Below are 136,309 nucleotides of genomic sequence, written 5' to 3'. Positions count from 1 at the left end.
TGTCGGAGGTTGAGGGGAGACTTGATAGAAATAGATCTAGAATCAGATAGGGTAGACAGTCAGAACCTTTTCCCCCAGAGTGCATATGTCCAAGCCAAGACGGCGTAGATCTAAGGTGAGAGGGGGAATGTTTAACGGAGAAGTGCAAAGCAAGTTTTTTACACTGTGGGTCCTGGAACATGCTACAAGGGGCAGTAGTGAAGGCAGATACTGTCGTAGTGTTTAGTAAGCTATTGGATAGGCACATAGTTCATGCAGGGAATAGGGTGATGTGGATCGTGTAAAGATGGAATGGTGACTGGAGGAGTGGGAAAACCGTCATGGATATTCCCAAACCATGTGTAATGAAAGGGCTGAGTCATTCACATCATGGTACATTTTTTGGCACTTTGGCCTTCATCAGTCAGAGTATTGAGTATAGAAGTTGGGAGGTCATGTTGCAGTTGTATAAAACATGGGTGAGGCCGCATTTAGAGTATTGTGTTCAGTTCTGGGCATCGTGTTACAGGAAAGATGTTGTCAAGCTGGAAAGGGGTGCAGAGAAAAATTCACAATCCCAATAATACTTTATTAGCCAAGTATGTTTTACAACATACGAGGAATTTCATTTGCCAAGTCAGTCTTACAAATAAAAGGCAACGGAACACACAAAATACATTTTAACATAAATATCCACCACAGAGACTCCTCCATATTCTTCACTGTGATGGAAGGTGAAAAAAAGTTCAAATCCCTTCCCTTCTATGCTCTCCCGCGGTCAGGGGCCTCGAGCTCTCCGTTGATGGGACGATCTTGACTCCCGTAGCCGGCGGCGTTTGGGCCCTCCGCATCAGGGCGATCAGTTCCTGCATCGGGGGGGATGTCAGCTCCCCCCCGCCGGGCGATTGGACCCCGGGTCGAGGCTGGTCGTTGGAGCTTCTAGATTCAGCCTCTCCCGAGACTGCAAGCTCTTGGTGGCAAGTCTGCAGGTCGCGGTTGGAATGATCCCAGGCGAGGAGTCGGCTCCGACGTTAAGTCCACGCCCTGCGATACGGCTCAAGTCAGTCTGAGGATGCCTCCAGTTCCATCAATGGTAGGCCGCAGAGTGACCGGAGATACGACCCGGAAAACAATCGCATCTCCGGCAAGCCAAGAAACTGAAGAAAAAGTTTCCCCCAACCCCCTCCCCCTCCCCCTCCCCCACCCCCTCCCCCCACATAAAACAAACCGGAGAACATTTACACAAACTTAAACTAAACACACTAAAAATAAACAAAAGACGAAAAACTGGTGGTGGGGCTACCAATCGTGCACCGCCCCCTGGTGGTGTTGCCAGGACTTGAGGGCCTGAGCTACAGGGAGAGGTTGAGCAGGCTGGGACTCTTTTCTTTGGAACACAGGAGGATGAGGGGTGATCTTGTAGAGGTGTACAACATCACGAGAGGAATAGATTGGGTCGATGCGCAGTCACTTGTCCAGAGTAGGGGAATCGAGGACCAGCGGATACAGGTTGTAGGTGAGGGGGGTAAGGTTTAATGGGAACATGAGGGGTAACTTTTTTATCACAAAAGGTGTAGGGTGTAAGGAACGAGCTGCCGTTGGAGGTAATTCATGCAGTTACTATCTCAATGTTTAAGACAAGTAGGTGGGACCAGTGTAGATGCAATGGAATGGAATACATTTTTGTCACGCGACAAGCCACAGTGAAATCCTTTGCTTGCATGCCCAAGGAATGCAAATAGCCGCCATCTACTGCGTTGACAAAGTTACAAAGTACGTCCTCCTTTGTTCTTCCCCCCCTCCCCCATGCCGGGTCCCACATTGTTCTTCCCCTCCCCCCCCTTCACAGCCGACCCCCAACGCTCTCATCAACCGCCGACCACAGATCAACCAGCGAGGAACAAGATGGGACATGTTGGCGGGTGTGGGCAAGTTGGGCCGATGGTCCTATCTCTATGCTGTATGACTCTATGACTCCATGTTGGCCCGGAGTCACATGTGGGGAGTGTGGTTCATTGAATCCAAGCGCCTTTTACCTTGGAAGCACAAAATGAGTCAAAGACCCCTGCAAAGTATCTTATCGGAACGATCGCCTCCTGACATGCATGTGGGTTGTTATTCATAAAATCGGAGTGCAACGTTTAGCCCCTCGAGCTAACTTCAAGAAGGAATGCTAAACTAACTTAATCTTCAACTCCATCAAGGTCGTTGCTTCCTTGTAGTGTAACCTGTCAATATTTCCACTTTTTCTCCAACCAATGTAAAGCACGAGAGGGCACAGCATTAAGGTGAGAGGGGCAGAATTCAAAGCTGACGTGCAGAGGGCAACTTTTAACACAGTGGGTGCAGGGGTCACACTGGCAGGTGGTGCTTAAGAGGCCTTGAGAAGGGGACATGCATCATCAGGTCATAAGGTTATAAGGAATAGGAGCAGAATTAAGCCATTCAGCCCATCAAGCCTACTCCGCCGTTCAATGATGGCTGATTTATCTCTGCCTCCTAACCCCATTCTCCTGCCTTCTCCCCATAATCCCTGACATCTATACTAATCGGTGACTGCCAATCACCCCACCCCCGGACACTTATTATTATTTATTCAAATCATTTGCTATGTCGCTCTTCCAGGGAGATGCTAAATGCATTTCGTTGTCTCTGTACTGTACACTGACAATGACAATTAAAATTGAATCTGAATCTGAATCTGAATCTAATCAAGAATCTATATATCTCTGCTTTAAAAATATCCATTGACTTGGTCTCCACAGCCTTCTGTGGCAAAATATTCTACAGATTCACCACCATCAGACTGAATTCTCATCTCCTTCCTAAAGGAACGTCCTTTAATTCTGAGTCTAAGACCTCTAGTCCTAGACTCTCCCACTACTGGGAGATTCTCCACATCCACTCTGTCCAAGCCTTTCACTATTCGGTACGTCTCAATGAGGCCCCCCCCCCTGATTCTTCTAAACTGCAGCGCGTACAGGCCCAGTGCCGACATACGCTCATCATATGCTAACCCACTAATTCCGGGGATCATTCTTATAAACCTCCTCAAGACCCTCTTCAAGGCCTGCACATCCTTCCTCGGGTATGGTGCCCAGAATTGCTCACAATATTCCATATACAGACTGACCCCGCGCCTTATAGAGCCTCAGCATTACATCTATGTTTTTGTATTCTTGCCATCTTGAAATAATTCTGCAGAGAATGGAGAGATATGGATCACATGCAGGCAGAGGAGATTAATTTAACTTGGCATCACGTTCGGCACAGACACTGTGGGCCAAAGGGCCTGTTTTAGTGAAGTACTGTTCTCAGTTCTATGTTCACTTTTCACAAACATTCTGGTTAATTCTTCGGGCAGCAATTTGGTCAGTGAAATGGAAGTACCAGATGACCGGTGGAAAGCAAATATCTTTATTCAGAAAGGCCAGCAGGAATAAGAGAGGTAATGATGTGCTTTTTCAACCTAACGTCACAAGTAGGGGATGTTAGCATGGACTTGGTGGGCCGAAGGGCCTGTTTACCTGCTTCATCTCCAAGACCTTGCTGTACTGGTCTAAGGGTACTTGAATGTGGCAGCACATTTGGATAGGCTGGTTTTAAAAAAGCATGTGGGATACTTATGTAGAAACAAAGAACTGCAAATGCACTTTTATAATGGGCGGCACGGTGGCACAGCGGTAGAGTTGCTGCCTTACAGCGCTTTCAGCACCGGAGACCCCAGTTCGATCCTGACTACAGGCGCTGTCTGTACGGAGTTTCCTCCCACACTCCAAAGACGTACAGGTTTGAAGATAAATTAGCTTGGTATAAGTGTAAATTGTCCCTGGTGTGTGTGGTAGTGTTAATGTGCAGGGATCGCTGGTCGGTGCGGATTCGTTGGGCTAAGGGGGCTGTTTTTATGCTGTATCTCTAAACTAAACTAAACTAAACCAAAGATAGATATCATATGCTGGAATATCTCAGCGGGTCAGGCAGCATCTCTGGAGAAAAAGGATGGGTGACGTTTGAGGTCGAGATCTTTCATAGAAACATAGAAAATAGGTGCAGGAGTAGGCCATTCGGCCCTTCGAGCCTGCACCGCCATTCAATATGATCATGGCTGATCATCCAACTCAGTATCCTGTACCTGCCTTCTCTCCATACCCCCTGATCCCTTTAGCCACAAGGGCCACATCTAACTCCCTCTTAAATATAGCCAATGAACTGGCCTCATCTATCTTCTGTGGCAGAGAATTCCAGAGATTCACCACTCTCTGTGTGAAAAATGTTTTTCTCATCTCGGTCCTAAAAGATTTCCCCCTTATCCTTAAACTGTGACCCCTTGTTCTGGATTTCCCCAACATCGAGAACAATCTTCCTGCATCTAGCCTGTCCAACCCCTTAAGAATTTTGTACGTTTCTCCGTCAGATAGTGGGATACTTACCATCATTAACCAGGACATAGAATGAAAAGCAGTGAGGTGTGACTATGTCTACATTACTGTGCGCTGTTCTGATCACCAGAATGGAGAAATTATGTGTATGAAGGAACTACAGATGTTGGTTTACACTGTAGACACAAAATGCTGGAGTAACTCGGCGGGTCTGGCATCATCTCTGGATTGAAGGAATGGGTGACGTTTCGGGTCGAGACCTACAGAAGAATTCCTTCTCTCCAGAGATGTTCCCCGTTCTGCTGTGTTACTCCAGCATTTTGAGTCTATCTTTGGATAAATTATGTAATTACACGAGTCTTGTAGGCTTACAGTATGGAAACAGGCCCAGAGAGAGCTGAGGGACCTGTTTCTATGCGTGATTGAAAGATACAGCATGGAAACAGCCCTCCGAATCCATGCCGATTACCAACCTCCCGTTCACACTCATTCCATGTTATCCCACTTTCTCATCCACTCCCGACACATTAGGGGCAATTTTGCAGAAGCCAATTATCTTACGAACAACAGCCTTTCTCTCAATGTCAGCAAGACAAAGGAGATAGTGATCGACTTCAGGAAGTTAAGCAGTGCACGGACCTCAGTTTGCATTGACGGGGCCGAAATAGAGGTGGTTGTAAACGTCAAATCCCTAGGAGTCAATATCACCAACAACTTCTCCTGGACCACACATATTGAAGCAACGACCATGAAAGCACACCAACGCCTCTACTCCCTGAGAAGGCCTAGGATGTTTGGCGTGTTCAAGACCACAAGAAATTGCAGCGAATTGTGATCTTGGATGGAGCTGTTCCCAAACCAAGCTGTGATGCATCCTGATAAAATACTTTCTACAGCGCATCAGTAGAAGTTGGTGAGAGTTGCTGGGGACAAGTTGCCAGACTTCCTAAGCCTTCTAATGCCCCTGTCCCACTTGGGAAACCTGAACGGAAACCTCTGGAGACTTTGCGCCCCACCCAAGGTTTCCGTGCGGTTCCCGGAGGTTGCAGGTGGTTGCCGGAGGTTGCGGGTAGTGGAAGCAGGTAGGGAGACTGACACGGAAACTTGGTAGCCGCACGGAAACTTGGGTGGGGCGCAAAGTCTCCAGAGGTTTCCGTTCAGGTTTCCTCAGTGGGACAGGGGCATAAGGAAGTAGAGGCATTGGTGTGCTTTCTTGGTCATTACTTTAATATGGGTGATCCAGGACAAGTTGCTGGTGAATAAGAGATGTATCAAGCCGAACTGCAAACAACGGCACCAGAGTCATTACCACAAGCTGCTGCAAGAGGCTATGACGGATTTGCTTAATATTTATATTTGAGATGGGGAAATTACTTGTGAAAAGGTTCTGATCTTGAACTTCAAAGACCATCTGGAAACCCTGACATCCAACATGGTGATTCACTGCACTGTGCTAAACCACACTGTTCAACTGTTTGAAGTTGATGGCTGGAGAATATAGGCTCACCCTTGCAGACAATCCTAAACATCTTCCAACTCTTCTGACAGCTTACTTTGATAATCTTTCAGCCTCGATGTAATCTTAAACTTAAAACCACACTGAGTTACTATTGTGTTTTTCAGATTAAGAATGTAGTTATGTATTCCAATCAAATGAAGGATTTGCACAGTAGCCAATGTTACAGATGATGTTTTATTAAATCTGGCTGTAATCTAACACATCAATGTTTGGAACAATACGATCTACTTGGTGTAAAGCCAGCTTAGATCTTTTGGCTTATGTTCAAGGCATCAGTTCAAAGACTTAACTTGCTGTTCAAGGCAACCCCCAATTCACTTTTTCTTTAAGTTCTATTTTCGGGGGACGAACATTGCTGGCAAAGCCAACATTTTTATTGGCCACTCGCAATTTCACACAAAGGGTGCTGGGTGTGTGGAACGAGCTGCCAGAGGAGGTAGTTGAGGCTGGCACTTTCGCAACATTTAAGAAACAGTTAGACAGGTACATGGATAGGACAGGTTCGGAGTGATATGGACCAAACGCAGGCAGGTGGGACTAGTGTAGCTGGGACATGTTGGCCGGTGTGGGCAGGTTTGGCCTGTTCCAGGCCTGTTCCACGCTGTGTGACTATGACTATGATTCTAATTGACCTTGAGAGAATAATGTCAAGAAACCTCTTTGAAACACTGCAGATTTTCTGATGAAGGTGTCATAAAGTCATATACAGAGTGGAAACAGGCCCAACAGCCCAACTTGTTCATGCTGACCAACTTGTCTCATCTACCGTGGTCCCACCTGCCTGCGTTTGACCCACGTCCCTCTAAACCTATCCTCTCCAAAGGTGTGTAAGAAGGAACTGCAGATGCTGGTTTAAAACGAAGATGGACACAAAATGCTGGTGGGTCAGGCAGCATCTCTGGAGAAAAAAAATAGGTGACGTTTCGAGTCAAGACCCTTCACCAGACTAAGACTCATGGAGGGGAACACTGGAGATATTAACCATACAACCATATAACCATATAACAATTACAGCACGGAAACAGGCCATCTCGGCCCTTCTAGTCCGTGCCGAACACTTATTCTCCCCTAGTTCCATCTACCTGCACTCAGACCATAATCCTCCATTCCTTTCCCGTCCATATACCTATCTAATTTATTTTTAAATGATAAAATCGAACCTGCCTCCACCACTTCCACTGGAAGCTCATTCCACACAGCTACCACTCTCTGAGTAAAGAAGTTCCCCCTCATGTTACCCCTAAACTTCAGTCCCTTAATTCTCAAGTCATGTCCCCTTGTTTGAAACTTCCCTACTCTCAATGGGAAAAGCTTATCCACGTCAACTCTGTCTATCCCTCTCATCATTTTAAAGACCTCTATCAAGTCCCCCCTTAACCTTCTGCGCTCCAAAGAATAAAGACCTAACTTGTTCAACCTTTCTCTGTAACTTAGTTGCTGAAACCCAGACAACATTCTAGTAAATCTCCTCTGTACTCTCTCTATTTTGTTGACATCCTTCCTATAATTAGGTGACCAAAATTGTACACCATACTCCAGAATTGGCCTCACCAATGCCTTGTACAATTTTAACATTACATCCCAACTTCTATACTCAATGCTATGATTTATAAAGGCCAGCACACCAAAAACTTTCTTTACCACCCTATCTACATGAGATTCCACCTTCAGGGAACTGTGCACAGTTATTCCTAGATCCCTCTGTTCAACTGCATTCCTCAATTCACTACCATTTACCATGTACGTCCTATTTTGATTTGTCCTGCCAAGATGTAGCACCTCACACTTATCTGCATTAAACTCCATCTGCCATCTTTCAGCTCACTCTTCCAAATGGCCTAAATCTCTCTGTAGACTTTGAAAATCGACTTCATTATCCACAACACCACCTATCTTAGTATCATCTGCATATTTACTAATCCAATTTACCACACCATCATCCAGATCATTGATGTACATGATAAACAACAGTGGACCCAACACAGATCCCTGTGGCACACCACTAGTCACCGGCCTCCAACCCGACAAACAACCATCCACCATTACTCTCTGGCATCTCCCATTCAGCAACTGTTGAATCCATCTTGCTACTCCACTATTAATACGAAACAATTGAACCTTCTTAACCAACCTTCCATGAGGAACCTTGTCAAAGGCCTTACTGAAGTCCATGTATACAACATCCACTGCTTTACCCTCATCAATTTCCCGAGTAACCTCTTCAAAAAATTCAAGAAGATTAGTCAAACATGACCTTCCAGGCACAAATCCATGTTGACTGTTCCTAATCAGACCCTGTTTATCCAGATGCTTATATATATTATCTCTAAGTATCCTTTCCATTAATTTGCCCACCACTGACGTCAAACTAACAGGTCTATAATTGCTAGGTTTACTCTTAGACCCCTTTTTAAACAATGGAACAACATGCGCAGTACGCCAATCCTCCGGCACTATTCCTGTTTCTAATGACATTTCAAATATTTCTGTCATAGCCCCTGCTATTTCTGCACTAACTTCTCTCAATGTCCTAGGGAATATCCTGTCAGGAACTGGAGACTTATCCACTTTTATATTTTTCAAAAGTGTCAGTACTTCCTCTTCTTTGAATCTCATAGTTTCCATAGCTACTATACTTGTTTCCCTTACCTCACATAATTCAATATCCTTCTCCTTGGTGAATACCGAAGAAAAGAAATTGTTCAATATCTCCCCCATCTCTTTTGGCTCTGCAGATAGCTGTCCACTCTGACTCTCTAATGGACCAATTTTATCCCTCGTTATCATTTGCTATTAATATAGCTGTAGAAACCCTTTGGATTTACTTTCACCTTACTTGCCAAAGCAACCTCATATCTTCTTTTAGCTTTTCTAATTTCTTTCTTAAGATTCTTTTTACATTCTTTATACTCCTCAAGCACCTCATTTATTCCATGCTGCCTACAATTATTGTAGATATTGGTGTATCTGCAAAGGTGTCATGTGTGTAGTGCCAGTATTAGACGAGGCAACAATGAAGGAATGGTAATATGTTACCAAGTTTAGTTCCATTTAGTTTAGCTTAGAGATACAGCGTGGAAATAGGCCCTTCGGCCCACCCAGTCTGCACTGACCAACAATCCCCACCCATTATCACTATGCTATACACACTAGGGACAATTTATATTCATAGAAAGCCAATTAATCAACAAGCCTGTAGGTCGTTGGAGTGTGTCAGGAAACCAAAGATCTCGGAGAAAACCCATGCGGTCACGGGGAGAACGTACAAACTCCATACAGACAGCAACCGTAGTTGGTTTCTAACCCGGGCATCTGGCGCTGAAATCGCTGTAAGGCAGCAACTCTACCGCTGCACCACTGTGCCACTTTTCTAGTCTTGGAAGGGAACTGAGGGAAGAGAAAGAAGATGTAGATTATGCTGCGAACATTAATTGATCCAATGTTTCCAGCACTTTCTGTATTTATTTCATATTAGACCTAGTGCAGACCCATTGGGTCTGCTCCCCCAACGCAAGACACCACCACTCACACGTTCCCCCAACGCATTATTGCACCACTCACGCATAGCCAACTGCGCAGGCGCAGCTCATTTTTCCTCATCCCCAGCACTCCCTCCTCCTCCTTTTCATCCTCCCTCTTCAATCCCTGGAGGGGGAGGGGTGGTAGAGAGGGAGGGGGTAGAGAGGGAGGGGGGTAGAGAGGGAGGGGGTAGAGAGGGAGGGGGGTAGAGAGGGAGGGGGTAGAGAGGGAGGGGGTAGAGAGGGAGGGGGGTAGAGAGGGAGGGGGTAGAGAGGGAGGGGGTAGAGAGGGAGGGGGGTAGAGAGGGAGGGGGGTAGAGAGGGAGGGGGTAGAGAGGGAGGGGGTAGAGAGGGAGGGGGGTAGAGAGGGAGGGGGCAGAGAGGGAGGGGGGTAGAGAGGGAGGGGGGTAGAGAGGGAGGGGGTAGAGAGGGAGGGGGCAGAGAAGGAGGGGGGTAGAGAGGGAGGGGGGTAGAGAGGGAGGGGGGTAGAGAGGGAGGGGGTAGAGAGGGAGGGGGGTAGAGAGGGAGGATAGGGGGGGTGGAGATGGAGGGCGGTAGAGAGGGAGGGGGGTAGAGAGGGTGGGAGAGTAGAGGGGGGTGGAGAGGGAGGGGGTAGGGAGGGAGGGAGTTAGAGAGGGAGGGAGGGTAGAGAAGGGGGGGGGTGGAGAGGGAGGGGGCAGAGAGGGAGGATGAGGGGGTTGGGGTTAGAGAGTGAGAGGGAGGGGGAGGGGGGTAGATATGGAGAGGGAGGAGAGGGGAGTAGAGAGGGAGGGTAGATGGAGGGGAGTGGGGTAGAGAGGGAGGGGGCTGCGAGGAAGGGGCGTAGAGGGAAAGGGAGGGGCATTTAGGGAGGGGGTTAGAGGGTGGGGGGTAGAGGGAGGGGAGTATAGTGGGGGGGGAGGGAGGGTAGATAGGGAGGGGGTAGAGAGGGAAAGGGAGTAGTGTAGAGAGGGAGTAGTGTAGAGAGGGGGGAGGGTAGAGAGGGAGGGGGGTAGAAAGGGTGGGAGTGAGGGGCATCTCCCTCCTCCGCCCCCCCCCCCCATCTCCCTCTTCCTCCTCATTTCCCTCATCCTCCTCTCCTCACTCCCATTCCCTGCCCCACGACCTACCCAGGTCGTAGAGCAGCGCCAGGACCTGGACCTCGGCCTGGTTCTCGTACCCGACCCGGCCTTGCCTGTAGACTCCAGCCGTCAGCTCGGCCGACACCTGGGCTCCAGTGGGCTCGTCCCAGTCCCCGGACCCAGGCTTGTCCTTGGTTCCAGCGGTGGCTTCTTTTTAGGCCCCGGGCTCGGCTCTCACCCCAACTCCAGCTCCAGCGCCATCCTCCCCACCGTGCGTCGGACGCTGGGCACCGGCAGCTGCCGCCACCAAAGATTATAGAGGAGCAAGATAGACCACTCCTCGAAAAACGCGTAGTATGACGTGTGTGATTGTCGACGCCATTTTATTGAGCATTTTTTTGGGCTGTCCTGGCGTCCTCATCTAAATCTTCACCTCACTGCTCCGCTATCAATTGTTCTAATCGTAAATCTAAACGACCAGACCTGTCATTCTTTAGGTTCCCCGATAAAAAAGAAAGGTTAGAAAATATTATTATTATTTTTTGTCGATATTCTGTCGTGAAAATGTTATTTTCTGTTCTCCCATCAACGGCCATTGGGAAACTAGGTTTGTCGGTACATTAGAACGCTAGACTTATTTTTAATAGATCTTTACTTACCACTATAATAAAGACAATTTTAACACTTCTGTACGTTTTTGGTTTTGTTCTTGTAAGGGATTGGTCTCCAAAATATGGCCCGCGGGACACATTACGCCCAGTGACCACGAGATTTTTCGAGCTCAGATTCAAGTCCGAGAACGCGGCGGCTGTTACCCGTTATATCCCTCGAATTGTCGATACATCACAAGCAAAGATCACAAGCCTGCCGTGAAGAAGGGTGCAATCAAAGATTATACAACTCTGCTCTATCATCTTTGGGTGCAATGGTGGGCCGGGGGGTTCGGCGGCGGCGGCGGCGGCGGTTGCAATCAAAGATACTAGAGGAGCTCTGCTCTATAATCTTTGGTCGGAATGGGACGGCTGAACGTTATAACATGCTATCGTTCCACCCTCCCTCTTCCCCCTTCTCCCCTTTTCCTTCTCCCCTCTCGATCCCTCTCCCTTCTCTCGATCCCTCTCTCCCCGCGTGTCGCTTAAAGAAATGGCGGCCATGACGTTCCGTCACGTACTACACGTCAGTCCATTGGATTTCGGAGGAGTGGTCTATCTTGCTCTGCTATAAGATCTTTGGCCGCCACATGAGCGCTGTAGTGTCCCCTCCCCCTTCCCGTAGTGTCCCGTCCTGCCTTGCGGGTCGATTGTGACGTCACTTGGGTTTTTTTTCCCCGAACTGGGTGAGTTTTCTGGCTTTTTTGAAAACTTTAAAACGATGAAAAAGTCCAGAAATATAGGAGGGAATGCGACGGGAAGATGTTTATCGCCTCGACGGGATAAATGTGAGTAGAATGTGTGAAAATGGGAAGGCTGTGGCCTAGCGTTTGGAAGAAAATAGGAAAATAGAAATTGACACACACACAAAGCCACAAACAAGACAAAGTGTTTTAGTAATAGTATAGATAGATATAGATAGATAGATTTAATTTTGATTTTCATTTGAGATAGCAGTGTTCCATGCACTAAGTGCCCAAGTTCTTTCTGAGAGTAGGAGTTACTACCTGAGGGAGGTAATGGAGAGAATCAATGCTTAAGATGGAGGATGTGCCTTTGAAGTAGGCTGCTTTAAAAGTCATAGATCACCAGCTCTTTAGCCAACTGTATAAAAGTGTATCCTCTCATGTATAAAATCATGAGAGGAATATATCGGGTAGATGCACAGTGTCTTGCCCAGAGTAGGTGAATCGAGGACCAGAGGACATATGTTTAAGGTGAAGGGGAAAAGATTTAATAGGAATCTGGAGTTTAAAATCTTTCACACAAAGGGCGGTGGGTGTATGGAATAAGCTGTCAGAGAGGTAGTTGAGGCTGGACCTATCCCGACGTTTAAGAAACAGTTAGACAGGTACATGGATAGGAGATGTTTGGAGGGATATGAACCAAATGCGGGCAGGTGGGACTAGTGTAGCTGGGACATTGTAGATGGGTGTGGGCAAGTTGGGCTGAAAGGCCTGTTTCCACCTTGTATCACTCTAGGACTCTATGACTCACTGCCCTTCCTCTGTGATTGCCTCCCACTCTTCTAGCTTCCTTTCTCCACACCCCCGCTGCCAGTTTGTAGAAGGCGTCCCGACTAGAAACGTCACCTATCCATGTTCTCCAGGTATTTTGTGTCTTTCCTTGGTAAACCAGCATCTGCAGTTCCTTGTTTCCACTTCTAGATTGACATAGAATGGGAGAAGTGATTTATACAGTTATACCAATACTTCTCTGCTCTTATATTTAATGCCCTGGCGAATGAAGTAAAGTATTCTGTATTCCTCTTAACCATCTTGTCCCTGTATTATCAGACACTTGGACAAAAACCTCAAAGTCATTTTGTCCTTCACAAGTCCATAAGTCATAGGAGCAGAACTAGGCCATTCAGTCCATCAAGTCTACTCCACCATTCAATCATGGCTGATCTTTGTTTCCCTCTCAACCCCATTCTCCTGTCTTCTCCCATAATCTTTGGCACCCTTACTAATCAAGAAAGTCAATCTCCGCTTTAAAAACACCCAATGACCTGGCCTCCACAACCCTCAGTGGCAATGAATTCCACAGGTTCACCAACCTCTCAACAAAGAAATTCCTCCTCACCTCCTTTCCAAAGGTACATCTTATTATTCTGAGGCAATGTCCTCTGGTCCTCGACTCTCCCACTATTGGAAACATCGTCTCCACATCCACTCTATTCAGGCCTTTCACTATTCATTAAGTTTGTAGGGTCTGTCAGATTCTCACCTTGATCCGAATATGGTAAACACACTCTAAGGACACTGAACATAAATGCTATTCATTGTAACATGTTCCTGATGTTGGGGGAGTCCAGAACCAGGGGCCGCTGTTTAAGAATAAGGGGTAAGCCATTTAGAACAGAGATGAGGAAACACTTTTCATACAGAGAGTTGTGAGTCTGTGGAATTCTCTGCCTCAGAGGGTGGTGGAGGCCGGTTCTCTGGATACTTTCTGGAGAGAGCAAGATAGGGCTCTTAAAGATAGCGGATCAGGGGATATGGGGAGAAGGCAGGAACGAGGTACTGATTGTGGATGATCAGCCATGATCACATTGAATGGCTCAAAGGGCCGACTCCTGCACCTATTCTCTATTGTCTATAGTCTATAAATATTATAAGCTATCCATTGTAAATATTATAATAAATTCATTACATATCCTAACAGTTTAGTCTTTCCAAAATGTTTCACCAATCAGGATTAAATTCTGTCTTCTATTTCTCTGCTTACCTTGCCAACTAATAAATATTCTGTAGCTGAAGACAATCCACAACACCAACCTGCATCATCTGGGAATGTGTGAATGTGTATAATAAGGATCTTTTGCACCAATTCTAACACAAAAATTCAAATTGGTGAGACATATCTCTCTTAACAAAGCCATGTTGACTACCTCTCCTGGTATTAATCCTCAGAAATGTTTTCCCCGAACTGTTGCTAGATTATCCAACCCGGGTGGTACAGTGGCACAGCTGTACGCAACTACGGACTGACGCAAAACTGCATTTCGTTGTACCCATACTTAGTATTTGTGCAATTACATTAAAGTTGAATTGAATTGAAAAAAAGCTAGACGAGACATTGCCTCTATGCCAGCAACCCGGATTCAATCCTGACCTTGGATATGGTGCATATGGAACCTACAATTCTCACATGACTGGGAATTTCTTTCAGGTGTTCCAGTTTCTTGACGCATCCCAAAGACCTGTGGATTGGTAGGGTGAATGACCACTGTAAAATGCACTGGAGAAGTAGGTGAGTGTTAAAATCTGGCGGGAGTTTTTGTGAATGCAGAGTAAAATAAGCAAAAACTCAGATCAATGTTGGATTATGTAGGAGCCGCTGGAGGTAACGGACGCGAAGAGTGGGCTGGTCGGAGAGGGACTGGGGGTGTCTCCAGCACCTGCAAGAGGCACCCCAAGGACAGAGGTGGTCGGGCGCGAAGTGGGACGTCAGTTAGCGGGTCAAACTAGTCGCAGGCGACGGAACAGGACCTGCAGCAGCCTGGGGCTTACCTGAACCAGTACTTACTGCATGTGGATCAGACTGGGTTTATTCTGTTTTCTTTGTTAATGGTGCCAAAATATGGTGACGGGTGTAGTAATTTCACTGTGCAGTGCATACGTGACAATAAAGAACCATTGCTGTCAGCAGACTTGGTGGACCAAAGAACCTGATTACGTACCGTATCTCTCCCTCTCTCTCTCTTTCTCCCCATAATCCCCACTGTCCTTCAAGAACAAAGTTACCACACTTGCTATCCTCCAATCATGCGACACCTCGACTGTGGCCAAAGATTATTAAATCTCTGTCAAGGATCCAGCAATCTCATGTGGCAGCCAAGAATACATCTCCTCAGACCTTGGGGATATATCAGCATTTACTGAAAGTAAGCATGCAGGTACAGCAGGCAGTGAAGAAAGCTAATGGCATGTTGGCCTTCATAGCGAGAGGATTTGAGTATAGCAGCAAGAAGGTCCTACTGCAGTTGTCCAGGGCCCTGGTGAGATCACACCTGGAGAATTGTGTGCAGTTTTGGTCTCCTAATTTGAGGGAGGACTTTCTTGTTATTGAGGGAGTGCAGCGTATGTTCACCAGGTTAATTCCCGAGATGGCGGGACTAGGCTTGTATTCACTGGAGTTTAGAAGGATGAGGGAATATCTTATAGAAACATATAAAATTATAAAAGGACTGGACAAGCTAGATGCAGGAAAAATGTTCCCAATGTTGGATGAGTCCAGAACCAGGGGCCAGTCTTAAAATAAAGAGGTCATTTAAGACTGAGGTGAGAAAACCCTTTCACCCAGAAAGTTGTGAATTTGTGGAATTCCCTATCACAGAGGGCAGTGGAGGCCAAATCACTGGATGGATTTAAGAGAGAGTTAGATAGAGCTCTAGGGGCTAGTGGAATCAAGGGATATGGGGAGAAGGCAGGCACGGGTTATTGATTGGGAACGATCAGCCATGATCGCAATGAATGGCGGTGCTGGCTCGAAGGGCCGAATGTCCTCCTCCTGCATCTATTTTCTATGTTTCAATGACTGACATATGATGAAAGAATGGATCGACTGGGCTTATATTCACCGGGATTTAGATGAGAAGGGGTCTTCTGGAAATATTTAAAATTCTTAAGAGATTGGACAGGCTAGATGCAGGAAAAATATCCCCGATGTTGGGAGATTCCAGAACCAGGGGTCACAATTTAAGAATAAGGGGTGGGCCATTTAGGACTCAGATAAGGAAAAACGTTTTCACCCAGAGTTGTGAATCTGTGGAATTCTCTGCCACAGAAGGCAGTGGAGGCCATTTCACTGGATGTTTTCAAGAGAGTTAGATATAGGTTTTAGGGCTAATGGAATCAAGGGATATGGGGAAAGAAGCAGGAGCGGGTACTGATTTTGGATGATCAGCCATGATCATATTGAATGGCGGTGCTGGCTCAAAGAGCCGTATGGTTCTTGGACTACTTGGACAATAGAAACTCTTACGTCAGGCTGTTGTTTATAGACGGTACACAAAATTGCTGGGGAAAAATCAGCGGGTGCAGCAGCATCTATGGAGCGAAGGAAATAGACGACGTTTCGGGCCGAAACCCTTCTTCAGACTTGCCGTTCAATAACAGCTTGCCGTTCAATACCATCATCCTCTCCAAGCTGGTTATCAAGCTCAGGGAACTGGGTCTTTGCTCACCCCTCTGCAATTGGATCCTCGACTTCCTCATCCACAGACCAGTCTGTTTGAATTGGCAGAAACACTTTAACCTCAGAAACAATCGGTACGGGAGCACCTCAAGGCTGCGTGCTCAGCCCCTGCTTTACTCACGCTATACCCATGACTGTGTAGCCAGACATAGTGCGAATTCTATCATCAAGTTCGCCGACGACACAACTGTTGTTGGACGAATTACAGATGGTGATGAGTATAGAAGTGAGATTGACCGATTGACTAAATGTGCCAGCACAACAACCTGGCTCTCAATATCAGTAAAATCAAGGACCTGATTGTGGACTTTGGTAGGGGAAGGATAGGGACCCACAATCCTGTCTACATCGATGGTGGAGATGGTCAAAAATTTCAAATTCCTGGGCGTGCATATTTCCGAATATCTTTCCTGGACCCAGCACACTGAAGCAATTATAAAGAAGGCACATCAGCGCCTCTACTTACTGAGAAGGCTACAGAGATTTGGTATGTCAAAGAGGATTCTCTTGAACTTCTACAGGTGCATAGTAGAGAGCATACTGACTGGATGCATCATGGCCTGGTTCGGCAACTTGAACGTCCAGGAACGTCCTGCCCAGTCCATCACCGGTTCTGACCACCTCAAAAAGGCAGCCAACATCATCAAAGACCCACACCGTCCTGGCCACTGATTTCATCATTGTCTTCGGGAAGAAGGTACAGGAGCCTGAAAACTGTAACGTTCAGGAACAGCTTCTTCCCCACAGCCATCAGGCTATTAAAAATGACACCAAATAAGCTCTGAACTTTTAATAACAGACTGTTATTCTTATTGCACTATATTGAGTATGTGTGCATGTGTACATATACACACTGAACTTTTTTCTCCCGTTATGTACTATGTTTTCATATTCTGTTGTGCTGCAGCAAGCAAGAATTTCATTGTCCTATCAGGGACATATGACAATAAAACACTCTTGACCTATTTTCTATGTTTCTTGACCAGTTGAAGCATTTAATAGATGCATGTTTTCAATGACAATTTGAATTTCACTGCCCGCTCCCTAAATTCTCCAACTTATATGCAACATTTTCTAATGCAACTGTCCTTGTTCTCACTTTCAAATACAAATTGCACTTCTATACCCAATTTTATTTCAAACTTATTCTTACCATTCAGTGTTGCGAATGCACAAGGCCGCTAATTTCACCTTGTTGCATTCAAAAGCCTCCCAACCTCCAAATGCACCTCCATAATCTATGTTTCAAAGAAATTAGGTTATGTCATAGCGTTAAGGTGATTTTATGGAATGCAGAACATACACTATGTCAGTGGCACAGCAGTAGGGTTGTTGCCTCACAGGGCCACGGACCCGGGTTTGATCCTGACCTTGGGTGGTCTGTGTGGAATTTGCACGTTCTCCGTGACTACATGGGTTCCCACCAGGTGCTCTGATTTCTTCCATGTCCCAAAGATGTGCGAGTTTGTAGGTTAATTTCCCCTTGTCTGTAGGGAGTGGATGAGAAAGTGAAATAACATTGAACTAGCATGTGCAGGTGATCAGTAGTCGTCATGGACTTGGTGGGTCAAAGGTCCCGTTCCATGCTGTATTTTTAAACTAAACTACAACTGAGCTCCAGGGGCAAAGGCCTGTTTCTTAAAAAATAGGGATCTCATCATATTTACATGTAGAAATAACTCATCCAGTAGGATTCAAATTTTCCCTAAAGCAAATATACAGTACTTCAAAATACAGAAATAATTTAAATAAGTCAATTTTATCTGATGAAACATATACATTTTATTGAACATTAAATTGGAACACAATTGCTGGAAATTACGTGTAAAATTGCAAAACGTCACACAACTACCGGTAAAAATGCATCAACAAATACAAAAATAAATGGAAAAACTAATAATTATTCTATATATTTTATTGGATTAATTATAATTTTGCAGTGTAATAAATACGAGATATGCAAAAAAGCTTCAGTCACACGCAAAACCAGTTTAACTGAAGTTACAGTAGGTTTGTGCAAATACAATTCAATCTTTTTAATTTAAAGATATTACTCCCCCATCCAAAAAGAAACTAAAGTGGTTGGTTCGTATGAAAATGATAAATTTGGCACACTTTCAAGTCAAACGAATAAATTCCTGAATTGACTCTTCATTTATATGAAGAAATTTGCTTGAAAAATTCAACAATTGTCTAAAAATTCATTGTATCTTTCAATTCATGTTATGAGGTAAGTTATTTTGCTAACGATGTATTTAAAATTACATCACGTTGTAGCAAATTACAGTAAAAAGTATTCCCTTTTATCTAAATACCAATTCTGTAATTGAATTAATTATGTGCAAATACTGTTAGAATTCCAAATAGGAACAATTAAATAATAACTTAAATTAACCCTCAGGTCACGTGAACCAGAGAATATAGGCTAATTTAAGTTGCAGTGTCCCATCAACAAATACATGTCCCATAACTTCAGTGACCAGTAGAAGACACTCCCAACAATAGAAATGCAAGCATACTGTTAAGGCCTGCGAATAGTTTAACATCAAAACACCTGCTTGGCATTTAGATACTTTTTAAAAAATACTCAGTTCCTTTGATATTAAATCCCTTTCTCCAACACCAGCTTTTAATAGTAAGCTTTAAACGTCAAATTAACAGGAGGCCCAGGAACCCAAAGCATCTCAATTCAAGAAACTGCTTCTGTAAATAATTACTTTAATAGAGCTGTCCTTGAATTCAAATTACTTGTAGAACCAGTCCTGTCAAACGCCAGAAACACCAAACAACCTAATAGAAACTACCGTAGCCCAAAACATATGCACACTAGAAATTCTAATTGTGCTTAGTAAAATCACCCACTGAACTTGCACCAACATTTCTGCCAATACATTTTATATTTTAATCTGAAAATATCCAAGAAATAAATTCCTTCAGATGTTGTGAGATTTCTATATATCTACGGATGTTTTGACCTGCCAATTGTTTTGTGATGTGGGCTTCTTGTATTCTAGGCTGAATTGTGAATAGGTTACTGTATCCTGTAATACATGTATGATTTGACATCATACATGTACTGGTTTTCTTTTAAACCAATAAGTGATTAACACCCAAGGTTCTGTTGCCATTAATCAATTCATAAGCCATAAAATGTATAGCTTACAATAGTATTTTACATTTCTGTTAGTGTAAGGTTTGACGCCTTGCATAATAATCTGCTCTTTAAATTTTTATTTAATGCAGAGTTACACTGCAGAAAATGAACTAAGTCAGTAGCAGCCAAAATCTGACTGTTCCCATAAGTTGAGAATTAAGTGTGGTGAATAATTTCACAGTAAATCTATTTTTTTAATGTGCCATGAAATACAACTACTGACTACATCGTACACTGATCATCTTCATGCCTTCATAAGCACAGAAGTCATTGATGTTAAACTAACATTTTAATGTAGCCTGATACACGACCACATCTTAGTGTAAGCATCTTAACTATTCATACGTTAATGATGGACGACCTTTCCATAACTCTGTAAAATCATGCAGCTTCCTTGCAACCGTTGTCACAGACAGGTCACACGTTGACTATTTTGATGAATCCAAAATTCAGTACAACTGATTTATTACCAAAGGGTGATGATTACCTTTCAATAGACTTTGATTATCCCGCATGATAATTTACCTCTCCAATTAACACAGACATACGCCCCATCCCAATCACAGTGAACCTTCCAATGTCAGCGTAGCTTAATGCTGAGCCGTTGTACAGCTTCACCGTGATAACATTCTGAAGCTTGAATATATTTTTGTGTACTGTTTCTTTACAGATCATATTATCTCAGTTAAAAACTCTTGACGTCGTCCATCACAACTACATTGAGACTCCAAAAAAATCTTTTTTTTTTTGCTGTCCCAGCAATATTAATAATGATTGTGGTTCTAGTGGTAAACAAACACTCAAACCCATCAGGATATCAACACAGCATAGCTGTAAAGTCTACTTTTCGGGGAAGACTTCCTACAGTTGCCTACTTTTAAATCTAACTAGATCCGATAAACTGCCATTTGCTCATATCAAAAATGCCCTCAGCTTATTTCTCCATTTATTTTATTCACGCTTCATTGTCCCAAGATATATATATATATATATATATGTGTAGAACCCGTAGAAAACATTCTTTATCATACCAATGCAGCAAAGCATAAAGAGCGCCTGAAGTATTGACTGTACTTATTGATCATATTGGTGATCAGCATGCTACCATCATAGATACAATTTGTTGTGAACCTCTGATAAATGGAGCAAAATTGATTTTTTTTTTGTTGAAATGTGGAAGGCTTTACATCACAGTAACATAACCTTTTCCACAAAGTACTTAGCATTCCAATTTAACAGGTGCAAGAATGTTTTCTATCAAAGTGATTTAACTTTTGAACTTTCAAGATTAATTAGGAGAACAGGTCTCTAATTTAAAATTGGACATCCTAACAATCTAAATCATCACAGAGAATTTCATGCAAAGTTTACTGGCACGACATTTCTCTTAAATGAACAAAATAATTAAGTTGTAACATCAATTTGTTTTACTTGAATAAGGTCAAACTTGAGGAAAATGAATGAAGGTTGGAATAAAGTTCTTATGCATTTGAGATATATTTATTGAGCACATTTAAAGTAAATGGCAGCATTATCCTACGCTAATAGCCATTCCCCTTGACTGCATTTACTTTTTAATTAAGGTCTGCGTAATCAACCATCTTTCATGCATAAAGGTGATTTACATGCATAATCAAGAACTCAATAACACACAGAGACAGGTGTACATTGAATTCAGGAAGACTATTTTTCCATTCAAGCACTTAAATGGATAGATAATATGCAAGATATTTATTCTCAGCTTGGTAAGTATTTTAGAATAAGGGGATCTTGCAGTTCAAATGGATCGGTTTACATCTTCTTATTTTTTGAACTCCTGTGTTGGCTAAATGATGCATCAATTATTTTCTGTATTATTTCAAGATCTACCCATAACTACTTTACCAAATTGGCAAAGCTTTAAAAATGTCACACATATATCAATTTTTTTCAGTACTAAATGACAACTGTTTGATTTGAGATACAAAAACAAAGGCAATGCTCTGTCTATTTGTATCATGCTTATCAAAATTTAAATTAGTACAGCTGAGACAGGTAAATCAATGAAACCACTGATGCAGATAGAGAAGTATGCTACATAATGTGGTTACATTATTCATCTGGTGAGTACCATCAGTACTTAAGTGCAATATCTGACACGATGCATAGCAGTTTTACAAGCTTCATCTCGAACAGATTAGGGCTTACTTTCCGAAACAAGTCATAGAATTTTGTAAACTTTAAACTGTTGGAACCCAAATTCTAACTAGAGCATTGTAGCTGACTTGCGCAAGCTACAAAATACAAAGTGCAGCCACACATTTTTTTCTTCACATTTTTCAAAAGGAATTGTGTAAATGTGGAACAAACGTGAACAATTTAACCTGAACACATCACTTCTCATTTGAAGTCGATAAGGCCACTCTCCACAATGTTATTCAAATTGTTTGTGGAGAATAGGGCAGGAACACAATTTTCAATTGACTGCAAGTTATTCCACCAATCCAACTGCTTAGCTGTACATGGTTTCTAAACTTGCTTTTCTCTTTATATGAAGGTTCATAAAGTTTAGCTTTTTCTCTGCTCCACCATTGAATGCTTCATAGCTAATATGTTATATATGGGAAATTATCTTTCAAACAATTTTACAAATTACTACACTTGCAGGCATCTCAATATTTATGGAAAGTTTTGAGCTGTGCAAAAAATACCTCTTAGTTATCCTAAATTTTATCAATTGGAATAACTAGTTATTATCTAACAATTTAAAAAAAATCTGGTAATGCACTTTCTCCCAACTCACTCGTTTACTTTTCCAATAACAGCATTAGGCCCAAACTTTTGAGGGCTGGGGCAGAGTGAGATATTAGTAAAATTACTGAAGCAGTATTGTGTGCAAGATGGTACTTAAAAAAATAAATTAATCTAGACCTTTAGGTTTAACAACCCATTTCAATGTTCCTCTGCAGAACATAAAGGTACATATAGTGTTAAGATTGTAGACATTAGCAGATGCACAGGTGTCAGGAGTTATGGGAAGAAGGCAGAATGGGGTTAGGAGGGAGAAATAGATCAGCCATGATTGAATGATGGAGTAGACTTATTCTTCTTCTATCACTAATGACCGCATGTGAAATATGGCTTATTTTTAGTCAAGAACATGAGCTACACTCCTATTTTTAACTCTGTAAATCCTCGTATGCACTAAATCCCTGATAAAGGATTTCTATACCAAATTATGTGGAGTAACTTTGCTAAACTCAGCTTTCACATATTACAAGTCCAAGTAGATCAGTGACAATTCTAACTGCAGAAAAAAGAACTTGGGAGAAAAAAACATGAGCAATGGAACTATTCAGAAGAATTATATTAAGTACAACTTGCGAGCAATTGGTCAGGTGGAATTACCACTATTTTTCCAAAATCATGGTTAAAAGATGTGTGTTAATTTTATCAATTCGTTTTGTTCAATTAGTTTTCCTTCTGAATGAATTTGAGCAGGGATACCTGTTCAATATTCCAGCATGAAATTATGTGTACTGCACTTTTTCAAGAACAGCAAACAATGTAACTTAAATTTCTTCTGGGGCAAGCTGTGTTCACTTTAAGCAGCTTGAAAATGAATAAAGTGTCGAGTTTTATATTTTGTTGGGTTAAATGTGACCCAACGTGTGAACTGGGAATTGCATCAATTATACTTCCCTTTGCAGCTTATCCTCAGTTAAACCAGCAGTGGAAAATTCCATCCGTACATTTGATTTTCAGGTATAAACAGTTGTAAATTCCTGCAGGTTTCTTGCTTGAAACTTTTAAGTTACATTTTGAGATGCATCAATGCACAGGAAAAAGATTTGGTATTTTACCAGCTCTAATTCAGCTGTAGACAACGTTGATAATCTGTAATTTGTTGTCCTGTTGCATTCAAATCACATCAGACTTTATCAATATTTATGGCTCAAAGAGATCTTGACTTTCTTGTTTTTCAACCTCTGCATTGTGTTTCTCGATGTCTTTGTTGACCTCCAACAGATATTCTTCTATGAATGTGTCCATCACTGATTATTTAGATATATAAAGGAAATTAACCATTCTCTCTGTGATCTTACAGACAAAATGCAAAACAATTAATCTTAACTATCCAGATGATTTATTTGCTCAAATTTATCAGCATAGTTTTAGGTGCAATTTAATATAAAATGCATATTTTATCCATTCTACAATGAGATACATGCAGGGCAGGTTTTCTCAGGATCTTGCACGGTAACACTTGAAATACCTGGCAGGATCTGTCACACTGGTGATGGACAGCATTACTGTAATTGTTCAAAACAAAATTGTACAGAAAAGAACTATCCAACCACTCAAATCTATACACTAATACTAGTAATTACATTATTTCAGGAGGTGGTTAATTGTTGTTAGAAATTTTTGTTCAATGTAAAAAGGAAATATTTTCAACAGAAAAGGAGCCAACTGCAAAATTAAAAAGGCAAACGGGTGAGTTGTTTGTAAAGCTTTTCATTGGCAAATTAAGACCAAATGGTGAATTTTATTTCTATCGCGTAGGGCAATGGGAAAATTGCTGAATGAATTAATACTTTATTGTCACATTGTGACGTGCCACAGTGAAATTCTTTGTTTTGCATACCGCAGGCATGCAAATAGTTGCCACATCAATGACGCCGACAAAGTTGCAAAGTATCCCCCGCCAGGTCTTCCTTTGTTCCGCCCCACTCCCTCCCCCTCCCCCACGTCGGGTCCTCCTTTCTTCACCCTGAAAAGCACAAGCCATCAACAGAAAACATTACTTTGAACAATCCTTACCTTGCACCAGAGGCTCCTGAGTCAGGATACTCCCACATAGATTTCATATCTAATTTAATAAATAAAAACTTTAAAATTCCATTTATAGACCACAAGCCCAGATCATTAAAATTAAAGGATTCCCATCAAAAGGATACATGGATGATAGTCACTCTTCTCACCAAAGAAGTTCACAAACTGGTTCCCATTATAAAACCAACCAGGTGGAGGTAGCTCTAAATGACGTTTTATCTGAAAAGTTAAAGATCAATTATTTTAAGAAGGTGCTTCCTATATTCTTAAGCTCAAGACAATATCAAAAAAGCAATAGTCCCAGCATTATCCACCAGGAAACGCAGTTGCCCATCGTCTAGTCTGTAAAGCAACAATGCACCACAACACAGGCACACCACAGGGCTGTGTGCTCAGTCCTCTCCTGTACTCCCTGTTCACGCACGATTGTACTGCTAAGCACAGCTCTAACATCATCCTAAAGTTTGCTGACGACATGACCATCCTGGGCCTCATCACAGAGAGACAGCCTATAGAGAGGAGTTAAAGGAACTAAACAGCTGGTGCCAGGAAAATAACCTCTCTCTCAATGTCAGCAAAACTAAAGAGATGATCGTGGACTACAGGAGACAGCAGGGGAGTGGACACCTCCCCATCCACATCGGTGATGCTGAGGTTGAAATGGTGTGCAGCTTCAAGTTCCTCGGTGTGCACGTCACTGAGGACCTCTCTTGGACGCTGCACACGGACACAATAACAAAGAAAGCCCGCCAGTGGCTCTTTTTCCTGAGAAGTTTGGCATGAACGTCAGCATCCTCATAAACTTCTACAGATGCACCATCAAGAGTCTGCTGATGGGCTGCATCACAGTCTGGTACGGGAACTGTTCTGCCCACAGCCGCAAATCACTAGAGAGTGTTGAAGGCGGCACAGCACATCACTGGCAACTGTCTTCCGGCCATTCCTGCGGAAGGCACGCAGCATCATCAAGGACCACAGCCACCCAGCACGCAGACTGTTCTCCTTGTTACCGTCAGGCAGACACTACAGGAGCATGGCTGCACGTACCACCAGACTTAAGAACAGTTTTTACCATCAGGCCATCAGGCTTCTGAACTCATAAACACATCATATATGTTGATTATTTTATTTATGATTGTCTTTTACCTACCAATGTCACTTTTATCTTATCTTATTTTATATTATTTTTATCCTTGTAATATCATTGCGGAGGTGACCCATTGTCTTGTCAAACACCTTTTATTGTACCGTTGACCCTGTGTTAACCTACATATGACAAATAAAACTGAACTGAACTGTTGGCCTTCTGTCCCGGAACCAATTTCTCATCCATGCTGCCACTGTCAGCTTTATTCTGTTGACTTGAATTCTGCTAACCAGCTTGTGTGACTTTGTCAAATGCTTTCTAAAAATCTGTAGAGAAAACTTCTAATTTATCATCAGTTATCATTAATACATTTGGTGATCAAGAAATTATTAAGTACGATCATTGCCAACATTGCAAGTATGAACAGCATATGAATAGCAGATAAAATTTCATGCGGATATGTGTTGGTTGGAAGCATTTGAGTGGTACAGCATTTAAGAGCAATGGTTCAATCATTTACATTTTGTCTTCTTCATTTACAGTATGTGGCTGTCATTGACATGGTAGGCATTCTTAATTTCTCAAGCCCATCCATGATTGCGCTCGAGAACGTGGAAGTAAGAGCCTTCTTGAACTACTGCAGTCCATTTGTGAAAGTATTTAATGACCAAAGCTAAAATGTAGGGCCATCCACTTTGGTAGAATAAATAGAAAAGTATTTTTTGAATGGTAAAAGATTGCAAGATATTCATAGGGACCAAGGTGTTGTACAATAATTACTGAAGGTTAGCATGCAGATTTAACAATTGAGACACCAACTGATACATGGGCTTTAAGGGGCTGTCCCACTGTACGAGCTAATTCAAGAGCTCTCCCGAGTTTTAAAAAAAAATCAAACTCGTGGTAAGCACGTAGAATGTACTTAGCGGGTATGTCGGAGCTCGGGACGTCTCTTAGCGGCTCGTAACGCTAACGGCAGGTACTCGGGAAATGCGGTAAGCTCAGGAAGATTTTTTTAAATGTTGAAAAATGTCCACGAGAGCCCCGAGTACCTACGAGCGGCTATTACCGTAATTCTCCGAGTTCGAATCAGGGGAAACTCGGGAGAACTCTTAGCTCGTACAGTGGGACAGCCCCATTATTAAGAAAGGAATCAAGTGCACGAGAAGAGACATCTTGCTCTAATTGAAGAGAACCCCGTGAAACCAAGGGAATATTTTTGCTCTAAGAGTATAGAGAAGGTTCATTGGATTGATTCCTGGGGTGGCAAATTTATCAGGTGACGAGAGATTGAATAGGTTTAATCTTACAATCTCTGGAATTTAGAAGAATGAAAGTGTTAAATGGGCCAGTATCCAGACGTGCTAGCTTTAACATAATTATCAGAATTAAAGGGTTCACATGAGATCAAACTTATCCACACGCTGAAACATAACGAATAAAAGTGCAGTGGAATAAATTGCTTCATGACATCCAGAAAATAACTGGACAATGACTAATGGGAGAAGGGCTGGATTCTGGTACTAAATTAAACAGCATTTACAAAGTCCCAACACAGGCACAAACAACATCCCTCTCTGCTGTTCTATTAGAATTCAAGAGAGGGAATGCTTCCTTGATCACTGTAGTGCAATACAACCAGTTAGCACACAATAGCTTTGATAGCGATGTGCTCACCAATTTAGCCTCTCTCTCTCTTTCCACGTAGCTCAACTAAGAGGGAATGTATTGAACTGTATATCAAAATGTCGACTCAGTGCGCATGAGACCTACATGTTCAACCTTATTTATAAGTCTGATTCCATCACTATAAAATAGAAAAAAGTCAGTACTTACATGGATATTCTTAATTTCTTGCTTGGTGAGGGTTTCAACTGTCTTGAGGGACTTCTTCATAAGTTTCTACAGTGGAAAAATAACATGATTAAAATATTCATACTTTCATTAGAAAAATAATATGAATAGCATTATAGGTGTAGGCATCATTTCACACCTTAAAGCTTTGTGGTATGTCTATATACAATTGAGTTTTATTATTATATAGATGTCACGGTGGCACAGCGGTAGAGTTACTGCCTTACAGCGCCGGAGACCCAGGTTCAATCCCGACTACAGGTGCTGACTGTTCTCCCCGTGACCGCGTAGATTTTCTCCGAGATAGAAACATAGAAAATAGGTGCAGGAGGAGGCCATTTGGCCCTTCAAGCCAGCACCGCCATTCATTGTGATCATCCCCTATCAATAGCCCATGGCTCCCTTCTCCCCATATCCCTTGACTCTACTAGCCCCTAGAGCTCTATCTAACTCTCTTAAATCCATCCAGTGACTTGGCCTCCACTGCCCTCTGTGGCAGGGAATTCCATAAATTCACAACTCTCTGGGTGAAAAAGTTTTTTCTCACCTCAGTCTTAAATGACCTCCCTTTTATTCTAAGACTGTGGCCCCTGGTTCTAGACCTTTGGTTTCCTCCCACACTCCAAAGACATGCAGGTATATAGGTAAATTGGCTTGGTATAAATGTAAATTGTCCCTAGTGTGTGTAGGAAAGTATTAATGTGCAGGGATCGCTGGTCGGTGTGGACTCAGTGGGCCGAAGGGCCTGTTTCCGTGCTATCTCTTAACTAAACTAATGATAAATTTACAATTAGCAAGAGATCAGTTACATGTGTCTATATTTACAATCTCTACCTGTCTTGCACACTGTCGCAGCCAGTCCTTCATTGTTTCCTCCTTCAGCATGCAGCCAATGAACACAACAAAACTGCCCAGAGGTTTCCTGTTCAGCCTCCCATCACCTTGCAGAGGAGGTGGAGAAGGGCCATCTTCCAAGGGATGCGCAGTGAATATATTGGTCTGGATGTTGTGGCAAATTTCAAATCTTTTCTCGGAATCTAAAAAAACGCAAGTGAAGAACAAGACATAGATTTGCAAGATACAATGAAATTATGCTCCATTGAGAACATGATATTCTTGAGGCGGTCAGGAAACATAATCAGACAGAAAAGTTTTTTTAGTAATAGGTTACTTATTTGTCATATTTTTTGTTTGCTGGATCAATGCAGCATAGGCATCTGCAAATACAACTCAGGAATAAGGTGCAAGGATGTGATCAAGGACCACATGAATGGCTGTAATCAATCTATTCTTGTTTCTGGTGAATTTAACATTTGCAGAAATCCATCATTTGGTCATCTCCAAATTAAGTTATTGTAAATTAAGCAAAGAAGTATGTGGTTTCCTAAGTATGGAGTTCTTTTTCCACAGGATATGTGTGTACCAGGCAAGGCAAGCATTTACTGTCCGTCCCTAATCCCCATTTCTAAAGGTCTTACCATACCATTTTAGATAGAAGCTAAATTTCAATGACAATGCTGTTGGTCAGGAATTGCAATTGATCAGTGCTGGTAAATATTGGACATTTTCTTTCCAGAAGTAAATTAATGTATCAGATGAATTTTTATGATATCCAAAAGTTTCAACATAATTTTGGATACTTTCAGACATAATTATTGTCTCTCCTTTGTTGGAATCCAAATGTACGTATAAGCCTCTGTTCACTAGTTTGGGTATTAAATAAACTAATGTACACTTTCTCCTACTGAAACACTACTTTAGCTTCAGTCTAGGGAGGTCACATGTGGAATTTCAGAATCACTGTCTGAATCTCTTAGGGGTATATACGTAAAATTACACATAAGATTTCTGCTGCCTGTTCAACCAAGGCCACTATACCAGCTGGTACATTGTAATGCGAACACATAGAAGTGCCCCTTCAATTTACACGCATTCCTGACTTAGAAACATATCACTGTTGCTGGGTCTACATCTTGAAACTTACTCACCAACAGGATTATAAGAGTGCTTCTACCAAACTTGATGCACTAACCACCTTCACTGGGTGAACGGAGAATAGTAACAATTAACAGCTTTAACAACCATTCCAAACCTCATAAATACATTGAAAAATAAAAGCAGACCAGAATATCTTTAGGTGAGAAATAAATGTTGCACAACAATGGGCTTCACTTAATTATCACTTTTTATTCCATTTTATTTTCATTTTGAAGATATCATATTTGCATATGCATCTACTGGCAAGGTGTATCAGCAAGCACATTTCTGTTGAATTGCCATACCCAATGCTTTTAGCCTTACAGAAAACGAATGCTTAGTAATGGGTTGACAGTGAGTAGTTATGAAGAGATACTGGAGAAGCTAGGTCTGTTCTCACTGGAGCAAAGGTAGTTAAAAGAGACCATGAATGAGCCATATCAAATTACGAGCGGTATTGATAAGGTATCATATCAGAGGATGATAACATTAGAGGACAGGTTTGTGCTAATAATGAAGAGATTTAGAGGGGACAGAAAAGGAACCCTCATCAGCCAGAGGGTGGTGACACCCTGGTATGCAGTGATTGAAGCTGGGCCATTTACACCATTTAGGAGTCGAGATGAGTACTTGAATCATCGAGCCATGGACGAAGAGAAAGGCAGGATGTCCACTGGTTGTGGCATGCAAGAGTTGGGCTCAATGACAATAGGTGCAGGAGTAGGCCATTTGGCCATTTGAGCCAGCACTGCCATTCAATGTGATCATGGCTGATCATCCACAGTCAGTACCCCGTTCATGTGATGGCCTGTTTCCATGCTGTATGATCCTATGAATAAAAGTGTTCAAGTAGCCCCTGCAATTAGACCACCTTACCTAGAAGAATCAACATTTTACACAAGTGAGCAATGGAAATAAAGTTCAGGAAATGGCATACCTGAAAATTTCAGTTGAGCTCGAATATGATAAGTATTTCCACAGAATGGACTTGATTTCAATGTATTTCTCAGTGCTAGGGAGACAGAAAAAGACAGATCGTGGTTACTAAGGAATAATACTAAAATCATGTTTTGGTCTTAAATTTTTACATAAAGGCAGTCTGCCAGGTTTTGGCTGGGCTCTTTTCCTGAGAACTATTCAGAACTTCAACTGCTTGTAAGTCGGAAATGAACACGGACAGTTGATGGGAAAGGATCAGAAACAGTTGTGATGGGAGAGTGAGCAGGCTCCAAGCGGGCTCATTCCCTCACTTAATGTCCCATTTAGAATTGGCAGAAGATGCCAACAGACACACAGCAGTCAGCAAATGCATCCCCACCTATCCTGCCGGTATCCTTTGAGCTTATGCGTATGTATGGGCTGTCCGTAAGCTAGGAGTTTGTAACTGGGGAGAATCAGTTGCAGTTTCAAGATTTAAGTAAGAAGCAGCCCTTTACAAGTTATGCTGTCTCTTTTTGATCATATGAAAACTCTCAACGATTGTCGAACTTATTGTCGACTTCAGGAAGGTCAGAGGGGGCAGACATACCCCCATCCATATAAACGGGACTGAGGTGGAGCGCGTCTCCAGCTACAAATTCCTCGGGGTACACATCTCGGAGGATTTGTCCTGGTCCCTCAACACCTCCAAGCTGATCAAAAAGGCACAGCAGCGCCTTTACTTCCTGAGGAGGCTCAAGAAAGCCCACCTGTCCCCCCAGATCCTGACCAACTTCTACCGGTGTACCATCGAGAGCATCCTGACCGCCTGCTTCACGGTATGGTACAGCAGCTGCACTGTTGCGGACAGGAAGGCACTACAACGGGTGGTGAAAACCGCGCAGCACATCATCGGTGCCCCGCTCCCTGCCATGGATGCCCTCCACCGAAAACGGTGTCTGAAACGGGCTGGGAAGATCATTAAAGACCCCTCCCACCCCAACCATGGACTGTTTGCCCTCCTCCCATCAGGGAGGCGGTACAGGAGCCTCAGGTCTCGTACCAGTAGGATGAGGAACAGCTTCTACAATCATACCGTCGCATTGCTGAACTCGGAGTCCCGCCGATAGATTCCTCCGGTCCCTCCGTCCCCATTGTTTAATTATTCTGTATTTTTTATTATTCTGTATCCTTTTTTTTTTTTTTAATTTCTATATTGCACTACTACGGACTGACGCAAAACTGCATTTCGTTGTACCCATACTCAGTATTTGTGCAATGACATTAAAGTTGAATTGAATTGAATTGATTGGTTGCTCCATCCTTAATCAGCCAACCGCAGAAAACGTTTGATGGCAGATGTTTTGCTGCTGATGAAAATAGCAAAAGCTAATACTGATAAATTGACTCTCAAACCAATGCATCAGAAATCCACAAGATCTTACAACTGTTTAACCTACAGAAAGCTGAAGGGGAGGAATCATTAAGGAATCTCAGTAGCAGGTTTATCTTGGATTCAGAAATCTCACGAACAAGACAAACACGGACTTCAAACAAAACTGGAAATCTAAAACAAAAAAATACGCAGCAAGTCGGCATCATCCATGGTGAAAGAAACAATCAACCCGTTGGGTGTGCGACACTGGTGAGTTTTTTCCGTATTTTCTATCTTTGCTTTGGAGTTAGCCAACTATTCATAAAAGACTAACACTTGGGGAACCAGGAGAGAATATTTAAGGAGATAGCTCCAGAGCGTGGGATCTTTTACAGATAAAAATCAGTTGATGTGACTCCTTCCTGAATCAAGGTGGCTGTAGCTCATGTAGAATGATTCTTGCCTTACAATGGCAAATGAATCAGGTGCAAGGAATTATTTCCTAAGAATCAGTTGTTTGGGAAATCAAGGAAAGGCCAAAAGGAAGATATTTTTGAATCTGTGTCTTCTTCAGATCAGCAACAAAAGGCATCTATTGTAAGACATTTATGAAGGCCAATACTAAAGGATAACATCATCAAACGTTCTGAGATTTTTCAGCTCATATGTTAATCTCTTTTCAACTGACAATAATGCTCTTAATCTTATGTCCATTCATCAAGCTCATGGTGCATATAATGCTTGTTTGAAGTCTATAAATCATATTCCTTAATCCATTCATGTATTTACTCAGTAAAGTTATTGTTGTAAAACTAAACAATAACGGGATTGGCCTCAACAGCCCTCTGTGGCAATGAGTTCCACAGAATAAACACCCTCTGACTAAAGAAATTCCTCCTCACCTCCTTTCTAAAAGAGCACCCTTTAATTCTGAGGGTCCTACTCTCCCACCAATGGAAACATTCTTTCCACATCCACTCTATCTATGCCTTTCATTATTCTGTAAGTTTCAATGAATGAATGAATACGTTTATTGTCATTGCACAATACTGTGCAACGAAATTCCATTACATCTCCTCCGGTTAAAAAAAAATACAAACACGACAACCATTAACACATATGTACACTTATTAGTAAATAATAAATAGGTATTTTAAAAGAATTTAAAAGAATTTGGCTGCATTTCTTGGAATTACAATGAGGTCCCTCTTCAACCTTTTAAACTCCAGCGAGTTGATAGGGAGGACAGAAATATGTTTTTCAGTTAGTCCCAAAGTCCTGTTATGTTAGCCATATTAATGCATTGTCATACAAGTATACACATCTTCCAGGCATGAAAGCAAATTCTTCTTAATACCTTTAAAACTTTGAACTGCTTCATGGGAATTACATTTATAGTTTGACTCAACTACCTACTAAGTTCCTAATTTTCATTTTATTAATTTAGTTCCATCTATAGACTTCTTAATGTATACAGCTCAAGCTTGGTAAAACAAAAGAAAGGCAATTTACACCTCACTGCAAAAGCTTAAATGTACCTTTACACTTGGTCACAAATCGTGCTTTATCAAGTGAACAGCTGAACCGAATGCAGATCTGAGTCATTTGTGGGAAAATTGGTCCTGATCTGAATTTGCCATTCCACCTAGGAGAAACACAAAGCTAAAGAATACATTTCTTTCCAAAATGTTCATGAAACTTTGCGAGATAAAGCTTTCTCCATATTAACATTGCATACAAAACGCATTAGAGTTTATGAAAATATATTTCATTACAAGCTACTACTATATTTTGTCTTCTCATCCAAGTTATTTTATTTATTTTGTGAAAATCCCCACTGCTTTATCACTTGTTTACCCCTTTGTCTTTGCAACAGCAGCACAAAAATCATGTTGTGCACTGGATAGTCTTACCAGCCAGGGAACATCAAATAACGTGTTCTCAACATAAATGGTTCTGAGAAACTGCTTCCTGACAGAATCATTTCAATATCAGCATTCCTAAATTTTATAGGGAAAAAAAGTAAAAGAGAATTTTGCAAGGAGGTTGCAATATTGGTTTATTACGAGAGATGAAAAATTCATGTACATTTTTTTTTAGTTCTCATAGGATGCAAAGCATCCTAACCACATGCAAACAATGCCTGTTTCCATTATTTGTAATAAGAAACTAAAATATTTCATGTACTCTCTTATTCTTCCTTCAGACTCAATTTTACAGATCTTTTATATAAAATAACTTTGATAATATTCTTCAAATAAACCAAAGACATTAGAGATAATTCCAAATTAATCACCAATCCAAATGGTTAGCTAGTTTTCTGTTTGATGTTAACTGTAGATTTATTGAAGCTCTTCGTATTTATTACAATTCACTGGGAGTATATTTTAAATGATGTTGGAATTAGAGAAATTAATCTGGAATTCAGTACCTTGTCACTGCCCCCTTTTCTGCTAGAATGAATGCAGTCCTGGGGTTTGCTACACGAATCAACTTCTGCAGATGTACCAGAAGTGGATGTCTTTGCTCAGAGGTCAAGCTTGTGAGAACAACATTACTGACAACACCTGCAAAAACAAAATTACAAGAAATTGGTACAAAACTTTAAATGAAAATGAATGTCTTATTCTTTCCATATTGTCCTTCGGTTTCAAAATTCTCAATCACCATAGCTCAAATTTCTACTTCTTTGGACCACTAATAATTAAATATCAGATAATTAAATTTCAGAGACTCAAGAAACTGTGGATGAAAACATTTTGAGCAAAACACAAAGTGCAGGAGGAACTCAGCAGGTCAGGCAGCATCCGTGGCGGGAATTCTAGATTACATTTTGGTTCGGGACTCTACTTCAGGCTAGAGTGGGCGGACAGTAAAACTTTGCTTTCCTTCATCCCACCAGCTCCATCCAGAGGTAACCATGTTTATTTGTTGACAACATCTTCATAAAAGCAGTCCTGGGCCTAGAACATTGTCTGGAAAGATGATAACCTCACCACATTTACAAGCCACATGAAGAATTAGAACTCACGATGTTATAGGTTGAGCAATGGGAAAGGGAGTAACTGGAATTACTCTCAAAGACAGCGTGGACTTCGGCTGTTTTGTAATTTTAAACGTTTCTCTGATTAGTTCTTAAGTGAAGGCAAGAAGGAACTATAATACTGGGTCAAAATTGGGCAACTTCTGTTGCAAAAAACATGCATGGACGGACACTACCAAGCACAAAACAAAATTCAGCTATAAAGCCTAACTAACGAATGGTCACTCAGATGGCTGAGAACAGTTCCCTGTGAAATCTGGTTTCAACCATGTAGTCAGGTATGACTTCATGCAATGTTCATAAAAGCATCAGGTCTGAATATATATATATATATATATATATATATAAAAAAAACAAAGCTACCAAGTTTATCAAAATATATCATTTCAAAATGTAAATTAGATTGTTAGAATCAACATACACTCACATTATCTTGACACAATCCTAAAACTTATCAGCTACATCTGCAAAATATGCCACAGGATAACATGATAACAAAAAGGAAAATATCTTCAACAATATATTATTTACTTCAATTCTAAATACCTTGAGAACATTGATCCAAAAGCTTAGGGAAAAGTAACCTGAAATTACAAAAATATTATTAAAAACAATTAATATTAGTAAAATATGTACATGACTTACTAATGAACTGTCTCAAAACTTAACCTGGAAATTTGCTAAAACACATGAAGTTACCTTTCTATACCTATACCTTTCCCAGAATTGAAGGCTGTTTCGATCAAGCTTAAACTAGTTACTGCTATCACAATCACGCTTCATGTAGAACAAGAAATCGTCACCCATTCCATTTCATCAGAAATGCTGTCAGTCCCACCCAGTTACTCCAGCATTTTGTGTCTATCTCCTCTCCCCTTCCATCTTTATTCCTTCCTCTAGCTTCATTATATACACTTCATCTATTCTTACCTCACATCTTTTGTCTTTGCATCTCTGGTTTTTGTCCAACTATCTGCCTATCAAAGCCCCACATCTCCACACCACCTATCAACCGCCAGGCTTTGTCCTGCCCTTCTCTCTTCCAGATTTCTCACCCCCCCCCCCCCCCCCCCCACAATTAGTCTGAAGATGGGTCCCAACCTGAAACGTCACCCATTTATGTTCGTCAGAGATGTTGCCTGACCTGCTGAGTTACTCCAGCAGTTCATGTCTTTACTTTACTTTTTGTATTCCAGCATCTGTAGTTCTTTGTTTCTTAACCTTTCCAAGGTCTCTAATGCCAAGAAAATTAGACGTCCCAGTTTAGGACTAACTTGTGGACCAGCTCTATCTTTTTCCATAACTATCTTGAAGCTAAGAGAATTATGGTCACTGATCCCATAGTAGTTCCACACAGGAACATCTCACATAGGAGTGCAAGATCAGCTTAAAGCGGAAACCAGGGGCCCGAAAGAAAAATATATTTAAATTGGTCAGAGGGAAAATATGACCAATATTGAATAAAAGGTATGACTGAAGATAAATATGACAAATATTTAAATAATTATTTACTAATTCTTAATAAATTAACATTTGATTGATTGCAAAACTATATAGGTATAGATCCCGCATATCCTCAGAATCCCGCAGCTCCGCTCTTGCTTCCCCTCCCCCATTCGTAACAAGGACAGTCCCCCTTGTCCTCACCTTTCACCATATCAGCCATCGCATACAGCATATAATCCTCCAACATTTTCACCACCTCCAATGGGATCCCACTTGTGGCCACATCTTCCCATCTCCACCCCTTTCTGCTTTCCACAGAGACCGTTCTCCGCAACTCCCTGATCATCTGAACATCTCCGCTCAGTCCGCTTAAACCCACGCGATCTCCCGGTTGCTCAACACGTTAACTCCCCCTCCCATTCCCACACTGACCTTTCTCTTCTGGGCCTCCTCCATTGTCAGTGAGGCCCAGTGGAAATTGGTGGAACAGCACCTCATATTTTGCTTGGGCAGCTTACACCCCAGCGGTATGAACATTGACTTCTCTATTTTCAAATAGCCCTTGCTTTCCTTCTCTCTCCATTTCCTCCCCCTTCCCAGTTCTCCCACCAGTCTTACTGTCTCCGACTACATTCTATCCCTGTCCCGCCCACTCCTGACATCTGCCTGAAGAAGGGTCTCGACTTGAAACGCCACCCATTCCTTCTCTCCAGAGATGCTGCCTGTCTCGCTGAGTTACTCCAGCATTTTGTGTCTACCTTCGATTTAAACCAGCATCTGCAGTTCTTTCCTACACATACATAAGTATAGAGATCTCTATCGCTAATTATGGGATTAAGGACAGCATTAGATAAAATGAAGAGGCTTATAATGTTACCAAAAAAGAGGAGCGTCAGAAAATCTGGAGATTTATGGATACTAAGTATTCAATAAGAGCAACAGAATGGAAAACACAATGATGTGGAGGATTACCGATGATATCACCTAATGGACATGTAGAGTTGAGCGGCCTACAACAATCTGAGAAGGGCAACAAATACCAGAGGTTCTCTTTGAAATTGTTATAAATCATTTAACAGTTCTAATGGTACCTGTGTTCCATAGTTGAGCACAGTGGATCAATACAGGTGGTGACAGCACCGATGACAAATGCAGATTGAACCTCAGGGTCTGGATGCATCTGGATAGCTTGCACAACATCAATAACATCTGTGTATCTGCAAAATTTATTGTATGCACATGAATTTAAAACTATTTTTCCAGCACATCGCTGCATCATATGCTCCATCTTGTGAAGTCAGTTGCCATTTATTCAGGATATTACCTGTTATGCTACTTATAGTTGTCTAATAATAACTTTAAACTGCATATGGGCTCAGTTGAGCATGTAATTTAGTGAGCTACAATTCTGCTTTGGGGTTCTTTAGCTTATCAATTACCGATGATCTACTATTACACATAAATGATGGACGCGCCATTGGTTATCAATATCTCAAGACAAAAAATCTCCGTACACATACAGATGAAATATCATTAGTCTTATAAGAGAAAGAATGACGAACAACAGCATGAAAAATCCACATTCACATTCCTACATTGCCCCACCACAACCCACCCTAAAACATTACAAAAACAGAGTGCTGGAAGAATTCAGAAGATAGGAGATGGTGGGAGAAATGTGTGTGCATCAAGGTTGGGGACTAGTAACAACCAGGAGACAAAGATAAATTGTGGTTAGGTGGATATCACTTGAAATTGAAGAATTTAACGTTTATACAGTTGGTTTCCCATCATCCCTGTCACCCACTCTTTTCCCATGCTTCATATGCACATCTCCCACCTCTTCCATCTCGGAGTCCCCCATTTCCCATTCATCGCTCCTCTTTCCCATCCCCCTCTCCCTTTCCAATCATAGCTCTCCCCGCAGATTAACATTTCACATCTCTTTTTTCCTTAACCACCATCCTTTAGTCTCCTTTTCACTTCGAGCCTTTGTCACAATCTCCACCCATCCGCCAATGACCGCATCTCACCTGTATCCATCTATCACATCCTGGGCTTTGCTCCTCCCCATATCTCTCTTTTTCCAACTTTCTCCTCTCACTGCATCATTCTGAAGGGTTTTGACCTGAAATGTCATCAGTCCATTCCATTCTCAGATATTGCCTCTCCCCGCTAAGTTCTACCAGCACTTTGTTCGTTGCTCAAGTTTACAGCATCTGCAATCTCTTACAACCCCACCCTAAAACATGCTGACAGTCGAACATGCTTGCATTCTCGTTACCATGATTTAGACTCACCCTGGTGTGACGATCAGTAATCTCACTTTCCTTCGTGAGTATACAGATTGGCGAACTGTTCTATTTCTCTGTGCTTCGAGAACACTTGATAGAAAATGGTGGATTTGACCATAATTGAATGGCTCACAGTTATCGAGCATCTGCCGGTAAACTGACCATCTATAATTTTAAAAAAACAATAATTAGCTGTGAGGGAAATAAATGTAATTGTACTAATTCAGAGATGTCAGATAGTTAAAGTTAATTTGCTTTAAAAAAAATTACTGAATAGACAAACATTTTAAGTTATAAAATACTTCGAACAAATTTTATCTGATAACATAACAACACATTTCACTTTGTTGCCATGTGGTTTGAAACATGATTCATTGCTCAACTAATATAACCAGAAAGACAACGAGAACACAAATGAAATAGAACAGACTATCACCAAATTGAAATTTCAATTATTTCTATCTCCACAGGCACTAGCCGACCTGATGAGAATTCCTGGCATTTTCTATTTATATTTTGGATATCCGCTATCTGCATTTTTTTTTTGGCTTAATGATCATTACATAAATAATTTAATCGGGAGTGTTGGGCAACCAAATATATTTCAGTTTTACTTTGGATTTTTTACAGCACTACCATTTTCTGCACAATAAAGTAACCTTCCTTATTGGTGTGAAGCTCCACTTTAGCAAATATTTAAAAAAGACACAGCGCTGCTGGAGTAAAGTTTGCAACTTTTCGAGTCGAGGGCCTTCTTCAGCCTGAAGAAGGGCCCTGACCCGAAACGTTACCTATCCATATTCTCCAGATTAGCTGGCTGACCCGATGACTTAATCCAAAACTTTGTGTATTATTTATGAACAGGCCCTTCATACGTGAGGCCAAGACTATCTCTTAACTGCCTGCACATAATCTATATCCCTGCGTATCCATATGCCTATCCAGGTCTCTTAAACGCCACTATCGTATTTCCTTCAACCACAACCCTGGGTAGCATGATCCAGGAACTCGCCTCCTTCTGTGTAAAAAACTTGTCCTGTACATCTCCTTTAAACTTTGCCCCTCAAACCATAAAGCAGTGCACTCTAGTATTTGACTTTTTCCACCTTGGGAAAAAGATTATGCCTCTATCTATGCTTCTCATAATTTTATATATCTCTATCTGTTCTCCCACAACATCCAGCATTCTTGAGAAAACAATCCATGTGGACTTGACTTGAGAATTAAGGGACTGAAGTTTAGGGGTAACATGAGGGGGAACTTCTTTACTCAGAGAGTGGTTGCTGTGTGGAATGAGCTTCCAGTGAAGGTGGTGGAGGCAGGTTCGTTTTTATCATTTAAAAATAAATTGGATAGTTATATGGATGGGAAAGGAATGGAGGGTTATGGTCTGAGCGCAGGTATATGGGACTAGGGGAGATTATGTGTTCGGCACGGACTAGAAGGGTCGAGATGGCCTGTTTCCGTGCTGTAATTGTTATATGGTTATATAATCCAGGTCTGTCCAACCTTTCCCTGTAAGTAATATCCTCCATTCCAGTCAACTTTATGGTTAAACCTTCTCTGCGCCCTTTCCAAAGCCTCCACGTCCTTCCTGTAATGAAACGACCAGAACTGCATGCAATACTTCAAATGCGGCCTAACCAAAGTCCTATAAAGCTGCCTAATCCAGTTACTCCAGCATTTTGTGTTTTATTTTGTAAACCAGCATCTGCAGTTCCTTGTGTCGATATTAAATATTAATTCACCAGTTTTAGTGTAATACGTGAAATGAAGGTAAAAATTGTGCGTACCCCGATGACTATTGCCGCAGAGCAGTGCCTGAGGAAGGCTTATGACCATGAAACTTTCTCATGTGCATTTTTGTTAAAAAAGATTATGAAAAGTAGTTTAAATCGTAAACTTTAAAAAATTGCAACTAATCATTTAATTTGCTGACCTTCCATGCTCTTGAGTCAGATTAACAATGTAGGTACAAAGTTCTTCTTTGTAACTGCCAGGTAGACCCGCAACAATAGTGATCACCATCTGCAACAAATGCAGAAGAAATAAATACATTTATGTGAAACAGGTTGAACAAATATTATTTAATTGGAAAATAAAATATTAGTTTAAAGTAAATGAAACAAGATACAGCATTTTGGATAACGGAAATATGCCTTTTGGAAATTCACAAATTACCACCAAATGAAAGGCCCAGATGATGGAAATCTTCCAATTACTCAGGTAAACCCAGTTCCAACAACACCTCAAAATGTTCAAAACAATTTTCACAACATGGCTGCAGGATGCACCATCCATAAAACATACTGCAGTTAGCTGCCTTGAGCACTCCAACAAAATCTCCCTTATCTGTAACCCCATCATCAACTCTATGGCAACTCCCCAAATTTGTGAATAATCCTAATTTGGAAATATATCTGCATGCTTTCAAAGTGCTGATTCTAAGATCTGGAACTCCTTACCCAACAATACTTTAAGAAAGGAAGCAGGGATAAGCCAGGTAACTACAGGCATCAGTGGTAAGAAATTTTAGAGAAAATTCCAAGAGCTAGGATTTATGTTCATTTAGAATAACTAGGAATGATCAGGATAGTCAACATTCCTCACTAAGTGTTTTGCGGAGGTAACAAGAGAGATTGATGGTTAATGTCGATATGCCTGTCATAAGGCATTCAATGAGATAGATTGGCTATTTCAGAAGGTTAAGACACATGGGATCCAAGCCAATTTGGCTAATTGGATCCAAAATCTGCCTCGCCAATGGTCTGTCTGTCTTTATGTCTTTTTTTGTTATTTTTAGTATGTTTTAAAAGTTTGTGTTAATTTTCTCTGGTTTGTATTATGTGGGGGGTTGGGAGGGGTGTCGGGGGAAGCTTTTTTCCAATTTCTTACCTTGCACGAGATGCGATTGTTTTCCGGATTCTATCTCCGGTCGCTCTGCGGCCTAACATCATGGAGCTGGCAGCCTTGCTCGAGACTGACTTTGAGCCCCACCGCGGGGCCGTGGACTTACCATCGGAGCCTGCGATCCCTTGCCTGGGATCGACGCTCCAACTGCGGCCTGCGGATTTCAACATCAAGGAGCTTGCAGTCTCGGGTAGAGACTGATGTCGGGCAGCTCCAAAGTTGCAAGAGGTTCGACTAGCCCCGACCCGGGGTCCGATCGCCCGGCGCGGGAAGCTGAGATCGCCCCGATACGGAGGGTTCGACCGCCAGCTACAGGAGCCAAAATCGGCCCGTCAACGGAAGGCTCGAGGCCCCCGACCGCGGGAGGACAAAGAAGGGAAGAGATTGAAATTTTTTTTTTCACCTTCCATCAGTGAGGAATGTGGATGAGTCACTCTGGTGGATGTTTATGTAAAAAGTATTTTGTGTGTTTTGTTGCTTTTTATTGACTGTATGATTATGAAAATTGAACACAATAATCCAAGTGCCTGCTCACCAGTGTCCTGTAGATAATTGTGTGGAATAAGAAACATTTATGATTATAAATGCTCTTGCCTCTCTGATGCATTGATATTGTTTCTCTCCAGTGCAGAAACAGGCTCTTCGGCCTTCCATGTTCATGCTTAATTTTTTTTTGCCATTTTCTGTATTAGTTATTTACTCACAATAGGACAACAACCTTATGTGCATTGCTGTTTGTGTCTGTCAAAATGCCTCTTAAATTTAGAAATTATCTCCACTCCAACACCTCCTCTGGCATTGTATTCCCGATGTAAATCACTCTCTAACATATTGTAACGTCCCAATTTGTATATTCAATTCCCTGACTGATGCAGACCAGTGGGCCAAAAGCTTTTAAGTCAATAAGGTGGTGAAGAAGATATATAGCATGCCAACCTTCACAGATCAAGGCATAGCACTAAAGATGAAACATTATATTGTAACTGTACAAAGTATTGGTTTAGCTGCATGGAATGTTGTGTGAATTTCTGATCGCCAAACTATTGCACTGGAGAGAATTCAAAGGATATTCACCAGGATGTTGCTAGAATCAAATACTTTAGATATGGAGAGTGACTGGATAGGCTGTGCTTCTTTTTCCTGGAGCAAAGAAGGCTGAAGGGACCAATTGAAGTACATAAGATTATGAGAGTCATAAATAAAATAGGTAGTCAAAATCTTTTTTCTCCATGGCAAGGATATCAAACAAAGGAGGACATAGGTTAATGTGAGAGTTAGGAGTTTTAAAGGAGGGTTCAGTTTTTTTACAAAGTGTGGGCTACATTTGCAATAGAGATAATTGCCATGTTTAAGAGACATTTTGACAGACACTTAAATATTAAGGCACAGAAGAATGTTATCCTAATGCTAGTAAAATGGATTAAAATGGCAAAAAACTCAACCTGAATTTGGTGGGCCAAAGAGCTGGTTTCTATGCTGTCGAAAACAGCATCAGAGAAGCAAGAGCATTTATAATAATACATTATTTTTGAATCCTTAGAATTGTGTGTATGTGTCAGTTGTACGTTTCTCACAGATATCTGGCAGAGGAGTCTGAAGTGCATAACCACTTACATGAACAAATTAATTAATTTTATCCCAGCCATAAATACAAAAAATAGACAATTATTATAATATAAACAGGATACAGGTAGTGGCTGCAAAATATATCTAAAAGGTCATTGTGTGAAAAAAAGAAAGAGTTAACATTTTATTGTGATGATGAGTTCTGATGAAGGGTCGTTGGCCTGAAATATTAATTCGATCTTTCTCCACAGAACCATGCTACATCCGCTGATTATTTGCACATCTGTTGGTCTGTTGATTTTCAAGGCATAATTATATTCATATTTTCTTGGCACTCAAATAATATCTTGACAGTAACATTCAATACATCTTTCAACATAAAAAATGAAATGCTGGAAATGTTCAGCGGGTCCATTAGAACCAGAAGCGAAATGCTTTACGTTACATGTTACTTTCTATTCTGAATTTTCAGTACAGCAATTTTTTTTCACTTTTGTATCTTTCAATCTACTGTGAAATATTAATATAAATGTGTAGACGGATAGAAATAATTAAAGATGTAATAAAATATGGATTATTTCAATACTTTACGTGAGCACTGTACCTTTCCTGTCCTAACACAAAGTGAGTATAAGCATTCATAGAGTCAATCATAGAACAAGGAAACAAGTCCTCCGGCCCATGCTGACCAAGATGCCCCATCTACACAAGTTCCATCTGCCAGCATTTGACCTATCTATATAATTAAAAGTCTCATCTTGACCACTTCCTGTTTGCACTGCATATTGGTTTTAGAAAAAATTTTACCACTTACGGCTGTGATTTTTGACTATCTTACTCAGAGTCCCCCTCTGCTGTGCAGGACAAGAGGATTTTTCCCATCGTTTAAAAATTTAGTGTTTAAAAAATGCCGAGATTCTCTCTCCTGTCAATCACCGCCATGAAGGCCACGCCCCTTCCGGTGAGAGGGGGGGAGGGACTATAAAACCCAGAAGTGTGGGCGTGGCTCAGTCGCTGCAAGATGGGGTAGAGAGAGGTCACCTTGGTGGCCTTGCACCCTGCTTGAAATGGTATGAAACTGCTTTTGAATTTGGTGGCCTTGCACCCTGCTTGAAATGGTAGGAAACTTCATTTGAATTTGGTGGCCTGCACTCTGCTTGAAATAGAATTTCAAGGAATAGCCGTGAGTCAACTGCCAGCCCACCAGCCGTGAATGAGTGAGCTGCCAGCACACCAGGCTTGAGTGACTGAGCTGCCAGCCCAAGAATCCCTTCGGCCCACAACATCCATACTAGCGCTTCAGAAAGCCCCCCCCCCCCCCACTGACCACCAATATTGGAATTGGTGGAGAGGTGGAACATTGCGTTGGGGGACCAGCCCTCCCGTATGAACATGGGACCCAACAGGCCCCACTTGGTCTAGTATCCCTCTAAACCTTTCCTATCCATGCATCTGTCCAATTGCCTTTGTTTCATGTCTTAACAATCCACAAACAATTTCCTGATAATAATGAAAAGCTAAGTAACATTTTAATTGTACTGAAGGACTAAAAAAGTGCTTCATTACCTTATTCTGATCATCACTCTCTGAAGAGAACGAATTTGGTTGCTGTAATAATATGGGTAGATCAGATCTTCTGACTGGTTCGTGGCTCATGCTACTCACGGTAAAATGTTGTACAAACCTGTAAACAAGGGATAAGACACATCTAGTTTCCAATGTTGGTCCAAAGTGTCGGGTTAAACTGAACCAAGATTATCTAGCTATTCCTTATACAATCATGACTGTACACCCAAATTCAGCTCTAACTTCATCTACAAGTTTGCAGATAACATAATTGTGGTGTACCGAATCACGAATAATAATGGTAGGAAAACTGGCAGGAGGTAAGGAACTGACGAATAAGGTATCAGGAAAAAAAATCTCTCCCTCAATGTCAGGAAGGAAATAGTTATCAACTTCCATGTGCCCATCAGCATCAATAATTTTTAGTTAATTCCATTTTTGAAACTTTACTAACATTTAGCTCGGAACTTACAGAAAGAGTACGTGAATTTATTTGGAGTCTAATTAGTCTTAATTCAGTTTATTATTGTCATGTAACAGGAACAGTGAAAAGCTTTGTTTGACTGTACCAACTGCATTAACGCGACAGCCAAGAAGGCACACCAATCCCTTTACTTCCCGAGGAGACAGAAAATTCAGCATGTCTCCAATAACTCTTACAAACTTCTACAGATGCACCATTGAAAGCATACTGTTGGGTCACATCAGTTTGGTTTGGGAACATGTCTACCCAAGGTTGCAGGAAATTGCAGAGTTGTAGATGTAACCCAGTCCATCACTCAGACCAGACTTTCTACCATTGACTCCGTCTACACTTCACGCCTCCTCTGAAAAGCAGCCAATATACTCAACACGTCCCACTCAATCATTCCTTCGTCTTCCTGCTTGAAAGTGTGCAGGACCAGATTAGGGAGCAGGTTCTTCCCCATAGTTATTAGACTTCTTAACTGTCTTTACATGAATTAGGGTATTGTCCAATTCACCTCTACTCCAATGTGGACATTGGATTTTGTCTATGGAACTGATGCGCGACAATGCTGAGAACTATGTTCTGCACTCTCTATCTTCCCCTTTGCTCTATCTTTTAAACGAGTTTGATCAGATTCTATTCATGTATGCTATACCTGATCTGTTTGGATAGCATGCCAAACATAGCTTTATTGACTTCACTGTACCTCGTGACAATAATAAACGAATTAACGTAAATCTTTATCTAAGAGGGAGTTAGATGTGGCCCTTGTGGCTAGGGGGATCAGAGGGTATGGAGAGAAGGCAGGTACGGGATACTGAGTTGGATGATCAGCCATGATCATATTGAATGGCGGTGCAGGCTCGAAGGGCCGAATGGCCTACTCCTGCACCTAATTTCTATGTTTCTATGTTTCTATGTTTATGGATTAGATTCCAAATAAATTCACATACACTTTCCGTACGTTCCGAGTTAAATGCGTTAAGCTTCAAAAATAGAAGTAACCTTAGAAATATCACTCAAACGTTTGTGTACAATTACTATATTTGCATTGTACTAGAAAAGGAGATAGATATATTTTTGGTTGTGCAGCGGTTTAAGAGTATGGGAAGATAGCAGGAATATAATTTAAAGTTAGATCATCAATATTAATCGGATTCAATTGTAAAGCAGACTTGCAAAATTAGAGCACAGTGCTCAAAATTAGAGCACATGGTATTGGAGGTAGGGTATTGACATGGATATAGAACTGGCATACAGGAAACAAAGAGTAGGAATTTATGGGTCCTTTTCAGAATGGCAGGCAGTGACTAGTGGGGTACCGCAAGGCTCGGTGCTGGGACCCGTTACTTACAATATATATCAACGATTTAGACGAGGGAATTAAATGTGACATCTCCAAGTTTGCGGATGACACAAAGCTGCGTGGCAGTGTAAGCTGTGAGGAGGATGCTATGCAGCTGCAGGGTGACTTGGATAGGTTGATCCAGTGGGCAGATGCATGGCAGGAGCAGTATAATGTGGATGAATGTAAGGTTATCTACTCTGGTGCCAAGAACAGGAAGGCAGATTATTATCTGAATGATTATTTTAGTTGCAAGAAAAATATCATGGGCAGGGAATTTTGATCAATGAAATTAAGTTTAAGACCCAAATAGAAAAAAAATAGGTTAATGATAAGATGAAAAGAGAAACATCACTGTTAGCAAAACTCAATAGTATACTTACACATCAAGTCCTAGTATATCAGCACTGAATCGTTTTAAACGGCTCCTTTCTTCATTTCTTGTTCTAGATTGGACTTCGAAAACCTTTTCTAAGTTGCAATGTCTGATAGAGAAGAAAGAACAACACCCTATTGAATGTAAGGGCTATACTGACAAAGTTGCAATTTACAATTGAAGTATAAAGACTTCAGAAATAATAGGACATTTAATGCTAATGTATCATTAGTAAATTTAAACTATGCGTAAAACAAAATTATTACATTTTAGGCAAAGTCATTATGCCTAATCCTTTGCTGGTAACGTCATAAAGAACTGCCAGCATCATCAAAGACCCACACCATCCTGGCCATACACTCATTTCACCACTGCCATCGGGAAGAAGGTACAGGAGCCTGAAAACTGTAACGTCCAGGTTCAGGAACAGCTTCTTCCCTACAGCCATCAGGTTATTAAATACGACAACAAATAAGGTCTGAACTACAACAGACTATTATTATTATTGCACTATATCTGTTTATTTATTGAGTATGTGTGTATGTGTATATATACACACTGAACTTTTTTTCTCCCGTTATGTACTATGTTTACATATTCAGTTGTGCTGCATCAATCAAGAATTTCATTGTCCTATCTGGGACATTCTTGACTCTTGATTTTTTGCCACAGACAGCCAGCGTATATAGAGCTATCCAATAAATATGAATGGGACCTTGATAAAGAGGGCCAATGGAGGTGAGCACTTTAAAAAATATACATTTGACAATAGTTGGATTGAAACAAAATATATTTGTTTTAATAGTTTTAGGTAAGGATGTTTTTAAATACATTTACACTATATTTTATTTTTTTATAATTAATATAATCCAATGCAGTGGTTCAGCACAGGATGCACTCAGCCCTTTCTCTGTAGTCTGTAAAGTTTTCTGTATCATATATTCATCCAATTCCCTCTTTGAAGAAGCACAAAACTTGCCTTCACTACACCTGAAGGAAAGGAATCCAGAGTCCAACTACATACTGTATAAATAAATTTTACATTCCCATGTATTTGATACCTGTGGTCTCGATCCCTATTTCCCACATTTTCATGTTATTCATTGCCATGCACGCCAGAAATAGAAGGTTACTATTTTGTTGTTTCCAGATCAAAAATGTATATTTTACAGTGAAATTTTCAGAGATCAAGTTATTTATGTCCTGTGGTCTTAAAACCAAAGGCAAAGCATTAACTGCTGATAAACAGCAAAATATGTGATTGCATATGTTCAGGATTAAGACGTTCATTCTACAGGATAGCAATACAGTGTGGTTATTGTTTATTCAGCAGATCCCCCTTTGGCAATACAATCAAGACCAACTCATACAACCCAAGAGCACACATGCAACAATACTTACCAGTTCAATAAACAGTAAAGATTTACCTTTATCACAAACAGTTCCATGCAGCAATCCAAACAGCTGGCCTTGGCATCTCCACAAAGATTTCCTGAAATTGTCCTTGGGACAATTCATACTCCAGTCCTCTCTGCCGCAGCCATCGGCAAAGCAGAGAGAGCCGTGGGTGCAACTGTAATCGGGCAGTGGATTCTGAGGCCCAACCAGGTTGCTGAGATGGCCTTTTACACTGCAGCAGCAAAGGCCAATAAACTCTTCCAAATGTCCAGTATCAGAAATATTTTAAAACACTTTGAAAGAAACATTACCTTGCATTAAACGTTATTCCCTTATCATGTATCTATACAATGTAAATGGATCGACTGTAATCATGTACTGTCTTTCTGCTGACCGGTTAGCACTCAACAAAAGCTTTTCACTGTACCTCGGTATCCGTGGCAATAAACTAAACTGAAAAGGTATAGAAATGTGAAAACACGCACCTTCAGATTCAGGGACGATTTCTTCCCAGCTGTTATATGGCAACTGAACCACCCTACCTCAACCAGGGAGCAGTGCTGAACTACTATCTACCTCATCGGGGACCCTCGGACTATCCTTGATCAGATTTTACTGCCTCTACCTTGCACTACGTTATTCCCTTATCATGTATCTGTGCACAGTGAATGGCTCGATTGTAATCATGTATTGTCTTTCTGCTGAATGGATAGCACATAACAAAAACTATTCACTGCACCTCGGTACACACGACAATAAACTAAATTAAACTAAAAATAATTTAAAATAAAATTATCTTAAAAATATGTTTAAATAATAAAAATTAAATTGAGCATAGAAGTTGGGAAGTCATGTTGCAGTTGTATGAGAAGTTGGTGAGGCCGCATTTAACGTATTGTGTTCCGTTCTGGGCACCATGTTATAGGAAATATGTTGTCAAGATGGAAAGGGTACTGAGAACATTTATGAGGATGTCTGAACTAAAGGGATAGGCTGAGTAGACTGGGACTCTATTCCTTGGAGCGCAGGAGGATGTCGGGTGATCTTATAGAGGTGCATAAAATCATGAGAAGAATAGATCTGGTAGATGCACAGAATTTCTTGCCCAGAGTAGGCGAATCAAGGACAAGTAGACATAAGCTTAAGGTGATGAGGGAAATATTGAATAGGAATCTGAGGGGAACCTTTTTCACACAAAGGGTGGTGGGGTATGGAGCAATCTGCCAGAGGAGGTAGTTGGGGCAGGGACTATCCCAACATTTAAGAAACAGTTAGACAGGTACATTGACGGAACAGGTTTGGAGGGATACGGGCCAAATGGAACTAGTGTAGCTGGGACATGTTGGCCGGTGTGGGGAAGTTGGGCCGAAGGGCCTGTTTCCATGCGGTTTCACTCTATCTCTATAAATTGAAAATTATTAACTTTTCAATCCAGCCCATTGATGCCATTCAAACTGATGCATCCCATTCAAACGCCAACCATGGCTGAAGTAAAGTTGAGGGGCCCGATATTAAGTGTATTCAATTCCTTAACATGAGGGATCATGCTCCAAACACTCCACCCCTAAACATTGTGCTAAGTCCAACAGCAGAGAAGGTAATGAGGTGCATCAACCTGTGAACCGTTTGTCATAAAAAAAAACCCATTCAAAGCTTTGAGCGATCGCTCACGTTAAACCAAAGGACTGTTCAGTATGAAGGTGCTCAGCAAAACGATCACCGAGCCTGCGCTTGGTCTCGAACACCTCCGCTCAGTTTGTTTAAACCTACCTGATCTCCCGAATCCACTGTTCCAGGTGTGGGCTCCTGTATATCGGCGAGACCAAGCGCAGGCTCGGCGATCCTATCGCTGAACATCTCCGCTCAGTGCGCCTAAACCTACCAGATCTCCCGGTTGCTCAACACTTTAACTCCCCCTCCCATTCGCACATTGACCTTTCTGTTCTGGGCCTCCTCCATTGTCAAAGTGAGGCCCAGCGGAAATTGGAGGAATAGCACCTCATATTTTGCTTGGGCAGCTTACACCCTTGCTTTCTTGCTCTCTCTCTCCATCCCCTCCCCCTTCCCAGATCTCCTACTAGTCTTACTGTCTCTGACTACATTTTAACTCAGTACCGCCCACTCCCCTGACATCAGTCTGAAGAAGTATCTCGACCCGAAACCCGTTCCTTCTCTCCAGAGATGCTGTCTGTCCCGCTGAGTTACTCCAGTATTTTGTGTGCATCTTCGATTTAAACCAGCATCTGCAGTTGTTTCCTGAATTTTGTTCAGTACGATGCAGACTCATGATTTATTTAACATGTGCCTCTGGTTAAACAAATTAAAAGTTCGGGACAATACTTATAAACAGCTAGAAAACTCCATCACATATTGAAAGATGCAAATGAAAATATAAGCAAAAATGTTAGTTTGTATTACATTTCCAACATCTGCAGTTCTTTCGTAAACAGTTTGTATTACACATTTAGTTTTACTCTAATTTCTGATATATATGATAAATCTTACAATTGTTTCTGTTCCTCTGATAATTGGTCCCTCTGACAGATCTTTAGTGCAATCCCAGATTTTCCCATCTTCTGCCATGTCGACATCACCTGCAAATGTGTATAAAGACCAATTTTAAGACTAATGTAATGGAAAAAGTAGAGATTTCAGCCCAATGTCCTTCAATGTATCAGGCCAATGAGAATTAGATGGTTCGATATCAATAGCCGCTCAGCTGAACAATTTTCTGACTTGGTTGTGGACATAATTTGGGTCAAAAGAATCCCGATGGATTGACTCAAGTCTCACCTGTGATTTAAAATAGACCCTTTTGATCAAGATTTTGACTTGCTCTGAGAAACAAATAGGTTCCCATTAAATTATGGCAGCTGAGTTCTGGGCCCATAATTCAAATATCTCCCCAGCGAGACTAGTGATTCTCACCTGTCTATCCCCCAACAATGGCCTCAATCTGACTTCAACACTCTCACCCCAGGCCCTAACCATTCATTCCCAACATTTTCTCCAGGCTCCGATCACCCTAATCCCCCTCCACTATCTTCCAAAATATTGCACGAGAAAGTCAAGAGTGTTTTTTTGTCATATGTCCAAAAACAGAATAATGAAATTTTTACTTGCAGCAGAACAACAGATACATAAACAAGAACAGGCATGACTTTAAAGCTGGCTAAACTACACATGAAAAGCTCAGTTAGGTTTACTGAATGCAGATACTTATCACAACGTTTAGCCGGTATTACCGCAATTTTTAAGAAACATTTAGGTGGGCACATGCATAGGAGAAGTTTAGAGGGATATGGGCCAAACGCAGGCAGGTGAGATAAAGTAGGTGAGATATGATGGTCGGTGTGGGCAAGAAGGGATGCCGGGCCTGTTGCCACGTTGTATGACTCTAAGAAAGAAACTACAAATGATCAGTTTTGCATTGCACTCGAGAAAAATAAATACATTTTTGGTATTGGCATACCATTGTTTTGTGTACTGAGGTACGGTGAAAAGAATTGTTTTAGAATCATACTGCATGTAGTTTAGAGCATGTACTGCTGTAGATTCCTACAGCATGGAAACAGGACCTATAGTTCAACTGTACCAAAATCCTTCTTTACCACCCTATCTACCTATGATATCACTTTCAGGGAACTATGTACCTGTACTCCTAGATCTCTGCTGCAGGACAGTCACCCTGGCCATACCATTCATTTTGAAGGTCCAGCCCTGGTTTGACTCCCCAAAATGCAATATCTCTTACTTATTTGCATTAAACTCCATTAGCAATTTCACAGCCCACTTGACGAGCTGATCAAGATCCTGCTGCAATTTTTGTTAACATCTTCACTGTCTACGATGGCACCTACTTCAGTGTAGGAAGGAACTACAGATTCTGGTTTAAACCGAAGATCGACACAAAAAGCTGGAGTAACTAAGCGGGACAGGCAGCATCTCTGGAGAGAAGGAATGGGTGACGTTTCGGGTTGAGACCCTTATTCAGCCAGAGATACTGCCTGTCCCGCTGAGTTACTCTAGATTTTTGTGTCCATCTTCACACCTACTTTAGTGTCATCCTCAAACTTACTAATTATACCTTGTACATTCTTAATCCAAATCGTTGATATCAACCACAAACAGCATTGGACCCAGCAACAATCCTTGTGGCGCACCACTCATCACAGGCCAATCCAAAAAATAACCTTTCACCAGAACCTCTGCCTCCTTCCATGAATTCAGTTAGCTAGCTCTCCCTAGATCTCATGCAATCTGACCTTCCAGAGCAGCCTACCATGCAGAACCTTCTCAAAGGTTCAAAGGTTCTTTATTAGTCACATACACCAATTGGTGTAGTGAAATGCGTATTGCGTTTGCAGCACATAAAAAAGAATACAACATAACAGTAATAAAGAAATTTAAACATAAAAAACATCCCCCCACAATGGTTCCCACTGTGGGGGAGGCACAAAGTCCAGTCCCCATCCCCATGTCCACCCATAGTCAGGCCTATTGAGGCCTCCGTAGTCGCCTTTACGGAGGCCCGATGTTCCAGGCCGTTCTCGCCGGATGATGGTGCTCCGGCGTCGGGAGAATCCTCTCAGCGGCTTGGGAAACCTGGAACGGCCGCTTCCTTACCGGAGACCGCGGCTTCCGAAGCCAACAGGCCGCGCTGGATGGAGTTCCACAACTGGTGATCTCGGCGAGAGATCGCAGGCTCCCAATGTTAAAGTCAGCTCCACAGACCCGCAGCTGGCCGCTCCACAGACCCGCAGCTCCGCGATATTCAAATCTGCGGTCTCCGCATTCCGGAGTTCCAGCGCGGCGACCAGGGCAAGGCATCGCCCGCTCCGCGATAGCGCTCCAGCGCTGTGCCGCCGACGAAGCTGAGGCTCTGGCCGGTCCCCTCAGGAAACGCCGCTCCAGACCCGCTGGTAGGCCGCGAGGACGGGTCGAAGATGCTGCCCGGAGAAAAGCCGCTTCTCCGACCAGGTAGGGACCCTGAAAAGCAGTTTCCCCTTCCCCTCCCCCCCATAAAAAAGACTAGAGCTCTGAAAAACAAAAACTCAACTAACTAAAAATAAAAATAATAAGTGAAAAAATGGACAGCCATACCATACAGGACGGCGCACCCTAGGCCATGCTGAAGTCCATATAGACAATGGCCATGACAATCGTTTTTGGTTACTTCTTAAAATATTTGAATCAAATTTGGAAGGCACAATCTCCCATGTACAAAACAATGCCGACTAACCGTGATCAGCCCCTGCTGCTCCAAATAGATATACCTTATCTCTTTGCGTGCTATCCTTACCTGCCAGATTTAAGAGCAGCCTCTTCCGCACTGTTATCAGAATCTTGAACGGATGTCTAATCCATTGAGAATGAATTCCTAATCTTCTGAACTAGCAGGCTTCCCGTGCGGCCGCGTGGCAGAAGGCTTCCTGCCGGAACACGGCTGGAGACCTTTATCGAGGCGCCACGGTCTCGATGCCTCCCGGATGGCTGCGGAGAAGCCCGGGTCGGAGCCTCGCGGGTCAAAGAAGCCTCTCCTCTTTGGTCGGAGGTGCCTCGCCTCGCGGGTCGAAGCCTGAGTATTCAGAGCCGGGTCAGCAGAGCGGCCTACAGAGCCTGCCACTGGGGCCCGGGTCGGTACCACGGAGTTCTCAGGAGAGGACCCGGCAGCATTGTGGTGGTAGTGCGGCAGCCGATGATAGCGCCGAGCGACGGACGAGATGGACACGTGAAGTAAAGACATCGCTACCGAGGGAAGAAACGCAGGAGAACCCAGTTTGGCAGGACAGCCGTGAAGGAGGGGGAAGAGCAACCAGGACTCGGCGTGGTGGACCCACTGTGCGGGGGTGGGGGAGGGTAGAACAATGGAGAATGGGGACCTGGCGTGAGCGGACCGCAGTGAGGGAGGGGGAGGAACAATGGACAACCCGGCATGGGGGGACCGTCGCGAAGGAAGGAATAACAAAGGGGGGACAGGGGAAGAACAAAGGGGGAACTGTTTGGAGGGAGGGGGGGGGGATTTGTAACTTTGTAAGCACCCTTCATGGGCGATTATTGCATACCTTGGCAAGAATTTTACTGTGACTTGTCACATGTGACAATAAAGTTTTCATTCATTCAAAAATCCTTTGGATTTAAAAAAAAAATCTGTACATTCTCTGTAGCTGTAACATTATATCTTGTACTCTTATTATTTTCTCTTTTGCATGACCTGATGTATTCGTTTGGCCAAGACAGCAGCAAAACAAAGTTTTTCACTACATCTCTGGTATATGTGACAATAAAAAATCACTACCATGTAATAACTGAAATTTATACCATTTTTTATTTGAAAAAATAACTATAGCATGTTCTTACCTGGGCGTAAAATGATTTATAAATTCTCGAGCCTGGCATAAGTGCAAACATCAGGCAGTTCGATGTTGAGTGCAAATGAATGGGCAGATGTGGAAGCAATGATTTCTTATATTCAATGATAAGGACTCCAACAACACCTGGAGAATTCTGAGGCACAAAAAAGTTCAAATTAAGCTCAGTTAAAATGAACTGCTCTAAGGCAAAACATTGATTTGTTTCAGAGTTTATTAAATAAATAATGTAATTAAGAATGAAATCCATGTCACTCTGAATGAAAGTATTAAAATATTTTTTTAATTAAAAAAAAAATCAAACAGCATGTAGTAGCATTTTTCTAATCCTTTTATTAAATATATCACATACAATTTATTGAAAATTGTTATAACTGTGATTGTTCAAGTTAAAAATTGTCACCATTAATCTTCATTACCTGGCATTCCACTCTTATCCATAACCAAATGAAAGAACTACCAATCATTACTTCACAGAAAAATATAGAAATGCAACAGTTTCTCAGCATCACCCCTGAAAGGCCTGATTGTAATTTATAGACTGCAACCATCAGTCCTTGACATCACTATATATGAAAATTGATCTCTCTCTCTCTCTCCACTCTATCAGTTCCCTCAATATCAGTAAAACTAATGAACTCCTATGGCATACAAATCCCAAGGAATACAACTGCAGTCTCCTTCGAATCATTCTTGTGAACCTACTCAGCTACTGGGGCCTGACTGCACTAATAGCCTGCCATCTGTGCTAAACCTACACTTTTTCCAGGGGCAAAAAAAGGCTAATGATGCCACTTACCCCATCATAATACTTTAGTGCAGCCATATGATTCTTTGAAATAGTCATGCTTCCAGAGCGAGGATGAATAAACAAGATGCCTTCAGAAAAGATGAAGAGTTTGCCTGAAATCAAGCAAAACATAAATTGTTGAAAGGTACTTGCAGTTCCATGACTTCTTTTCTCTTCTAATTAGTTTTCAGAAATTAGATTCACATTTTTTCTTGACACCTTAGACATTCCATTATCTGTTCACGTGTTATCAGACATTTTACATTAAACCACCAAGGGAAATATTTGTAATAGGTGTTCAAAGACAAGTTCAAAGGGTTTGAGGAGAGACCTGCTTATGAGGCATAAGTAGGGTGAACAGTCAAAACCTTTTTCCCAGGTCGGAGAAGACCAGAGGGCATGCATAGCTTTAAGGAGAGAGGGACAAACTTTAAAGGAAATGTGCAGGGCAGATTTTTTTTTTACAGGTGGTAAGGTGCCTAGCATGGTTGCCAGGGTTGGTGATTGAGGCATTTAAGTGGATTTGGATGGATATGTAGGGAATGGAGGGATATGGATCACTTGCAGGCGGAAGGACCATGTTCAGCATGGACAATGTGGGCTGAAGGGCCTATTCCTGGTGCTGTACTGTTCGATGATGTCTGTCTTGGAGGGGAACGAAGAGGAAAGAGCAAAGAAGCTTTGGGTCAGAAATGTAGAACAAGGGTTTGGTATCCAAATGCACACTCTTCAATGGTAGGAGAGTAAAACCGCGCATCCACAAAGATGTAAAATAGGAGGACCGGAGAAGACGCAAGAAGGGTGAGGCAACAGTGGGAACAGGGCACAGCTGGAGAAGAAGCCAATGTACATCATCATGCACAAGGCCAACAGGAGAATTAATGATGAGTTAGGGTGAGGACAGCAAAATCTTTTAAAAACTGATGTTAATGTCACCAAGAAGAATGGATAGTCGTATATTAAAAACAGTCAAGACTGGAGGCAACAGGATTATCTGCTAATTATCAGCGCCATCATATGGCATGGTCACATGGAGACAGATAGGTAATTTATGCAGATAAGTTTTCATCTCGGTAGTCTTTGTGCCGAAAAAGTTCATTCTGTCCATTGCATCCATTTTGAGCAATTTGAGGGAAGCAATTCTATTATTTAGATTGTTATCACTCCTCATTTCCCTGCACACCTTACCCCTCTAATCCCCTTTAAAACTCCTATATTTCACCTTAACCCCATACCTCTTGTTTTTGAGACCTCCACCATGGGAAAAAGAATTTGACTATCTATCCCATTTAAGAACCTTTAACTGTAATGTAAGGTTTTACAATGTTCTTCTTTTATTCTCTTCCAAAAGCTACAAAACTAAAACTCATTGATCTTCCTTTATGTCTCCATCCCTGACCCTAGTGTTATTAAACCAAACTAAACACTTTTCAGTAATCAATCATTTATTTGTTTCACTTTGTTTCTTGCTATGGCATGATTTACCACATGAAAGTTCTTCGAACAGATAAGTTATACCCAGCAGGTCAGGCAATAGTGAAAGAAACAACAATGTGCCTGACCTGCTGGGCAACCAGTACTTTCTGTTTTCTTTCAGATTTCCAGCATCTGTAGTATTCTTAGACAAGTCAATTATGTTACCTTCTTCTGGTCTGGCAACTGAACTGCCAGAATAAATATATGCAGAGTCTCCACCTATAAGCAAGGTGCCAAGAAAATGTTCTTTCATCTGAAAATAATGAAAAGTTCAATACCTTCAAAATTATACCAATGTCCCAGGTATCAAATCTGTGACAACTTTTCTAATATCCTATTTGAATTTATGCTGCATGCAAACAAAATATTATGTGGCAGGTTTTGAATTAATTTTGTAATGAAAAATTGTAACAACCTTATCTGGTTAATTGGCTTGAAAGTATACATTTTGCAAATGACTCGCTTACTGCCGACGAGCAGCAGGACCCGACTCGTCCGCCGCACTCAGATGACAGAGGAGGACCCGCTTCACAGGCCTATGGAAGCCAACGCGCAGCGCGAAGTGGTCGAAGCCCCAGCGGTCAGGCCAGAGCCCCGAGGTCGAGTTGGGCCGAGGATGAGTTGGAGCCCCTGCGGACCAGGTCGGGTTGAAGCCTCAAGGTCGGGCAGAGGGAGAGGTCGGGTTGGAACCTCAAACGGAATCGGGCCGAGGACAGGGCATCGTGGATGGGCCGCATTGTCTAAAACAAAGGGGGATCGGGCGTGGGGAGGACGCCGGGAACAAAGAGGGATTGGGCGTATGGGGGCCCGCCGAGAACTATGGGTGACCTGGTGCGGGGGGGACAAAGAAGGGGTGAGTACTTTATGTAACTTTGTCGGCTCCTTTGTGGCGACTCTTTTGTGTACTTTGTATGCAAAAACAAAGAATTTCACTGCACCTGCTAGGTACAAGTGATATTAAAGTATCATCATCATCATTATTATCAACTAGTACATTTTCTCTCTCACTTGATCAAATAAAATGTTATCTTTTGTCACGATTCTCTTCAGACTATTAAACGGTCTTCCGAACCCGGGTCTCTGCCACTGCGTCTCTGTGCCGCTCTGCTGTGCCACTGTGCCGCCCTAGGTATAGGGAAAGTATTACATCTCCTGTAGTTCCTCCCTGCTGTCATTGATGGATCCCTCCCTATATTCTGTGTCCCTTAAATTCTGCCTTCACTTTCCTCCCCCTAGATGGAACAAAAATAGAGTTCCCCTGGTCCCCACATTTCACCCCATTAGCCTGCACCTCATATAAATATCTCCATTAGTCCTGGTACATTTCACAATTAAAATCTGCAATATCTGTCACTGCAGCAAAAGGGATTTGAGGGATTTGTTTATAATTAACCACATGAAAACAAATCCAAAAGATGTACCTTCAGTACTTGCTGCACCTCCTCTGAAAGTTTCACCTCAGCATCCTCAACCTGATAAAGAAAGACAATTTTAGTTATGAAATACCTCAATCTCATATATTTTCAGAAATTCTATTTTATCAAAATACTCCAGCTGACATTGAGAATATCTGTAAATTTGGTTAATAGTCTCCAACAACACTAAGTCAATTCCATTTCACATACCACATACATTGCCCCGAAGCATCAAATTAAAAAGGGACTAATGAATGAGAGTTCTTACAGAAACCAGCTAAAAGAGACCAGGAGCAGATATTCTGCAGTCTATGAGATATATTCTAGCTGCCAGAAGTTTTGGTATTGATATTGGTTTATTAATGTAAAATGTTAGCAACATTCATGAGTCCAATCAAACGATACAATGAGACGACTGCATCGGTGCTACCTCCTGCAACCATGCAAAACTCACTGACTTCATCAATTTCAGGGCTAATTTCCATCATGCCCTCAAATTCACTTGGACCATCTCTAACATTACCCTATCGTTTCTAGAGCTCAATGGCTCCATCACAGGAGATAGACGATCAACTGGCATCTATTACAACCCACTATCTCCCATTGCTATCTAGACTACACTTCTTCCCACCCTGCTTCCTGTAAAGACTCCATCCCCATCTCCCAATTTCTCCGTCTATGCCACATCTGCGCCCAGGATGAGGTTTTCCATACCAGGTCATCAGAGATGCCTGACCCTAGACCTCTCCCCTCAACTCCGTCCAAGGACCCCGACAGTCTTTTCAGGTGAGGCGAGGTTCACTTGCACCTCCTCCAACCTCATCTACTGTATCCGCTGTTCCAGGTGTGGACTCCTGTATACCACCGAGACCAAGTACAGGCTCGGCGATAGTTTCGCTAAACACCTCTGATCGGTCTGCCTAAACCTACCTGATCTCCCGGTTTCTCAACACTTTAATTCCCCCTCCCATTCCCACACTGACCTTTCTGTCCTGGGCCTCCTCCATTGTCAGAGTGAGGCCAAATTGGAATAACAGCACCTCATATTTTGCTTGGGTAGCTTATACCCCAGCGGCATGAACATTGACTTCTCTAACTTCAAGTAGCCCTTGCTTTCCCCTCCCCTTCCCAGTTCTCCTATCAGTCTCACTGTCTCCGACTACATTTTATCTCTGTACCGCCCACTCCCCGCATCAGTCTGAAATGTCTCGACCTGAAACGTCACCCATTCCTTCTCTCCAGATATGCTGCCTGTCCCGCTGAGTTTCTCCAGCATTTTATGTCTACCATCTATATAAAGAGTACAACACATAATGCAAATAAAAAATAAACAGATAAAAGGAAAATATTGTGTTACAACTATCGAGAAATGCCGATAAAGGGCCATAATGAGATCGTTTTACAATCACATCTGGATTATTAAAGTACATAACAAAAGTTCCAGCAATGGTCCCTATGTATACTATTGGTCACAAGCTATAATTTCTCTCCATACATTTCTGGAGGTTTAACAAGTATGAACAGGAGGTTTTTATCAAAGAAAATTTGGAAATTATTGGTGTACACTTACCATCCAAGAAACATATCGAGGCACAATTGCTGAGAGAATCATGTAGTTGCTGTCTGTAGACATAGTACCATCTACAGGGAACAAAGTAGAACAACAGTTTATTATTTTCTCAAATCTCTTCATCAGCGAAGGCACAGCATATAGAATTATAGGAACAATAATAATGGATGGGATTTATATAGCGCCTTTCTAGAATACTCAAGGCGCTGACAATGAGAGTTTGGATACAGTACATCTGCAATAATGCATGGTTGCATTCCTAAGAAACCTCACTTTATAGAAAATCGCATTGTTGAAACAACATATGTCAATGGGGGAAAAGGGGAGGCGAGAAGCTCGAGAGTTTCAGACGCAATGACAAAGATTGTTTTTCCCCCTGCAGGATTTTGCAAAATAAAGGTATTTTTATTTTTGTTATTGCGAGCTGAAAATATTGATGGTCATACCGTAATTTGTTTAACAAAGCATTATTGTGCAAGGATCAATAGAAGTGACTGCTTATTAATTTCAATGACCACCTGCAGTGAAACTAACAGTCTTTGTTCTGAAGAGACAATGGTATTTGATTACTACAGGGAGGTTACATGGAAACACTATTTTCCACAGACAGTTTTTTTCCAAAACAATTATATTTTTCTGCTTGTCAATTTCCAAAGTAACCTTTAAGTGTTCACAATTTCCCGATCAAATTGCATTATAACCAATGTGGCTCACATAATACACATCAAGTTATATTCAATTCACTTTATGGAAGCACATGTTTTGGCAGAACTACCTGTGCATAAATGGCTTCTAACCAGAAAGCATAGAATAGCAGAGTGGACATTGCGGAGGTTAGTAAAGGTAGGAACCATTTCTCTTTTTGACCAAATTTATAATTGGGACTTGGGTATCATGAACATATTTCAAATTCTATAGATGACATGAAACCCCGAAAAGTAGTGCCCATTAGGAAGATAAAAAATAAACCATACTATACATGAGTAAAATCAAGCCATCACACAAGTGCAACAGACAAAAATACCATATGCAGAATATAGTGTTACAGCGTTATAGTGTTACAGTGAGAGACAGTTAAGTGCAATGAGGTATGTAGCCCTAACTTATGGGAGGACCGTTCAGTAATCTGATAATAGCGGGGAAGCTGTTGGTATGTGCTTTCAAGTTTTTTTTAATCTTCGGCCTGATGGGAAAGGAGGGAATATCCAGGGTGAAAAATGGTTCTTTATTATGTTGGCAGCTTTTCAGACAGCATTAAGTACAGACGGAGTTGATGGGGGGGGGTGTAGCTGGTTTGTGTGGGCTACATCCATAACTCTCTGTAATTTCTTGCAGTCTTGGGTACAGTAATTGCCAAATTAAGGTGTGATGCATCTCACAGGATACTTTATACGGTGCATCTGTAGATATTGGCAAGTCTTGGATTCATGCTGGACTTCCTTAGTCTTCTGAGGAAGTTGAGGTATATGTGTGCTTTCTTAGCCAGCAATGTGGTTGCTCCAGGATAAATTGTTGGTGATATTTACGCCAGGGAACTTAAACCTCTTGACCATCTCCACTTTTGTATTTTTGATGCTGACTGGACATGCACACCACCTCATTTCCTGACAATGTTGCTAATTTTGAGGGAGAGGTTGTTGTCTTGACACGATATTATGAAGCTCTCTATCGCCTTCCTGGTTCATCCACCATGGTGTTGTCATTTGCAAATTTGTAATTGCAGTTAGAGCAGAATTTGTGTTGTCACTTATCCTCATTGATTTTGGTCTAGAAGTCCAGCAAATCGAGGATCCAGTTGAAGATGGGGTGCTGACTCCTTACTCCAGGAGGTCTGGCGCAAGTTTAGCATCAAAATGGGGTGGGATGTAGATTGCTGTCAGGATAGTCAAAAGGTTAGTACGGATGTCATTGATTAGTACGGGTGTCAGGGAGAAGGCAGATAGATCAGGGTTGAGGGAAAGATAGATCAGCCCTGTTTGAATGGTGGAGTTGACTTGATGAGCCAAATGGTTATCACTTATGAAAAAGAATTCCAATGGCAGGTTTTAGGGACATAACTTCACCGTAACTTATTTTACTATCACTTATTTTATAATCATTAAACCTTTCAATTGTGGCTCCTCTAATAGACCAAACTGTAAATAAACACCACAAAAAGCAAGGAACCTAGTATTGAGCTCTGCAAAATTATGAAAAAATGACTTCCTAATCAACAATATCCATTGACAGGAACACCGTTTCTGGCCACTGGGCCAAATATGTTTTAAATTCTAGGTTCTCTTGCATCCTATGGGATTGAGCAAACACTTTCCTAAAATCAGTGCGTATGAATTAAATGCACCACCCACGTTCCCCTCAATCTCTTCTTAAAATATGCAATCATTATGTAAGACACTTTTTTTTCTCAATATTTTTAAAATTTCACTTTATGCTTTTTCAATATTAGGTCATTAGGTTATAAGTAATAGGAGCAGAATTAGGCCATTCGGCACATCAAGTCTACCCTGCTATTCAATCATGGCTGATCTATCTCTCCCTCCTAACCCCATTCTCCTGCCTTCTCCCCATAACCACTGACACCCATACTAATCAAGAATCTATCTATCTCTGCTTTAAAAATATCTATTGACTTGACCTCCACAGCCTTCTGTGGCAATATGATATAATTATTTGCTCATTTCTTATGGCCTTTTTCAGCATCCTCCTTTATTTCAGATTTGCAGCAAATGTATAGTTCCACTAGACCATCTATAATCTTTGCACTAGACCAAGAGGGACCTGTTGGGCCCCGTCCCCCAACGCAGGGGGGGAGGGTGTGGCATCGGCGTTCACCTCGAGGGGGGGTGGGGTGGCGATGAGAGTTCCCCCCCGATCGGCCCTCCCCACACCCTGCCTTGTGGCCAATCACCAGGATCGTGGGGCAGCAACGTCCCATTGTGATGTCATTGTGGCAGTCGGCAGCTTGAAAGCCCATGGTGATTGGTGCAGTGTGAGTGACATTGTGACATCATCACTGGAAACTCCTGGAAAAAGGGCTGTCTGTGAGAAGGCGGTTTTGGCTTTTTATTTAAACTTTAATCATGAATAACTTTTGAAATATAGCATGAAATCTTAAGTGAAGCTGAGTACGGTGTGGGTCCAAAATGCAACCAGAACTTGAGGAGCAGCTCCTTCAGATATTGGTAGAGGGGCAGCAACCACATTACCGTTGGCAACGTACACAATACACAATACAATTTATTTGTCACTTGAACCTCATAGAGGCTCAAATTAAATGTTGTTTCTGCAGTCATACACACAAGAAAAAAAGACCCAAGACACAACACAATTTACACAGACATCCATCACAGCGCATCTCCTCCTCGCTGTGATGGAAGGCAAAAAAACCTATCTCTCCACTGCACTCCCCATTCCCCTCCCGATGTCAGAGTCAAAGTCCCCGGCGGGCGATGGCAATTGTCCCGCGGCCATTAACGCCGCGCCGGGTGATGCAAGGCCGCGCTCCGGGTCTTGTTGTTGGAGCCCCCGGCGGGCTCTAGCAAAGTCCCGCAGCCGTTGAAGCCGCGCCGGGCGATGATGTAAGGCCCAACGTCCCATTGTGATGTCATTGTGGCAGTCGGCAGCCAGCTTGAGAGCCCATTGCGATCGGTGCACTGTGAGAGGCATTGTGACATCATAGAAACATAGAAAATAGGTGCAGGAGGAGGCCATTCGGCCCTTCGAGCCAGCACCGCCATTCATTGTGATCATGGCTGATCGTCCCCTATCAATAACCCGTGCCTGCCTTCTCCCCATATCCCTTGCACCACTAGTTCCGAGAGCTCTATCTAACTCTCTCTTAAATCCATCCAGTGACTTGGCCTCCACTGCCCTCTGTGGCAGGGAATTCCACAAATTCACAACTTCTCTCATCTTATGAGAAGGCTGGAAGCTGTTTTGAATGTTATGTTATATTTATACATGTTGGTGAGGCCACATTTGGAGTATTGTGTTAAGTTTTGGTCATCCTGTCATTAAGTTGGAAAGAGCTGAGAAGATTTACGAGGATATTGCCAGACCTTGAGGGGCTGAGCTATAAGGGGAGCATGAGGTGGCTAGGAAGTTATTCCTTGGAACACAGAAGGATGAGGGGTGATCTTATAAAGGTGTTTATTATAATCAGGGGAATAGGATGCTCAGAGTATCCTTTAGACTAGGGGAATCAAGAACCAGAGGACATAGGTTTAAGATGAGGGAGGAAAGATATAATAGGAACCTGAGGGACAAAGTTTTCACATAAGGGTGGTGGGTATATGGAACAAGCTGCAAGAGGAGGTAGTTGAAGCAGGTATTATAGCAACATATAATAACAAGACATTTGGACAGGAAGATGAAAAGATTTAGAGGGATATGGGTCAAATGCAGGCAGATGGGACTGGTGTAGATGGAGAATCTTGGTCGGCATGGACAATTTGGGCGAAGGGCCTGTTTCCGTGCTGTACGATTCTATTTTCACCTCCACCAGAAAGATTTGCTATCAGGCCTTCAGCACCATTTCCTGGTCAACACCAATCTATATCATCCATCTCCTCTTGCTGTCCAACCTCACAATATTCTCTTTGCTCTGAAAGTTAAAAAAAATTGCAGGTACTGGAAATATGAAATAAAAACTCAATTGGTCTGTGGATAGAAAAGTAGTTAACTTTTCAGATCTGGGATCCTTCATTGGTCCAAATGCACCCAAGTGATGGATTCTCAAACTTCCTGTGCTCTCAATTTTACTAACAGATGGAAAATCAGAAAGTGCCTTTTTTCTCAATATAAACAGTCAGAAATCCTGTTCATGTCCTTGTTAAATGGTAACTAATATCAAAGAACCACAATCTACCATCACAGATCCTTCCAAAAGTAATACTGAGTTTTGAAGATTCATCTCTCAGAAACTGGGCACCTGGACAGGCCAGAATTTACTGCCCATCTCAAAGACTCTTGAGCAGAGTAGCCGAAGTCATTTCAGAAAGCCTTTTTTTTTGGAAAATTCACTGCTGGGTCCAGAGTCACACAAGGACAGCAGATTTCCTCCTCTGAAGAATATTAGTGAAACAACATGTTGAAAAACTAACTGGTTGTTATGTGATCATCATAATTAACGACTTTAAAGAAAAATCCAGGTTATTAATTGAATTTAAATTCCACAGCTATGATGAGATTCAACTTTGCTACAACACCACTGCCAATGTTTCATAATGTAGGATGAGAAATTAAGTTTTCTAAATTGTTGTTGCTTACCTTTTTCTTTCAAAAATATTTTAGATTCTATGAATGATTCAGAGAAAACTATGGATCCTAGAGTCCCTTTTCCTCCTGTTAAATCTGGAATGTCATAAACAGTCATTGAGGCCTGCAACACAATGGAAAGCACCCAGTCAAGCAATCTAAAACCAAGATTACAGTGGACCACAATTCAATAATTAAATTGACAGAGCTTGAAGCTTTTATAGGCTATATATTGATATACGGAGAAACCACAGCTATTTACTGTAACGTTATGTTCCACATAATTCACATTGATATTAGCATGGGGAGGGAGCCCTTGAAAGGAGATAGTGAAATACATTAATTCATTGCGATTGATGCTTGAGTGCAGAAGGGCAGACAAATGAAGAGAAATCTAGAAATATTGTTTATTTATAAATTAGGTTAATTGGCTTCTGTAAATTGTTTACTGAGTGTAGGATAGAACTAGGGTAATCGCTGGTCAGCATGCGCTCGGTGGGCTGAAGGGCCTGTTTCCACGCTGTATCTTTAAACTAAACTAAACTAATTTAATCAGAAATTACCCATATACATTTTTCTAAAATACTTACAGCTGGTTAAAGATTAAAACTAATAAGATATCAATGCTATTCAATAAAAATAGGAAGCACAGTTAACTCCAAAAGAAAGAAATGACAGCTGGGGTGTAAGCTACCCAAGCAAAATATGAGGTGCTGTTCCTCCAATTTGCCCAGGACAGAAAGGTCAGATTGGGAATGGGAGGGGGAGTTGAAGTGCTTAATAGACAATAGGTGCAGGCCCTTCGAGCCAGACAGATGACAAGATTAAGCATGCAGGTAGAGCAGGCAGTGAAGAAAGCTAATGGCATGTTGTCCTTCATAACAAGAGGAGTTGAGTATAGGAGCAAAGAGGTCCTTCTGCAGTTGTGCAGGGCCCTAGTGAGACCACACCTGGAGTATTGTGTGCAGTTTTGGTGTCCAAATTTGAGGAAGGACATTCTTGCTATTGAGGGAGTGCAGCGTAGATTCACAAGGTTAATTCCCGGGATGGCGGGACTGTCATATGTTGAAAGAATGGAGCGACTGGGCTTGTATACACTGGAATTTAGAAGGATGAGAGGGATTCTTATTGAAACATATAAGATTATTAGGGGATTGGGGCAGGAAACATGTTCCTGGTGTTGGGGGAGTGCAGATCCAGGGGGCCACAGTTTAAGAATAATAGGTAGGCCATTTAGAACTTTTTCACCCAGAGAATTGTGAATCTGTGGAATTCTCTGTCTCAGAAGGCAGTGGAGGCCGATTCTCTGGATGATTTCAAGAGAGAGTTAGATAGAGCTCTTAAAGATAGCGGTCAAGGGATATGGGGAGAAGGCAGGAACGGAGTACTGATTGTGGATGATCAGCCATGATCACAGTGAATGGTGGTGCTGGCTCGAAGGGCCTGCACCTATTGTCTATTAAGCATTTCAACTCCCCCTCCCATTCCCAATCTGACATTTCTGTCCTGGGCGTCCTCCATTGTCAGAGTGAGGCCCAGTGCAAATTGGAGGAACAGCACCTCATATTTTGCTTGGGGAGCTTACACCCCAGCGGCATGAACATTGATTTCTCGAACTTCAAATAGCCCTTGCTTTCCCTCTCTATCCCCTCCTCCTTGTCAGTTCTCCCACTAGTCTTACTGTCTCCGACTACATTCTATCTTTGTCCTGCCCACTCTCCTGACAGCAGTCTGGAGAAGGGTCTAGACCCGAAACGTCACCCATTCCTTCTCTCCAGAGATGCTGCCTGTCCTGCTGTGTTACTCCAGCATTTTGTGTCTACCTTCGATTTAAACCAGCATCTGCAGTTCTTTCTTACACAGACAAGATTAAGAAGATGGACATTAAAAGTGCATGATTGTAAAGTAAATATAAACAAACATTGGCTCTCAGTTTATTCCCACTAATCCTATTCATGCAGCTATTTAATGGAAAACTAAAACCTAGCTACAGTGTGAAGGTCAGGTCATTCCTGATTTCCCCACCTGTGAATTTTGTTAACGTAATGGGCCTGTCCCACCGAGGCGATTTTTCAGCAGACTGCCGGCGACTGTCAAGTTGCCGGCAGTCGCCTGAAAAACCGGCAACTGGAACGGCGACTGTCAGAGTGGAACACACTCACATACACACAAACACATCACTTCCTTCACCAGCCCGTTATGCAGGCAGGGGACAGGGCAAGCGGGGGGAGCGCTGTCTAGAAAATTCACATGGTGCAAAGCCAAGGTGAAACAGACACACACCGCAGGAAGATTGACGGCAAAAAGACGGCTAAAGCACAGTGTACGGTAAGTTCTTTAAAAGAGGGGGAGAGAATGAGTGGAGACAACTTTTAGGAAGCCAGAGATACAAGGCTGTGAAGCTCGGCGAACATTTAACATTACCGATCGGTTATCCTTGGTTCTGAAATCTACTGCTTACCTTTTTTTCCCCTAATGACCCAATGAAATTCACTGGTCAGCATCTACAACCTACAAGAACCTCCGACCTCCTGACGACTCACCTACAGCTCGAGAATTCTCGCTACTCTCTATGGCGGCTTCATTCTAGTCGCCGCTAATGTTTCAACATGTTGAAAAATTCACGCCGACCATAATGAGGCCACTAGTTCCTAGAATGCGGGAACTCCTCATGACCATGAAGGCGACTTCCCGGCAAGCACCCGCGAACACGTGGCGTCCATGCGGCGACTGCAGTCTCCTGCAGTCGCCTAAAAAGTCACCTAAGTGGCCCATTAGGAATCAACCAGAGTCAGATGTCAGGGGGCTGGATCAAGTTTAATCAGTCTCATCTGGATTTTATAATTAAAGATTTAGGATTTAAATTTACTTGATATTTCATTTTATCTTTGAAGTCTTGGAACTGGAACTTCAATCCAGACAATATCAAAGATATGTAGGTATAGAACCTCCTGCAACAGCATTAAGTATGCAATTCAGTATCAGAATCAGGTTGGAATAAAATCTGGAAATTTGATATCATAATTTACTGATATTGTTTTAATAGCGAGAACGGTTGTCTTTAAAATGTCATTGTTGCGGTTTCATTCTAACCCTTATCTTGGAAATGTTTAAATATACAAACAACTCCTCTTGAGAAATGTCAGGAAAACGAAAGGAAAATGTTCTATTTAATGGATAACTTACAGTTTTAATGAGGAATTTGCTTGAATGGCTCTCCAATGAGATGATTCTAGAAAGAAATGACATGGAAAACTTGTCAGAGTCATACAGTGTGGCAACAGGCCCTCCGGCCCAACATGTCCCAGCTACACTCACCCCACCTGCCCGCATTTGGTCCATATCCCTCCAAACCGGTCCCATCCATGTACCTGTCTAACTGTTTCTTAAATGGTGGGATAGTCCCTGCCTCAATTACCTCCTCCTCTGGCAGCTTGTTCCATACACCGCCACCCTTTGTGTGAAAAAGTTACCCCTCAGATTCCTATTAAATTGTTTCCCCTTCACTTTAAACCTGTGTACTCTGGTCCTCGATTAACTTACTCTGGGCAAGAGACTCTGTGCGTCTACCCGATCTTTTCCTCTCATGATCTTACACACCTCTAAAAGATCACCCCTCATCCTACTGCGTTCCAAGGAATAGAGTCCCAGCCTACTCAACCTCTCGCTATAGCTCAGACCATTTAGTCCTGGCAACATCCTCGTAGAGCTTCAATTTCCCTTGCCATTCAAGCTTTCTTACGCTCATCTGCCTTGCCCTTCACTCTAACAGGAATGTGCATGTCCTGGACTCTTATCAGCTCACTTTTAATAACATCCCACTTTCCTAACATTCTTTTTGCTTCAAACTACCTGCTCCAATCAACCTGAGCGAGATCCTGTCTTACACCATAGTTGGCCTTGCACCAATTTAGAATTTTAACATGTGAGCCCGCCCTGTCTTTTTCCATAACCATCTTAATCCTAACAGAACAGTGGCCGCTGGCCTAAAAGACTCATCCACGAACACTTTATCCATTTGCCCCTCCCAGTTTCCCAAGACAAGATGAAGCATTGCCCTCTCCCGTGTGGGGCCCTCTACATGTTGCCGGAGGAAACTTTCCTGACATTGTAATCTGCCTTGCGCCAATTAAGTAGCTTCCCCCAACATCCAGACCTGTCCATATTCAAAACAATCTTAAAACCTGTGATCATTATCTCAAAAATACTCTTCCACCGTAACACAAGTCATCTGGCCAGATTCGTTTTCCAATATAAGGTCCACGATGGTCATTGAGTCTGACTATCCACGTACTGTTTAAGCAAATCTTCTTGGATTCACCTCACAAAATCGTCTTGAACTGAGTCAAAATCAATAATGGGGACGCTAAAGTCACCCATTACAACAATCCTGTGGTTCTTGGATCCTTCCATAATCTGCGACATGTCTGATTCTCTTTCTCCTGCTGGTTATTGCACGGCCTATAATATAATCTCATAAGAATAATTGCTCCTTTCTTATTTTTGAGCTCAACCCATAATGTCTCAGTAGACATACCCTCCAGTATGTCCTCTCCAAGTCGGCTGTGATATTTTCCCTGATTAGTAAAGCAACACCTCCACCTTTTTAACTCCCCCTCATGTGCACGTGACAATAATAAATAAAGTTGGGGGAGTCCAGAACCAAGGGCCACAGTTTAAGAATAAGGAGTAAGCCATTTAGAACGGAGATGAGGAAACACTTTTTCTCAGAGAATGGTGAGTCTGTGGAATTCTCTGCCTCAGAGGGCGGTGGAGGCAGGTTCTCTGGATGCTATGAAAATAGGGCTCTTAAAAATAGCGGAGTCAGGGGATATGGGGAGAAGGCAGGAACGGGGTACTGATTTGGGATGATCAGCCATGATCACATTGGATGGCGGTGCTGGCTCGAAGGGCCGAATGGCCTACTCCTGCAGCTATTGTCTATTGTCTAAATCAATATCAATAAAGTTATCAAAGGGTTTTTGAAAACAAAGCTAGGCACCAAAACACTCACGTTCCATGGCTATTCACAGCTTCAATCAGAAAGCACAATTTTGATCTGTTGGAAAAATAACAGTTACCAAAAATGTTTTACGAAAATGGCTCAATTGTAAAAGTAAAATAGCACTGATGGCACAAAAACTGTCTCAAAAAAAATTCTGAAAAGACTCATTCTTGCAAAATCCAATTTCTTACACAGTTGTTAGACAATAATATAAATTGCCCACATAATCACTTGCACCAGAGGATGGCAAAAAAATTGTGTTTGTCAGTGACAAAGCAAAGACTGATAGGAGCTTTGCAGAAATCATAAATATTGCAGGTTAGAATCAAGTGTTCTACAAATTCTCAGGTCAGGTAGCATCCACATACAAACTGCTCAGAATGCTGGCAAAATAAACATCACAAAGGATCTTAAAATTTCACATCTGCTCCTCCCATGCTTTTCCAACTGTTGGGCTACTTTCCAATTTACAACCAACGTCAAAGAAGGTTTTAGGGGACTGTAGTACAGTGCCCTCCATAATGTTTGGGACAAAGGCCCATCATTTATTTATTTGCCTCTGTACTCCAAAATTTGAGATTTGTAATAGAAAAAAAATCACATGTGGTTAAAGTGCACATTGTCAGATTTTATTAAAGGGTCTTTTTATACATTTTGGTTTCACCATGTAGAAATTGCAGATGTGTTTATACATAGTCCCCCCATTTCAGGGCACCATAATGATTGGGACACATGGCTTCACAGGTGTTTGTAATTGCTCAGGAGTGTTTATTTGCAGGTATAAGAGAGCTTTCAGCACCAAGTCTTTCCTCCAGTCTCTCAGCACCTTTGGAAACTTTTATTGCTGTTTATCAACATGAGGACCAAAGTTGTGCCAATGAAAGTCCAAGAACCATTATGAGACTGAGAAACAAGAATAAAACTGTTAGAGACATCAATCAAACATTAGGCTTACCAAAATCAACTGTTTGGAACATCATTAAGTAAGGTGAACTTACTAATCGCAGAACGACTGGCAAGCCAAGGAAGACCTCCAAAGCATTCTCTCTATAATAAAGAAAAATCCCCAAACATCTGTCCGACAGATCAGAAACACTCTTCAGGAGTCAGATGTGGATTTGTCAATGACCACTGTCCGCAGAAGACTTCATGAACAGAAATACAGAGGCTACACTGCAAGATGCAAACCACTAGTTAGTTGCAAAAATAGGATGGCCAGGTTACAATTTGCCAAGAAGTACTTAAAAGATCAACCAGTCCTGGAAAAAAGGTCTTGTGGACAGATGAGTCTTGTGGACAGACTTCAAGCAGTCATTGCATGCAAAGGATATGCAACAAAATACTAAACATGACTACTTTCATTTACATGACATTTCTGTGCCCCAAACTGTGCTGTAATTTCTACATGGTGAAACCAAAATGTATAAAAATACCCTTTATTAAAATCTGACAATGTGCACTTTAACCACGTGATTTTTTTTCTATTACAAATCTCAAATTGAGAAATACACAGGGAAATAAATAAATGATGAGTCTTTGTCCCAAACATTATGGAGGGCACTGTAAGTGACAATAAGTAAGTGATCATTATTCAAACTTTAATCTCTGAAAAATGTATGGAATTGAAAGAACAGTCAGAAGGTCCTGAGGTTGTGGAAGGTTTAGAAAATTCAGTTTAAAACATCAGTTTATTTCACCGTTAGAAATGTATCCGCCTTGTGAATCCAATGACCTGGATTCAATCGTGAGATTGGATGCTTACTGTGTGCAATTTGCACATTCTCCCTGTAACCACCCGTGCTCTGGCTTCCTTCCACAGCCCAAAGATATGTTTGTAGGTTAAATGGCTGCAATTTACCCCCAAGATTAGCTAAGCCACAAAAGAATGAAGAGAGTCAATATAAGTGAGAATACATTGTAAGGTAACTGGGAAAGAAGAGGGAATAAGAATAATATTCTGGTGGGAGCCAGCATGGATCTGATGAGCCAAATAGTGTCATAATAAGTGTTAAATCAGTTAAAATCATCAGTTAAACGGAAAAATCTTTACAAATTTCTACGTGAAGGAACGTTCAGATTCATAAAGGTATACCTCTCTTCCCATTTGACAAATTGTGCCTGTCAAAACTTTGTGCTTCCTGTCCAGATTATTTTATGCTCATCTGATTACATTATTCATCATGAATTACTCATCTTCTAAAAATGTATATCTTTTTTGGAAAATACACAGAATGAATGATGATAATTTCAGCTGCAAAGTTTATATTAACATATATTCAATTATCTGACAATTATTTGCTGCACATTCTACAGCTCTACGAAGAATTAAAAAACATCAATTCTAACTGTATCTCCGGTCAAATCCTGCTTGTGGGGGGCACTCTGTAATCTTACTGTCATTCCTATTTACAAAGTTAAAGAACAAAGTTAGAGCTTCAAATTCAAGATTGTTTCATACCTTAGGATAGCTTTGTAGTGACCAAGATCATAGCAATCCAATGTTGAAAGAAAAACATCTTCCGCAATTTCTTTGGCCTAAAGTAGAATGCATTCATTAGTGACTCAAATGCACAAAAAAGTACTATATATAGACCAACGTACAATCTTGAACACAGGACTTTTTACTTTATAAGATAGCACGGAATACGCCTTTCAGTTGAACCAGCCAATCTGAGCATTCCCTGGAACCTACTCCTGTCTTTCCTCATCTAAATCTAAAACACAACTCTCAACTTTCTTCTCCCTCATATGCTTACCAACCTTTACTGTTTCATATTTAAACTAATGCATATGATAGCAAGCCCACATTCTCACAATTTTTTGTGTGAAAAGGGAGTTTTTGAATTCCATGTCTTCTAATGATGAAGTCCATGATGATAATTACTTGTGGTACATATCCTTTCTAGATATTAAACTATTCCCCCCTTAGATATAATTTCTTTATTTTTCCTTTCATTTATGTTAATTGTTCTAGAAAATCTGAGTGTCGCTGAATTTATCTGTTCAGCTATAATTATTTTCCATTCAGCACAATGAAACAGCAGAGACCAATGTTGCTCATGTTCAGTTATTGGCCAGTTCATCAATTGAAAAAGTTTCATACATTTAACGTTCACAAAGTTATCAAACTATCCTCGTCACTTTGAGGGTACATTATACTGTTTGCAAACGGGACATCCTAAATGATTGCTCACAGGAATTGCTGACTCTGTTCCTGCACCATTATCAAAAATGCCAATTTCCTCCTTTGTTATATTGCTCACTTGCCACAGCACCTGATATTTGTTTTCTCCAGAATTAACAATTTGAATACTCTTTCATTTGGCAATTGGACTCAAGCTACTATTCCCTTCACAAATTTATCTAATCACACTGCCATCGGTATGTTCATCCAAAACTCAGTTACATTATTCCCATATCCAAACGCCCATCAATCCATTTTATTTGCACTCAATGACCAACACAGCTTTGCAACACCACAAATTTAAAACACTTTTCCCTGTATTCAAGATTCCCCACATTCTTGTTCAAGGATCTCCACCAATTTATCAGTTTCCTAGGTATTACATTTTGGAATTTCTTCCCTAATCTTGCCTACATTACAATCTAACATTCTTGTCTAAAGTTTCCACACATGATATAATGCAACATTTTTATCAATGATATCCTATAAAGAGCCTTGGTTGTTTTCTGTGAAATGCTGTGCAAGTTGTAGTTGTTCTATACAATATTTACTACCAAAAACTTTCAGTATATATTGTGTTTACCAAGGTAATATTTCCCTGAGTTTCAATGGAACATTACTCAACAAAAACTTGACATTCAACCACATATAGAGCTATAGAGCAAAGCAGGTTTAAAGAGGCAATGGAGAATTAAAGGGAGAATACCAGATCTTAGAAGAGCTTCAGCAGCCGAAGCCACAATCAGCAACAGTACATTACAAGCAATAAACTAGAGTATTGCATTTACCTTGGGTGGTTAGATCAGTAGAGATCGGTATGACCATGACCATGAAAGGATTGCAAAAACAGGTGATAATTATAAAATCCAAGGCAAGGAGCTAGCAAAACACTCAGCAAACACACTAGTGAAAGTTTGAGACAAGGGCAGAAATGTTGACCATATCAAGCTTATCGAGGTTAGAACAAGGGAATTTCAACAAAAGTACATGAGAATAAATTTGAAGCAGAGGTGGCGTTGAACACCAAAACAAATGGATGCATTTGTTATGACATGGATGTGGACCAAAGCTCCTCAGATTTAGTTGCCAGTGGAAGTGATATCAGTGGTATGGAAACTAAGTATGCTAATAGCATTTGTATTTTTAATACAGCAAATAATTGTTTTTCCAATATTTATCCATCCATAATTCTCATGAAACAGGCAAAAATTTCTGAATATTAAGCAATTCCATAAATATTTCAAAAACATAAACTTGAATTTGGCAAAAGTAGGCTGAAACTTTGAATTTTATTTCTAGTGTAATTCAACAAAGTGTTAAAATATAGCTTTAGTTTATTTACATTTATACCTAATTAGCCCCAACATCCTCTTTGAAGATCCTGGTACTTTGTGCGTTCAATCACTAATTTAATTTATTTCTGAAGTATTTTACGCAGCTTTAAGCAGGAATGTTCTCATTCAAAAGGAGTAGGGATGAATGCAACCTCCTTTGGGCAACAATTCTGTATTTTTCAGAACAATAGCTGATAATGTGTGAAGTCCAACAGAATGTTTTGTATGAAAAGTTGTTGAGTATTTAATATATTTTATCCCATGAGGAATATAACCAAATTCAGAGATTCTTGGTATTTTGAATGAGCAGCTAAGGTTAATACAGACTGCAACACCTAAATAACCACAAATCTTTGATTTAACAATTAAAATAGAATCTTACAGAAAAGACTTACAATTTTTATGCTGGGAGTTTCTACGTAGCATCGGATGCTAGCCAACACTGCTTCTACTACAGCAATATAAATCTGTGGCAGCACCCTAAGAAATAAAGATCATTGAGAGACTTAATTGCTGATTCATCCTCTTGTCATTAGAGAATGTCCTCTATCACATTTCAGACATAAAGCCTCTGTGACTTTGTAACATTTTGTGTTTATTAATTAAAAAACCACCTGGCAATGAACATAAAAAAACACAAATTTGCACTGTGAGCCCGGGTGGAATTTCAATATTTGGTGACCAGAAGCAAAAAAGGGGCTATGGGATTTTTTTTAATGTTGTCCTGGGTTACTATATGGTTACATATACAGCAATAATATAACCAACCAGTAATTAAGATTGGAGAGTGCAATAATGCAAAGTTAGTAACAAGTTGCATTTCTCTGTCATACCTACCCGCACTCTCAAAAATATGTAAGAAAATGCAATTAAAGTTTGTGAAAGTTTACTGAAGAATCCATGGCAAGACTGAGAATGAATTGAGAATTTTGGGAGGAAGAAAGCACATCCACTTGATGTGTAGGAGTGAATCCTGTAACTTTTTCCATCGAGTTCATAGGAAAATTGACCAGTATCTGGAATTTACAGGATCATCATCCTCAAGAACCCCAAAAACAGTGGAAGACAATTTAAAAAAAAGGTGCAATACATGGCAGATAGAATATCAGGGAAAATATGAAATGGACCATTTTGGTATTTGACTGCATTTCATTTCTGCAGTAAATATCTAGATTAACTAGAGTATTCAATTTTTTCCATACAAAAAACAAACAATAAAGCTTGCAGATATTTACTCAAGACACAAGACATAGACCTCCAGGATCAAAGCTTCCTATTCTGAGATTTTCTACAAGTGTATTAAAACAAATGTTACAACTAATATTGAATGAAGTGAGCTCAGAATCAGAATAAAGGTGACCAGTTTCAAGTGTTTAGTTTAGTTTAGAGATGCAGCGTGGAAATAGGCCCTTCGGCCCACTGAGTCCGTGTCGACCATTGATCACCCGTTCAAACCAGTTCTATGTTAGCCCACTTTCTCATCCACTCATCACACACTAGGGGCAATTTATAGGGGCAGTGTAAGGAAGAAAAATGTGTCTAAGTGGTTCATTAGTCCTTGGGATTCTCTGAACCAGTGCATTTGCACTATGGATTTTCACTAATTGAGTCAAGACAGATCAAGAGTTTAATGGAAGGTACACAAAATTGATGGGGAAACTCAGCGGGTGCAGCAGCATCTATGGAGCGAAGGAAATAGGCGACGTTTCGGGCCGAAACCCTTCTTCAGACTGATGGGGGGTGGGGGAAAGCCCCCCAGAGTTTAATGGATATTATAAGATCTACAGAATTATGAGTGAATTAGAATTGAGCCTGGTAGAAGATTAGGCATAAATAATAATGGAGCAGGCTCAAACGGGTTAATTATCCATTCCTGTTCCATTTTCTTATTCAAACATTCGTGAAATCATTATTCATGTATTTACTTTTGAAAGTGGCATAAAGTTAAGGAGTCAAACTTACAAAAAATCATCATTTTTCTGTTGATTGCTGTCTTTGGCTGAAATTAAAATAGTGTACATTAATTTCAATTCTGATCATCTTCATAATGGAAAGTTAACTGTTTATTTAAGTATTAACTTACACATGTAAGGTACATGAGTGTTTCCAAAGAAGTATGTCCTTGAGCATGCCAAAGGTCCTCTGGGAGATGAACATTGCACAACCTGCATGGTATAAGAAAAATGTTTCATCTAACACTGCAAGTAAGAAATCATAATAAAGAAATGTATCTTTATACAGTACTAGACCAAGTGGGACCCGTTACCCCAACGCAATATTCCACACCTCACCCGTTCCCTCAACGCAACCTGTTTCCACCACTCACCTGCTCCCCCAACGCAACCCATTCCTCCAACGCAATATTCCACTACTCACGCATAGCCCCTAACTGCGCAGTTGCGGCTCATTTCCCCTCATCCCCCAACACTCCCTCCCTCCTCTCTTCACACTCCCTCACCTTTCCCCTACCCTCATTCACTCCCTCCCTCAATAACCCCTCTCTCCTCCCTATCCCCCTCTATCTGTTTAAATAACATTAAACAATGCTCTCCTTGTTTCCTTCATCTCTCCCTCCCTCTCCTTACAACAATGTAACAAATCTCTCATTGCACTGGGAGTCCTGTCTTTGTTAACACTGCAACATTGGAACACTGCTGACAGGCAGTTTATGTAAATTAGATCTCATTGTGACGTCATAGCCGCCAACTGCCATTGCAAATTCAAATGATTTTTCTCAAACTGGATTTTATAAAGTTTAAAACGTGAATAACATGTAAAATATACAATCAATCTGAACAAAACTTGATGAAAACAAACCACAGGACAATAGTAAGTTGGTGCAACAATTGTAGTGCTATCGTATACCATTTTGGCGTAGTTCCGGGAGACAATAACCATATAACAATTACAGCACGGAAACAGGCCATCTCGGCCCTACAAGTCCGCGTCGAACAATTTTTTTCCCTTAGTCCCACCTGTCTGCACTCATACCATAACCCTCCATTCCCTTCTCATCCATATGCCTATCCAATTTATTCTTAAATGATACCAACGAACCTGCCGCCACCACTTCCACTGGAAGCTCATTCCACACCGCTACCACAATGGGCAGACAGACACGAAGACCGACAGAATCACAAACAAGATGAGAGTTTTAGTAATATACTAGACTAAGTGGGACCTGTTGGGTCCCATTGTCACACGGGAGGCCTGGTCCCCCAACGCAATATTCCACCACTCGCCCATAGCCCCCAACTGCGCAGGTGCAGCTGACAGGTTCCCGTTGTGATGCCCCTGATCCCCCCCTCCTCCCCTCACTGCCCCCAACTCCGCCGCTTGCCCTTACCACCCCCCACCAATGCACTCACTCCATCCCCCCACAACCCCCCCCCCCATTCTTAGTGGCTCTCCGGCGGCGCAGCCATTCCTGCTCATTGGGTTCCCATTGTCAAGAGTCAAGAGTGTTTTATTGTCATCTGTCCCAGATAGAACAATGAAATTCTTACTAGCTGCAGCACAACAGAATATATAATCATAATAAATATAAAAACTCAGGAAAAAAAAGAACAACAATAACAATGCAATGATAATAATAAGTCTATTGTAGTTCACGGCTTATGAGGTTGTAGTGCTTAATAGCCTGATGGCTGTTGGGAAGAAGGTGTTCCTGAACCTGGACGTTACAGTTCTCAGGCTCCTGTACCTTCTTCCCGTTGGCAGTGGCGAGATGAGTGTGTGGCCAGGATGGTGTGGGTCTTTGATGATGTTAGCCGCCTTTTTGAGGCAGCGACTACGATAAATTCAGAGCTGCCAAGTTTTGTCAGCGCATTTCAGTATTCTAGTACCTGAAAATCAGTATTTTGCTGAGGAAATCAGTATTTTTACACGGTGCCAATTTGCTGGAAAAAAAATTCGGCCCTTCGAGACAGCACCGCCATTCATTGTGATAATGGCTGATCTAGACAACAGATTAAACAAATAATCTAACCCCATTAATTCACTCAGGGTATATTATGATGTGTTCTACTGTATGAAGTGTCCAGCAAAACTTGCACTTCCAGAGTGGTTTATCGTGTTGTTTCTTCAGCGGACCACAGATTTATTTTAAGAGCAAAACATAAAGTGCTGGAGAACTCAGCAGGTCAGGCTGGATCTATGGAGGGTCCGAAGAAGGGTCTCGACCCAAAACGTCACCTATTCCTTCTCTCCAGAGATGCTGCCTGACCCGCTGAGTTACTCCAGCATTTTATGTTTATCTATGGAGGGAATGGCTAGGCGACGTTTAGGATCGGGTCCCTTCTTCAGATATTTTTTAAGGGGTTGGGAAAGATCAAACATTTCACTTTAGATAAACTAACAAAAATAAACATACTTATTTTTTTTAAATTCATATAACATCCCTAAATGACGGGTAAAAATTACTAAATAACGTGGGTGAATGAGGGATTGCACCTGCACGCCAGGAAGAAGCCCGTGCTCGCTGTCCGGAGCCCTTAATGACAATGAGTTTTAAGAAATTCTCCCGTCAAAGGAACGCGGCGTCCGTAATACTTGAAGGTTAAAACAGTTATATTTACTGAGGAATGCATATCGATGTAATGGTGACACACTGTATAACTACTTGTTAACTACTGGTAGTTAACAAGTGCTAATAGTGGGAGTTAACAAATCGTTTTCGTTTCAGAGGAATCAAGTTATAAACGACTCCAATCTTTCTGCAGTACTTGTTAAAACCCAAGCTGTTTAAAAATGTAAAGTTCCAAGGCGATTTTGCTGCAACATAGCCAGTACAGCAGTTGTTACGATTGTCTATGGTCATTTAAAAAAAATCCATATTTAACAATGCAAAATAATATTTCAGTATTCTTATCGCGTTTCCGTACGAAATACGGAAAATCCGTACTACTTGGCAGCTATGTAAATCCCTTCGATGGTGGGGAGGTCAGAGCCGGTGATGGCCTAGGCAGTGTTTACAACTTTTTGCAGTCATTTTAGCTCCTGGACGTTCAAATTCCCGAACCAGGCCACGATGCAACCAGTCAGTATGCTCTCTACTGAGCACCTGTAGAAGTTCAGGAGAATCCTCTTTGACATACTGAATCTCTGTAATTCTCTCAGGAAGTAGAGGCCCTGATGTGCCTTCTTTATAATTGCATCAGTGTGCTGGGTCAAGGAAAGATCTTCGGAAATGTGCACGCCCAGAAATTTGACGGGTTTGATCCTCCACCATCGTTCCATTGATGTAAACAGGATCCTTCCCCTACCAAAGTCCACAATCAGGTCCTTGATTTTACTGATGTTGAGAGCCAGGTTGTTATGCTGGCATACTCTGACTCATCACCATCTGTCATGGATAGAAGGAATGGGTGATGTTTCAGGTCGAGGCCCTTCTTCGGACTGAGCATGAGGGGAGAGGGAGTTACAAAGATGAGGAAGTGTACGAGACCAAAGGAAATGAGAATCAAGGAAAATGGAGAATAGACCATTGTTAGCTTAGAGAAGGTGACAACAAAGCAGAGATACAATGTAATTAGAGGGGCAGTCAGACTGGTCGGAGAACTGGGAAGGGGGAGGGATGGAGAGAGGGAAAGCAAGGGTTACTTGAAGTTAGAGAAGTCAATATTCATACCGCTGGGGTGTAAACTGCCCAAGCGAAATATGAGGTGCTGTTCCTCCAATTTGCACTGGGCCTCACTCGGACAATGGAGGAGGCCCAGGACAGAAAGGTCAGTGTGGGAATGGGAGGGGGAGTTAAAGTGTTGAGCAACCAGTAGATCGGGTAGGTTTAGGCAGACTGAGCGGAGATGTTCAGCAAAACGATCGCCGAGCCTGCGCTTGGTCTCGCCGATATACAGGAGTCCACACCTAATCCTTTTAAGAAAGGTGGGAGAGAGAAAACAGGGAATTATAGAGCAGTTAGCCTGACATCGGTGGTGGGGAAGTTGCTGGAGTCAATCATAAAAGATGAAATAGCGGCATATTTGGATAGCAATAACAGGATCGGTCGGAGTCAGCATGGATTTACGAAGGGGAAATCATGCTTTGACTAATCTGGAATTTTTTGATGGGGGAAACTAGGAAAATGGACTAGGGAGCGCCAGTGGATGTAGTGTACCTGGACTTTCAGAAAGCATTTGATAAGGTCCCACATAGGAGATTAGTGGGCAAAATTAGGGCACAGGATATTTGGGTTAGAGTGCTGACATGGATAGTAAATTGGTTGGCAGACAGGAAACAAAGAGTAGGGATTAACGGGTCCCTTTCAGAATGGCAGGCAGTGACTAGTGGGGTACCGCAAGGCTCGGTGCTGGGACCGCAGCTATTTACAATATATATCACAGATTTAAATGAAGGGATTACGTAACATTAGCAAATTTGCAGATGACACAAAGCTAGGTGACAGTGTGAACTGTGAGGAGGATGCTGTGAGAATGCAGGGTAACTTGGACAGGTTGTGTGAGTGGGAAGATGCATGGCTGATGCAGTTTAATGTGGATAAATGTGAGGTTATCCAATTTGGTAGCAAAAACAGGAAGGCAGATTACTATCTAAATGGTGTCAAGTTGGGAAAAGGGGAAGTACAACAGGATCTGGGGGTCTTTGTTCATGTCAATGAAAGTAAGCCTACAGGTACAGCAGGCAGTGAAGAAAGTAGATGGCATGTTGGCCTTCATAACTAGAGGAGTTGAATATTGGAGCAAAGAGGTCCTTCTGCAGTTGTACAGGGCCCTAGTGAGACCATATCTGGAGTATTGTGTGCAGTTTTGGTGGTCCTAATTTGAGGAAGGACGTTCTTACTATTGCGGGAGTGCAGCGTAGGTTTACAAGGTTAATTCCCAGGATGGCGGGACTGTCATATGCTGAGAGAATGGAGCGGCTGGGCTTGTATACTCTGGAGTTTAGAAGGATGAGAGGGCATCTTATTGAAATAGAGGCAGGAAACATGTTCCCGATGTTGGGGGAGTCAAGAACCAGGTCCCACAGTTTAAGAATAAGGGGTAAGCCATTTAGAACGGAGATGAGGAAAAGCTTTTTCACACAGAGAGTTGTGAGTGTGGAATTCTCTGCTTCAGAGGGCGGTGGAGGCTTTCAAGAGAGAGCTAGATAGGGCTCTTAAAGATAGCAGAGACGGGGGATATGGAGAGAAGGCAGGAACGGACTACTGATTGGGGATGATCAGCCATGATCACATTGAATGGCGGTGCTGGCTCGAAGGGCCGAATGGCCTACTCCTGCACCTATTATCTATTGGAACAGCGGATTCAGGTCAGGTAGATTTAGGCGAACTGAGCGGGGGTGTTCGAGACCAAGCGCAGCGGATACAGTAGATGAGGTTCGAGGAGGTGCAAGTGAACCTCTGCCTCACCTTGAAAAAATGTTGGGGTCCTTGGATGGAGTCAAGGGAGGAGGTATCGGGACAGGTGTTGCATCTCCTGCGGTAGCAGGGGAAAGTACCTGCGGAGGGGTGGTTTGAATGGGAAGGGACGAGTTAACCAGGAGGTTGCGGAGGGAACGGTCTCTGCATAAAGCTGAAAGTGGTGGAGATGGGAAGATGTCGTTAGTGGTGGGATCCCGTTGGAGGTGGTGAAAATGTTGGAGGAATATGTGCTGTATGCGACGGCTGATGGGGTGAAAGGTGAGGACTAGGAGAACTCTGTCCCTGTTGCGACTGGGGGGAGGGGGAGCAAGTGCGGAGCTGCTGGATATCAAGGAGGTCCTAGTGAGGGCCTTATCTATGATGGAAGAGTGGAACCTCCATTCCCTAAAGAATGAGAACATCATAGATGTCCTGGTATGGAACACCTCATCTTGGGTGCAGATGCCGGGTAGAGGAGGAATTGGGAGATGGGGATAATCTTTGCAGGAGGCAGGGTGGGAAGAAGTGTAGTCTAGATAGCTGTGGGAGTCAGTAGGTTTATAGTAGATGTCAGTCGATAGTCTTCTTCTTTCGTGTGGCGTGCACAGCCTAAAGTTGTTGGACAACTGGTTCTATTTGATCTTCCGTTTGTGCACGTCGAGTTGATTGCATTAGTCGAAACAGGGCGGACCACGTGAAGGTTGTAATTTTCCACCCCAGTCGATAGTCTATCTTCTGTGACGTAGACGGTGAGATCAAGAAACGGTAGGGAAATGTCGGAGATGGTCCAAGTGAATTTGAGTGCAGGATAAAAGTTAATAGTGAAGTTAATGAAGTCTGAGTTCTGCATGGGTGTAGGAGGTAGTCCCGATGCAGTTGTCAATGTAGTGGAGATATTCGGGGATAGGGCCAGTCTTGAACAGGGATTGCTTAACGTACCCTACAAAAAGGCAGGCGTAGCTGGGGCCCATACGAGTGCTCATAGCTACACCTTGGAACTGGAGAAAGTGGTAGTCGAAGGAGAAGTTGTTAAGAGTAAGGACCAGCTCTGCTAGGCAGAAAAGAGTGTTGGTAGAGGGGAGTTGGCTGGTTCTGCAGTCGAGGAAGAAACGGAGGCTTTAAACGCCTTCCTGGTGGGGGGTGGTGTAGTGACACAGTGGTGCTGGTTTCCAATGGGAACAGTGACGGACGCACCACACATCTCAGTCCAGTTCCTGCTGACTTCCGCCACTGGAAGTATAGGATTTTGGTATTTGTGCTTTATCATCATTCCTAACAATGTTATGTACGATAGTGATCGCAACTTCTACTGAAGTGTGGATGGCCGTTGGCTCGCTGGAAGCTCATCCGCCCTTTGACAGGTCTTGTTTTTAGTCCTGCTGGGGGTTCACAGCCCCCTCCTCACCTGGCAAACTAGGTGGAGGAGACGGTTTAGTCGCCGACTGTCCGACCATGGAGCAGGTAGCGCGGGATTAAATGGTACCAGTGGCGGTGGGAACTCCCACCGACCTGGGGAGTGGATGACTGAACATCCACTCCCCAGCTAATTATTCCATGTGGAATAAATGTTGCATATCTCTGAGAAATGGAAGAAAAAAAACAAATATGCTATTAAGCAATTAGCCACACTGAAAAAACGACAAAAGAGAAATAAGGTACAATACCATATGCCTGGCAGTGCCTCCCCTGTTGTTTGTGTTTTTAACAAGGTGACCCTCAGATGGAAAAGTGAAGCTGTATGAGTTTAAGTTTTCTTTTGTCGAGTGACAACCAAAAAGAACAAAAGGCTGGCGATGAGTGCTGAATAAAGAACTGAAAAACATAACAGGATGAAAATCCAACTTCAATATTTATAGTCTAATTGCATCAAGCAATGTGCAAAATATATGTTTGACATAGATAAATTATACTCAGTGGTTTAAGGTTTGACAGAATTTGAACACTTCAAATTTATCGACTAACTAAAAAGTTACGATTAAAGAAATGAGTTATATACCACATTAAAATATCCAGGATTGGCTAATGTACAAGCCTGATGTCCTCAAACTACATCTCATTCATAAATCAGTTAAAATATTTGAATTTATGAGCATGCATATACTAATAATGGGAAATAATATCCACACATGCCTCAATAAAGATCTTTTGACTGCTTCTCCATTAAGCAATTTCTCTATTAGTAGACTCTAATCCATTTACAAACTGAACAAAAAAACTATATTGTATTGATACATAAATTTAAGATGAATTACTTTGAAATGTTATTATGGCAGTGTGGAGTCAGTATGCAGCGCTTTCAGATTACATTAAAAAGACAGAATCTGCCCATATCTGCACAATCTTATGGGACACTTATAATCATCCTTTACAAATAAAAAATCTTCACCTGCTGGTGTTCTTTGAATGCCAATAAATTATACAACACTCTGGTTCAGTGACAATGGGCAGTAACATTCTAGTATTTTATCAACAATAGTTATTTATCACCTTGGATTTTCGATTTCTGGATGACTGGCTGTTTCTGAGGAAGGAGGGATCTGTACAAATTGAGTAAGTTGGAATTGAACTGGAACAGGTTCAACATTTTTGCAGTGAAGTGTGCTGATGCTGTTAGGAAGGGGTAAGTCAGTACATTAGGCAGCACACATATAGGAGGAATGTAAGGCTACAATGCATCTATTTTAATGCAAGGTCAAACTAATAAAGCAGATGAACGTGAGAGTGTGGATCATCAAATAAGAATATGATATTGTGACTATCAGAGACATGGTTGAAAGACCAGGATTGTCAACTCAACAATCCATGGCATATGTCCCTGAAAATAATTGAACTTGACTTGACTAAGAATCATAATTGGTTTTAAAATTAGATTTCAATGATCAGATAAAATGAAATATCAGTAAAATAAAGATTATTTGGTAGAAACAAATACCTTTTTTCTGTAATTTGACTCGTTATCAACCCATGGCTGAAGTACGTTCTAAAAGGCTGAAAAGGAAAATAAACATCTCAGAACATATCCTATTATGCTTAAAATGTTCTTAGGGCTGTTGTGCTTTTTCTGACCCCTCCTCGTCTCACTTCTGCACAATCAATGTGATTTTCCCGCAGGTTTTATGTAGCTCTTACTACTGCACCAGTTTAATGAAGCGTAACGGTCCATGAGTGGTGACATGCCCATAGCAACATATATTGAAAACCCACTCAGAAGCCAAGCAAGGGTTCTCTGCAGGAAACATAGGCAAATATATATTTTTTATCCTGAATATCATCAGAGGCATTTAAAAAACTGAAATAGATTTAAATAAAAGAATAAAAAAAAGAAAATGTACTTAAAACACTTGTAATTGGATTAAAACAATAATAGCAATTGATATGAACTCCACTTACCTTTCATATCACTTTAGTTTAATTTAGTTTAGAGATACGGAGTGAAAACAGGCCCTTTGGTCCATTGAGTCCACTCCGACCAGCGATCACCAATACACTTGTTCTATCCTACATTAGGGACAATTTACCGAAGCTAAGTAACCTACAAACTTGCACATCTTTGGAATGTGGAAGGAAACAGGAGCACCCAGAAAAAACCCACGCGATCACAGGGAGAACGTACAAACTCCTTACAGATAGCACCCGCATTTAGGATCAAACCTGGGTCTCTGGAGCTGTAAGGCAGCAACCTTACCATTGTGCTACCCCTTATAAGGTTGGAATAAAGGTAGAGGACCATGTAAACGTCTATTCTATACTTCAGAATAGCAAAACTGAATTCTTCCAATTTGAAGCCAAAGACAGAGCAAGATGTCAGTTGCGCCACCCCCACCACCCCCGCCCCCACTGAAAATACGTAACATACTGAAAATAAGCATGCATGAACAGCAAGTACTTTGAGCAGCAAACTCAAAATTGATTTCTTACCAGGTGGATTGTGCAAAAGTACGTTACAAAAAGGCAGAGAAATATTGCTATAACCGTAAAGGACACACATCAACCAAACAATTAATTTTTAAATGATTCTCAAATAAAATGAATATATATTTTTGAAAAAAACAAACAACAGTTTACATCATTTATTTATTTAAAATGGCAAGAAAAAGATGTCAATCCCAGATTTCATCCAACCATGATAATGCTTGTGTGACGCTCAGCTAAAACAGTTGTCATAAATTCCCGCTGGTTTCATACTAAGCCATGGAGTGGGAGGGTGGGGGGGGGGGGGGCTATCTGCAAAAAGCATTGCAGCATTCCAATGCAGGGTTAAAAAGAGAATTCCATACCCCTTACCATCATGCCTCCTGATAGTTGATCCATGAAAGAGCATTGGTGTTGAAAGCCATGAAGAAGCTTGCAGCCCATTTGTCTGCTCTTCCAGCTATATGTGGTATATCTGGAGGCAAGTGGCTGTGAAAGGGGCAAGGTAGGGGAGTTATGGGAAGAGAGAGTTTAATGAAAACAGAGAAGTAAAACCATGTTAACAAACCTGTAACGTGACATGTAGGATACCAAATCTGGATATTTAATTTTACAAAGATGTTAATGAAGCCAAGGTTCTTGCAGCTCCAAACCAGATTAAGCATTCTTACTTTCAGGCAATGCAAGAATTCATAACCAGACAGCCCACAGAAAATGAAATCTAGATGACCAAGTTGAAGTTACAAATTAATTTAGGATTTTTTTCTTGCAGACATGATTCTAACTAATGTAATTTTTTGCTCACTAGTGACTAAAATATATCTAACTAAAGAGAAATACAATGAGTACTTTAAAATTAAGATTTATTTCCCACCTCTCCAGATTGTGCTTCTGAAAGTTCCAGTAGAGAGGACGAATTCTCAATGTCAAAATTGGAAAAGAAGCTGTCCCATTGTTTCTCAAATGCCACCAAATCCTAAAACCAAATGAAGACAAAATCAAATTCAGAGCAAACAGAACTAAACAAAGTTAGTATTATTGCAATGCATCCTTTTCCACATAGTTATAAAATACAACCTTACCTCAGTGATCAAGACTTCCAGGGAAACTGGATCCAAGCTGCTATACACTTGCCAAAGTTCCTCGCTAGCATCAAACATCTGCAACGGAAAAAAAGAAAATGGCAACATGATACTAAATTGTGAATTATTTTTCAGAGTGAAATAGTGAATGCTTTTCTTTAATACGTATAAAGAAATTTAGTTGCAATAATGTAGTTGATCAGAATGGACTAGGATAGTTAATATTAGATGAGGGTATATGTTTGATTTGGTGTGGTTTATTATTATCATATGTACTGAGATCCAGTGAAAAGCTTTGTTTGCGTGCTATCCAGCCAAATCATACTACACATGAGTACAGTATGTATGAGAAGAAACTGCAGATGCTGGTTTAAACCGAAGATAGACACAAAAGCTGGAGTAACTCAGTGGGTGGGACAGGCAGCATCTCTGGACAGAAGGAATGGGTGATGTCTCGGGTAGAGACCCGTCTTCAGTCTCGACCCGAAACGTCACCCATTCCTTCTCTCCAGAGATGCTGCCTGTTCCGCTGAGTTACTCCAGCTTTTTGTGTCTATTTTCAGTACAATATGTATGATCATTACTATTAAACATTGTTTTATTATCTGCAGTTCAATATTTATACATCTGCATAAAAATTAATGCAAGAAAGCAAACATAAAGACTATTTATTCTTCACCGTGGATTAATTGTTACTAGAAAACAATAATTTTTTTTTAAATTGTTCTGAGATTAATATATACTGCAATATCATTGATATTCAGCAACTACTGAAATATTATGACCAAATGAGTATTATGGCATTACCTATTCCCTGATGTACATTAAAATTAGAATTATTCCCAACTATTTGTCACATCCCACCAATCACAGTACCTAACCACTTTTTTGAACTGCAACGCTCTCTGACAATGAATTTCAAGCGAGTTGAAAGGTAATTGTCAATTTGGGGCACCTAAATGAATGCTTCCTTGTATAGTTTCAGGGATTGCATAAAATGCTTTATGATACAGGAAAGAAACTGGAGTTTCACAGACAAAAACAAAGAGAACAAAACAAATCAGATGGAGTGAATAGGCAAAGTGTGCAGTGGGGAGAACGAATTCGTGATTGACCTTTCCAAGTTACCGAATTTCCAAATTTATCAAAGTATTGAATTTCCTGATATTTCTAATGTTTAGAAACAATCTATTAATGTGATAGGCTCCAACAATCTCTACTCCAAGTTCCCAGTAATGGAATAAATAAACAATCTCTTGGATTTTTTGAATAATTAACTTTTTTTAGTCCATATTATTTACATCTGATATTCAATTATTTTGACATAAAGCCTTTTGGGGAAATTCTCATATGATCTGTTATTGTGAACCTATGGTCATGATATTGCCAAAATTCTGTTCGTGACTCACATAAATTTAAATTAAATACCTCATGTTTCATTGTAAAAAACTCCCCTCCTCCAATTCCTTCCAGGGCAAATGCTTGTACAATGGGCCACTTTTCAACAATGAACATGTCAAACGTCCGAACATGGCCTATAAACAGCAATGGTCACACGTTGATAAGCACAATGAGGTGATCAAAGAATAAAAATACATAAACAAATAAAAAGCTCTTAAAAATGAGATGTAGTTAATTTATCAATAACACCACGGAAGTTAAAGAAAAAAATAAATTTACCAACCCAAAGGATGATAAATAAATTTATGCTTTGGTAAATTTACAACTACATGCAATTCCGTATTATTGAACACATTTTGAGTGGATGAGAAACCATTCCAGGTTTACATTTCCCTCTGTTGAACATTGATACAATCATCCTCGAATAAGACATACCCATTTGAGTGACCAAGAAAACCATGATTTCTATATACAGTTCCTTCCCAGGTTATGGCAGGGTTCCATTCCTGTGAACTGTTTATAACTCAAACAGTTCTCAAGTGAAAAACTGAGTTTCCACACAACAGGAGATACCTGCGGCCCTCTAGTAGCCAGCAAATCCATACCAGCGGTCTCCTAAACCTTTGTTTGTATCTGCAGTCTGTAGATAAGTGGTGTGTTTGTAAGTTGGGGAGGACCTGCTGGGGGGTGTGTTTTGATGTAGTTCATCTTTAAATGGTGGTATCAAATCATTGAATGGTTAAGAGGCAGTTTAGCACATTGTGTCACACTATCTCTGTTTTAAAGCAATTCAAGGTTACACCTGCCGGTTCCCTCTGTGTCGTTTGCAAATTTTTATCCACTGTACGTTTATCCAATTCCCTCTTTGAGGCCACATGACTCCATCATATCTGCAGTCAGTACATTCCAATTTCCAAACACATGCTGCACAAAAATATTTTCCTTCAAAACACTATTAATTCTCTTTCCATTTAAACGTTACACATAGATAATAGCAGACAAAGTTATCAGAGTGCATCTATGATTTTGAAGGAGATACAAAAATACATTTCATCAGAATCAGAGAGGTTAAATAGAGGTTCATTAAAATCCAGAAGAATGTTTTTATTTAGCACAGCCTGTGGAAAACATATCACATTATACAAGAAAAATGAATACACCTTAAAAAGACACAATAAATTAGAAGAAAATCCTGTTGGGATTTGTTTATCCTTTTCACATAAAAATGTATAATGTTGGGAAACAATTTTGTCTTTACCCTGGAAACTGTATGGAACTTGAATTCGGCAACAGTCTTGCACCATGTTGACAAAGCTGGTAATTTTAAACTCTTCTGCCAGCTCTTCATCTTCATACTAAGAAAATAAATTTAAACTTTGTAAGTTATAGTGTAACATTTTCATTGTGCAATGACATAATATAATTTGTTTATCTGAAAACTAGAGGGAGTTACCATGGGCATGGGAATACTATTATGTGACAACAAAATGTCTTCAATGGACATTTTCCCAACCAAAATATTGTGCTATATTTCTCACAGTAAATTAAATGCATTGAATGAATGAATGAATAAGTTTATTGGCCAAGTATTCACATACAAGGAATTTGACAACATGAAGTACAATGACAGTTAGGAATGATACATAAAACATTAAACATTAATAGCATTATTGATTAAACATGTGAAATGCTTTTAACATGTGACATGTTAAATACCTTCATCATTTATTGCAATACTAAATCATGGAACATACACAATATGTATGATGAAGTTGTATAACAGAAATAAAATTTCAGAAGATATTCAACTTTGTGAACTTCGCAGATTAGAATTTCCTCCTTTAACCATACATAAAAAATTCTGTGATACTCATGAAATATATCCATTTTAAAACTTATACCTCAAAAGCACTCACAATTTAAGATTCTATCTACCTGAACTAAACTGATTAGAAAAGAAGTCAGGGGTTATGGGAAGAAGACTTAATGGGGAGACGACTGAATGATCAGCCATGATTGAATGGCGGAGAAGACTTAATGGGCCGAATGGCCTAATTCTGCTCCTAGAACTTATGACCTTACTATCAGCACCCTCTGTATTCTCCGAGTAAGCCATTCTGAACCCAAATATCAAGTCACTGTGCATCTCATGCATCCTAATCTTCTGGATCAGCCTGCCATAAAGGACTTTATCAAATGACATACTAAATTGTATTGTATTGTATTGTATTCAAATTTATTGTCATTGTCTCAATTAGAGACAACGAAATGAATTTCCCTTTACAGTCAGTATCATAAAAATGATCTATATAGACAATATTCACTGCCCCACCCTCATGAATTAACATTGTCAAATTTTAGTTTTAGAGATACAGAGCGGATCAGGCCCTTCAGACCCCCAAGTCCATGCCGACAAGCGATCCCCGCACACTAACACTATCCTACGCACTCTAGGGACAATTTACAATTATTTACAAGCCAATTAACCTACAAACCTGTATGTCGTTGGAACATATGAGGAAACTGGAGAGCCCAGAGAAAACCCACGGGGTCACGGAGGAAAAAAAACACACTCCGTACAGACAGCACCCATGGGTTAGGATCGAACCCGGGTCTCTGGTGGTGCAACTCTACTGCTGTGCCACTATGCCGCCCCTCAAAAAACTCAAACAACTTTATAAGACATGACCTGCAGTGGACAAAGCCATGCTGACTGTCACTAATTAGCCTATTCTCTACCAAATGCGAAAAATGATACCTTACAGACAATGTATTCGACTACTCCATCACAATCCTGGGTTTGTTTTCTCCATCCCGTCGGACAGAAACATGAAAATGTCATCACATGCTATGCAGCAGAACATAGTAGGCCTTGGTCCTCAACAGTGCCTCTAGACCTCAAGAAATCCCATGGTATCACATCAAACATATGCAAGGACATTGCTTTTACCACCTATTATCATCGCCCAGCAGATGCATCAGTGTTCCCCAGTGCTAAACAATACATAGGAAACACTGAAAGTAGCAAGGGCAGAGCATGTTAGATGGGAGACTTCAACATCCAACACCAAAGGGACATGGTAGGACCACCAGTGACTGAACTGGCCAAATCATGAAAGTCAGAGCTGCCAGACTGGGTCTGTAACATGGTGGGTGAAGCAATACGACATACAAACCTACTTGACCTCAATTTTGGCAGTATACCTGTCCAGATGCATATGTTCACAAGAATTGTTGGAACTGACCATTGCACAATCCTTTTTTCATACCATCATGGTGCATTTCTTCAAATAGGTTCAATGGGATAGCTTCAGAATAGATCTGGCAGCCCAAAAACTGGGGATCCACAAGGCCTTATTAGCAGCGGAAACCTACACCAACATAATCTATAGCCTCGTGACTCAGCTAATTCCCCGCTCTTAAAATAGGGGATCAACCCTGGTTAAATGAATTCTGAAGGGCACATACTCGGAGAAGCCAAACACAGGTGATTAGGTGATCATTTTGTAAATCATCTATGTTCAACATGCAATAAATGAGAGTGTGGAGCAGTTAATAAAGCTGCTGTCTCACTGCTCTTTATCCCTGGATCTAAAATGGAATGAAGTGCTGGATTCTGGAGGCAATATAAGAGTGACAGCGATAGACATCAAGGCAGCATTTGTGTGCGTGCAGCATCAATGTGTCCTGGTGAAATTGAGAACAATGACCATCACAGGGAAAATAATGCAATGGCTGGAGTCTTATGCTGCATCGGGAAAGACTCAAAATGCTGGAGTAACACAGCGGGCCAGGCGGCACCCCAGAACAACATGGATAGGTGACGTCACCAGCATTTTGAGTCTTTTCTTGGTAAGCCGACATCTGCAGTTCTGTTTCTACTGCACAAGGAAAGATGGGTGTAGTTATTAAAGGTTAATCATCTCAGAACATTACTGTAGAAGTTATTCAGAGCAGGAATGAAGGCCCAACCATCTTTTACTGCTTCTTCAATGAACTTCCTTCCATTGTAAGATTAGAAGTGGGGACACTTGCTGAAGATTGCATTATGTTCATTTATATTTACAAATCCTCAGCAAACGAAGTACACTGTGCTTACATGCAACAAGATTTCATCAAATGCAACCTCTCATCTTTAAAAATTGAATCAGGTTAGTCAAGCTGTATCATTGTTATTACTTACTTCTTTTACTGTCAAACAGTGCAAGTGCAGATTTTTCCAGTATGCCACATATGGCAGAAGATAATTATAATTTATCGGGTTGCAATAAAGATGAACACTCTCAGACTTTATCAGTATGATTACATCTGAAACAGAAAGGGAAATTAATTATCGTATTTTCAACAATTTGTATTTCATGTGACTCCACAAAAGAATCCAAGATTTGCTAATTGACAAAGTTATTAATTATGTAATTCTACCATTATCAAAGATACAGAATTGAGGGATCTTCTTTGTATACCAATATAGAAAACGTTATACATTTTATAGTTAAAAATATCAAGAAATATAGTCAAGAATTGCGATATAAAATACATAGCATAACAAAGTTCATTGCATGCAAACACCATCGCAGCAACTAATGTCATCTGACAGAAATAAAGATTCAGCATGGGGGAAATGCCAGATGGGACCATGCAGTTACCATAACGAGAAAGGACTTAAATTTGACCATAGCATTAATTGAAATTGGACATCGTGAGAACACATATTTTGAGAGAAAACGTATAATTGTTTTGAAGCACCATTGAATTCAGATTTTGTTTTTAAATTCTGATGGCCAAGGTATTTTGTATCATTATATCTCTAATGGCTCTAGCAGCAATGCTGACTTATGCCTGAAGATGGGATGGTAATAATAATAATAATGGATGGGATTTATATAGCGCCTTTCTAATACTCAAGGCGCTTTACATCGCATTATTCATTCACTCCTCAGTCACACTCGGTGGTGGTAAGCTACTTCTGTAGCCACAGCTGCCCTGGGGCAGACTGACGGAAGCGTGGCTGCCATTCTGCGCCTACGGCCCCTCCGACCACCACCAATCACTCACACACATTCACACACAGGCAAAGGTGGGTGAAGTGTCTTGCCCAAGGACACAACGACAGTATGCACTCCAAGCGGGATTCGAACCGGCCACCTTCCGGTTGCCAGCCGAACACTTAGCCCATTGTGCCATCTGTCGTCCCTGTAGTGAAATCAGAAAAGAATATTCTCCTTCAATGATACCAACCCACTCTCTTGCTTAAAAAAGCATCATATTGGAAACAAATGTGCAAGTTAAGATAAGGATTATACATTTACCATCAAACACCTCTTCAGGCAAATCAGTAACATCAGAACCAATGTTTGTCTGATTATACAGATCAAAGAGCAGATAATTTGCCAATTCTCTACAGCCCTCGTTATATCGGCTATCGATACCTGCAAAAGAAAATAACAAGTTACTTCAATGAAAATTTGTCAATATGCTTCAAAGCAGTTAAACTTTAATAAATGCATTTGGAATACTTTAGGGAATGTAGGAATGAATTTTAAAATTAGCAGCAGACAAAAGTTGGAAATGTACTTAGGAGTGAGGAGAATATAACAGTTCAGAAAGACTGATTTGTTAAAATGGTCAGGCAAAATTTAAGGCAATAGACAATAGACAATAGGTGCAGGAGTAGGACATTCGGCCCTTCAAGCCAGCACCGCCATTCAATGTGATCATGGCTGATCAACCCCAATCAGTACCCCGTTCCTGACTTCTCCCCATATCCCCTGACTCCGCAATTTTTAAGAGCCCTATCTAGCTCTCTCTTGAAAGCATCCAGAGAACCTGCCTCCATCGCCCTCTGAGGCAGAGAAAGTTATTAATGAGGCAATAAAGTAAAAAAGTGAAACTTTTGGAAGGAAAAAATTAGAACATTTTGAGAGCATTACAACTCCAAAGAAACAGCCTGGAGTATGCTCAAATAATTGCCAGAATGAAGACGTTGATAAGGCAGTTTAAAAACAAAGAAAATCATGAGACACCCAGAGTGTCAGGCAGCAACTGATTTTAGAGACTCGGGCCAATAACTTGGCAGGAATGTTCCTTTCGGCAGAATGCTTTACCAAAAGGATAATGAAGGAAGAGAACACTCTACCTCCCAGAGGAATACAACAGAATTAGGAGTGAAATTAATCATGCATTGTTCCTATAAGGACGGACCACAGAGTAAACAATTACCAAGTATGAAATACACTCTAACAATTTGTTTAGATTTTTAGTTTAGTTAAGAGATACAGTGCTGAAAAAAGCTCCTTGGCCCACTGAGTGTGTGCCGACCAGCGATCTCCGTACACCACACGCTAGGGACAATTTACAATTTCTACTGAAGCCAATTTACCTACAAACATGTACGTCTTTGGAGTGTGGGGGTGAACGTATAAACTCTGTTCGGACAGCACTCCTAGTCAGGATCGAACCCGGGTCTCTGGCGTTGTAAGGCAGCAACACTACCGCTGTGCCACTGCGCCACTACTAATTTCTAATCTTCAAACATTTAAAAACCACACAGAAGTTTGCAAGGAGCAAACATCTATCTATCGATTATAAAATAAAACTCTGATCTTGGATGTGGATGTATTTATTTGTGTGTGTATGTGTGTTTTCATATGTTCAACAAGCGTTCAAGTTCAAGAGCGTTCGAGTTTTTTGTCATGTGTCCCTGATAGGTCAATGAAATTCTTGCTTTGCTTTAGTATGTGATTCGCATCTCCTCGAAAACCCGACGCGCTAACAGTGAAATTTCTACATATTCCAGTAGAGATTTACCCCATGATCTCAAAAATCGCCTCATCTGAAAATGTGATTCATTATTTCCTGAGTTTTTTTACTAAAATTGTTCACTTATCTGAGATCTTTTTAAAATCTAACGTGTTGAAGCGAGCTGGATGTCACGATGCCTCTGCTCCTCGCGGCAAGCTGGACAGAATTTTCAATGCGCAGCCGCAGTTTCCCACGAGCTGCGGGTTACGTGGCCCAGCTGCCATCCCTCCCTCCCGCCCTCCCCCAGGGCTCTGGACTGTAGCCGTTGAACACGTGCTCGTCGTGCAGCGAGCTCCGCTGGGCTCCTTGAAGTTCTACAAAATGGCGGCAGTGGTTATCGCAGCACGGGCGCGGACAAGCGAAAAGGGTGGAAGGGGGGATGGAAAGGGAGGAGAGGAGTGTGGGGGAGAGGAGAGGGAGGAGAGGGGGGGGGGGAGGGGGCCCTCCCTCTCTGCCCTCCCCCTTCCTCTCTGTGCATCCCTCCCTCTCTGCCCACCCCCCCTCCCTCTATGCCCCCCCCCTCCCTCTCTAGGGAGTGGTGAAGATTGGGACCTATGGGCGAGTGGTGATTGCATGCGGGAACCAGCCCTCCCCCTCTACTACCTCCCTCCCTCTCCACTAGCCGCTAGGGCTATAGAAACGTTATAGTCAGGATCTAGCCGCGTCTGTGCAGTTGGGGGTTATGCGTGAGTGGATAGGGCGGGGGATGGGGTAAAAGGACCTAATTAATAATATTAATATATCAAAGGGGGGGGGGGGGGGTTAGTGCGCGTGTGTGTATCTGGGGAGGTGGTTGGTGTGTGTGTGTGTGTGACGCCAAAGTCCCTCCCCCCCGCAACCCAACGGGTCTCCCTTGGTCCAGTTATAAATAAAACTCTGATCTTGGATGTGGTATTTATTTATTTGTGTGTGTGTGTGTTTTTTCATATGTCATTCACATCTCCTCGAAAATCCGACACGATAACGGTGAAATCTTTACATCTTCCGGTAGAGATTTACTTCATGATCTAAAAAATCGCCTCATCTGAAAATCTGATTCATTATTTTCTTACTAAAATTGTTCACCAATCTGAGATCTATTGCATTTATAACGTTTCTATAGCTCTAGCGGCTAGTGCAATCAAGGGATCTGGGAAGAAGGCAGGCACTGCTTATTAATCGGGGACGATCAAAAACTCTCAGCCGTTTTCTACGCCCCTTCCTCCACCCCTCCTCTACCCCTACCCTCTCTCCCCCCCACACACTCTACCCCCCTTCCTTCCCCCCTCTCCCCTCCTCCACCCCCCTCCCCTACACCCCATCCCTTTCCCCCTCCTCTCTATTCCCTCTCCGCCCTCCCCTCTCTCTCTCCCCCCCCTCTGCCCCACCTCCCCTCCACACCCTCCCTTTCCCCCCACCCTCCCCTCCTCTCCCCCTCTCCACTCCCCCCTCTACCTCCCGTTCCCCCCTCCTCCACCTCCCCGCCACCCCCCCTTCTTCCACCCTCCTCTCCCCCCTCCACCCTTTCTTCCCCCACTCCTCCCATCTTCCTCTACCCCTTGCCTCTCTCCCCTCCCTTCCCCCCCTCCCCTCCACCACCCCCCTTCCCCGTCTCCCCACACCCCTCCTCTCTCCCCTCTACTCTCTCTCCCCCTACCCTTCCCCCCTCTGTCCCCCCACCCTCCCCCTCTCACCCCCGTGTGTACGGGGGGTGGTTAGTGTGTGTGTGACGTCGCAGGCCCCCCACCCACCGCAACCGTGCGTTGAGGGGACGGGACCCAACAGGTCCCCCCTGGTCTAGTTATATATTAAAAAGTAAACAAATCAAAATAAATATGTACTGAAGCTGCTCATTCTGGTTTGTCTTTGCTAGGATAACTAGTTGGACATAGACCGTGAGCAATGAGCAAAATTTTAGTTGTTATCCATGGGAGAAATCCGGGTACTTCACAACTGTCTTGCAAACACGACCAGCATGTGTATGATAAAGACCATCTCCATTCTTCCTTCCCCCCCCCCCCCCCCCCGAGGACAGAGCAGGTGATGAAGCAGGACTGTGGTGCAGGCGAAGTCGTCACTGGCAGAGGAGCCATTGCAGACGAGGGTTGTTGTGCTGGTATAGGTGGAAGAGTGCTGCGAGACACAGACGGAAGTATACTTGTACGGTCAGGATAATACGGAGGAGGAACTGGCTCGTTCACAGGCAAGATATGTTATCTGTTACGCCTGTAGGTGCGCCATTGGCACTGACCATATACGAGTGTGGTTCAGAAGCAATTCCAGAAATCTCACCAACACGGTGATGGCCTTTGTCAGTCTGTAAACGGACCACCTTGTTCAATGGTGGCAGTGGCCTACTTGTTTTATCAAACCATTGTTTTTGAATGTCACGCTTATGTTGTAACCTGGATTGAACCTCCTCAGTTGGGATCACCTGTGGGATCAATGCCTGATCCGCCACAGGCACCGTGGCACGGGTCTGCCTCGACAATAAGCGTTGAGCGGGTAAACCCAAAATGGGGTCACGGGAGATGTTGCGTAAGTTGAGCAGGTCCAGGAATACGTTGGAATTAGCTCTGTACAAACGTTCCATGAGCTGTTTGGCACTCTTGACAGCCCGCTCAGCCAGTCAATTCGACTGAGGATATTCACGGCTGCTAGTAATATGGCGGAAATTCCAGCGTATAGCAAACTCCCTGAAGTGCTGGATGGTGAAATGACTGCCGTTGTCAGTTAACAGTCTGCCCGGAGATCCATGGACTGAAAAATGGCGATAACTTCGAAATCACCCCGCTATAAGTGGGGCTGCTGAGAAATCGATGTCAAACCATCCTGAATATGAATCGACGAGTACCTGGTACTGCTTGCCATGCCATTCAAATATGTAAGCTGCCACTGTAGATCACGGGAGTGCAGGTACCGGATGTGAAAGAAGTGGTTGCTTTTGCTGGTGAGGTGCCAAGCTGTTGTACATTGCACAGGATGCCATATTCTCGGTGATGTAGTCGGCCATGCCAGGCTAGTAAAACATGCCCGTAGGACAGTAACTTCAGCGCCTGGGTGCCCTGCATGGACAGCGTTAAAATACTTGTTGTGTAGTGAAGCAGCGACCACAGCCTTGTGTGCTTTTAAAACAATGCCATCCTGCAACACTAGCTCATCACGGATGGCAAAGAAAGGCCGGACTGGCAGCGGAACGTTGTAGTGCTTGCCTGGCCAGCCACGCTTAATGACGGAGGTAAGCGACTGTAGAGTACTGTCAGCAGCAGTGTGGGCAACTAAATCCTCCATATAGGATGAAGGGATAAAAGACATAAAATTCCAATAAAGTAATCGTCTGGCGAGGGCGGATCCTCGCAGGTCTTCCGGGGTGCATGCGAGAGAGTGTCGGCCAGGTGCACATCCTTACCGCGTTTGTGGATCAGAATAATGTCATATTTTTGAAGTTGCAGCAACATCTGCTGTAGGCGCGCTGGAGAGGCGTGGATCGGTTTGTTAAAAATGCTGATCAGAGGTTGGTGGTCAGTTTCAATCGTGACCGTGTGTCCAAAGATAAAATCGTTGAATTTCTTGCAGGCGAAAACAACCGCCAACAGCTCTTTCTCAATTTGGGCATATCGTTGTTCTGTGTCAGTCATAGTGTGCGAGGCATAGGCAACAGGCTTATTTCCGTTACCATCATTCTGAAGACATGCTGCACCTAGTCCGTTTGTGAGGCGTCACAAGTCCGTGTACCTGACAGGCAGCCTGCCCAGCTTATCATCAAACAAAACCTTGTATTGTGTCAGGATTTGATGATTTAAGTCACAGTCTGTAGTCAGATGACAAACAGAAGGTTTGACGGTAATTTGGCCCATGTCTAGACATGCGTTGGCACCCAGCAGAGATGGCACATTTTCATGAACCACATAGAAATCCAGGTTGTGGACAGGTGAGTTAAGACAGCAGCGTAACTCAACTTGACCGATAGGGTGCACTCAACCTCCTGCGAATGGAACAAGGGATGCAGCCGTTGGAGAAACAGTCTCTGTTTTTCGCAACTTTTGGAACACAGCCAGACAGTTAACATTGCAGCGAGCTCTAGAATCTACTTTCAGATAAAGAGTTTTGCCATTAATGAGCAAAGCGACCTTGGGGTCTAGTTGTTTATGCATTAATTCAGACAAAGCATGCACATCGACATCAACACCTACATTCGCCAGCAGCCTATAAATCCATGGGAGGTACACAAAAAAGCTGGCGAAACTCAGCGGGTGCAGCAGCATCTATGGAGCGAAGGAAAAAGGCAACGTTTCGGGCCGAAACCCTTCTTCTTATAAATCCATGGGAGCTGGTTGTGAGAAATCTGAGATAGAGCTTTCACGGCCAAGCGTATTAACAGATTGTCTTGTTGAACTCTGTTGTTACGTGAACAACAGCACATAAGGAAATTGTTTCTTTTGTTGCAAAATCGACATAATTTTCCATACGCAGGGCAACGGTCACGAACAGCGGCATGTGAACCCCCACAGTTAAAGCAATTGTCAATCAGTCTCAACTTGGCATCCGGCACGTGAGAAAAACGAGGAGAGATTTGATAAGACATACCAGCAGCATTAACTTCACGAGTAGTAGTGTCCCAAAACTTTGATGTGAGCATCAGCCATTTCAGCAATGCGACAGCGGTTTTCAGCAGTCTCTAGGGTAAGGTCAGCATCCCGCAGAAGCTCGTCGCGTAACTTATCATTGCGGATGCCATGAATCATACGGTCACGGATTAGGCTGTCACATATATTTCTGAAATCGCACTGACTTGCGATGTGCTTCAGTGCACTGATGTATAACTCCACAGGTTCTCCCTGTCTCTGGCACCGGGAAAAAAACAGTTGCTGTTCAATCACTAAATTTGTTTGTAACCCACATAATTGTCGAAATTTGCGCAGTAAGCAGTCAGGATCTCGAATGGATTCAGCAGGAGCAATCTGGACACCAGCCAGAACTCTAACCGGTTCATAGCAAAATCTTCTGGCACGACGAGCAGCTTCTGTGCCTGCCAAATTAAGAAGGATTGACGCTCGAACACCAGGATCAGCAGTAGGGTGAGCCGCTTCAATGTAGATTGAGAAATCGTCTTCAAATGCACGCCAACGTTCTGCGAGATCGCCATCAAATACCAGGACCTCTGGTTTTCTGAGAGAAGCCATTGCAATACAGTTGAAAAACAATAAATTAAAATAAAAGCAATATAATTAAGCAAGGAGTGAGTTTGTGTACTCTGACACTTCTGACACCAAGTTGTGATGTTGCTGTTCAAATAACTGAAGTCTTACACCGTGATAAAGGTCCAAAGACTTTATTAATGTTACACCATCGGTAACTTCATACTTGCACGATTCTCTAATAATGTGGGAACCAGGCAGGATGGGTTACAGTAAACTAGTGGTCGTAACTACAAAAGCATGACTCATAACATGAGCGACACTGATCAACAATACTCTGCCATGGGGAAAGGACTCTTATTTTTCTGCCCCATCTATCTATCCCTCATGATTTTAAATGCATCATGTCCCACCTCGAACTCCTCTGCTCTAAGGAAAACAAAACCAGTCTGTCCAGTCGGTCTTCATCCCAGTAACTCCACTGTGAACTTCCTCTGCACCCTCCCCAATGCAATTGTATTCTTCCTATATGATAACCAGCATTGTACACAATGAAGTTCATGGAGTCATATAGCACAAAAATAGGCCTTTTGGACTAGCTTATCCATACTGACCATCAAGAATCTGAGGAAATACATTCTTGCCATAGAGGGAGTACAGAGAAGGTTCACCAGACTGATCCCTGGGATGTCAGGACTTTCATATGAAGAAAGACTGGATAGACTCGGCTTGTACTCGCTAGAATTTAGAAGATTGAGGGGGGGATCTTATAGAAACTTACAAAACTCTTAAGGGGTTGGACAGGCTAGATGCAGGAAGATTGTTCCCGATGTTGGGGGAGTCCAGAACAAGGGGTCAGTTTATGGATAAGGGGGAAATCTTTTAGGACCGAGATGAGAAAAACATTTTTCACACAGAGAGTAGTGAATCTCTGGAATTCTCTGCCACAGAAGGTAGTTGAGGCCAATTCATTGGCTATATTTAAGAGGGAGTTAGATGTGGCTCTTGTGGCTAAAGGTATCATGGGGTATGGAGAGAAGGCAGTAACAGGATACTGAGTTGGATGATCAGCCATGATCATATTGAATGGCGGTGCAGGCTCGAAGGGCCGAATGGCCTACTCCTGCACCTGTTTTCTATGTTTTTGAACCTTCTGAATTTGTAGTCGGCAGGGCAGTAATCGGCATATTGCCAACTTGGATGTGTTGTGCATACTAACGTGCTGTTAGCGCCCCCTTAAAACTATCTAGGGAAGGTGATTTTATTATATTGTTGTCTAGTTTATTCCATTCCCTTAAGGTTCTTACAAAGAATGAGTTCTTATAAATATCTGTCCTGGCGAATGGGGTTTCTATTTGCATATCAATACTCTTTCTTGTTCTCCTTTCTGTTGAGTATGTTTTGTATCTATCTGCAGTTATGCCCACGATCCCCTTTTGAATCTTGTACAACATGGCTACTCTGTCCCTTGCTCTTCATGCCCATCTACGCTAGGTTTGGTCAGTCTTTTATAGCTCAATTAGATATTTTTTAATGTTGTGAGCATACATACCCTTCATTGCAACCAACCTCTAGGTGGAAAAAAAAATGTCCTTTGTTCCCTGCTAACACATATACTTGTTTTAAGTATCTGTATGTCATCCATCAAGTCTTCACACTGCCTTAGTTGCACTAAGGACTCTGGGCTTTTGCTATGTTTTGAAATAATATTGGGGTTTTTTATACATTAAACTTTTTTTCATTTATTCACTGTGTACTCAATACTGAATACTGTGTTTATAGACCTGTTATCTGCTGCAAGTAAGGATTTGTGTAGGAAGGAGCTACCTCGCCAACAGTCTGTCTGTCCCTTCCTTCCTTTTTTGTTTGTTTGTGAAATTTCTTATTTTTAAATGTCCAACTTTCCGTTGCCATTACTACACGGGTAAGTTGGAATGATCTTACACAGACGAAAAGAACGGATCTTCCAGTCGTCATTTCCAGCTTAATTGGTTCTTTATTGAAGTAATTGTACAGACAAAAAGATGAACATACCAGATCCTCTTTATTCTTAAACAAATTATGGCTTTCTGTTCTTACTATCTGGTAAGAACTATGTTCTCTCCAACTCCCATGCCTGATCTGATCTGGTCACTCCCTGTCCAATATGATAGATGTAAGGCCCATCTATGCATCAAATGCCTGCCCCAAGCGTTCAAAATAATACTGCTAGAAATATCTTGACAAAATAATATAGTATGCCAACAATAACTAGCCAAAGCATAAATGGCTTCTATACACCGGCCCCTAATTGTTCTACGTATATAACAAAACAATCACCAATAAACATTAAAAGGAGCCATAAAAGCTTTACATATTATCAAAAACAAAAGTATGTATGTGTTGCATTTAATCTTCTCTGGTGATTCTTCAATCTTCTTCTTTTCCTTCTTATTTGGCATCTTGGAGCAGACATATCTTAGTTATCGGTCTTACCAAGATGTTGCTCTTTGTCTGAAGTCGTACTGTACGCACAAGATCTTGTGCATCTGGTATGATCTCCAATTAGCAAGGAGCCTTGTGGTGCATTGGAATCAACCTGGATATCACCTGGTATAAAGCATCTCCTTACCCTTGATCATCTTTGTTGTTCTTGGATTAGAGGCAAGTATTCTTGTGTTCACCATTTCCAAAAAAGGTCTGCCATATATTGTACGTATCTCCATCTGCGTTTAATGCACAAATATTCCTTCAAAAAGAGTCCAGGTGGTAGTATTGGCTTGGATTTCAACAGAAGATGGTTTGGTGTAAGTGCTTCCAGGTCCATTGGATCATCAGAACTCTTGGTAATGAGTCGATCATTCAAAATTGCTTCAACTTCACAAAATAAAGTTTGCAATCCTTCATCGTCCAGAACTTGTTGTTTAAGAAGCGGTCGGCTATTAGTCCTCTAGAGGCTTCATCTGTAGGATTTTCCTTTGTGCCTACATATCTCCATTGTAATACATCAGTTGCATCCCTTACAAAAGAGATCCTATTTGCTATAAATGTTTGGAAGCATTTGGTTTTGTTGTTGATGTACTTAAGCAATCAGTCCAGAAGATGGATTGATCCAGCGGTAACTGTAATTCCTTTCTCAGCATTATGTCAACTCTGACAGCTAGGACGACAGCTGTAAGCTCCATTACAATACAATACAATATTTATTGTCATTTGAGCCTCAGTGAGGCTCAAACGAAATTCCGTTTCCACAGCCATACAAACAAAGACAATTTCCTACAGACATACACACAATTTAATTCACACAAACATCCATCACAGTGAACCCACTGTGATGGGAGGCAAAGTCTTTTCTCTCCCCTGTTCTCCATGTCTCTCCCGATGTCCAAGCCCCAGGCGGGCGATGATAAGTCCCACGGCCATTTTAGGCCGTGCCGGGCGATTTATGGCCCCGCTCCCGGTCTAAAGTCACAATGTTGGAGCCCCCGGCGGGCGCTGTAATGTCCCACGGCCATGAAGCCGCGCCGGGCGATGTACGGCCCCGCTCCGGGTCGTTCCAACCCCGCGACACGGGATGGAGAAGTCGCCTTGCGGGAGCTCCGGGATGCAGTCTCCTCAACCGGACCCGCGAGCTCCCGATGTCCCGACAGTCCACCGGACCTGCGGCTGCGTTGCTGGAGCCTCCGAGCCCCAGGAGTAGAGTCGCAGCAGCGCGTCACCACCGCTCCCCACGCTCCGAGGCCGGCCAGCCCCACAATGGTGAGTCCGCAGCTCCGCAGTCTCCCGAGCCCCCGGGTCGTTCAGGTTGGAGGCCGCTCCACGGTGCTAGGCCCCAACGACAACGGAGACGCGACAGGGAAAAGGTCGGGTCTCCCGTACAGGGAAGAGATTTTAAACGGTTTCCCCCTTCCCCCCCCCTCGCCCCCCACATATACACATTTAAAACCAGTATTAAAAAACACCAACACCACATTAACTAGACACAAAATTAAAAAAAAGACAGACAGGCTGTAGGGGCCGCTGCAACGGGTGAGTCACGCCGCTCTCGTCTATACCAGCTATTCTGGGAATCGTCATTTGTTTCAATGGTGACACTCTGGATTTTACCATTATGAATGCAACATGCACCTCCTTGTTCTTATCTTCCAGTCTTAGATATGAAACAGTACTGTAGCCACTTCTGCTTGCGTCTAAAAAGTGGTGCAGGTGTGCATATCTAATTTGACCAAAGTTTGCAGGCTTCATGCACCAGTCCACTTTAAATTCCAACATCTTGTTGAGATCTACTAACCATCCTGCCCATCGCTGAGAGAAGGTTTGCGATATGTTCTCATCCCATCCGAGTTTTTCTTTACAGAGCTCTTGCATAATCAGCTTGACCGGCAGAATAAATGGTGCTATAAATCCTAAAGGGCCGTATATCGAGCCAACCACGGACAAGATGCCCTGTCTTGTGTATGGTCCAGAGCTGCATGGTCCTAAGCTCCAGTTGTGTGTGGTCCAAAGTTTTAGCAGAGCATTCCAGTATTCTAGTACCTGAAAATCAGTATTTTGCTGAGGAAATCAGTATTTTTACGCGGTGCCATTTTGCTGAAAAAAATGCTGTTTTTTTTTATGTGCGGTCATACCCATGTAAGAGTACAAGAATGCATAACTTTACTATCAATTGACATGTCTTCTACGCACCTTACTTAACAGTGCATTCATTGCCATCTCTTTGTATACTTCAGTTTGAACGGCTGCTTCCTGCTTTTAGCACCAGATAATGATGGAGAAGCCATTTTGGATGCCTCCTTCTCCCTCCCTCGCTCTCTCTCCCTCCTTCCTCTTTCCCTCCCGCTCCCTCTCTCTTCCTCCCACTCTCGCCCTCCTTTTTTTCTCCCTCCCTCTCTTATTCCCTCCATCCCTCTCTCCTTCTCCCTCCCCGAACAGTCTGTGACCCATAGCACTATGTGTAAAGCCCATAGCGCTATGTGTAAAGGCAATAGCGCTCCAGCTGGTAGCGTTATAATTAGAACCCATAGCGCTGTTCCTTTAAACTCCCACGCGTTAAATTGACAGCGCTCAGCTTAAACCTGTAGCGGAACAGGCAGATCAAAAAATAATTAGATTTAATCTGCTATAATTTTTAGAGTTACAGTATGACTTTTTATATCCTTGCATTTTTTAAGCAGCCAGATGCTAAGGGCACGCAACGATGCCTTTAAATCTGCCTACCGTGCTGCCAGGTCGAACCTGAACAAAGGTATAAAAAAGGCCAAAGACATCCACAGGCAAAGGGTGGAAGACCAGTTCAATACCGCGGACACCAGAAGCATGTGGCAGGGTGTCAGGGACATCACTGACTACAAGAGCAGCCCCGCCTGCCCCCACGGTGATATCGCACTGGCCAACGAACTAAACACCTTCTTTGCCCGCTTCGAAACTGGCAACACTACCAGGAGTGGAATAACCCCGGCCATGGCGGAGGGACAGGCCTTAACACTGAGCACTCAGGAGGTACAGTGCGCTCTGCGTAGGATCAATCCACGCAAGACTGCAGGCCCGGATGGATTCCAGGGAAGGGTACTAAAGGACTGTGCTGTACAGCTGGCGGAGGTATTCACGAGAACTCTTTAATCTGTCTCTATCTCTGGCAACGGTCCCCAAGTGCCTGAAAACAGCTACCATAGTGCCGGTGCCGAAAAAGTCTAGAAACATAGAAAATAGGTGCAGGAGTAGGCCATTCGGCCCTTCGAGCCTGCATCGCCATTCAATATGATCATGGCTGAAGGCTAAAGTCACCAACCTGAATGACTACCGCCCGGTTGCCCTAACTCCAATACCAATGAAGTGCTTCGAAAGGCTGGTCCTCTCCCACATCAAATCCAGCATCCCTGCCTCACTGGACTCTCATCAATTTGCATACAGGGCAAATAGATCGACAGAAGATGCCATCTCTCTGACATTTCACACTGTCCTGACTCACCTGGATAGACAGGGCACGTACGTAAGGATGCTCTTCATTGACTATAGCTCTGCATTCAATACGGTCATCACTACCAAGCTCACCACCAAACTCCACCAGCTAGGCCTCAGCTCGCCGATATGCGATTGGATCCAGAACTTTCTGACGGAGCGACCGCAGAATGCGGACTCACTGCCTGGGCTATCTCCACTATCACCCTGAGCACCGGCACACCACAGGGCTGTGTACTAAGCCCCATGCTCTACTCCCTCTTCACTCACGACTGTGTTCCTGCATTCGACACCAACACCATCGTGAAGTTTGCAGACGACACAACAGTGATTGGGCTGATCACCAACGGTGATGAAACAAAATACAGAGTGGAGGTGCAGAACCTGGCGGACTGGTGCACACGTAACAACTTGTCACTAAACACCTCCAAGACCAAGGAGCTGATTATTGACTTCAGGAGGTCCCATAATGGAGAATACGCTCCAATCTCCATCTACGGGGAAAGTGTGGAGAGAGTGTCCAGCTTTAAGTTTCTGGGCACTCGCATTTCAGAGGACCTCACATGGTCCACCAACACCACTGCGCTGGTCAAGAAGGCACAGCAACGACTGTTCTTCCTGAGGACATTAAAAAAGACTGGTCTGCCCCAACAGCTGCTGACAACCTTCTACCGCTGCACCACAGAGAGCATATTAATGTATGGCATCTATGTGTGGTATCTCAGCTGCACGGAGGCGGAGAGGAGAGCTCTTCAGCGCGTCGTCCACAGAGCGCAGAGGATTATTGGGACACAGCTATCAGCCTTGGAGGGCATCTACCACACACGGTGCCTCAGGAAGGCCGTCAGCATCCATAAAGACTCCTCACACCCTTGTAATGGACTGTTCGAACTACTTCCCTCCGGCAGACGTTACAAGGCCTTCTACGCCCAAACCTCCAGACTCAGAAACAGCTTCATTCCCAGAGCTATAGCGGCTCTGAACCGGCCCTGCTGAGTGCCCCCCACATCCCACCTGGACTGTCTCCCTCAGATGGTCACGTCGCACAGTTTATTTATCTTTTTTTTTTTTTGACATCGGTTGGAAGCTGCATACCTAATCTCGTTGCACTGATGTGCAATGACAATAAAATATATTATTATTATTATTATTATGAAACAGGAAGTAAGGACGATTTTTTTTAAATCCGTATTTTATAAAGCCAATCTGAACATCAGTATTCTTATCGCATTTCCGTACAAAATATGGAAAATCCATACTACTTGGCAGCTCTGATGGTCGTTCCTGTGCTGCAATTCTGAGCTTGAACATCTGTTTCAAAGTACCAGTACAATCCCAGTGCCCTTTCCATAGGCAAATTGTCTTTGTCCAAATCCAACTCCCTGGTCTCCTTGGCTCTGTTTTCTTGAGGAATGGTTGGCAATACAGCACGGCTGTTACTGATCCAATTTGACAGCATGAATCCTCCCATTTGGCAGAGGGAAGTCAGGTCATTTGCCATCCAAACTGTTTCCTGTTCCGAAAGCATGGATTTTAAATAATCATCTACATAGAAGTTGTTCTTTACTGTGTTTGTCACCCCTGCTGGAAAGTGAGCTTTGTTATCTTCAGCAGTCTTCCTTCATGCAAAGTTTGCACAACTTGGTGATGACACTGTCCAAAAAGATGTACCTTCATCCGGTATTCAACAAGATTTTGCTGCACATCACCCTCAGGTCACCACAGGAAACGCAAATAGTCAATATGCTTTTCTGATACCTTGACCTGAAGAAACATTGCTATATCAGCAATCAAAGCCACCAGTTCTTGTCTGAATCTGATAAGATCTCCAATGAATAAATTGGTAAAGTCTGGACCCTGCAGCAATTGGCAGTTAAGTTATACTCCTTTGAAGACTGCCCCACAGTCAAAGACCACTCTCAAGGTTCCTTCCTTGAGTGATACACCCCATGGTGAGGGATGTACCAGAGCTCTCCAACACTCCGATTCAGCTGGTCCACTAGTACCATTTCAGCATAATCATTCAGCAAACTGACATTTCCTTGTTTGAAAGGTAAGTCTAGACAATAGTGTCCGTCGATACGATACAATTTATTTGTCATTTGGACCCCTTGAGGTCCAAACAAAATGACGTCAATCATCTTTGCTGAGCAATTCATAATAACCAAGAACTTTACCTCTTCTTTGGATATTTCCTCTGTTTCCTTGCTGGTTTTTTCACTGAAGTCTTGATTGTATTGCTTGACCAGCAGCTCTTCTAAGTTTACAATGGATATTCGATTGACAGCAGCAGCAGGGCAACCATTTTCATCCCTGCTGTCATTGTCTCTTCGCAAGAGACTGTAGCGGCACCTAGTGGTTCAGCCTCTCCTGCTATACGAATCGTCAGCATCCCTGGGAAGGAGTCACGAGATATATGTGGGTGTGGCCTAGTATATAAGTCCTGACCTTCCCTCTCTCGCTCTTCTGCTTCCTCTGACTTCATGAGTGTCCTGCCACCGCAGCAGGAGCACAACCGAGCCCACGAGGCAACAGCCTCTCAGCAAAAACAACTATGTTAGAGCGCTAAATGTCTTTGCTGACTTTGGTGCCTTCCCACACAGTGGGAAACTTTGATTCTGCTGTGTGGGGATGTTTTATGTCAAACCCTATAGTGTGTTGTGTCCCTTTTTATATTGTATTGCTGTATGGGAATTTCATTTCACTGTGCCATCTGGCACATGTGATGAATAAATCTATCTTGTATCTTGTATCTTGTCCATGTATTTCTAACTTACAATGCCTGAATAAACAATCAATTTATTCACGACGTTTGCGCCTCTACATTGGTGACCCGATGTTCCAAAACGTATTTTGGATTTCAGATTGGTGGTGACCTGATGTCTGCAGCCGACAGCCCAGCCCAGCTACGGTAATTAGCGCTATGTGTGTAGCCATCAACTCTGCGCGGCAACCGGACACCACCTTGGGACCTGCCGCCGTCTTGGGCTCTGCCGCCATCTTGGGCCCTGTCCCCTTCCACCTATGCCTGGCCTAGTAGACCGCAGGCTGCCAGGGTCGCCCGACCGCGTCCCTGGCCCACCGCAGCAGCCAGCGGCGCAGCAGCCTCGGCCCTCGCTTTCCCTTCGCAGGACCTGCCCGGAGCTGCCCACCGGGACTGAGAGACCGCGTCTGCCGTTGCTTCCCCACCAGCCGACACTCCCCAACCAGCTGCTACAGGGGCTGCGAGTGTAGCAGCCCAGCATCACCGTCACCGCCCCCCAGCTTCACCGGCTCCCACCTGACAGCCTCGGGGGCGGGGAGAAAGACCGGGCCATCTCAAACTTTTGTTTCCTGTCCTACCCTGCTTGATTTGAATCACGGAACTTTCAGCATCCTACCACTTTGGACTTGGTGTATATTTTCCATTTTACTCTGTAATGTCTTAGCTTATTGTTATTAGTTTCTTGTTGTTGCTGACGTCTTTCTCACGATCCCCTGCTGGTCAACATGACTGGTTTATCCCTCGTGCGTCGTGCGTTTTTTGCGTTGGTCTTCTGGCGCCGCTCGGCATACCTCGGGATCGCCCACAGCCGGAGCGTCGACTGCGCCCGCGGGCCCCTCATCCCGACTCACCGCCGGGGTGCCACCGACCCCACAGCAAGAGCCGCACTCGATCTTGTCTCCGCACCCTTTTTCGACGTCTGCCCTCACGGTCTGCCTCCGGTTCTGGGAGGGGGTCCTGTAGCGGCACCTACTGGTTCAGCCTCTCCTGCTATATGAATCCTCAGCATCCCTGGGAAGGAGTCACGAGATATATGTGGGTGTGGCCTAGTATATAAGTCCTGACCTTCTCTCTCTCGCTCTCTTGCTCTTCTGCTTCCTGACTTCATGAGTGTCCTGCCACCACAGGAGCACAACCGAGCCCACGAGTCAACAGCCTCTCAGCAACAACAACTACAACTATGTTAGAGTGCTAAACGTCCATGTATTTCAAACTTACATTGCCTGAATAAACAATCCATTTATTCACAACGTTTGCGCCTCTACAAGACCATAGATGACCGACCCCAGTGAGGTCCTCATGGCGAATGGTCCATCCCCAGCTCCCATGGTTCCAATACCTTCAAAGCATTAGTTCCGACGAGTAGGTCGATGCCAGAGTCTATTACAGGAATCTTGATAGCCTTCAAGGAAGGCCATTGTTTCATAGAAACATAGAAAATAGGTGCAGGAGTAGGCCATTCGGCCCTTCGAGCCTGCACCGCCATTCAATATGATCATGGCTGATCATCCAACTCAGTATCCTGTACCTGCCTTCTCTCCATACCCCCTGATCCCTTTAGCCACAAGGGCCACATCTAACTCCCTCTTAAATATAGCCAATGAACTGGCCTCAACTACCTTCTGTGGCAGAGAATTCCAGAGATTCACCACTCTCTGTGTGAAAAATGTTTTTCTCATCTCGGTCCTAAAACATAGAAACATAGAAATTAGGTGCAGGTGTAGGCCATTCGGCCCTTCGAGCCTGCACCGCCATTCAATATGATCATGGCTGATCATCCAACTCAGTATCCCGTACCTGCCTTCTCTCCATACCCTCTGATCCCCTTAGCCACAAGGGCCACATCTAACTCCCTCCTAAATATAGCCAATGAACTGGCCTCGACTACCCTCTGTGGCAGAGAGTTCCAGAGATTCACCAAAGATTTCCCTCTTATCCTTAAACTGTGACCCCTTGTTCTGGACTTCCCCAACATCGGGAACAATCTTCCTGCATCTAGCCTGTCCAACCCCATAAGAATTTTGTACGTTTCTATAAGTTCCCCCCTCAATCTTCTAAATTCTAGCGAGTACAAACCGAGTCTATCCAGTCTTTCTTTATATGAAAGTCCTGACATCCCAGGAATCAGTCTGGTGAACCTTCTCTGTACTCCCTCTATGGCAAGAATGTCTTTCCTCAGATTAAGAGACCAAAACTGTACGCAATACTCCAGGTGTGATCTCACCAAGACCCTGTACAACTGCAGTAGAACCTCCTTGCTCCTATATTCAAATCCTTTCAGGTCTTCCTGTCTGAGAATGTTCATAAGAGAAACAGGCATGGTCTTATGTGTGAACATATGTGTTAAATGTATGTTTTTAGTGTTCTTTAGCTTGTTTTATGTGGGGGGGGGGGGGGGGGGAGTTGGGGTAACCTTTTTCTAATCTCTTACCTCGACGGAGATGCTTTTTCTTCCCGTATCGTATCTCCGTCCGCACTGCGGCCTAACATCTAGGAGTTGGTGGCCTTTCCTGGAGATTGACTTTGAGAGCTCCACCACGGGGCCTGCGGACTTTAACATCGTGGAGCTTGCGATCCCTTTGCCAGAGATCAACCTCAGAGCTCCAACTGTGGATGCCTGCAGATTTTAACATCGCGGAGCTCGCGGTCTCTGGTTAGAGACCGACTTTTGGGAACTCCAAGCCGCGGGAGCTTCGATCTCCCCGATGCGGGAGAATAAAAGAGTTCTACAGGAGCTTCGATTGTTCTACAGGAGCTTTGATCGCCCCGACTGCAGATGGTTCGACTGCACCGACCGCGGGAGAATAAAAGAGGAAGAAGTTTGGACTTAATTGCCACAGTGAGGAAAGTGGGGAATCCGCTGTGGTGGATCAACTGTGATGGAGTTGCATACCTTGTTGCTTTTTTTTAGTATGGCTGTATGGTAATTCGAATTTCACTGTACCTTAATTGGTACATCTATATTATTATACTAAAACTCTTCCCTTTGTTCTTGTGTCTGTGTGGGCCAGGGTTGTGTCAGCTTTCTGTCAATGTCCTTAATTCCTATCTTCTTCCAAACGCTAGGCCACAGCCTTCCCATTTTCACACATGCTACTCACATTTTTCCCGCGGACGCAATAAATATCTTCCCGTCGCATTTCAACCTATATTTCCCAAGTTACTAATCTTTTAAAAACAGTTTCAAAATATTAAAGATTTTCAAGCTCTCATTTTGAAGAAAAAAATTCCGACTGACGTCACAATCCATTCGCACGTTCCGGGCACGAGGGGCACTACAGCATTCCAGCCCACTCGACCCGGCTAGGATCCCTCGCCCTCTCCATCTCTACCCTCCCTCCCCCCCACTCTACCCCCCCCTCCATCTTTGCCCCTCTCCACCCCCCCCTCCCTCTCTACCCCCCTCACCTCTCTACCCCCCTCACCTCCCTCCCCTCCTCCCTACGAGGGGAACTACAGCACTCCAACCCACACGGCTCCACTTGGCTCCGTTCGGCTCGGACCCGCTAAGACCAGCTCCGCTCGAAGAGGTGAGGGAGGGATTGGGGGAGTGGAGAGGAAATAAATCCTGGGGAGTTGTGGAGGGAGTGGGGGAATTGAGGGAGAGTGGGATGATTGAGGGAGAGTGGGGGGTAGGAAGAGATGTTCTTCTTCCTATGCCGTGCACAGTCTAAAGTTGTCGGACAACTTGTTCTATTTGATCTTATTTGAATGTGCAAAACAGGTTGATTGCATTTGTCGAAACAGGACGGACTACGTGAAGGTTGCAATCTCCCACCCCGGAGAGTTGTTCAAACGTCTACACTCCCTCTCCCTAACCCCCTCCCTCTCCGCCCCTCGCCCTCTCCCTCTTTACCAGTCAGCATGCCCTCTACTGTGCACCTGTAGAAGTTCAGGAGAATCCTCTTTGACATACCGAATTTCCGTAATCTTCTCAGGAAGTAGAGGCGCTGAGGTGCCGTCTTTATAATTGCAACAGTGCTGGGTCCAGGAAATATCTTCGGAAATATGCATGCCCAGGAATTTGACATTTTTGACCCTCTCCACCATCGTCCCAATGATGTAAACAGGATCCTTCCCCGACCAAAGTCCACAATCAGGTCCTTGATTTTACTGATGTTGAGAGCCAGGTTGTTGTGCTGGCACCATTTGGTCAATCGGTCGAATCGTCCAACAACAGTGATGTCGCTGGCGAACTTGATGATGGAATTCGCAATATGCCCTGCTATGCAGTCATGGGTATAGAGTGAGTAAAGCAGGGGGCTGAGCACGCAGCCTTGAGGTGCTCCCTTACTGATTGTTGCTGAGGAGGAAGTGTTTCTGCCAATTCGAACTAACTGTGGTCTGTGAATGAGTAAGTCGAGGACCCAGTTCCGTGAGCTTTTTTTTTTTTTTTAAATCAAAAATATTTATTCACATATTAAAATAGTATTGACAATACAATAAAACAAAACACCACCATAATACAAGACGAGCTAAACAATTATATTGCAATCCTTGTCAAGGATACATTCAACCCCCCTCGGTGCCCAGCGGTCCCGGAACTCCCTCAGGGTGCCCGTAGACAGGGCGTATTCCCTTTCCATCCGCACCCGGGCACGGACGTATCCCCGGAAAAGGGGCAGGCAGCTGGCTCGGGTAGAGCCCTCCACCGTCTGGCGCCGTGACTCGCGGATGGCCAGCTTGGCCAGGCCCAGGAGCAACCCAACCAGGACATCTTCAGCCCTACCCTCTCCCCTACGCACAGGGTGTCCAAAGATGAGGATGGTGGGTGAGAAATGCAAACAGAAGGCAAGGAGCAGCCCCTTTAGGTATTGAAACAGTGGCTGCAACAGTTCCGTGAGCTTGGTGGGGATGATGTTATTGAACGTCGAGCTGTAGTCTATAAACAACAGCCTGACGTAAGGGTTTTTATTGTCCAAGTAGTCCAATGCGGAGTGGAGCCAGTAAAATCGCATCCTCCGTTGACCTGTTGTGGCGGTAGGCGAACTGTAGTGGGTCGAGATTCTTGTCGAGGTAGGAATTGATATGCACCATAATCAACCTCTCAAAGCACTTCATCACAACAGACCATAGTACCACTGGTCGAGTCATTGAGGCATGTCACCTTACTCTTCTCGTGTGCCGGTATTATGGATGTCCTCTTAAAGCAGGTGGGAACCTCAGACCTCAGAAGTGAAAGGTTGAAAATGTCCGCAAAAACTCCCGCCAGTTGGTCTGCACAGATTTTGAGAATTTGACCGGTATACCATCAGGTCCAGGCGCTTTCCCAGGGTTCACCCCCCCTGAAGGATCTTCTAACGTTAGCCTCTGTGACTGTGATATGGGCCTCGGGAAGGCACATCAGTATTCTCCCTATCAAAGCGTGCGTAAAACGCATTGAGCTCGTCAGGGAGTGATGCTTCGCTGTCGTTTGAGCTGCCTCCTGATTTCGCCTTGTAGGAGGTGATGGCATTCAAGCCCTGCCACCGTTGCTGAACATCCGCCATCCTCCAGCTTAGAGCAGGTCCCTTTTGACCTTTTTGATGGCCTTGTCAAGGTCGTATCTGGACTTCTTATAGACCGCTGCGTCACCAGACCTGAATGCCCGAGATCTGATCTTCAGAAGTATGCGGATCTCATGGTTCATCCAAGGTGTCTGGTTAGGAAACACTCGGAAGGTTTTTGTTGGAACAGTCCTCCACACATTTCCTTATAAAGTCTGTAACGACTGTGGCGTATTCATTCAGGTCCGTTGCCGACTCCTTGAACATTGCCTGGTTCACAGACTCCAAGCAGTCCTGTAGTTGTTCCTCTGCCTCCCCAGACCAGCTCTTTGCAGTCCTCACCTCTGGTGGTGCTCTCTTCAGTTGCTGCGATGCTCCGCCGAGTCGGGGATTCCGCAGCGATCGGGGATTCCCTCCTTTTCAGAATTGTTTTGAAATAGTGCTAACGCCTTTAAATGTGTTAGCAGCTTGTTGGTCACAGCGCTGGTTTCTGCTGTTTCTTTTATCCAAGTAAGCTGAGAAAAGCTGTATTTGATTGTATTCTGTTCCGCTGCTGGCAATATGTCGCCACAAGCTGGCGCCATCTTGTGTAAAACGCACACCTCCAGATTCAGGGACAGTTTCTTCCTAGCTGTTATCAGGCAACTGAACCATCCTACCATCCTACCACAACTGGTGAGGAGTCCTGAACTACTATCTACCTCATTCGAGACCCTCACACTATCTTTGGTCAGACTTTACTGGCTTTATGTTGCACTAAACGTTATTCCCTTCATCATGTATCTGTACACTGTAAATGGCTCGATTGTAATCATGTATTGTCTTTCCGTTGACTGGTTAGCATGCACAAAAGCTTTTCACTGTACCTCGGTACACGTGACAATAAACTAAACTATGTACCTCAGCTCCTTACCCCTCAACCAATTGGAAGGTTTCTCTCCATCTACTTTGTCATACAAATTCATGACTTGTATTGCAAGAATAACATAAATCTACCACTGTAACTAAAGTCCTTAATTTCTCAAAGCATTTTGCTAAATCTCTGTTGCACCCAAAGCCAAATCACAAGTGGTGACGAGTCAATGTATAGGACATAAATAGATCACCTGGTTGAGTGATGCCACAACTACAATTTCTTGTGCAATGTCAACAAAACCAAGAAATTAATCGTTGACTTCAGAAAGGGGAAGTTGGGAGAACACATGCCAGTCCACACTGATGGGTTGGTGGTGGACTGAGTTAACAGCTTCAAATTCCTGTGCGCTAACATGTTGGGTGACCTATCTTGGTCCCAGTACATAGATGCACTGTAGACAGTATCCTGATTGGTAAAATCATCGACTAGTGTGGCAATTCTAATGCATAGGAATGCAAGAGTTTGCAGAGTATGGTGCGCTGCAGCCCAGTCCATCATGGGCACAACCCTCCGCACCATCAAAAGCATCTACGCGAGACTCTGCCTCACCTGCGACACCGTAATCCTACTTCAGCATGAACGGGAAGGCAGATTATTATCTGAATGGTGTCAGTTTAGGAAAAGGGAAAACGAGACCTGGTGTCCTTGTACATTAGTCACTGAAAGTAAGCATGCAGGTACAACAGGCAGTGAAGAAAGCAAATGGCATGTTGACCTTCATAACGAGAGGATTTGAGTATAGGAGCAAAGAGGTCTGTCTGCAGTTGTACAGGGCCCTAGTGAGACCACACCTGGAGTATTGTGTGCAGTTTTGGTCTCCTAATTTGAGGAAGGACATTCTTGCTATTGCCGGAGTGCAGCGAAGGTACACGAGGTTAAATCTGGGGATGGCAGGACTGTCATATGATGAGAGAATGGAGCGGCTGGGCTTTTATTAACTGGAATTTAGAAGGATGAGAGGGACTCTTATAGAAACATATAAAATTATTAAGGGATTGGACATGCTAGATGTTCTCGATGTTGGGGAAGTCCAGAACCAGGGGCCACAGTTTAAGAATAAGGGGTGGGCCATTTGGAACTGAGATGAGGAATTCGTGGAATTCTCTGCCTCAGAAGCATTGCAGAGAGTTAGATAGAGCTCTTAGGGGTATGGGGAGAAGGCAGGAATGGGGTACTGATTGTGGATGATCAGCCATGATCACATTGAATGGTGGTGCTGGCTCGAAGGGCCGAATGGCCTACTCTGCACCTATTGTCTATGCATCTAAGCAACTGAAAATGAAGGACAAGCTCTTGCACGACTGCAAACTTGTGTTTTCTAATTGTGCATTCTTGCAGCCTTTTTATATTCATCTGTCTTGAAGAATTTATTTATAATTTAGGTTTAATTTATTTTGTATTGTCTGCGTCTATGTGCCTGCAATGCCGCCTTGTTGCAAGCAAGGTTTTCACTGTACCTGTACCAGTGTGCATATTATGAAAATAAACTCGACCTGACGACTTGACTTGAAAATACAAGGAATGCAAATGCTGGTTTACAAAAAACCCCAAAGATCTGGAGTAGATAGGAGAGGGAGTAACGAGTGGTAGGAATATTGATTTCTCTAACTTTAAACAACCCCTGCACTGCCTCTCTCTCCATCCCTCGCACACCCAAGTCGAAACAGGTTCCCGTTCCCATCTTACAAACAGCTAACAATGGTCTGTTACCTTTATCATCATTACTTTTTTGCATATCTTTCATTCATTTGTTCTATATCTCTCTACATCATTCTCTATGTATCTCGTTTCCCTTCCCCAGACTAGTCTGAAGAAGGGTCTCAACCCGAAATGTCACCCATTCCTTCTCTCCAGATATGCTGCCTGTCCCCACTGACCTACTCCAGCATTTGTCTACCTGGAGCAACTCAGCAGGTTAAGTAGCAGCTCTGGAGGACATGGACATGCTATGTTTCATGTCAGGAACCTTTCTTCAGATTGATTGTAGAAGGGGGGAATTTGCTGGAAGAGAGGTGGGGGTGGGACATTGCCAGGTAAGTGATAGTTGGATACAGGTCATAAGGGATAGGAGTAGAATTAGGCCATTCGGCCCACCAAGTCTACTCCGCCATTCAATCATGGCTGATCTATCTCCTAACCCCATTCTCCTGCCTCCTCTACTAATCAAAAATCTATCTATCTCTGACTTAAAACTATCTACTGATGGCATCCACAGCCTTTTGTGGCAAAGAATGCCAGATTCACCATCCTCCGACTAAAGACATTCCTCCTCATCCTTTAATTCTGAGGCTATGACCTCTAGTCCTAGACTCTCTCACTAGTGGAAACATCTTCTCCACATCCACTCTATCCAAGCCTTTCACTATTCTGTATGTTTAAATTAGGTCCCCCCTCATTCTTCTAAACTCCAGCGAGTACAGGCCCAGTGCCGACAAAAGCTCATCATAGGTTAACCTACTCTTTCCTGGGATCATTCTTGTAAACCTCCTCTGGACCCTTTCCAGAGCCAGCACATCCTTCCTCAGATACGGTGCCCAAAATAGCTCACAATATTCCAAATGTGGCCTTATAGAGCCTCAACTTTACATCCCTGCTTTTGTATACAAGCCTGATTCGACCTGCAGATTAACATGTTGGGAATCCTGCACCAGCACTACCAGGTCCCTTTCCAAATCCGATTTCTGGATTCTCAGCCCATTTAGAAAATAGTCTACGCCTTTATTCCTACTACCACAATGCATGACTCCACACTTTGCTACACTATATTCCATCTGCCACTTCCCTGCGCACTCTCCCAACCTGTCCAAGTCTTTCTGCAGTCCCTGCTTTCTGCACACTACCTGTCACTCCACCTATTTTCGTATAATCCGCAAACTTTGCCACAAAGCCTTCAATCCCCTCGTTCAAATCATTAATCTACAACGTGAAGAGTAGCGGCCCCAGCACCAACCCTTGCAGAACTCCACTAGTCACCGGCAGCCATCCAGAAAAAGCACCCTATATTGTCACTCTTGACTTACTCCTGACTCTAGTGATTCATTAAATATCACCATCAATGCCTCCACAATCTCTAAAGCCACCTCTTTCAGAACCCTAGGGCGCAGTCCATCCGGTCCCGGTGACGTATCAACCTTCAGCCCTTCCAGCTTCCCAAGCACCTTCTCCCTAGTAATAGGTGAGGGGGGGCTATTAATTGGCAGAGGGTTGGCTAACCATTTAAAGTCCCTTCCCATGCCCATACTAACCTATCTGTCCTGGGTCTCCTCCATTCAGCATGAGGCCATATGCAAACCAGAGGAACATCATCTCATATTCCACTTAGGTAGCGTTGGCATGAACACTGAATTCTTCAATTTTAGGTAACTAACCTACAATCACCCACCCCCTTTTCTTCCCTCTCTCCTCCGTGGACATGCACCCATTGCTCCCTTTCCCCAGCCCCGACTTCCTTCCTCAAGCTTCACATTTCGAGACTTTTCTATACTTAACTCCTTATCTCACACTTTTGTCTTTTTATTTTTACCTCTTGTCCAACTCACTGCCAATCAAATACTCCCCCTCACCTGTATCCACTTATCACTTGCCTGGCTTCATCCCACCCTGACCTCTCTTCCAGCTTTCTCCACCCCTCTTCCCACTATCAGTTGGAAGAAGGGTCCCGATCCAAAAGATAACTTATCCATGTTCTGCAGACATGACCTATCGCTGACTTATTCCAGCACTTTGTATCTTTTTTTCACTTGAACTTCTTGTATTATCTACCAAACAAATTGAACATTGTAGCAACAAAAATAATATATAAATAATCAAGCAATTTGTAGTTGAAGCTTACAAACAAACGGTGAAACATACCCAGAATGCAGAGAATTCCATCAGATTTCTGCTTGTTGCTGTAATTCAGGAGGGCTTGCACTCGCCGAAGACGGCTGCAACTAAAATAAAAATGCATATCTGAAATAACAGCCCATTAAATTGTAGACTCAGAAATCAGAAGAAATCAAAATCCTATTTCTTGCAGAAGCCAAAAAATTGCTTGTTTTTTTACTAAATATTTATCATTGACAACAGTTATAGATTAAAGACATTGTTGCGATTTCAACAGATATGAAAGTTGTAATTGTTTTAAATAATTTCTACGGATTAGACGATTTTATTTTCCCACCCAAGAATCAAGAAACTTGATTAATTATCAATAAATCAAATGTTTGTGTCTTAGGGCTTTCCTACAGGTTTTGGGTGGCAAGGTAGTGCAGCGGTTGAGTTGCTGTCTTACAGCACCAGAGACCCAGATTTGATCCTGACTACAGGTGCTGTTTGTACGGAGTTTGTACTTTCCCCCCCGTGACCTGCGTGGGTTTTCTCCGAGATCCTCCTACACTCCAAAGATGTACAGGTTTATAGGTTAATAATAATAATAATAATAATATCTTTTATTGTCATTGCACGTCAGTGCAACGAGATTTAGTATGCAGCTTCCAACCGATGTAAAAGAAGAGTAAAATAAATAAATAGCTGTGTGACGTGACCATCCGAGGGAGACAGTCCAGGGGGGATGGGGGGCACTCAGCAGGGCCGGTTCAGAGCCGCTATAGCTCTGGGAATAAAGCTGTTTCTGAGTCTGGAGGTTCGGGCGTAGAAGGCCTTGTAACGTCTGCCGGAGGGAAGTAGTTCGAACAGTCCGTTACAAGGGTGTGAGGAGTCTTTATGGATGCTGACGGCCTTCCTGTGGCACCGTGTGTATAGTATAGTGTTAATGTGCGGGGATTGCTGGTCGGTGCGGACTCGGTGGGCCAAAGGGCCTGTTTCCGCGCTGTATCTCTAAATTAAAACTAAACTAAAAAGTAATTTCAGTCTGGGTATTAGTAGCATACTTTCAGTACCATTTATCATGGCTCCAACTATTTTTCCTGCTACAAGCAAGTTCCAGGAAGGAAGAGGGATAAGGATGGCAAAGTAAGGAAACCTTGAATGACCAAAGAGGTTGTAAATTTGGTCAAAAAGAAAAAGGAAGCACATGCAAGGTTTAAGAGGATGAGGCTCTTTGAGGAACAACGGAGAAAAGAACTCGATCAGCCAATTAGAAGGGCCAAAAGGGCTCACAAAATGGCTTTGGTGACTCGGATTAAATAAATTCCCAAGGCTTTTTATATCTCCATTAAAAACATGAAGCAACCAGGGAGAAGGTAGGACTGCCTTAGGATAAAGGAGGTAATTTGTGCTTGGAGTTAAGGGATGTAGGCAAGGTACAAAGTCAGTTACTTTGCATCTGTTTTCACCAAAGAGATCATGCAGGACAATGAGATCAGTGTGGAAAATACTAATATGTAAGGGCAGTTTGAGATTAAGGAGGAGGAGGTGTTGGGGCTCTTGAAGAGCATTAGTTTAGTAAGCGAATAAATCCCCAGGACCTGATGGGATTTAGTTTAGTTTGTTATTGTCACGTGTACAGAGGTATAATGAAAAGCCTTTGTTTGTGTGTTATCCAGACAAAGACCAAATATAAATTGTGCATGTTGCAAGCCGTCCAACATGCACAATAAAGGATACAACATTTAGTACAAGATATAACATTGAAGTCCGATTAAAAATAGTTCAAAGGTCTCAAATTAGGTCAATGGGAGTTCAAACCGCACTCTAGCTGATGAGAGGCCTGATAAGAGCTGGGAGGAAACTGTTCCTGAATCTGGAGGTATGCATTTTCAAAATTTCTCTACCTCCTGCCTGATGAGGGGAGAAGAAGGTGTGGCTGGGGTAAGATCTATGTTTCTAAGACCAGTCCTAGATGGAGTCAATCGAAGGGAGGCTGGTTTGTGTAATGGTCTGGGTTTCGTTAACATCTCTGCAACATCTTATGGTCTTGAATGGTGCAGTTCCCAAACCAGACTGTGATGCATCCTGATAAGATGCTCTCTATGGCGCATCTGTGTTCCTCGGACTATCCTTGACCAGACTTTGCTGGCTTTATCTTGCACGAAAGGTTATTCCCTTATCATGTATCTATACACCTTAAATAGATTGATTGTAATCATGTATTGTCTTTCTGCTGGCTGGTTAGCATGCAACAAAAAGCTTTTCACTGTATCTCGGTACACGTGACAATAAACTGAACTGCATTGAGATGTTGGTGAGGGTTATGGGAGATATGCCGAACTTCTAAGAAAGTAAGCCTTCTCAGGAAATAACGCAGGTTATTGAGGCAAGAGAGGAGAATGCGAGTCTGATCACATTTTTTTAGGAAGTTATGAAGATTATCAATGAAGGTAGGGCAGATGATTGATGGCCAGCATGGATTCGTTGGGCCAAATGGCCCATTTCCCTTCTGTATCTCTAAACCAAACTAATAGCAGTGTGCAGTATTACATGAAATTGAATCACAGATTCTATCCTCTGAATAATCTAACTATATGATAACATACAACGATTCAATTCAATTTGGCCATTGTGAATTATGAAAAGTTAAATATTAAATGACATACTGAAATGGAAATGAAAGACAGACGCTCCATCTTCCACCATGGCAACACAAACATGTGCAAACAAAGCAATTATTTTCTAGTATGTTTTGATTTGCATGGATTATATATCCAACTCAACAAGGAAGCAAAGAAGTTCAATGAAGGAATGGCACTTGAGATGGTATGCATGGACTCCCAAATGATTAGACAGTAGAATAAAAACATCTGCAACCATGCAGATAGAAAATTAGCTAAGGAAACACATAGTTAACAGTGAAAAAATATCAAAAATGTGCAAATGCTAGAAATCTAAAATAAAAATGGAAAATGCTGAATACACTGCCAATCACATACCAGCTGTATTGAAAGTGTGAAATTTCAGGTCGAATAGCTGTCCGAGGAACAGAAAAGGATTACATTTTCTAGGGATGCTCACTGACTCACTGCGATACTTCAGCACTTTGTGTCTTCCCTTGGTAATTTGTTGAGTGTGTCCACGATAGTTTCCTCAGGCAATATATTGAAGACCCTGTTAAGGAACGGGTAATGGGCCTGTCCCACTTACGCGACTTTTTTGGCGACTGCCGGCACCCGTCATAGGTCGTTGCAGGTCGCCAAAATTTTTCAACATGTTGAAAATTCAGCAGCGACCTGAAAGACGCTACGACTCTTTGGGCGACTGAGGAGACTATTCACGACCATACAGGCGACACCCTCGCGGCATGCCGCGGGGTGAAGCCTGTATGGTCGTGAGTAGTCGCCCAAAGAGTCGTACCTTGTTCTGATCGCCACTGCATTTTCAACATGGGAAGAGGGGAGGGAAGGACGAGGGGGAGAGGGGGAAGAGAGTAGAGGGGAGAGTAGAGGGGAGAGAGGGGGGGAGAGAGAGGAGGGGGCGAGAGAGGAGGGGGTGAGAGAGGAGGGGGCGAGGGGGCGAGGGAGGGGGGAGGGGGAGGAGGAGAGGAGGAGGTGAAGAAGAGGAGGGGAGGAGAGGAAGAGGGGATCCGGGCGAGTGAGCGGGTTGCGAAAAGCGGAGAGAGCCCGGAGGGAGAGAGCTTTGGTACAGGGCCCGACCCGTCATCTCTCTGGAAACCCGAGTCGAGACGTATAGCAGCGGTGGGGGGGGGGGGGGGTAAGTGAGGAGGAGCGGTTAGCAGCAGGAGGGAGCGGGGAGGAGCGGTAGGGAGGGGGCGTGATTTCACTCGCTGCGCGTGGAACATAGCGCTGCAGGCCGCGAGGAGAAAGTTCTTCAAAAGCAAGCCAGGAAGCTCTTGAGTGCTCATGACCTCGGAAGCCCTCGGGATCTGCAGAACAGAGCCTACTTGATCGTTCTTTCTGCGTCTTTTGAAGAACCGGGAGGGGTGGGGGGGGGAGGTCGGTGACGTGGCTCTTGGAAAACAGTGCCCAGCAGGCAGCGCGTTGAAAATTCTGCGCAGCTGGCCGCGAGGAGCAAAGACATTGTGACGTCATCCAGCTCGCTTCAGCAGTTAGATTTATAAAAAGATGTCCGATTGGTGAACAATTTTAGTAAAAAAAACTCGGGAAATAATTAATCAAATTTTCAGATGAGTGGATTTTTGAAATATGAGGTAAATCTCTACCAGAATATGTAAAAATTTCACCGTTACCGTGTTGGCTTTTCGAGGAGATGTGATGGGATGGTCAGCACAGCTTGGATTGAAATGTTTGAAGAAGTAACCAAAAAGGTAATCCTTTTCTGTAGCTCTGTAAGCGGTAGGTCATTTAGGATTGAGCCCAGAGAGTTGTGAATCTGTGGAATTCTCTGCCACAGAAGGCAGTGGAGGCCAATTTACTGGATGTTTTCAAGAGAGTTAGTTATAGCTCTCAGGGCTAACGGAATCAAGGGATATGGGGAGAAAGCAGGAACGGGGTACTGATTGTGGATGATCAGCCATGATCATATTGAATGGTGGTGCTGGCTCGTTGGGCCGAAAGGCCTACTCCTGCACCTATTGTCTATGTTTTTAAACATGGGTTGCTACAACTGAACTGTCATCACCGACCATGGAGAAGAAAGTGACGGCGAGGACAAAGGCTCGGTGAGTGGACCGTCAACGGACGAATTCGAAGAGGAATGGAAATATGATCATGAATTATTTATATCTCCTTTCCTCCGGTACGAGGAATAAAATGAGGTGGCAGTCTCACCGCTCCAGCCGCTGAGCGATCAGTAGAGGAACAGCCGCTGTATCTCTCCGCCCCCATTCCAGCCGCACCATTCCCCCCCACCCCACCCCCCAATCCAGCCGCTCCAGGCTTCGCGAGCATCTCTTGTTCACTCAGTCCTACAAACCCTCCCCTACCATATCATTCCTTCCACCAGTGCCTCTGCCCCCATCCATCGATCCCACCCCCTACCCACCTCAGGCTCACACACCGCCCCACCCCCCAATTACCCCAACACCCCCATTACCACAACCCCCTACCCATTACCCCCAACCCCCTCCCCATTACCCCCAACCCCCCTCCCCATTACCCCCAACCCCCCCCCCATTACTCCCAACCCCCCTCCCCATTACCCCCAACCCCCCCCCCCATTACTCCCAACCCCCCTCCCCATTACTCCCAACCCCCCCCCATTACTCCCAACCCCCCTCCCCATTACCCCAACCCCCCTCCCCATTACCCCCAACCCCCCCCCCCATTACTCCCAACCCCCCTCCCCATTACTCCCAACCCCCCCCCATTACTCCCAACCCCCCTCCCCATTACCCCAACCCCCCCTCACCATTATCCCAACCCCCCCTCCCCATTACCCCCAACCCCCCCTCCCCATTATCCCAACCCCCCTCCCCATTACCCCAACCCCCCTCCCCATTACCCCAACCCCCCCTCCCCATTACCCCACCCCCCTCATCATTACCCCAACCCCCTCCCCATTACCCCAACCCCTCCCCATTACCCCAACCCCCCCCCCCATTACCCCAACCCCCCCTCCCCATTACCCCACCCCCCCTCATCATTACCCCAACCCCCTCCCCATTACCCCAACCCCTCCCCCCAACCCCCCCTCCCCATTACCCCCAACCCCCCCTCCCCATAACCCCCAACCCCACCTCCCCATTACCCTCAACCCCCTCGCGCCCCGCCCCCATTCCATTTAAACAGCGCTCCCCCCCCCCCCAACCCAACCGCCCACCTCCGGCTTGCCGCCGCCCCCCCCCCCCCCCCCGCGCGGTAACACCCGCCCCCTCATTTGAACCATCTTTGCTTTGAACATTTGACCCGCGCCGCGCGCCCCCTCACACCAACTGCCGCCCGCACCTCAGGCTCGCGCTGAAGGAGTGGAACCTCGCGCTGAAGGAGTGGAACCTCGCGCTGCTGCTCCTCCAGGCTCCCGCCGACCGGCGCTCCCTCCCCGCCGAGGCTTCCTGCAGCATCGACAGCGTCGTCTCTCCCTCCATCTTCCTCCGTGTAAGTGTTTCTTGTTCTTGTTTATAAACTGCTGATTTCTCTTCACGGAATGCGGGTGGGGCGTTTTCTTTGTGCAGCTTCTGAAGGGAGGAGGAGCAAGCAAGTGAGCGAGCGAGACAGCGAGCCTCCCTTCACTGCGGCGCCATCCTCCTGACGAATGGCTGCCGGGCCGGGCGGGGACACGGATCCCACTGGGCTCTGGTAGCCGAGGAGAAGGGGGGGGAAGCTGCTGCCAACGCCGCCCCTCTGTACCACAGCACCGCGAAAACTCGGGTTACGTGTGCCCTCGCCTCTCCCAGGCCCGGAAATGGACAGAGCAGCGGAGCTGTGTTTGCCGTTGCCGTTGTCTGCCCTGTGTGGGGTTTGTGCGGTGGTGCGTCGTGTTCTCGCCACCCCTCCGTCCCCGCTGCCGTGGTACCTTCCCCCACAGCCCCGCCCGCCCGTCGCTGCGTGTGTCTGCAAAGTTGATCTTGTGGTTGGCGTCGGCGCTGAGCGAGCTGGCGGTCGGTCGGTCGGTCGGTCGGGGCGGCGTAGAGCGGGCGGGCGGGCGACGTAGAGCGGGCGGGCGACATTTATTGTGCAAGGATTGAAGGAACAGCAGTGCAGATACTGGTTTACACTGAATATTGGGCACAAAAAGCCTGGATATAACTCAGGAAGATGGCCAAGTATGAAGAGCTGGTCATGGACTGCCGTATGCAGGGCTGGAAGGCAAGGTGTACGCCCATCGAGGTTGGCTGCAGAGGTTTTGCAGGGCAATCGCTCTACAAAGCCTTGAGTGCACTGGGCATCAACGGAGTGGAGGGGAGAAGGGCCATCAAGAACACCACAGAGGCAGCGGAGAAGGCCTCGAGATGGCTCTGGATCAGGGGAGGAGCGAATGCCACCTGAACACAAGTCGTGGTCTGATCAACACCCAATGACCCCAGGTTACATCACTGATGATGTGTTCAGGAGCATTTATCAATGTATTTGTATCAATCAGCTGGACAGGCAGCGTCTCTGGAGAGACGGAATGAATGGGTGACGTTTCAGGTCGAGACATACATAGAAACAGTAGGTACAGGAGGAGGCCATTCGGCCCTTCGAGCCAGCACCACCATTCAATGTGATCATGGCTGATCATCCCGGCGTGCACAATGAAATAAGATCAAATAGAACAAGTTGTCCTACAACTTTAGGCTGTGCACGCCATACGCAAGATGAAGAAGATCCACAACCAGTACCCTGTTCCTGCCTTCACCCCATACCCCTTATCTTTAACTCTATCTAACTCTCTCTTGAAAGCATCCAGTGAATTGGCCTCCCTTGCCTTCTGAGGCAGAGAATTCCACAAATTCGCAACTCTCTGGCTGAAAAAAATTATTTCCTCAGTCCTAAATGGCTCACCCCTTCTTCTTAAACTGTGGTACCTGGTTCTGGACTCCCTTAACGTCGGGAACACGTTTCCTGCCTCTAGCGTATCCTATCCATGTGCCTATCTACTGTAAACACCTCTTAAACGCCATTATTTCATCAGCCTCCACCACCACCATGCTTACAAAAGAAACTGCAGACCTGTGTTGCTAAAGATGACACCAAGATAAACTAATCTGCCTGCATTAGATTGGGAAGTTGAACACAACCTTCATGAATCAGATAAATGTGCCAAATTACTAACAAAAAAACACACAGAAATGTTGGAGGACTTGGCGAATCAGGCGGGAATCATGGAGGGAAATGGACCGTTGATGTTGTTTTGGGACAGGACCCCCACTGAGTTCCTGCCGTTTTGGTCCCCTAATTTGAGGAAGGACATTCTTGCTATTGAGGGAGTGCAACGTAGGTTTACAAGGTATCTCTCCCTCCTAACCCCAATCTCTTGCCTTCTCCACATAACTCCTGACACACGTACTGAATTTTGCTTCCCAAAATACATAACTTCCCAATTGTTGGGATTAAATTCCATCTGCTCTGCCCAACTTTAGATCTGATAAATTTAGCTTTCGTAAACCTTTCTTGTTATCCAAACACAAACTTTTATGTCATCTCCAGAAGTGCTTGTTAGACCTCCTATATTGACATATCCGAAGGGTCCCGAGCCGAAACATCAGCTGTCCATGTTTTCCAGGGATTCTGCCAGAGTTACTCCAGCATTTTGCCTTTCTTTGTAAACCAGCATCTGCAGTTCCTTGTTTCTTCGTATTTTCATTTCTTCTGCCTGTGATACAAGCTGAGTTGTGTATGAACAAAATCACTCATTAATTATCCATTACCTTAAACCTGAACCTTCCATTCTCTTTCACGTACGTGCTAGTTGACATCAATCGCTATTTGACACAACTTCAGGCTTGTAAACACTAAATGTGCTGTGATTTTGTAATATAGAAAATAAATCAAGATGTACACGTACATAGTTTGTGGATACGGGCAATTTAAATTACTATCTAAGAATGTGATTGTTGGGACCAAATAATGTTTTTCTTTCTTGTGAAGGGGCAGCGCCTGAAATGTTAAATATTTTGTTCTCCACGGTTGCTGCTTGCCCTGCTGAGAGTTTCTAGCATCAGTGATTTTGTTTTACTTTTACTTTATCTTCTTACAGTAATTATAAATGTTAACCACTCCCTGAAAACATAGAAAAATAGGTGCAGGAGTAGGCCATTCGGCCCTACGAGCCAGCACCGCCATTCAATATGATGATAGCTGATCACTTAAAATCAGTACTCCATTCCTGCTTTTTCCCCATATCCCTTGATTCCTTTAGCCCTAAGAGCTAAATCTAACTCTCTTGAAAACATCCAGTGAATTGGCCTCCACTGCCTTCTGTGGCTGCAAATTCCACAGATTCACAACTCTCTAGGTGAAGAATGTTTTCCTTACCTCAATCCTAAATGGCCTACCCCTTATTCTTAAACTGTGACCCCTGGTTCTGGACTCCTGCAACATCGGGAATATTTTTCCTGCATCTAGCCTTTAAAAATGGTATATGTTTCTATAAGAATCCCTCTCATCCTTCTGAATTGAAGTGAATACAAGCCCAGTTGACCCATTCTTTCATCATATGTCAATCCAGTTCAGTCTTGACCGTGAGTGCTGACTGTGTGGAGTTTGCCTGTGTTCCCTGTGTCTGCGTGGGTTTTCTCTGGGAGGTCTGATTTCCTACAAGATCACTCCTTCCAATGTGTGTTAATTAGCCACTGTAAATTGCCCAAATGCATCGGTGACCAAGTTCAAGAACAGCTACTTGCCCTCAACCATAAGATTCTTGAACGATGCATTACACTAAACTCAGCAAGTAAACACAAGGAACTGAAGGTGCAGGTTTACAAAAAGAAGTCACAAAGTGCTGGAGTATCTCAGTGGTTCAGGCAACATCTCTGGAGAACATGGACAGGTGACATATAGGTTGGAGCCCTTCTTCAGAATATTTGTGGTGGCGGTATGAGAAAGCTGGAAGAGAGAAGGGAATAGGACAAAGCCTGGCGAGTGATTGGTGGATAAAGGAGGGTGTGGTTGATAGGCAGATGGTTGAATGAAGGCCAGAGATGAAAAGGCAAAAATTGTGATATGAGGATAGAAGGGGATGGAATTGTAAAGCCAGAGGAGGGAATATAGGTGGAAAGGGGGGAGCAGGGAGGGGAGAAATGGCAGTGAATTCAGGTAGGGCCCAGGGAAGGGAGAAGGGCAATAAGAAAAAAAAATGGGAGGGTTTGATTGTAGGTTAGGTACCTAAAATTGGAGAATTCAATGTTGATACATTATGTTGAAAGCTACCTAAGCACAGTAAAGGGCCTGTCCCACTTGCGCAATTTTTTTCGGCGACTTGCTGGCACCAGTCATAATCGCAGCAGGTCGTCGAAAATTTTCAACGATGTAAATCCAGTAGAGATCAGGAAAAGTTACGACTTTGGGCGACTACTCACGACCATACAGATGTCACCCCGCGACTTGTCTGCTCCATAGATGTTACTGCACCCGCTGAGTTTCTTCAGCACTTTTGTCTACCTTCAATTTTCCAGCATCTGCAATTCCTTCTTGCACATAGTCTTATCTGTGTTGTTAAAATGCAGCTTACTTTTAGAAGATTTTCTTTTGAAGAAAAGAAAACCTAAATAAAAGTTTCATTTTAACAATGTTTGCATAACAACACTAGGTGGAGTAACTATGCTCTGACTTGGCTGTACGGACTCCTCTCATTTTACCATATATTGGCTAAATGTGGGCAAACGGGACTAGCTCAGAGAGTCATCTTGTTTGGCATGGATGAATTGGCCGAAGGGCCTGTTTCTGTGCTGAATAATACTATTGCTCTGCAGCCATTTCTCATTTTACACGGGGTTATGTTCTTGACAAGCAGCACGTTAAGAAACATTAGGATAGGTACATGGATAAGATAGGTTGAGAGCGATATGGGTCAAACGCAGGCAGGTGGGATATGTTGGTTGGTGTGGGCAAGTTGGGCCAAGGGGCCTGTTATATTACTCCATAACTATCTCAGAAATGTGTAACTTAAATATTATTTTTACCATAGGAATGTAGTCAAGGGGAAGAGTCATAACTGTTTACATCACATGAAAAATAGTTCATTTATGACAGCCATTATTCTTTTACTTTGTACAATAATATAAAAAAGTTAAAGAAAAAATAACAGGAAAAGACATCTTAAATAAATGTTTATTTAATATCTAATTTAAGCAGCAGCTCGCTGCAAAACGTCGCTGTTGCCTTGCCAGGCATTGCACGTGACTATATGACCAAGTGTAAATTTGGCCGCTATTTCAAACATTTTGATTTTAATTAAACGTGCATTATTCCAAAAGCTCATAAATCAAACATGTAAAACGAGGTGCACAAAAATGCTGGAGAAACTCAGCGGGTGCAGCAGCATCTATGGAGTGAAGGAAATAGGTAACGTTTCGGGCCGAAACCCTTCTTCAGACTGATAGGGGGTGGCGGGGAGAAGGAAGTAAAAAGGAGGAGGAGGAGCCCGAGGGCTGGGGGATGGGAGGAGACAGCCCGAAGGCTGAGGATGGGGAGGAGACAGCAAGTGCTAACAAAATTGGGAGAATTCGATGTTCATGCCCGCAGGATGCAGACTCCCCAAGCGAAATATGAGGTGCTGTTCCTCCAATTTCTGGTGTTGCTCACTCTGGCAATGGAGGAGACCCAGGACAGAGAGGTCGGATTGGGAATGGGAGGGGGAGTTGAAGTGTTGAGCCACCGGGAGGTCAGGTAGGTTCTTGCGGACCGAGCGGAGGTGTTCGGCGAAGCAATCGCCCAACCTCCGCTTAGTCTCACCGATGTAGATCAGCTGACATCTAGAGCAGCGGATGCAGTAGATGAGGTTGGAGGAGATACAGGTGAACCTCTGTCGCACCTGGAACGACTGCTTGGGTCCTTGAATGGAGTCGAGGGGGGAGGTAAAGGGACAGGTGTTGCATTTCTTGCGGTTGCAACGGAAAGTGCCCGGGGAGGGGGTGGTACGGGAGGGAAGGGAAGAAATGACAAGGGAGTTGCGGAGGGAGCGGTCTTTGCGGAAGGCAGACATGGGGGGAGATGGGAAGATGTGGCGAGTGGTGGCGTCACGTTGGAGGTGGCGAAAATGACAGGATTATTTGTTGTATGTGACGGCTGGTGGGGTGAAAGGTGAGGACTAGGGGGACTCTGCCCTTGTTGCGAGTGCGGGGAAGGGGAGAGAGAGCAGTGTTGCGGGGTATGGAAGAGATCCTGGTGCGAGCTTCATCTATGGTGGAGGAGGGGAACCCCCGTTCCCTGAAGAATGAGGACATTTCAGATGCCCTGGTGTGGAACGCCTAATCCTGGGAGCAGATGCGGCGTAGACGGAGGAATTGGGAGTAGGGGATGGAGTCCTTACAGGAAGCAGGGTGGGAAAAAGTGTAGTCCAGATAGCCATGGGAGTCAGTGGGTTTATAGTAGATGTCGGTCAGAAGTCTATCACCTGCGATGGAGATAGTGAGGTCAAGGAATGGTAGGGAAGTGTCGGAAATAGTCCAGGTGTATTTGAGTGCCGGATGGAAGTTGGTGGTGAAGTGGATGAAGTCAGTCAGTTGTGTGTGGGTGCAGGAGGTGGCCCCAAAGCAGTCATCGATGTAATGGAGGTAGAGGTCGGGGATGGGGCCCTGGTACGTATTGAACAAGGATTGTTCGACGTACTCGACAAAGAGGCAGGCGTAGCTGGGGCCCATGCGTGTGCCCATAGCTACGCCTTGTATTTGTATGTAAAACGAGATGGCTGTTCTCTCACTGTTTGAACAGGAATGAAGCATTAAATTTGTGACTGATAAACTTATTCAGATGTTTCATGCCTTGTGCTTGTGTGCAGATAAAATCCTGAGAGGCACGGAAGGCGTATTCAAGACCAACGGATTTTCCTTGTCTAATTGGTTAAAGAAAAGATCCGAAGGCTGTTAGAACGAATCAATGAATCCCAATTCAAATGGCGGGTAGCACAGTGACACAGCGATAGAGCTGCTGCCTTACAGCGCCAGACGCCCGGGTTCGATCGTGATAACAGGTACTGTCTGTGCGGAGTTTGCATGTTCTCTCTGTAACTAGATTTTCTCCGGGTGTTCTCCTTTCCTGCCACATCCCAAAGACATGCAGCTTTATAGCTAAATTGTCCCTAGTGTGCAGGATAGGAATTAGTGTATTTGGTCAGCCTGTGGCCGAAGGGCTTGTTTCCAAACTTCACGTTATAGCAGTTCATGTTAAAGTCAGTAGATGTTGTTTACTTAGATTTTCAGAAACCCTTTGATGAGGTACCACATGTTAGGCTGCAAAGGAAGATGAGAGCCCACGGTATCAAAGAGCAGATACTAGCATGGATAGCAGGTTGGCTGGATGGCAGAAGACAAAGAGTGACAATAAAGGGGGATTTTTCTGGTTGGCTGCCAGTGACTAGTGGAGTTCCGCAAGGGTCGGTGCTGGGGCCGTTACATGAATGATCTCAAGAATGAGTAGGTTAACCTATGATGAGTGTTTGGCAGCACTGGGCCTATAATCGCTGCAATTTAGAAGAATGATGGGGGACCTCTTTGAAACATACAGAATAGCGAAAGGCTTGGATAGAGTGGATGTTGACAGGATGTTTCCACTAGTAGGAGAGTTCAGGACTAGAGGTCATAGCCTCAGAATTAAAGGATGTTCTTTTAGGAAGGAGTTGAGAAATTTCTTTAGTCGGAGGGTGGTGAATCTGTGGAATTCTTTGCCACAGAAGGCTGTGGATGCCAAGTCAATGGATATTTTAAAGGCGGAGAAAGATAGATTCTTGATTAGTGCAGGTGTCGGGGGTTATGGGGAAAAGGCAGGAGAACAGGGTTAGGAGGGAAAGATAGATCACCCATGATTGAATGGTGGAGTAGACTTGATGAGCCGAATGGTCTAATTCTACTCCTATCACTTATGACCTTATGAGGAGAATTAGGCCATTCGGCCCATCGCATCTACTCCGCCATTCAATCATTACTGATCTCTGCCTCCTAATCCCATTTTCCTGCCTTCACCCCAGAACCCTTGACACCCATTCTAATCAATAATTTGTCTATCTGCCATAAATATCCACTGACTTGACCTCCACAGCCCTCTGTGGCAATGAGCTCCACAGATTGATTACCCACTGGCTAAATAAGTTCTTCCTCACCTCCTTTCTAAAAGTGCCTTTTAATTCTAAGGCATTGACCTCTGGTCCTAGACTCTCCCACCAGCGGAAACATTCTTTCCAAATCCACTCATTATTCTGAAAGTTTCAATGAGGTCCCCCTCTCAACCTTCTAAACTCCAGCGAGTAGAGGCCCAGTATTGTCAAGCTGATCATCATATGATAACCCACTCGTTCCTGGAATCATTCTTGAAAACCTCCGCTGGAACCTCTCCAGAGCCAGCATATCTTTCCTCAGACATGGGGCCCAGATTTGCTCTAAATGTGGCCTGACCAGCGCCTTATAGAGCCTCAGCATTACATCTCTGGTTTTGTATTCCAGTCCTCTTGATATAAATGCCAGTATTGAATTTGCCTTCCATACTACCAATTCGACTTCAAATTAACTTTTTGGGAGTCATGCACCAGCTCTCCCAAGTCCCTTTGCACCTCCGATTTCTGGATTCTCGCTCCATTTAGTAAATAGGTTACGCCTTTATTCTTAATACCAAAATGTATCTCTTTTTTTTTTTAAACATGTAAAATACAAGGTAGCTTCACTCTCGCTGTTTGAACAGGAATGCAGCATTAAATCTGTGATTCTGATAAACTCATTCAAATGTTTCGTGCCTTGTGCTTATGGGCAGGAAAAAATCCAGAGAGCCAGAAAAGTTATTTTCATGACCAATGGGATTCCCTGTTCTAATTGGTTAAAGAATAGAACTGAAGGCTATTAGAACCAATCCATTGATCCCGGTTCATATCAATGAATCAACAAATCCTCTTGATTCGGGAACAGCCTCATCCAAGACTGCAAAAAATTGCATTGAATTGTGAACGCAGTCCAGACCATCACACAAACCAACCTCACTTCTATTGACTCCATTTATACCTTGCGCTGCCTCGGCAAGGCCAGCAGCACAATCAAGGATGAGTCCCTGGTCACTTCCTCTTCTCCCCTCGCTCATCAGGCAAAAGGTTTAAAAGTGTGAAAATGCACACCTTCAGATTCAGGGACAGTTTCTTCCCAGCTGTTATCAGTCAATGAATCATCCAACCAACAACTAGAGAGTAGTCCTGAACTACTATCTACCTCTTTGGTGACCCTCGGACTATCCTTGATCAGACTTTGCTGGCTTTACCTTGCACTAAATGTAATTCCCTTATGTATCTATACACTGTAAATGGCTTGATTACAATCATGTGTTGTCTTCCTGTTGACTGTTTAGCATGCAACAAAGCTTTTAATTGTACCTCGGTACATGTGACAATAAACTAAACTGTAACTAACATCCAACCGATTTGTCACTGTCTTCCAGATCACATGAATGGTTGATTCTGAAAACCTCCAGCCCAAATGGGGGAAGTAAAGCTCTTTAGTGAATGAAATGCCAACAGACTCATAGATGAGTTGATCTGACATTGTATAACCCCAATTCTATCCTAGCTGTCAGTTATCTCATTTTAAAAGCGCTCTGCTAAAATGTTTAAAGAAAATTCACATGAATTGGCAAACTTAATAATAATCTTGTTTCAGTTTTCACAGTGGAAAAGAAGATGCACCTAGCATTTAGTGGCCTAGCTCATACTGAAGTTATTGTAGGTAAGAAAATGATATTATTTAAAAAAAATAATGTCATTCATTCTCCAGGACCTGAGGGTTTCCACAATGGTGTTTTAAAGAGAATGTTTCATGGATTTCCATTGATGTAGTGTTAGAGCAGGTAATTCAGCCCAACCAACCATTAATCCTACCAGGTGGCGATGGACAGACAGAAGGAAAGAAAGATTAATGCCAGTGAGTGGACTGGGTTCTTGTCCCTTGCACCCTCAGATGTGCTTTGCATTGTCTGCGGGAGGGGTTCTGGGGGAGTGGACCTGAGCAATGGCCATCGGAGACGAGAAGGATGGCGAGTTTCTGGACTCCATTAGATCGGGCACCGCTCTGTGACCAAGAACGTCGAACGGGCGCCTCCTGCAGCAGCATGGAATGGTGGAGCAGCTGAAGAGGCACATCACCTGATCAAGCCGATCCCCGCAACTCTAACCCAGTGCCGCTGTCAGGACTAACAAGCCTTTATGGCTAAGTTAAGACTACTTTTTTTTTTTAAACTTCAGACCTGAAGGGCTCAAGATGGTGCCTAAAATGTGGTGACTCTTATGTACTGACTCCAGTTTGTACTATTATCTTGCAGTCTAAAACTTGGTATGATTTTGCCTAATGTATGGTCACTGAAATGTTTTTTTTTTTTTAAATCACTGTACTCGGGTATGTGATAATAAAGTGCCATTGAACCACAATATTAGTTATGTTTCCTTCCATTCTACCTAATCTGAACCTTTCAACATTTTCTTTTGGCTGTTTTTGTGTTTTTCTTCTGAAAGCATTGTGCTTCAACTATTTCTTGTGCTAACAAATCGAATTGCTGACAAAGAAATGCATGTTTATTTTGCTGTGGTATTTATTAGTAAACATCTCAGCAAACCCGGCCCTTTCATAGCCTCTATAGAACTCTTGGTCTCCAACATAGAAAAATAGGTGCAGGAGTAGGCCATTTGGCCCTTCGAGCCAGTATATGATCATGGCTGATCATCTAAAATCAGTACCCCGTCCCTGCTTTTTCTCCATATCCCTTGATTCCTTTAGCCCTAAGAGTTAAATCTAACTCTCTTGAAAATCCAGTGAATTGTCTGCCACTGGCTCCTGTGGCAGAGAATTCCACAGATTCACAACTAGCCCGTCCAATCCTTTAAGAATTTTATGTTTCTATAAGATCCCCTCTCACCGTTCTAAATTCCAGTGAATACAAGCCCAGTCGACCCATTCTTTCGTCATATGCAGAGCTGCCAGTATTCTAGTACCTGAAAATCAGTATTTTGCTGAGGAAATCAGTATTTTTACGTGGTGCTATTTTGTTGGAAAAAAATGTTTTTTTATGTTCGGTCATACTCATGTAAGAGTACAAGAATGCATAACTTAATGCATTAATCTGGTACAATCCCCAGAGGTACAGCATGACCCCCCCCACATCCCTGCATTTTCCAAGCAGTAAGATCCCGTCAACCCCACCGGGCCACCACCCCTCCATTGGCGAGTGACATGGCAACGAAACAGGAAATCGGGCCGATCCCGGCCGCTCCCACCTGCCTGCTGCACCTCGTTGTTACGATTATCTATGGTCAATTTTGCATTGACTTTTAAAAAATCCGTATTTAACAACGCAAAATTGTACATACGTATTCTTATCGCATTTCCGTACAGAATACCGAAAATCCGTACTATTTGGCAGCTCTGCATATGTCAGTCCCGCCACCCCAGGAATTAACCTGGTGAACCTATGCTGCACTCCCACAATAGCAAGAAGCTAACAAAGTAAGAAGCTCCAACTTATTGAAAGTTACCTGCTCGTTATAATTATTCTATACTGATGTTGTCATTGTAAAATTTGCTTGGGGTTCCCCTAATGCCACTACTGTTCTTGGTGGGGGAGGGGGTTGTGTGGAGGGAGGTGGGGAGGAGGGGTTGTGGGGGAGAAGAGGAGGGGGGGGGGGCTGTGGGGAGGTGGGGAACCTTCATAACTTTTGTACTATTTCACCGATCGGAACAAAACATATTTGACTTGCAGCAGAGGAGAATGGTAAGTCAGATGGCGAAAAATCGTAGCGCTATAGGGGATTGTTTTTGTGCAAATTTAATTACAGGAA

At 43.1% G+C, this 136,309-nt stretch overlaps 1 protein-coding gene and 1 long non-coding RNA gene across 7 annotated transcripts; one reads left to right on the top strand and one right to left on the bottom strand.

The window, feature by feature from the left end:
- Positions 1–18,065: 18,065 nt before the first annotated feature.
- On the bottom strand, positions 18,066–125,366 carry dnaaf9 (dynein axonemal assembly factor 9). Of its 5 annotated transcripts, XM_033035575.1 has the most exons (40): positions 124,843–125,365; positions 123,914–123,919; positions 118,928–119,007; positions 93,364–93,483; positions 92,238–92,362; positions 89,313–89,409; positions 88,082–88,188; positions 86,654–86,731; positions 86,446–86,547; positions 85,944–86,060; positions 84,592–84,647; positions 83,324–83,471; positions 76,386–76,467; positions 76,265–76,301; positions 74,698–74,782; positions 72,243–72,319; positions 69,794–69,838; positions 67,966–68,011; positions 64,792–64,903; positions 59,524–59,594; positions 57,960–58,010; positions 57,547–57,663; positions 56,704–56,791; positions 55,072–55,175; positions 54,262–54,408; positions 50,407–50,495; positions 46,511–46,612; positions 44,314–44,431; positions 40,211–40,299; positions 38,278–38,436; positions 37,069–37,194; positions 35,078–35,115; positions 33,920–34,055; positions 33,402–33,488; positions 33,027–33,133; positions 30,133–30,207; positions 28,053–28,255; positions 27,201–27,266; positions 24,403–24,496; positions 18,066–23,496 (listed from the first exon to the last, which is right to left on the bottom strand). In XM_033035575.1, exons 1-40 carry the CDS (start codon positions 124,953–124,955, stop codon positions 23,390–23,392), a joined length of 3,807 nt encoding a protein of 1,268 aa, XP_032891466.1. In that variant the 5' UTR covers positions 124,956–125,365; the 3' UTR covers positions 18,066–23,389. The 5 variants fall into 5 exon arrangements, with proteins under 5 accessions (XP_032891466.1, XP_032891461.1, XP_032891477.1 ...); XM_033035570.1 differs by lacking the exon at positions 123,914–123,919 and having other exon boundaries at positions 124,816–125,366; XM_033035586.1 differs by lacking the exons at positions 85,944–86,060; positions 123,914–123,919 and having other exon boundaries at positions 124,816–125,366.
- On the top strand, positions 124,843–134,905 carry LOC116982339. 2 transcript variants are annotated; one of them, XR_004414434.1, is made up of 3 exons: positions 124,843–124,969; positions 131,291–131,482; positions 134,142–134,905. It is a non-coding gene; the product is annotated as an uncharacterized LOC116982339 (long non-coding RNA). The 2 variants fall into 2 exon arrangements; XR_004414438.1 differs by having other exon boundaries at positions 124,845–124,965.
- Positions 134,906–136,309: the final 1,404 nt, after the last annotated feature.

The sequence above is a fragment of the Amblyraja radiata genome, chromosome 1 (assembly GCF_010909765.2).
Source record: "Amblyraja radiata isolate CabotCenter1 chromosome 1, sAmbRad1.1.pri, whole genome shotgun sequence".
NCBI lineage: Eukaryota > Metazoa > Chordata > Chondrichthyes > Rajiformes > Rajidae > Amblyraja > Amblyraja radiata.
The sequence above is the reverse complement of the archived record's forward strand: the minus strand, read 5'-3'. Positions and strand labels throughout refer to the sequence as shown.

Bases quoted from the DNA above. Each gene is read 5' to 3' on its own strand.
- dnaaf9 (XM_033035570.1), bottom strand. From the start codon at position 124,955: ATGGAGGGAGAGACGACGCTGTCGATGCTGCAGGAAGCCTCGGCGGGG. The intron at 76,468-83,323 runs GTATTGTACCTT...TATACCATGCAG, and splicing joins GAGGCACTGCCAGGCATATG to GTTGTGCAATGTTCATCTCC. The intron at 57,664-57,959 runs GTACATCTTTTG...CCCTATACCTAG, and splicing joins AGGTGCAGCAAGTACTGAAG to GGCGGCACAGTGGCACAGCA.